This window comes from Eurosta solidaginis, chromosome 3 (assembly GCF_040869045.1).
Source record: "Eurosta solidaginis isolate ZX-2024a chromosome 3, ASM4086904v1, whole genome shotgun sequence".
Lineage (NCBI taxonomy): Eukaryota > Metazoa > Arthropoda > Insecta > Diptera > Tephritidae > Eurosta > Eurosta solidaginis.
In genome coordinates this window covers 58,231,154-58,369,178 of record NC_090321.1, presented here as the reverse complement: position 1 = coordinate 58,369,178, position 138,025 = coordinate 58,231,154, and the positions used below count along the sequence as shown (strand labels likewise).

Here is a 138,025-nt window from a genome sequence, read left to right as displayed (position 1 = left end):
ATTGCTTAGGTATGTGCACTATATATTTCATATCTTATACAGCCGATTATTTGGATATTACCAATGGGATAAGATTATTGTTCAGCCCCATTCATGAAAGGTGTGAAGTCTTCGGCACAGCCGAACACAGTCCTGTCCTTACTTGTTTTGTATTGCAGTATGTGTAACTCCTTGAAACTCTCATCTCTCGATTGTCTTCCTGAAACTGCTGTGGTGTGATTTTTCATTTTACTAAGCCGTTCAAGCAGTTGCGTTGCATACTTTTTGGCGCTTCATATTTTATTCCATAACTTTCGGTATTTTTTTCCGGTTAACACCCTTTTTTGCCCGTCCTCCTTATTTTTCTTTTTTATCTCTTTAAAAGCATTTATTTTTTTTGTATTTGCCTGCCAACTTGGCACTTAACACCGCTAATGATGCGATTTCCTGTGGGCCTGTCCTTCAATGTTTGGCTTTGTGCCTTTTTTGTGTGTGGTATCCTAAAGCGCGTATGCAAAAAAAAACTTTAAATCGTTGCATGTAATTTATTGTATTTAAGGGCATTTCAATGAGCAGTGTCTTGTGGAAAAATTAGATTTATTATACAATAGTATGGAAATTTGGTTTATGCTCATACGGCTGAAAATAGCGAAGAAACATACCACTGTACGCATAGAAACAAATTTTAATACACAAACAATAACAAACTCACAAATCAAAAACTTTTCGATAACAAATCGATATATTTTCGATAAATTTCTGATTACAAATCGATAACATTTCGATAAAAAATTATTAATTTCCTGATAACAATTTATTAACTTTTCGAGAAGTAATTGATACTTTTTCGATGGTAAATCGGTCACTTTACGATATATTTTCGAAAACTAGTCATTACCAAATCGACAGAGCCTTGATAAAAAATTGTTAATTTTTTGAGAATAAATCGATAATTTTTGATTTAATAATTCAAAGTTTTTTGATAATAAATCGATAACAAACCCATAACTCGTCTACAAGAAATATATAGCCCATTGACTGCTATTGTTATCGATAGTAAGTTTAAAGTACTTTAACAGTCGATAACAAATCGATAACTCAATAACTATGTATGCCCCTTCGATAACACCCCACCGATAGCTGGCCGATAAGAAATTTATAACGCACTCATATTCTGTTATTAACAAACTGATAACTTATCGATAACAAAGTTGCGGTTCCAGCTTCAGTTTAGACTTTTTTCTTTGTGCCATTTTCTCTGTGAGGTAAAGACCAATGGAATCAGTATGAGCTGGATGAGATACTGCACTATAGAAAGTGCATGTGACGGCATCACTTCACCCTGCGTAGCATACAAGATTGTCTTGGAAACTTGTCTTTTCAAAAGATATGAAGCATACGAACAAAGGACTGGGTCTTCTGGGTGAAAAGGAGAGAACGTTAATACCGATCTTAACGCTTATACAAGCATAATCGGCGAGTTCTTAGGAGTGGTTTATCGAGGCCATTCTTTTAGTTCGGTGGCTGGGGTTTATATACAAATGCGGAAGAATTTTATACTAAGTACGAACGTAGTCGACTAGTAGGTAGTTTGATGAGTTTTGCATCTCCTCAAGGTGATGGTGCATCATTGTCCATTTTGTGCCACAGTAAGTGAGCTCATAAGACCCATCCCAGCGTAGGAAGCGTAAGTTTTGTGACCAGCAATGGACAAGCAATACAACATCAAGAAACTAAAGAGGATACAACGGGCAGCATGCTCGGGACAAACAGGAGCTCTTAGGCCGAGTTTAATGGATGTGCTCAATGTTATCCTTAACCAGCTGCCATTGAACCTTCACATACACCTGACAGCCACTAGCTTAGCCATAAGACTTGGGAATCTAGAAACTGGAACGAAAAGCTGTATGATTACATCTTTATCGTTAGAATACTCACCAACGTGCATGCAACAATATATTACCTATCTTACATATTGAACTTTGATAAGAATTTCAAGGTAAGGTTTTCCTCAAGAACGGATTGGTCAGCCGACAAAGTTTACAAAGAGGGCGTAATCTCATTCTATGCTGATGGCTCCAAATGGCCTGCCAAAATGTTGGTGCGGGGATTTTTTCCGAACTGCTAGAAGTCGCAATATCCATCCGTCTTCTAAACACAGCTAGTATTTTTCAAGCACAGATTCTAGGTATATAGATGGCTTATGTTTTCCAGTTAGAGATACGAATAAGTGATGGTGAGACACGCATGTACTCAGAGAGTGAAGCAGCGCTCAAATCAGAGAAAGCTAGATTCACATACTCTAAGGCCATTGAAAACCGTAAGAAGGCGTTACACGAAACAGCAGACTTTGCTGCCATTGCGCTCAATTGGGTACTCGCTCACAGGTAAGCGAAAACCGCAATTCGCAATACTCTGCGGATACCTGCAAAATCTCCAAGCAAACATGGCTTGACTACAACAAGGGAAGGACAGAGTATGTGCTAAATATATATTAGAAAAGAGATATTCGTGATCACATCCACCATTACAGAACACTGGTCATTTAGAACATCACGGAGGGAATGGAAATCCACTTTAACGTTACGTACAAGAGCTGTGGTGTAGACCGTTGTAAGGAGACGGTCACCCATTTCCTCTGCTAAGCAGTGCTGCCCGACCGAGGGGCAATGTCCAAATGCTCCACAAAGGACATCAGGTGGCTTATTGATCTAACTAAATGGTTTGAGGTAACACACAGGGTACACTATACAATTGGTTCCTGGATAATGTACATCAAAATGGCGCCAGAACGCTACTTATGTCCTGTCTCGCTTCTGTGACCTATTCGATTTGGTGCAATTTTCGGTAAAGCCGACGATGGCAACTACTAACGTCAAACCGACCATTGGAAAAATAATGTGAATATATCTCCACTTCTGCCCTTTTTAAGCACCCATTATTGAGCGAAGCACAAAAATTAAAATCAACCTAAATCAAAATACATTAGCGTACACCAAATGTCATTAAACTACATTTTTAGCTACTTTTTTGTTCTACAGACTCACTGATCCAATAGCATTTCGTTCCACTTGTGATGCGCCGCACTACAAACCATCAACCTTTAGATCCGTCCGCAGCCTTGAGTGCATGCGCGTATTAACCCAAATTCTTTGCCGAAAAATTTTAAAATCAATTCTAACTCAATTCAACTGAATTCAATTCGTGCACTTTTTTGTTTAACATTGTAAATTTGTTGTTGCTGCATTACTTAGTTGCAAGCATTGACGCAATACATAGCGCAGTGTAGTAGTTGTTGTTGTTATTCTGTTGTTTACATTTCGATATGGAAGAGGAATTGTTTTGCACGCGATTTGTGGTCGCATAATCACCTGTCGTTGCGAATGCGATTTGTTGCATTTGTTGTTGTGCTGCGGTGAGAATTGTTGTTTTTTTTGGTGTTAGCAGTAGTGCTGATTCTAAAGCGTGTTACTTTGTTGTTGTCTGCTACTTTTGTTGTACTACTTGTCGTGGCGTGTTTGAAAATATCACCAGCAAGCAAACCAACAACAGCAACAATGAAAAGAATTTCAAGAGTGGTATAACCTGAACTAGTAGTACAACACAAATATTTAGCTATGTATCGGCACATCGGTTAAGAGAGCAATCAGTGACAGAACAATTGCAACTGCAAATGTAACTCTAGCTACAGCCATAACTATTGATCACAATAAAAAAGAGAAAGAAGAAGAAACGGAATGCGGAGGAAGAGCTATAACAGTCGCGCCATTACTTAAATGAACAAATCAGAAATAAATCGAATAACAGTAACAAACAAAACAAATTTTTAAAAAGTATAAAAAAATGCTATTGTAACCAAACTCTCAAACATTTATTTATACAACAAAGTATACATATTTTAAAATGTATATATGTATATATACATATATACAAAGCGATAAAATAAAAATATCCAAACAAGGGTGCCATCGTTTACAATACACCCAATTGTTGGTTTCAATAACTATAGATGCATGCTAACACCCTGCTTTTATAAATTGTGACATGAGAGCGGATCCTGTCGTGATTATGTGGACTGATATGTTATCGCAAACACATATCAGAAAATATTAAATAACTTGAAGTCACCCTAATGAAATGAAACTACTTGATACATGATACGGTCATATCATATGATGTAAACATTTTTTAACTGGTGTCCACACTTTACTATCAAATAATTTCCAAACAGTTGTGATATCATATCAGATAACGCTAGATCATATGATGTTATAATATCAATAAAATATTGCATAAGGCGATATAACATCAAAGTATATTTTATGAAGTATTGAATCAAATCATACGACATAAATTAAAACCATATAAAATCGAAACACATTTCAAAACATCATTTAGTGTCAGAATTCTTCAGCACGTCATGTCATAAGATTTCTTGTTTCGCATCATATGTATTGGTAATCACATACCAGCAAATATTATAAGTCGTATGATATAATATCATGTCTTATTATTATTGTGATATGCTATGAAGTCCGAATACTGAGCCGGACTATCTTATATGAGTTTAAACCAGATCAGATTGTGCACATTTAAAACATCACTTTGCATCAGTAAACGCTACAGCCTAACAAAATAGTATCAAAAAAAAAAATTAGTTGAAAGCACATTATTTAACAAGATCTCGTGTCACGTCTTATATCGTATAATATCGCTATAGATCATATCATATAAAGTGTAGTCGAATTTAATAAAGTCGTATTACTCAATACCAGATACGATTAGATCATGTGATATGTTCTCCAATATCATTACATAATTTGATTGCATCAGGTATCAAGTTAGTAGACTTTATTAAATGGTGGACATATATGATATCGTATCACATGATCTGTAATAAGACTACATTGGATGTGATTAAACATAAAAAAAAAATAGCGTAAGATCTTTTGGTCTCATATGATATATTATCTTATATCAAAGCCATATCATAAAACTTCCAATTATTTTTTGTGAAGTCTGAATATTGAATAATGATATAAAGTATATTAAGATGATATCGTTAAACGTTTAAGAAAATCACATTGTATCAGAATATGTCACATAATTAGGAAAAACATCACGTTACGTAGATTGAATCTCGTCACAAAACCATCTGGTACATTGCGGAAAACCAGGTTTTGAATATTGATTCACATGAAATGAATAAAAATCCGATCAGATGGTAACATGTTTTAGAAGATTACATAGCATGAGAATATATCACGTTGTAACATAATCGCAAAATAGCATATTATCATGTTATACAAAATTAGTCCGTAACACTAAATTTCGTTTCACGTTTTTTGGCATGGCATTGCTTTAGATCATATCATATAACGGGAAGTCACATTAAGTAAGCTCAAAGTACTAGATATCAGATTTTAAAGATCTATTTACGTATGAATATTTGAGATCACATTACATTACTTAGAACATTTCGCTTAATATGACATAACATCTCACATAAATATGAGATCAAATCACGTCACCAAATATTCAAGTACATTGCAGTAAATCAGGTTAACTGGATGCATATCATGAAAAAAAAACAGTTAAAAAAGTCATGGCATGACATGACATTTCAATTTAGTCAATGAAGTCAAAGTAAATGAAATTTTATTATCTGAAATCAGGTTCAAGATAATTGCGATATAATAGATTATCGAAAATGAATATGTCATCAGATTAAATCACATCAAGTATACTGCAGTAAATTAGGTTAAATGAAAGCATATCATAAACATGTAACGTAAAGTCGTTATTAACTGATATCAGAGAAGCATATGTCATATCATAATTTATAACCACATTACATTTGCTTCGCATTTTATATTGCCTTTATAATGACACATAAGAATACATGATATGATTTTAAGATTTACTGTCATCTGTGATATTTTAGCAGATAAACTAATGCCACATGTCATGATATCACCCGTATAGAATATAGTATTGAAATATATCATCATAGTAAAGCAAATGTTACTAACTGATATCAGAAAAGCATATAATATTATATCATATTTTATTACCACATTAAATTTGTTTTGCATTCTATTTTGGCTTCATAATGATATCATACGAATACATGGTATCATTTTAAGATTTACTATCATCTGTGATATCTTATCAGATACACTCATGTCATATGTTATTAAATAAACTAATGCCATAAGTCATGACGTCACGCGTATATAATATAGTATTGAAATATATCATCAGATAAAATCAGAGCACAAAACATCTGAGTACATGTTAAGAAGCCTGAATAGGATCACATGATATATGGTAATATCAATACATCACATGGCATGGATCAGTTGATTTTGATGTTGCATGAGAAGATGCTGTTATTTAGGCTCTGAATGTAAACGAGTACCGCATGTTGTTACAAAATATTAATTACTATCTTATGCCCGTGGGTTTTACCCTACGGTTCTATAAAATTATGCAGGCTACACGTATTTGGGCATGGGTGAAACATGATTTGGTAAGACTGACTTCTACTACAGCTAATAACTGTTGTTGTATGATAAATTCATATTTGTAACAGGATTTTCCACGCGTAGGTGAGGTTGAAAATTGGATTGCGGAAGCTCTGAAGCTATAAAGGCTTCTTATGTGCTTATCAATCCCTTGATTCCCAGCTAATGACCATCCTTGAGCTTCATTGATAGGGATAGGAAATTGGAGGCATTTAAAATTGACTGTGTTAATAGTGATAAGTTGTCTTGGTTCTTGTGAACTAACATCCCCATTTTAAGTTGCCTAAAATGCCCTTTCTCGAAGCCTTTTATAGAAATAGGAATTTTGCCATAATCAATTTCAAGAAGTAGTTTAGCAAAAGCTGCTGCTGAAGTGCTTCAGCCAAAAAGCGCTTTCATATTTCTAAAGAGAGTAAATTTAAGTAAGAGGAGGGTTCGATCTAAAACTTGCACTGTTTATGAGTCATGGTGCACTCATCCCACACACTCACTTTGGCCTGACCGTTTGCTTATGTTGCACATCGGTGTATCAGATGTTTGCAGACAGTGGTAATTTAAATGCGGCGTGAGCTGTACGTCCACCACACAAAGGGTATCTGCGGTACCTGAGGAAGCAACTGCCATTGTGATTTCTCATTTTGATCTTACATCAATTAATATCAAATTTAGCAGACTTATCTTGTTTGGTTGATTTTTCGACAGGGTGGATAAATGATGTATATTGGAACGATTTTCCGTCATCCCTTGTCAAATTTGGTTTTGAGACAAACCGGTTTCGGCGTTGTGCCATCATCAGTGTCGATTTTCGTTCTGATCTGTTGTCATTTGTCCTGTATTTATAGTTCGTAGGTATATGAGCAGGTATTGTCAAATTGATGCTTGTGTATATTTAGTTATGTGTATGTGCTGTGTGTTCGTTCAGAACCGAGGGTGGTTTACTAATCGATTTGTGTGGCTGACTGGGGTAGGTAGAAATCTGTGATTTTAGTCGTTTGACCTTCTTTGTCGGTTTTTTGTTTTGGTGTGTTAATTGTTTTGTGTTTATTTGTTGTTGTGCGTTTGTCTGTTGTACCTGTGTGATTAAGTTGTTTCCTGTAAACAAGTTTTTAAGGCTCGAATATTGTGTCAGAAATGGTGTTTATCTGTTCGTTTATTATTCTACCGTCGAATGTTTTCTGTTTGTAGATTTCCATGTTTTCGAGTACGTTGAGACGTCGGCCCTTTTCTTGTATGTGAAGAACCCTAACTGTTTTATTGATGTTTGCTGGGGAACATTCATTCTCGACCATGTGATTCGCGAAGTTAGACTCGGGTATAATGTTTGGATTCCGTATTTTTTTGTTGTAATCTCTAATATGTTCTCTGAACCTCGTTCTTATTTGCCGTCCTGTTTGTCCTATGTAACTATGCTGGCATCCGCAGGTAAGCTTGTATACGCAGTGGCTGCTAAACGGATCCTCTGAGTTAATGTTAGTTCTTAGTTTTCGCCCTAGATTGTTCGATGTTTTGAATGCTGTGTTAATGTTGTATTTTTTAAAGAAATTTGCCAATTTATATGTTGCTTTTCCAGTATATGTCATAGTCGTCCAGCTATTATTTTCTTTTTCATTATTTCTTTTGGTTCTCCATTTGTCCTTCTGAGCTTATCTACTAGTGCTTTTTTATATCCGTTGTTTGCAGCGATATTATATATGACCTCAAGTTCTCTCTTATATGCCTCTTGTGTAAGAGGTGTTCTTTCAAGTCTATGTACCAAGTGCCTTAATGTTGCATTTTTATGATGTTGAGGGTGATTTGAGGTATTGTGTATTATTGTGTCGGTGGCCGTTGACTTTCTATATATGTCATAGTTAAATCTTTTGGCTTCTTTATCAATATTTATCGTGAGGTCTAGATAGTTGATTCCTCCGTCTTTTTCGGTTTCCATTGTAAATTTTATATTGCCGTGCTGTTTGTTGAGGTACTCCAGTACGAGCTCTTCGTTATTAGTAGTTAAAACGCATATTATGTCATCCACGTATCTAGCATAAAATGACACGCCTAATTTGGACTTCAGCTCCTGTATGTACTTTTCTTCCAGATTTTGCATGAACACTTCCATAAGAATTGCTGATGTGGGGCTTCCCATTCCAAGACCGTTTGTTTGTCTATATATTTTATTGTTGAATTTAAAATAGTTTTGACGTAAAGTGGTTCTTAGCGTATTTGTGATTTGCACACTTTTTACTTTGTTTTTTGTGTTATGAACTATTGTTGAGCTAACTATGTCCAAAATTTAGCAGACATGTTTTTTCCGGTTCCTCCAGGTGCATCCAAAAATACCAACCCTAAAGATAACAAAGCCCAAAAGAATACTAAAGGAATAACAGCCAAACCCAGCTCTACAATCAAATTTTACGTGTTGGAATAACCTAGGTTTTTACGGCGACCAAAGTTTTAAAAAATTCCATTTATCTTTTTCTCAATTCTACATTTTACTGGATGTATTAGAACTTAACGTCATATAGCTCCTTACCAATATTCATTATCCTACCATTACTAAATCCAGAGATATGCAGATTATATATTCTATTTATATGGTGTTAGGAATTGACATCATATAACTCCTTGCTGTACATCAATGTTCAAGCAAGAAAACCTTCCGAGTTAGGCAGTACCAAAGATTCCTTTTGTATGGGAGGTGCCAAGCCCCTTTTATATATCGAACTTATTTTTAGCCTATGACCATCCTTGGAAGGTTTTTAGTGGGTGGTGCAAATTTGGCTGTGATCGGTCTATCCGTTTGGGATGCAAGCCGATCTATACCTGCATACATACATAATTTGAATCTCATATATATAGATAATTCACTGAGGGCTAACACAGCTGAGTAGGAGGGATTCAAGGGGTTGTGTAGCGCAATATATATATAGCTTCTCCAACCCAATTGTCAACCTCACCTTCGAGCGGCGAATCCCGTTTCACTAACAGACGAGGCTATGGCGACCCCAAGCTCCTCATGGAACTTGGGGGTGGGGAGGGAGGGATGGCCTGAAGGTTTAATGTGGCCATATAAATCGTTCCCGAGATGGTCGGGCCAGCACCTTAATGGTGCTGTGTTACCGGAGCGTATCGGATCTGTATCCGACAAAGGACCATCACATCGATAACACTCCCCAAAACCTTCGGGGAATAACTAATCGCTACAACAACAACAACAACAACAACAACAACAACAGCTGAGTATAAAAATTATAAAATTAAAATTTATACGAATTATACCGTGCTAAAAAGAATAATAACCAAACAACCGCGCCTACCAAATGAGTGAATTAAAAGGCAACATTGTAAACTAGCGGCTGCTTTATTATTTTATTTATAATAGAACTAGATGTATATATGTATATATACAAACATACATACCGCAGCGTGTCAACCATGGCGAAGTCTGCACCTCAACCCAACCATTGAAACAACAGCAATAATAAATCAACAGACTCCAATAAATATCGTATCTAGGCAGACTGTGTTTGTATCTACAAGTTTAACATTTTGATTCTGGGAAAACAGGTGCAGCATTCAGGTGCTTCGGTATGTATTTATTCTCCTTATGAATTCTGAGTGAATACGGAAGAAGTTCGGAAAGAGCAGTACGAGCTCCCTTACCCTATAAACATATATATGCATACTTGTATATGTATATACAAATATCAGACGCCAAAAGCCAGACACTAATTTGCATTTTTGGGTATCCACAAAATTTTTTGGCGAGTCACAATTGTAATTGCTCTTAAGCATGCTTGGATTGGTGATGTCGTAGCCAGTGTGGGGAGGACAGGAAGTGGAATGAAGAGCGCGCCGCTGAATTTGGTGAAACGAAATGTTTCTCATCTTTGATATGAATTTATGTAGACACTTGCAGTTTTGTGATAGTTCAATTATGACATTATCATTTTTGGTGGCGTATAATTTTGGCAAAAGATGTTTGAGCATCTAAATGTGTGTCTTGTTAGCAGCGATTGTGGAGCGGTAGGTAGCAAAAAAGTAGACGCTTTTAGTTTTTACTCAAAGAAGATATCAAGTCTGCTTAGTGGAGCCTAGAGGAGAAGACGCTTAGAAGTGAAAGTTTTCTATGAGCTTTTTGCTGAATTTTTCTACAAGCTGAAACCATCACATGACATCACATCACTGAGTATGAGATAGTATTCCAGTATAGCTACTGGAGTTACTGTCACACATTTTAGATTTAAGGGCGGTACATTTAAATTTCCATTTTTCCTTTTCACTAACGATGGTAAAGTTAAAGAATACGCAGATTGGTGTATGCTAACATCATATCTATATGAGATTATATCATATTAAATTAAATCACATCATATCGTATTGGTCACATTGAATCAAAATTAAAATCATGACTTATAAACTGATTTCAAACTGTATGATGTTACATACTTTAGACCTCGGAGGCGAAATGAAAAAATAAAATTAAGATCATATGATATGGTTTAGAAAAATTATAACTATAGCACGCCGATAAAAATCGATAACGTATCTATAAATTTTCGATAAATACTGTTGTTGTTATTGTTTTTGTAACAGTGATTCGCCCCATTCAATAGGTGCGCCTACTTACAAATTGGGGTGAACCAGAAAGAAAGGGGCGTTGGTGCCACATTGCAGCATTGATAAGTAATCGTACTTATTCTTTGGCACAACCTGAGCCGGCTCCTATAGGCATGTTTCGTGGACTCTCAAAAACTTGGTGCCCTCTTAGTAAGTGTTCGATTTGATAGCTGCTCTCGCAGCTTCATTCACTTATGTTGAGTAGCAAGCTTTTTGATTACCAATCTTTTCCTGCTACCCAGCGCAGTTTCTTTCCAGGCCTAAGATTGACTTTACCGAACCCATATATGATGATATTGGTGCGCAAATTGCTTTATCAGACAGCAGTTCGATTGCTATTGATACTCTTGTAACAGCTGAATTTCATAATGTATAAAGTGTTTTCCCACCTTTCGTTTTCAAGCACAAGTCTGGGACTGGGAACCTGAGGATGGCCTCTTAAGATATGCATTCGTCCTCCTTGAAGTACATTACAGGGGTCATGATGCAAGGTATTTCCGTATCTGATATTTGCAGCTTTCGCACCGTTGTGCTACCTTCGTACGCTTCTATACAACAAGCTTCGCCAGCTCGTTGAATCCCTATATGATTTTATGACAATTATTTTTTGCCTTATCAATTCTCCGAGGATGGTGTTCTGTATGTTTTGCAATTCTTCGGAAGATCAAACCCTTACTGAATAACAATTTTAGATTATGTTCACCAAAATCCCGCTCAGGCTGCTTCTCTGCTTTAGTTAGTTGTGTTATAGGAGTACCAGCATTAATCGTTCACCTCTCTTTGAGCTGGCCACTGAGGTCACTTATTTCCTTGTTCAAAAGCCGCTCGTACTCTACAGCTGATCCTGCTCGTCAGTTTGACTTAGTTGATAAGCTTTATTCGTAGTTATAACGAGTTTCCTTACAAGATCCGCTGCATTCAATGAAAACCGTAGCAACTAGAAAATTTGTAACTTCGTTACGTATGGTCGTTCTTGGGCTCATAAATAGCCCCAACACAAAGAGTGCTTTAATGTCTAGACCAACAATCTTGACCCTCATTAGGCTTCATATCAGATTGATATTTAATTGAATTACTTACTTCATTCAAGACGGATTAACCGATTCCAACCAAATTTTTAAACACTCAATGGAAATCGTCCAGGGATGGTCTTGGACTGAAAAATATGTCGATATATCAAAGGGAAGTGGCACCTATGGTAAAAATAGGATTTTTCGTACCACATAGTTATCTGAAAACTGGTGGAACTTGGAGTGATAGTGAGAGTCAGAGTATGAGTATGAGTGAAATTGGGAATATGGGTGTGATTCGATATTGATATGAGAGAAGGTAGGACGGATGAAGAATAAACGGGATTGGAAGGAAAAAGGAGGGAGGGAGAATGAGAGAGTATGGGAGATGGTGAATGATAATAAAAGGAAGACGTCAATTTGATTAAAATATGGAATCGTATTTTGTTATGGGCCAACATTTTGATTACCGAAGAGAGAATTAGGTCCCGAAAAACTAGTATTTGAGGTATAAGAAAAGAAGTGAGAACAAACCATGAGAGAGAGGAAAACGTAGAGTGAGGAAAGAAAGGAACTCGAATAAAATTGGGAGAAGAAAACCTGGTGAAAGAGAATGCTCGAAAGAAGAAATGAGAGGCAGCAAAGAGTGGGAGTTAGGAAGAGCAAGTTTTCTAAATTTCTTATACCTTTTACAAATTTAGGCCGATCTTCCCTTCCAATATGTGTCGTGCTTCTCTTTAGTTTTTCCTATAAATTGCCTGGTCGGAATCTTTATACATGTTTTATGCACACGGCATCTACAAGGCGAATTTTCACTGAGAAGCTTTGAAACCAGGATTTCCGACGGCCGCCGAAATTCCAGGAAGACAACACCCACCGGCTCTTATTTTTTTTATACTCAGCTGAGCAGAGCTCACAGAGTATATTAATTTTGTTCGCATAACGGTACTTCGTAACGGCATACACTAAATTCATTTAGCCATGTCCGTCCGTCCATCTGTCTGTAAATACGACAGCTTGAGTAAATTTTGAGGTAATTTAATGAAATTTGGTATGTAAGTTCCTGGGAACTCATCCCAGATCGCTATTTAAAATGAACGAAATCGGAATATAACCACGCCCACTTTTTCGATATCGAAAATTTCGAAAAACCGAAAAAGTTCGATAATTCATAACCAAAGACGGATAAAGCGATGAAACTTGGTAGACGCGTTGACCTTATGGCGCCGAAATACCATTAGAAAAATTTTGGACGATGGGAGTGGCACCGCCCACTTTTAAAAGAAGGTAATTTAAAAGTTTTGCAATCTGTTTTTTGTCAGTGATTAATCCGGAACGCTGCGGAAAATAGCGCCATTAAGTTACCAATGGGCACGATTTGATATGGGCATGATGAATCTTCAAGGTCTTTAAACCCCGTTCTTCCCTGAGGAGCTGTGGATCACCTGATCTTCTCCTGCTAAATTAACAGGTAGATGTAGTTGAAAATTTTGAGATGACAAAACAATAAATTGCGCTAGAAATCCCCTGATAAGGTTGCGTTACACATCTCCTTGAATCCCACATCCACTAGATTATCAGTTCTTATATAGAACGATATTTTGCAGGACCTTCGTCCTTTTTGCGATTTAGGACTTTTTGAAACAAAAATATTCGGACCAGATTATTAATTTTCTTAGTTTTTTCTTAGCTTAAATACTTGGACAAAAAGGTCTTTCCTAATGAAAATTATAAGAAAAATAATCAAAGCAACAAAAAAAAAAAAAAAAACAAAATAAAAAAATGCAGAGAATCCTCAATTCAACACTGAGCGCATGATATATAACAAGAATAAATGATGTTGAGCCTGGCAGGCGAGCAGACAGCGCCAGTAATTGGCTACAACAAGGATTTGCGTGAGACAGCAAACAAAATAAGGAATAAAGAGTGCATAGAAAGCGCTCAAGTGAAAGAAGAAAACAGGCAGAAAATGGACAGGAGTGTACACATCCACATATATGAAGCAACATTTCAGCATATACATACCTACATACATATATGTATTATCGGGCAATTTTAATATTTAAATAACAATATGTGCATGCATATGTGTGAGTACTGATCACAAGGATGTGTTCGGATGTGAATGCATATGTACGTGCGACAAAAGAGTCAAAATGAAGTGAGACAAGCAAAAGCTTGAATGGCTGGATAGAGAATGAAGTTAAATTGATTACAAAAGATATTTGTATGCAAATTAGACAGGCGCAGCAGCAGCGAATACAGGAAAACAAAGAAAAACTAAAAATAGTTAAATAAAAAAGTAGAAAAAGTAAATAAGAACAAGTAAAGGTGTCTAAGTTCGGGTGTAACCGAACATTTTATACTCAGCGTGAGCTTCAATTGTACATTTCATTTCAGATAAATTACTTTTCTACATAACACGTGGCACCGCCCGTTTAAAAAAATGTCTCCCCAGTTCCTCTTACAATAAAACTTGATATTTTTTGCTAAGTTATAGCTCATTATTCTAGTCTAAGACCCTTTTAAACTTTTTTTATATCTAAGTTGCCGTGGTCTTTAACCGATCTCGTCCATTTTTACTAGAAATATTTTCTGCTATAAGGAAAATATGTGGACACTATTTCATTACGATATGTTAATTTTTCTTCGAGTTATGGCTCCCGAAACATAGAAAACTGCTTAGTCATAAAAGGGGCGTTGACACGCCCATCTTTTAAAATTTGAAGTTTTTCCTATTTATTGTTATAAATCCACTTGGGAAATGAAATACCATTGATATAAAGCTCTTTTTTGCAAAGATATAGCTTATTTTATTCGTCCACGACCATTTTAAACATTTATTATATAAAAGTGGGCATGGTCCTTAACCGCTTTCGTTAATTTTTCTTCAAAGCATTCCTTATAGTAAAGGTAACCTCTCTGCCGAATTTTGTTACGATAGATTCACAAATTTTTGATTTATGATTAATAATATTTGTAAAATTGATTTTATCACAAGTGGGCGGTGCCACGCCCATTTTAAATTTTTTTTTCAAATTTTTACCAAAAGTCTCAATATCAGTCCACACTTCAAATTTCAACATTACACCGATTGCGAGCTTCAGGCGCCACAACAACACCAAAGGGCTGCGACTCGTGCATGTGGGAATAAATTCCAGTGAGCCTATCTTTGTTAATGCATCGCTGACCAAAAACAACTATGAGATCTTCAAGGCTGCGATCCATCTAAAGAAGAGGAAAAAGGTTTCATCGGTGTTCACAATGCGGGGTATGGTGCATATAAAGCGAAAAATCGGCGACCGACCCGAAGCAGTCCCCAGCCTGAATTTTCTCGAGAGTCTCGACCCGAAAAACAATACTTCCTTTCGTGAAGACGACACGCCGGTTGCGAACAACGCCCTGGAGGGCCACTATAGGCTTAACTAACAGCCCCCTGCTAATAAATATTTCTCTTTGCTCTCTTCTAATCTATTCCTTCTCTGTCATTTTCTCCACCTACAACATCACAAAATCATTAATTATGTTGTTAGCCAAATTCAGTGTAAATCATTCACTTAATTATTTGTATAATGTTGGTCTTCGATAATGAGTCCCCGAGTCCAAAGACTGTCTATCTACTTTGTTGCGCATAGTCAGCAAAAAAGCCAACGGGCTGAAAGTTATTCATATCAATGCGCAAAGCCTTTATAAAAAGCTTGACGAGTTGAGGTTTCTGTCAGAAGGCTCCGATATTGATGTCATATGTGTTTCAGAAACATGGTTTTCTCCGTTTCATAGAAATGATATGGTGAAGATAAATGGATACCAACTTTTCAGAATTGATAGAAGTGGTCATGGTGGTGGTGTTGCGATATATGTAAAAAGTAGTATGTCCTGTAAATTGTGTTGTTGTTCTAGTCCAGGTGATCCTGTGGAATATGTGTTTGTTCATATGTTTTCTGATAATAATAGTCGGCTTCTTATCGGCTGTGTATATAGACCGAATCGACTAGTAAATTTTTCCGCGTTTATTGAATTTCTTCAATCGTTACTATTAGACTATGACAATATTATCATCGCTGGAGATTTTAATAGTAACCTACTGGTGGATGTCACTTTAAAACAAAGCATGGAATCTCTGGGACTTTCACAAATACTAACTCTTCTCTATTAGATTTATTTTTTGTCAATGATCTTCATAAAATGATTCACTACACGAAACTATCCGCCTCCTGCTTCTCAAAACACGACCTGATATTCCTAAACTACAACTTCCAAACATCATGTAGGCCAAGTTCGTTCACGTATCGCGATTACAGAAGTATAGATTATTATTCTCTTGCTGAGTCCGTTGAGTCGGTTGAATGGAGCTTGATTCATACGTTAACATCGGTTGATCACCAGACAAAGTTTCTGCAGGATAATATAAACAAGTTATTCGATGATCACGTTCCACTAAAAATAAAAACACCTAAATTCAAGAATAGCCCTTGGTTCAATGCTACATTAAAACACCTTATCCACCTTCGTAACCAAGTCTACTCACGGTGGAAAAGGTACAAAACAGTCGAAGCGCATAGCTGCTTTAAAACAGCTCGGCTTACTGCAAACAAAGCCATAAGGTTGGCCAAGGCAAATTATTTTAAGTATAAGTTTAGTTCTGCTTTGAATACAAAAGAAAAGTGGAACAAAATCAAACAAATAGGAATTGGTAAGCCCAAAAGTGACCTGTCTCATCCCCTTGATGTCGACATCAACGAAATAAATAATACTTTTGTAAGACTACCAAACTCAGCCGACAATGTGTGTATTGATAACTACTCCGTGCGTGTTTTATAGTTGACACTAGCCCTTTCGAGTTTGTTTGTGTCGATAATTGTGATGTTGTCCAAGCCATACTTTCTGTGAAGTCTAACGCAATGGGGCTTGATGGTATATGTTCAAAGTTCTTAAAAGTCATTCTTCCCAAAATCCTTCCCCACATTACTTACTTGGTCAACTCAATTTTGACGACCGGTGTCTTCCCAATATACTGGAAAGCTGCAAAAGTTATTCCAATCCGTAAACAAAATAATGAGTATCGACCAATAGCCATACTCCCTTTCCTCTCTAAGGTCGATGAACGTATTCTACATGAGCTAATCGTATCATATGTACATGAATACAAGCTCCTGTCAGACAGTCAGTCCGGTTTCAGGTCAAAGCGGAGCTGTACAACGGCACTATTATCTGTGACAGAAGAAATTCGTGAGCGAGTGGATGAAAGTTACATTGCCTTCTTAACACTTCTTGACCACTCCAAAGCTTTCGATTCTGTAGACCACACTCTGCTCTGTAGGAAGCTGGAAAACCTATTTAACTTCTCTGGTCATGCAGTTGCCCTTATAAGATCATATCTTGGCGATAGGACTCAAGCAGTATGTATAGATGGTGAAAAGTCTGACTTCCTTCATGTCTTAAGAGGCATCCCTCAAGGCTCTATCCTGGGTCCTCTGTTATTTGTTCTGTACATCAATGACTTACCCGATGTCCTTAAGTATTGTAATGTTCATATCTACGCTGATGATGTGCAGTTGTTTACGTGTTGTCCTCGTGATCAAACTAGCTTGTGCATAAATAACTTAAACCACGATTAGAATCAAATATTTTCATGGGCTGCTATGAATGGCTTATGTATAAACCCGAATAAGTCAAAATGTATTGTTATTCATAGAAGGCCTTTTCCCACTAATGATTTAGAGAATGTAGTGTTCGACAATTCCGTTATAGAATACGTAGATACGGCGAAAAACTTAGGTGTAATTTTTAACAAAACATTGACATGGAAAGACCATATTTTTGAACGGTTGGGAAAGTGTATGGAATGCTGCGTACACTATGGTTAACACAGTATTTCACGTCTTGGCACCTAAGACTACTTCTGGCTAAAGCGTACTTAATACCTACGCTACTCCATGGTTGTGTGATTTACTCAAACTGTGATTATCTGTGCAAGAACAAACTAAATGTTGTTTACAACAACATTGCTAGATATGTTTATGGGTTGAAAAGATTTGACCACGTATCTCAACATGCTGAAAGGTTGCTAAACATTTCTTTCGAAAATCTTTTAAAAGTCAAAACACTCTCCTTCCTCCATAAATTGATACACACGAAGGAACCTGACTATCTATATCGTAAGCTTATTTTTCTGCAATCATCAAGATTGGTGCTTCTTCTTAAGCACATCAGATACCGCTCGCAAATCTCTGAGCGCCTATTCTTTGTTACTGCAATACGTCTTTGGAACTCGCTACCTACAAGTCTTCGACTCTTAAGTAATGCTCTGCACTTCAGAAAAGAGCTAACATCATTTTTTAACGACTCTTAAACTGGATCTCAAATTGTTGTTGTTAAAATGTTCATTTCTAAGTCCATTTCCTTCCTCTGTGTCTTCTTTCTTATCTGTTAAATACTATTCAATCTATAACCAGCCAAAGGTTATCATCACTACTGCTGTCTTTTAATATTTATTAACTACTTTTCTTTAGTTTTAAGATTTACATTTACATACATAAATATTTCACTATTGTCCGTTATATTTAATTTAATTTGATTAATCTAATTTATTATTATTATAAATGTTCAATTTTTATAGCTCATGCTATTCATGACTAGCACTGTTAAATAATTTGTCAAAATTGTTGTGCTAGGAACAAATTTTTAAATAAATACATGCATACATACCTATAATCAGGTTTTTTGTGTTTTCCAAAATGCTATATATATAAAAAGTGGGCGTGGTTATCATCCGATTTCGCTCGTTTTCAATACCAATCCATTATCTGGGCCCAGATAAGCTCGTGTACCAAATTTGGTGAAGATATCTCAAAATTTACTCAAGTTATCGTTTTAACGGACAGACGGACGGACTGACATGGCTCAATAAAAATTTTTTTCGATACTGATGATTTTGATATATGGAAGTCTATATCTATATCGATTCCTTTATACCTGTACAACCAACCATTATCCAATCAAAGTTAATATACTCTGTATGCAAAGCACGCTGAGTATAAAAATAAATAAGAAATTGTAGCAAATTGGGGTAGTATGAGCTTATGGCTCAAGAAAATGAATTGCGAGCAAGGTTGATGTATGTGAGTATGCATGTGACAGTGAGCGTGTTTGCCTTCACCCACATATGCAGAAATAGCCATTCAAGCAAGCGACAGCAACATTGTCGTTGCTGCTGCAACATTTTTCAATTTGTGTGTGTGTGTAAGTGCGTACTCATACCCAGCAAAAAATCACATAAGAGAATGTCAGCAACGAAGACAAAACTCCAAAACTAACCTCCCGACCACTCCAACCGTTATAAAATTTCCTTCCTTTGTTAGTTATTTCTATTATTATTTACACAGGCGCAAAGTCTGAAATAACGAAAATTTTTTGTTCCCTGCAAAAAATGCTATTCGACTAGGATGAATCTGGGATGAGTGGCAAAGGAGTAAGTGCCCAATGCCAGTTTTCATCTCTTTGTATGAGTTCAACTGTTCCCTTTTGTTTGAGCATGCCCTATGCAGAGACTAATTGTACCCATTTATACCCGAAAGGGATCGGTAGGACCAATCCCCTTTGTACCCATATGAGAAAGTATGAAGATTAGCCCTTTTTGGTGCAATAATAGGACTCATATAACGACCATTCGCATTTTTCATGGCAGTAACACAATCGAAGGGTTGGCCAAACCACCAAATCTATTTGATGTAAGTAATTTGCCTGCTTTTCAAAAAGCAATAAAAAGTATTCTCCGAAAACTTAACCCTAACTCCGGCGAAGTCGTTAAGTGCTAGTAATTTAGGTTCGGTATATGGCTCCGCATTTTTCTTAAATAATTCGATTCAATCATCTGTAATCTTTTTTATTTTACTCATTTCATTGCCGTTTTTTTTTTAATATTTCTTAAAATGGCCTACATAGATTTCAAACTGACTAATCCCAACTGTACCCGAAAGAGAATAAAGGAATCAATTATGCCCAAATGTAGACAAAAGAGATCAATCGGGAACTAATCTCTTTAGGGATTAAGCGCACTATTTTTGCAGGGTTGTTTACAGCACAGCACTGCCTAATCCGATCGTAGATCAGCCTTAGTAAACGACTATATACATCGTGAGCCTTATAATGATAATCTTCAGTTATTTCTTCTCAACTCTCGCTTGGAGACGAACCAGTTTCAGCTTTGTGCTACCTTCAGTCTAATTTTTCGGTCTGATTTATTTATTTCCATAGGTCTTACTCATTTCTGGATTATGCTCGGAATATTTTCATGGATATTACAGGATTATACCTGGACCATTTATGAATTGTTTCGGGATTCATCCAAACACTTTTTCAAGATTCCTTAGAACTATTTCGGGAACGTTTAGGGATTGTGTGCGGGATATTCCCGCAACTACTTCGAATCAGTTTCTTGGGTGCTTTTGGTATCATATCGTATTAATTTGAAGGCCATTTCGTGATCATTTCGGGTATAACTTCCAATAATTTCTGGACTATTCCGGACAGATCAGCGACTGTTTTCGAAGCTGTCAAAGTGTCGCTGACACGCAATAGTGTCAATGGAATTAACGTCTGTGACATAAATGCGCAACCCGAAAAAGAATTGATGTCAGAGTCATGTTGGAATAAACGCAATTTCCCCCAGCGGGTTTGGGGGTCAGAATATATCCGCGGTAGGTATGTCTGCCGTAAGACGCGACTAAAATACCATATTCAAGGGGTTGTGTAGCGCAACCCTTTCAGGTTGCCAGCGCAATATATAGCTTCTCCAAACCCAATTGTCAACCTCACCTATCCGTGGCGAATCCTGTTTCATTAACATCAGAGGCTCTGGCGACCCCGAACTCCTCATGGATCTAGGGGGTAGGAGGGCGGTATAACCAAGAAACCCGCATGTCGCCATGGTCGGGCTTGGTATCGGAACGTACCGAATCTGCATCCGGAAAAGGACTATCAACATCGATAACACTCCCCAAGGACATCGGGGAGTATCCTTATCGCTAAAACAATAACAACAATAAAAGCATTTGACATTAAGTCTCTTTGCAAATGCGAATTAATGTCAGAGATACTTTTGAACCACCCACCGAGCTTTGATAAATTTAATATTAATTTTCATTATTATTTTTCATTTCAATTAAGTCTTAATACTCCCAGCCCTTCTTTGCATGGAAATAGGTCGGAATCGTACTGCAGTCAATTGACATTAATTCCCTTTCGGGCTCCAAGTTAATCTTACTGACATTAACTCATTTTTCAAAAGAGAAATAACGCCAATTGACTTTAATTCCATTGACATTATTGCACCAAAGAATCATATCGAAGCCATTTCAGTATTGTTCTCAAAATAATTTCAGAAATGCTTTCGAGATATTGTATTTTGAGATTATTTTGGGACTATTTCAATACTATTACCGAAATATTTAGTGATCATTTCGTAAAAAGGTTTTCTCCTGCGGCGATTGAGTCCCACCACAAAAAAATTAAGTGAAGTTCTTGGTGGCTATAAGCTATATCTCACACAATCTTGTTAGCCGTTCTCAGCCGTTATACAGAAATGCAAACCTTTCAAGTTAAGAATATATGAATCGTTTTCTTGTTGGAACGATTTTCCGTCGTTCTCAGAACGAAACTCGACACTGATGATGGCGCAACGCCGAAACCGATTCGTGTTTAAACTTTACAAGGGATTTTGTCCAAACAATTTTGGAAAAGCAGGTAGTTTTTGGGATAGCTACAGGAGCATTCAGGGATCAATTTAGGGATCTCTCGGTATAATTTCGTGACTATCTCGGGGTAATTTCTGCGTTTTCTTTGTATTATTTTGGAACATTTCGTGGCTATTTCGGATCATTTCGAAACAATTTTGATTCGAAATATTCTCCTTATTGTTTTATGGATCACTTCGGAGCTATTTCTGAACTTGTTGTGGAGTACTTTCGGCTCTATTTAGGGATAATTTCATGATGATGAAAGCCTTGATGTTGCAACAATAACCCTAACAAAATATTTGAACCTTTGCTGATCGCAGCCACGTATGCAGGAGTGCCATTAAAAAGATCTGTTAGTAATGTTTGAAGTTGTCTGCAGTTTCATCTAATAAGGGTTGGTACTTCTGATCACTTTTGCTTAGTGATGACATCAAAGCATATTTATTGCCTTATGCTTATTTTCTATTAGGTCAAATTTGACTACAGGCTTAGTCATATCATGAAAATAGCTTGTAATACAACGTCAAATACGTTCGCCGTACGCTTACTACAATGGAAGGTGAGATAACCTCCCACGAGATTTTAGGCCGCGCTTCTCTTCCAATTTGCGTCCTGCCGCGCTTACTACAAAGCACAATTAAATTGACAAACAAGTGAAAACGACAGTTACATAACAAATTTAATATTTGAAAATTTCATTTTAACCTAATGAAAACCAACCATTAGAATGTTTTCCAGTTGCAAATTATCAAAATGCGTAGCACGCAAAATAAGAACTACGAAGCGAAAACACAACAGTGACTGCAACAAAGAAAGCGGAATAAGCACTAACTCTGCCGAAATATTTGGACCTCTAATGCATTACAGCTGTAAACTAAAAATAACACTTAAAGCGACCTTCTGTCAATCACTAGACTTGTTTTCCGTTATGTAAATGCGGGAATCGGTAGCCCAAGGAGGGGTGGTGATGAGGTGACCCTTGAGCGTACTTGACAAATTGGAAATATGGAAACAAATAATATTCAATAATATTATGAATAATATATGCAATTCCGGCACACCACTTTGTCGGCAGTAAATAAGTGCTGCACAACCACAAAAGCAATGTAAGCAGATGAGAAAACAAATAGCTACGCACACATGTAAACAGCAGTTAAGAGCGTAGACGACATTAAACACACAACTTCACAGTAACATTACTCACTTATGTGCATAGAATACAACAGCGAATATGAGATGCAGAGATTTGAGAGAAGTAAATAAGCAACAAATCGAGAAGGCTGTTTGCGAAAAGTCTATACCCTGGGAGAAATAGGCGACCCATTTAACTGAGAGTATACAAGAAGCACAGACTTGGAAAGCATTATTCAGTGTGATTTAAAAACATTGTAAGTAAGATTTGAGCTATATTTTTGACAGATCAGCGATTCGAACGATAACAAAAGGCACGGTAACACTCCCCAAGGTCTTCGGGAAGTGTCCTTATTGCTACAACAACAACATAACAGAAGGCAAAAATAATGAAGAACACTTAAGCTTCGCTACAACATAATTATAGTCCCTTCAAAAGTTTGCTTTGACTTTTTTTCTCTAAATTTTGATTTTTTTGATATCAAAGGCAACACGTTTTCGATTGATGTGACTTTGCTACGGAGCTGTCCAAACGAAATCGTTAATTTAAAAAAAAAAAAAAAAAAAAAAACTAAATGATAAATATTGTTAAATCGCTGCCGTGAATCGCACATGTTCCGAACAAGTTCCATTATAATTCTGTCCCCCTGATTGCTTTCAACATTGTGATGCCCTAAGAAATGACAATTGCCGCCCTCTACAAACTGTTCTTAATTGATTCAATCGTAGTTGGTTTTGACATAGTCGCAGCGTGGGATCACCTAATTTCAATATATATAGCTCAGACTTTAACGCTGATAGCAAAAGTCTGGCTAATAACTGACACGCTCTGCATTCGATTAGCACCTGTTCGGAGGAAGTCATTAAACCTGTGGTACGAAAATGTTACTTTGCGTGACTGTCTCTCATATTCGCTGCAGGGATGTTTCTGTTTTTCCTCTCCGGAGCAGTACTAGTTCCACTCTTTCTTTTTATGAACAAATTTCGGCTTTCTTCATTCAAATTTGATGTCAGACGTTTTCAGATGCTTTGGTTTGGCGGGAAACTTGTAAACTTATACTAAGTCTGACGAAATATTTGAAAGCTGAGAGTTTTTCCGGTTTTGTTTCGCAGAAACGAGCAACTTCTGCGGGAACGAGTTTGTTGATTCTTCGAAGTTTCGGATGGCTTATTAGGCTACTCTTATGAAAATGTTTGGGTACTGAAAAGATTTGAATGATGTCATATCCTTGATTCACCTAAAAAATGAAGTCTTCAAGTTGTTTCCTGGCCGACGTTTTCAACAAGCTTTGTTTTGTTTACCTTTTGGCTTTATGAGATAATGCAATACAATTTTTTGTTGGGTAATTGCATATCTAACGCTGTGCTCGCCCACCTCTCTTTCACTTTACTCCTTATGCGTAACTTCGTATGTGACGCGTGGGCGTATACGTGAAATTGATTTATGATAAGCGAAAGGATACTAAATGCTTTTTAGCATTCAATGAATGTTGACCTCACTCTACATTCCTTACCCCGTTTCACTATTTATGGTGCACCCGCTCTGCGCCAATTTTCAATTTATTTTATTTCAAGCGCATACAGATTGCTTTGCAACATTTTATTTTTCATTTTTTATTCAATCTTTGATTTTAATTTTAGTTATCCTGTAGCTCTCAAAGGAGTGTTATTTTCTTTATTTTTTTGTAATAATGGAAAAGTTTATTATGAAAGGAAAACTATCACTCACAGTGCGCAAGAAAGTTTTTGCTTTATGATTAATGATTCCAATTTTATGATTCTGATTAATTTCTGAAGTATCAAATGGTGGTGGAAGCGATGTTTTGCATTTGGTAAGTCTGACTTTATGAATCTTAGCTAAGAAAGCGTTTTGGAAAACTACTATCGATTCCTCTAATTTTCCGCAAATTGTTCTTTAAAAGTATTTACTCTTAGCAGGGAAAAGATGCAGAAATTTTATGATAAGATATGGTATAACAGTTTATATCAAATCATATAAATCAGATCATATGCCCAATATCACAAGCACGCACAAAAATCGTAGTACACATCACAATTCTAAGAAAGAAAAATGATGCAGGACAGTATTTAGGCAGATGCCAGCCAATTTTCGGGTATCCAGGATCTACCATACATCCGTACAGTTTCGAAGAAATTATATCACCTATTTATTAAAACCAATAGTATTAGATTGTATTAGCATATTTGAAGTCGCTTGCCATAACATGACACTAATTAATATCGCATGAAGATAAATCACTTAACAGTAGATCACATCACGCGCTGTGATATCATATCATAATGCATGCGGCACCTCACCCCCACAAGATCATAACACGCTGATCAGAATCTCATCCACTTCAACAGCTAATCGATAAGTATTTTTATATGCAGCAGGATTAGAAACGCGTTCTTTCCAACCACCCACTTAATTGAGTCCACGACTAGTCCTTTGGAAATGCCAATTTTCGTGCTGATAGAATTTCATCCACTTCAACAGCATAACTACTAGTACTATTATTATATTACGTCTAAGGTCTAAAAAAAAAAAATATAAAAAAACAATTAAGAAATAACAAAATAAATATAGACATAAAAAAGTTTTAAAGATTTATTGAATTTTAAATGTAATATTGCACTTTAAATGAGATTCATCTTAGCTTAAAAATAAGAAATAAATTTTCAAAAAATATTTTATACTAAAATAAATTTAATCATAATTATTGCACATTTTTTAAATCAGATTGAAAGCAGACCTCTCTACCGCATTAAAATTAAAGAAAAACTAAATATTTTTTTAAATAAATAATTTTGTAAATAAAATATTATTAACGGTAAGAAAATATTAGAAATATGTCACTATCAAGGTAAAATCTTAAAATTACATACATACAATATTAATGAATTTTATTTATATTTTTTTTCGGAAATAAAAAAGGCATTTTTATGTACTAATGCATTTAAAATTATAAAAATCTGAAAATATATAATTAATTAATTAGCTTTGCATTTGTATTTATATATCTCCATAAACACTTTTTCAACCATTTAGTTTAGAATAAAAAAATCTCTTCGATCTCTTCGATTGTAGACAAGTAATGTTTTTTTTTTACAAATTAGTGTAACATTGCTTTGTATTTGCTAAATTTTTTCCTTCTTTGAAATTTATTTACTCGAATGTGAATTTATCATCAATTTAACACAAAGAATTGGATTATTGCTGCTTTTGTAATTTTGTTGCTGGTAAAATTTGCTATTAATTCCTTTCGTAAATTGTCAACCTCATTTAACCTTCAATTGAATTTTATTTGTATTATTGCATTTTAATTGCATTTTCAGAATTAGGGTTTTGGTGTAATATGACACAGGCAAGAGTTGTGAAAATTCGTATAATTGATTTGTTAAACTTTTTGTTTGATGGAGTTTTTTTTGGTTATTTTTTCAACTTTTCGCCAAACAAAAAAAAGTAATAAATAACGACTGCTTGAAGCATTTATCTTTGAAAATAAATTTAGAAAATTTGTACTTAAATTAAAAACATACCATTTAAGAGATGTACCAAGATATAATAGAAGATTTGTGGAGGCTATGTGAAAACGTTAAAGACTGGTATAGTAAGTTCTGCAAATTTAAAACTCCCTACAATTTTTTAATAAGGACATAGTAAGCTTAAAGGTCTTAATTTTTGAATTAGCGTTTTGCAAAGTTTTTAAAAATATACAAGTTTCTGAAATCAAGCCTTTAACGACATCAAAAACTAATACGAATGAAGAGCTACGTAAAAAAATGTTGTACATTTGGACGAATAGTCCCAATGTTAGTATCAAAAAGTTAACAAAAATCACAGGATTTTTTTATGACACTGCCCTAAGAACGGTTTTGCACTTCAAAAAAGCTTAGCAAAGGACAAGCCAAGAAGTGGGCGCCCAAAAAGATCATCAAACGCACAGGTGGATAATAATATTGTAACGAATTTTGTGGAATTCCTGATTATTTTGCAGCTTCTGTTAAATTTCGAATCTCTGAGCTGTCGAAGTTCAGAAACTTAAATATTCATTATAACAAAGCGTTCCTTATTAAGACTACTTTGGGAGTAGTACTTCACAATTACAATCATCGCGAACTTCACTAAAGCGTATTAAAACCAAGCTGATCTATTATATCTCAGCTTGCGCTGCTTTTATACTCTCGGATACCTCATTAAACCATTTCTGCTAAGGTCTAGACTTTTCGTGAACAGCTGCTTATTTATGTCTCCTTTATCTATCTGATATTCATGTATCTCTTCTAGTTGTATGCGTGTGTATGGGTGAGTAACAACTTCTGCTCTTAGCTGCCGACATATATGTATGTAAAATATTCTCTTTGCTGTTAGCTGAGCGGTTTACATGTATGTGGAATAGCTGGCTTTGCTGTTTATATGTAAATATGTGTGGTTGCTTACTTGGCAGTTGTTGTGCGTTTATTTACTAGCAGCATAGTGATGTATAGAACTGCTAATATTCGCTACAATATTTTATCCCTTATCAGGGATCCATGTCAATTGCAAATGTTATCAAAATAGCCAAAACCACACTTATGCAAGTCACGCGAATCAAGTAGAGAAATGGTGTTTGCATTTCCCCTGCAAATAAGCTCTATGAAAAAAAATTGGCAAACAAATATTTTTATGTTATTATGGACGACAAAATCGACCTAAGAAAGTTGCCAGGTACACAGTTTTACTGCTCAGTCCAGAAAGAACATGATTTGAAAAAAAAAAACACCTAAATAGAAAAGTTTGACAGAAAGGTTATGATTTGGCAAGCATTTGTGAATGCGTGCATAAATTCACGCCGTTCTTTATGATGGAAACCACCGATGTAGGAATTTAAATAAAATAGTATTTCAAAAACGTCTTTTGCCAAAATGTCGTCTTGGCTCCAGCAGATTAAGCTCGTGTCACCTAAAACTTGAATCCACCCAACGTCCCTAAGTTGCAGCAAATTGAGCAATATTGTGCTCTGATGAAAGCCACACTTTCGAGAATACGGAAACCAACAAAAAACGGTCCTAATACCTTTTGTATTTCGAAATGCTGGACTCACATCTTAGGTCCTTTTAGCTAGAATACACCTAAAGATTTGACTTAAGTGATAAGAACCGACAGACAGCCACGCCCATTGTCGATAATGTGGTAGAAAAAAATGCAAACTACATATCCAGAAGCGGGATAAAGAATGCTTTTAAAAATGTGAAATATAGACCGCTATACTGAAGTACTTCGAAAGTGGTTCCGCTGTGGGCTAAGGTTGAAATAGGAAGTTTACGGACTCAGCAGAAACTTGCCGCCGTAGGCAATTCTATATCCAACGTGCATTTTTACACAAGGGTATTACTTTTATTGGATAACGGTGGTACGTAATTGCATAAAGAAGTCGAGATTGCTATAGACTTCCTTATATCAAAATTATCAGCGTCGCAGAATATTTTGATTGAGATAAGTCCATCCATCCGTCCGTTAACACGACAACTTGAGTAAAAATTGAGATGTCTTCCGAAATTCTGTATACTGGCGTATGTAAGCGCAGAATACAGCTGTATTTTAAATGGTCGAATAGCACGCCCACTTCTCCTGTATCGAAAGGTTTAAAAACTGTAAACAAATCGATAATGCATTAACAAATACCGATAAACTGATAAAAGTTTATATGTGGATTGATGTGCGTAGTACCGCCATAGAAGAAGAAAATTTAAAAGTTTTTCAAGCCGTAAATCAATAGCCGTTGAAGATGTCGTGTTGAAATTTGCCATAGAGTTGCCCTTGCCTTTATATATACGCTTTATGAAAATTCATAAAAATCAGTTGGCTACCGTGTCCACTTTGATAAAAAATTGAACTCGAAATTTCGAAAAATAATTCACTACCAAACCCGATTAAGTGATGAAGCTTGACATTTGGGTTGACTGTGTGACCAAAACTAGAAATTCGGTAAAATTTTCGAAGACGGGCGTGCCACCGCCTACATTTAGAACAAAAAAACTTGAGAGTTTTAATATGGCAACCAAAATCCGGTGCAGATATTTTATTGAAATTTGGCCTGGAGATTTCTCTTGCTATTGTTGTGAAAGCTCGCGCCAAATAAAACAATTTTAAATATAGAAAACTGTAAGTCAAAAGGCATGGAAGATATCATGTTGAAATTTGGCAAATTATTAATAGATCCTATACATTTTTTTAAACTAATTTGAAAAGGGGCTGCAGAAAGTCAATAAAAGATTGACGTTTGTCAGCTTAATTGCAAATTTGTGCGAAGATCAGTTCGTGTTAATTAAAAAATTGTCTGAGCATGTTTTATGGTCTCTTATTGGCAGCTCCTTTTTGTCAAGGAAACAGAATTTTGGCAGTCTTGAAGCTTATTCTATCGTGCTTCACTAATTCCCGAACACCAAACTGCGGCCGTTTATTTTAGAATGAGCTAGCAGATCGTTTTGTAGTTTGTCTGCACCATCTCTTTGTAATTATATAAGGCCTTTACAGAGCACATTATATAAGTACGAAATTTTATACAAAGCGATTTCAGTTATGGTACCGAGTATTGAAAGACATTACATAAACTACACACACATATGTATATAACTAAAAAGAATATGAGTTACAGAAACGAGAAATAGTCAACTAATCGGGAAGGCTGTTCATGAAAAATCTAAACCCTGGGAAAAAAATAATGAAAAACCAACTGAGTAGTATATAAGCAGCCCAATCTATGGACGACCAGTTTGATTTTATGACTTTGTAAGTGAAATACGCGTATAGTTTGAATTATGAAGTTTTACTACCACAGTAGTGCTGTAAATAAAGAGCGCTGTTGTATAAAGAATATTTGATTTGGTTTATTTATCAGTTTAGTGAATCACGAAAATCTAGACCCTGGGAGAAAAATAATGAAAAACTGAGTAGTATATAAGCAGTGCAATATAAGGTCGGTCAGTTTGCTGTTAGCACGTTGAAAGTGAAATACGCGTTTAGTTTGAATTATGAAGTTCTACCATAGTAGTGCTGTGGATAAAGAATATTTGAGTTTAGTGAATCAAACGATAACAGAAAGCAAATAATAATCGACAATACTACAAATTCGTAAGATTATTTACAAAATTTTTTTTTTGATTTTTATGCACAATTTATAAAATACAAAAACCATAAAATAGCGCAGAATAACATAAAACAAACTAAAAATTCCTATCGTACACGAGGAAAACTGAGGCTACAGCTATACGATCGACGTAATGAGTCGTATGTGGTTCTCCATTTAAAAAAATATGCTCGCGAGACAAAGACGTATGCTATCTGGCGTCCCTTTTTACGAATACGATGCAATGACGTGACGAATCGACTGCGGAGGCTCCTAGAGTATTTGCCCAACCACTGTCGAGGGGAAAACCATTTAAGAATTTTTTTTTGTAAATGCGAGCACCTACCTCCAGAACAAACGAATGAGAAAAAGTTTTGGAACATAACTTTAAAACTGATATAGTTATTGACAGAAATTTTAGAACTCCTGCATATTTCCAAATATATTTAACTCAGAAACTACACATAGTCTCGGAAAACTTCGACGCCATTAAATTAAGGAATTAAGTTGAATTAATAAATTTTTGAGCCATTATTCCACCAGCTAATGAAATTTGTATAATCAAACTAAAATTCTGCAAAATGAAAAAAATTGTTTTGTTCCAATGAACAATCGAATAGGTGACGCGTACAATGTTGTAAGCGCTACTTTCAGCACAACTTGACTCCTTTCTCTTTGCTCTCTTTTATCGCGCAGATATCAATTTTCCCAAAATCATACAAGGTTGTTCACGTCAACCTTTCAATTATGTGCTTCTAAAAATAAGACTAAATAATATTACCAATTTACTCGAAATTTATATGTTGTTGTCCTTCGTCAGCTGATTGCAGTGGTAAATTAATGCACGTATGAAAAAAAAAAATCAAACACAAATACAAAACATACAACACGTTCAAAATTGACGCAACGCACGACCAACAATCGCAATCGAATTGAGCCGTGAAAACCACGATGCCAATCAATGGATGTTGTGGTGTCGATTTTATGGCCGCTATGTTGTTGTATGTTATACGCCATTATTGTTGCGGTGATTGTTATTTGCATTGTTGTTGTCATTGCATACAACAACTGTTGTAGTTTTTTGTTTCGTTGTTGTTAGTTTAAAATATCAAATGATTCGATTTACATATAAAAGGGCTCTGCGTCTCTGCTGCCGTATATATCACCTCTTACCCCTTCTGTCGCAATACGCTTTGTCGTGTTTGGTTTCATTTGTGTATTGGTATTGGTTTAAATTGTTTGGTTAGTTATTGTTGTTGCTGTCATCCATACTCCTCACTTCTCACCTCACCACATCCTCATCCTCAATGCCCCGTCTCAAAGCTGACATCTGCATGAAATCCCGTATCATCTGCATGATAAATCACATTCTGTATACGTCCGTCCGGCAATAAAATATGATATTGACCGCGTGTCACACCATCCAAATCACGATTCTGTTTGTGGCCAAAATCATTGCCGGTATGAAAATCACGTATACGATAGCCGAATGCATATTTTGAGGCGTATTGCATCTGTAAATATATATGAAAATAAAAAAGAGAGAAAGAGAGAGAAAAAGTGAGCAAAAAGCTATACAATTTTGAAGAGATTGCACAAAATCAGTGCAACAAAATGTATGGAGAAATATACTAACGAATATATAAAAGTAAGTACTCATGTAAGCCCGAGTGTATAAAAAAATTCCGACTTACTAAATCCAGAAATACAAAATCCCGAAAGACATAGCCCTACGACAGAATCCTGGAAATTTATAATGGCGACATGATCAAATTCCTAGAATCCATAATCCGGACAGGTCCAATTTCCCACCACTCATAATCCCGACACCACCAAATCCCGACATAAAATTCCGACGACATGTAAATTGGACTAATGATGTAATAAAAAATAGATATCTTCTGTATTTTTTTATTTATACCTCTTGGATTGGGCAACCCCGGCTACTCAATCTACAATATTTCTGCGCAGAGCATCATTCTGCTGTGGTGTAATGTGTAATTACGAAGCTTGAGTAGATGTGTCTGGATTGTATGTTGTCGGGATTTGGAGTTGATGGGATTGCGCCTATTCGGGATATTATGTGGTCGGGATTTGGTTATGTCCGGATTGTGTCATATCGGGATTTCTGAAAATTGACGGGATTGTGTATTATCGGGATCCTGAAAGTCAGGATTTTAGTGTATCGGGATTTTATTATGTCCGGATTGTCGTGTCGGGATTTCTGAAAATTGTCGGGATTCGGAAAGTCAGGATTTTAGTGTATCGGGATTTGGTTATGTCCGGATTGTGTCATGTCGGGATTTCTGAAAATTGTCGGGATTATGTATTGTCGGGATTGTGAAAGTCCGGATTTTAGTTTATCGGGATTTTGTTATGTCCGGATTTTGTCATGTCGGGATTATGCATTGTCGGGATTCAGAGAGCCAGGATTATGAGGAGCACCCTTATGCCCATACCATTAAAATAATAAAAATGAATTTTTGTGAAAAAAAGACAAACAAATATTTATTTTTGTATGTGTGTGAGCGTAAAAGTCACTGGCCAATAAAAAATATTCAAAAATCTTGATGTGTTGTCAATAAAATTAAGTCGGTGTCTGGTTATGGATGATTATGCATGTATGCATGTACGTACATTAGGGTGGGTGAAGTTTTTTTGTGAAAAAGTCTATGAAATTTTATTGAACAGTGGGTCTATAGTTCTTGTTATTTAGGTAGCAGTGCTTCGCTCCATTCAATAGGTGCGATCACTCATTGTCATCAATATCCTCTAGTAAGAGTCCGAGGAAACTTACTGTTTCAACAGGGATAAGAGTGTTAGAGGCGTTGGTTCCACATTGCAATTGAAAAGAGGGCAGCTGTCATCTGCGGATACGTTACAAACAGGACATACATTGAGTATGTCGGGTTTGATTCCGGATAAGTAAGAGTTTAACCAATTACAGTATCAAAGTTAAAATTTCGAAGTTAAAGATTGAGTAATACGCGTCTTCCTGGGGAAGGTTGCTTTCCTCAACTCCGAGCGGGTATCCACCGGGAAATTGCGGGCATAGTTGCTCGACGATTTCTTTTTGGTGTTTCTTAGGGCATTTTAATGCTCCTTTTCTTTCATGCTCTTCTTAGGTGCCGGATTTCTTAATGATGCTTGATAATACCTCAAGTTCCTGGGAGGCGAACCCTCTTCAATCAGATGTTTGTTAGGATGCCCAGATCTCTGTGTATACAGCAGTAATGTTTGTTCAGCATTTCGTTTCTGCAAAACTTAAGATGGCACAACGCCAAAACCAATTTGTCTCTACAAACCAAATTTGACATGGGACGACGGGAAATTGTAACAATATACATCAATTATCGTCCCGGAAAATCCAAAAAAAAAAAAAAAATTTATGATATTAATATTAACGAAGCTCAAGGCAACCACAAGCGAGAATCGGCATTCCCATACCAACCTTGATCGTACCCCAGTTAAGCTCAGATTTTTAATAGGTGCTTGGTTATCGGAGTAAACATTGAATTCCCTAACCGTAGAAGCATTTGAAAATATCCTATTCACCCCATTCTTAATTGCAGCAACTTTCGTTTGGAGAACGCTGCAATAATCCTGCAAGAAAACCCACCTACAACAATCGCTTTCAACTAAGAGCTTCATTTCCACACTCCTCTCTCGAAAGTAAGATTATTCTGAAGCCTGCAAGGGGGACTATTCTCTGGGATGAAGCCAAGAATGGTAGGAATTCGAGAATACCCTGCGTGAGAAAGCCCATAGCCCCTGCAACGCAGACTGATCAGTGACCGTTTTGCAGCCACCTTACCGGAAATATACACCGGAATTTTGTTCAGCATGACATTCAATGCCAAAGTAGGCATTTTACTAAGAGTGCCGCTGATATCAACCACCGTTGCACATTGTACTGACACTAAAATTTTGTTAACACTTGCCGTGTTAAGTGCGTTCCACCAAACTACTACCTAATAGAGCAAGATCGTTTTGCCTACCATTTTACAAATCCAGTTTTCTATCTTTGACGAGAGGCCCAAACTCCTAAGGATGGCTCACCTGTGCTTCGGGGTTTTTGAGAAGAACTTCATCGGCTTCTGATCGGTAATAACCGATGCCGTCAAGTTATTGTTTTAATATCGCCTTATTTTCTATATCTAACTTTTGTTTTTTATCACCCAGATCGGTTTCTTATTGATTTCTTATCTGCTTGCTATCGATGAGTTTCAGATATGTCATCGATTTATATTTGTATGCATAGCAAACCGATGAGCCATCGATAATAAATCGCCAACGGACACAAAGGAAATTTCTAACATTCTGATAAGAATTATTCGATATAAAATCGATAAATATTTGTTAGCGAATCGCTCACTTTTCGAAAACTTTCTGATGACTTGCATTCAGACGTCGATAACAATTTGTAACACTTCTATAAAAAACCGGTAACTTTTTAAAAACATATCGATATACCAAGCTGATAACTTTTCGATAACATATCGAGGCCCAAGCTCCTAAGAATGGCTCACCTCTAACTTTGGGCTTTTTGAGAAGAACTTCGTCGGTTTCTGATCGGTAATAAACGATACCGTCAAGTTATTGTTTTAATATCGGCTTATTTTCTATATCGAACTTTTGTTTTTTTATCGCCCAGATAGGTTTCTTATTGATTTCTTATCTGCTTGCTATCGATGAGTTTCAGATGTGTCATCGATTAGTATTTGTATGTGTAGCAAACCGATGAGTCATCGATAATAAATCGTCAACGGACCCAAAGCAAATATCTAACATTCTGATAGGAATTATTCGATATAAAATCGATAACTATTTGTTAGCGAATCGCTCACTCTTCGAAAACTTTCTGATAACAAGTCTTTCAGACGTCGATAACAATTTGAAACACTTCTATAAAAAATCGGTAACTTTTTAACAACATGTCGATATTTTTTCGATGAATAATCGATGAGTTTTCGATACCAAGCTGATAACTTTTCTATAACATGTCGATGACTTTTTGATTACATTATAAATAATCTAGTTGTTAGAATATACTTTAAGTAACTATTGAATCATAGCTAACAATTTTTTATCTATCTTTGTTTTCAGGCAAGATCCATTATAATGAGGACCTTTTATAAAATGTTTCGTGGGTAATCAAATAATTTCAAAGAGTTGATTTTTCGCTTATATTCGGATTAGTTGATAAGTAATGCAATAAGCGCACATATAGAACTTGTAAAAACTTTCTGAGTCTTAACGTTGCAGTTGTCATAAGTGGAAGTGTCTTCCAAGGATTAGCTCTTTGGTGGATCGGGCGCTTCGGAATATTCATATCTAGGCATCTTATGTCGGATGTTTTATTGTTTACTAAGAGGTGAAAATTCGAAAAGGTCTAAGCTTGGTGGGGTAACCCTGCAAGAGAAAACTTCCATAACATATCGAGAAATCATTATAGACCAAAAGTCTGCATTCCAGAGCACAATTGTGCTCTCGGTACGTATGCGAACCATGTTATAGACAGAAAGTTTTTGTGGAAGCTTAACGTGGAGGAGTGTGCGAAGAAGGTCTCGACGCTACTTTATGCATGTAAAAGGATGCTGCAATGGTGATGGACATTCTCTCTCTTATTGGATATTTACAGCGTTTGCCAAACTATGAAGTCGTTGCTTGGTGGGAAGCTATATAATGAAAGAACCTACCTCGAAAAATACGAGGGGCTATGTATGCAGGCTATCAATGTTAAGCATTACAGTAGCCCTGAAAACAACCATCTGCACTGTAGTATAGTGTCATCAATTGCTGAACTTGTTAAGCTGCTCTTCGGAGGTGCTCTTGGAGGAACAATAGAGGTGGGTGGTTGGCGCAAGGGTGCCCAAATGGCAGATGATGCCATACACATGCACACCGATGGTTCCAAAGTAGTAGAAGAAGTATGGTCTACGGTACATTGTGTGGATCCAGAAATAAACAGATCCTACAAATTGCCGGATCACTGTGTTGTTGTTCAAGCGAAAGTAGTAGATGTAACAGAAGCGATAGAAACACTGGAAGAAAATAGCTTAAACTGCTGCCACGTAAACTTTTATATTGACAGATATGCGTCAACAGCGGTAATAATTTCACCTAGCACAACATCTAAAAGCAATCCCTGGAAAGAATCAAATTACGGAGGGGCAATCATCTAGATTAGGTCCTCGGGCATATGGGAAGAGATGGGAATGGAAAAGCAGATGAGCGAGCTAAAAAGGGCGCCTGTCACAAACTTGCTCCATAGACTTCCTAATTAGATAGGGCGAAATTAAGAAAATACGAGAATTGTACACGAACGACCTAGCGGGAACTAAGTGCGGGCTGCATAGTATTCCCTTCTGGCATCACATGCTTTTAAATAAGGTCTAGTTAGTTATAGCGGATGTAGGAAGTGCGAGGAGTAAATTAGCAAGCACGTTTTGTGCTCATGACTTGCGCTCGCCGGGGTAAAAGTCCAGCTATAAAGAGTGATACAGCTATCAGATCTAGAAGCATCCTGCGGCGTCCTACAAAGCTCCCAGTCTTTGATAAGAGAGCGGAGTTATTTTATAACATACATTCTGGTTTCTGATAGCGGTTTTTAGTTTAGTAGTTGAGCAAACTATTGGTTACACTATGGACTTATTCACTTTATGTGAGGTTGTCACGAATCAGCCATTTCAACCTAACCCTAATCTATCATTATTCTTGCTTGTATTAAGGTATGTCATATGTATTTCCCAACAGAGTGCCTTTAATAAAATTATCAACCTTTTGTGGAAAAACAACAACAAATGAAGTTACACCCACATCAGTCAATGCTGCTTTGCATCCATTCTTTATGTTTTCACCTCCTCTGATTCACTTAATTTTATTTTTACATCCACTGAGTTATTGCCTGACAAATAGGCATGGAAAGCTGAAAAAATTAGCAACAACACATATCATAGCAATTTCCAACACTCAGCTCTCCGAGAAGCAAACTATTGCTGTAATACAAGGTGATGCCACAACTTTGAAAGTTCTGTATTAAGCTTAGATTGAGGTTAGGTTGCGATGAACTAAGTGTGCTTTTTGAAATCAGATTAAACTTTTTGCGACACCTTTTATTGCGAAGGGGTGAGTGAACGAATAGTTACTATTGACAATTCTAGACTTTGTTATTCATTGGTATTTTGCGTTTTGGCAGCAAAGTACAAGTAGTTCATTACACTTGCGGGAATTGGGAAGTGGCCGTAAAAAAATGTTTTATCAAAAGAAGTTATTGTTGTTGATTAGCTTTGTAATCAATCATTGTTGTTATAAATGTTATTGTGGCGATTTTTCGTTTGTATTAGGAAAGTGTAGTTCTTACTGTAAAAGGATGTGTATCGAGTATTAGAAATATGAGTTTTACGATTATAAAAGCCTGCAGGAAGATAAGGTGAAAATTCAGTTTGGACAGAAGCAGTCCTATATGAACCCTTTCAAAGGTGTTTTGTGAATTGCGGCAATACAAAGCAGTGCGATTTATATTGATTGCCTTCTACACTGTAGTATTCGAGAGCTATATCTGCCTAGCCCCGTGGCCAACCAATAACAGTTAAGGATTCGAATATAAGCTCAATAGCAGTCCTACTAAGGAGGGGCAGCGAACTTCACATAGCCTTATGGGAAGGCAGTAGGCGTGCCTCAATATTATAAGCAATTCCAAATTTTTAAGCTTGAGAAAGATCCAAGTCTACCTTCTCAGCAACTGATCTTTAAAACGTTTGAATAGCCGACTTATTTGAATACCGAGTTACCATTGAATAATGTGGTATTACAACAATACTAGTACCTTAATGTGCTTGCAAAACCGAGGGGTATCTGTCTCGTTAGCGTTTTCGAGAATACAAAGCGAATAGCGCACTGTGGATAGGGAAACAAAGTTAGACTCACCGAGGTAACAGCCATATGAGACAAACTCGCTCAAAACTTTTCCTATAACTTTGCTTATCCGCATAAGGATCCTTCCCATGTGCTCATGTGCGAAATTTTCCAAAAACCGAGTAGAACAAGCGGAAGTCGATTAGGCGCTCTATCTGCCAATGCATAGGAATTTGAACGTCTATAGACTTCCTTTGTATAAACTTCCCTCGGTTAGTGGACCTTTACTTATAGAAGCCGAGCTTATCTGCGAACCATAAATTGAGCCTGTTTAAAGTAGTAAAGGTGGCCTCTCAAAATTTTATTGAAGAAAGAAAATTGATGAAACGAACTTATCGGAGTGTGATAAACGGCTATCGTTAAAATATGGAGGTTGAAGATATTGCCCATACATATGATGAAATAAATAAATAAATGTAAGGCGCGATAACCTCCGAAGAGATCTTAGGCCGAGCCTCTCTTCCAATTTGCGTCGTGCTCTTTTTAGTTTTCCCTTCAAATTGGCCGGACGGGACATACATGTTTTATGTTGTATTTTTTCCGAAAAGTTTTAAAAACCAATTAAAAAAAAAAAAGATCCCAAACGGTTAATTTTTGAAAAAGTTATAGCATTTTGAAAACAAAAACGGTGTTTTTTTTAAAAATTCATAACTTTTTTTGAGTTGGATGAAAAAATTTGAAAAAATTCTGAAAAACGTCTTTCGTAAGCTAGAAAAAGAAGAAAAACTTTCAGCCAATTCTAAAGGGGTCGGGTTCAAAATTGGTCGAAATGGGATGGAATACCCCATATGTATTATGTATATCTCTAGGACAGGTTGTCCCTGGAAGAGTGTCGGAGTGTACGGTGGTTTGAGTGCGCGGTTTGGCAGCAGGGCGATTACCGTCGCTGAGTTCAGCACATCTTGGAAAATGGCACCGTCCAAGGCAGGAACTACATTGAACATATGTCGCAAAGGTGCACAAGGCTGATAGGTAACATGGATTGTAGCTATAGGGGGCGTTCGTGTGAGCTGGAGACACCTTTTGGCACGAGCAGTAGCGGGTATTTGCTGTGGCTTGCAGAGTAGTGGTGCTCGAAGGTAGACTGTGCCAAAAAAGTTTTAAAGAAATTGCAGGTTCGACGAGTTTTGGAATCTAGCGCCAGAAGAAACCGCTTGATGCAACCGTCCTTTGCACGTGACACGCTGACATGAGTGGGACCGTACTGAATAAGGTCGTATCCGGCACACGCGGCAAAAATATTTCTCTAAGCCGGGGTAAGGTTCGACACACTCCTGCAACAAGAGAGTATGGAGGAGCCCCGCTGCAAGGATATGTTTCAAGGATGACAATTGAGGGACTCAACAACTTAAATGAGGTTAGACTTAAATGGCAGCACCTGGTCTGAAAAAATCCCATTCCGCTTCGCTCCGGTACCCAAAACTGGTTGCTATGGGAAGCGTTCAAGCTGTAAATGCTTGGAACATTTTCCTCATTGTTAGTGTTTCGTTTCGAAAACGTCCGATATTTCATCAGTCACGCGCCTTCCTTTCTTGGTATATGTATGTACATTCGGTAATGCATTTGTTAACTTCACACATTTCTCACCTTTGTTGCTTACGTCAATTATAATCACCGCGTCCAACTGTCTTAGCTCAACTGATTGAATAGTTGAAATTGATATCTTTTAGCACGTTTGCTATTTGCATAGTAAATTGTTTGCAATGCATTCTTCAACTTTGCTACATTGTTACTATTGCATGTTACACAAATACATACACACACACTTTTCACCTGGTGGTGTTAGCCATAACTATTGATATCGTTAACACTTTTGGCTTCATGCATCTGCCTTTGCCATTGTCATTTCCGTTTCCTTTTCAATTTCTTGCTGACATCGATTTTGTTGCTAGGAGAGCTCGCGCGCGCATTTATAACGAACTTTACAACAACACCGGTGGCAAAAGTGTGGGCGAACAGCAAAGGATAACTCCGCCGCACTTTTTTTATTTAATCGAATTTGAGAGCTGTGCGCTCTGCTTGAAAGCCATAATGGTTACTTGGTTCGTTGAACAATTTTTTGTATGTGCCTGTGTTTCCTTTTTTCTTGATGTGATATCTCTATGCATATTTACATACTTTTTTTCAGGTTTATGGTTTGCTTTGAGATTTTGCTGGTATTCTTTTTATACCCAGCTGTACTTGTACACAGAGTATTATAACTTTGATTGGATAACGGTTGGTTGTACAGGTATAAAGGAATCGAGATAGTTATAGACTTCCATATATCAAAATCGAAAAAATGTTTGTTTAAGCCATGTCCGTCCATCCGTCTGACTGTCTGTCCATCCGTTAACACGATAACAGGAACAAATATTGAGATATCTTAACCAAATTCGATACACGCGGTTATCTGGACCACTCAAAATAAATTGGTACTGAAAATGAACGAAATCTGACGATAACCACGCCCACTTTTCCGATATCAAAAATTTAGAAAAATGGAAAAAATAAGATAATTAAAAAACGAATACCGCTAAGCTAACGAAATTTGGTAGGTGGATTGGCTTTATGACGCACAACATAAATTTCTAAAAATTTTGGAATATGGGCGTGGCGCTACCCATATTTAGAAGAAGAAAATTTGGAAGTATAACAAGCCGTTAATGATATTACATTGGAATTTGGCAGAGATACTATCCATGCTAAAGTATATAGACTGAGTGAAGACAATCAAAATCGGCTAAAGACCACGCCCACTTTTCCTTAAGATCTAACCTTAACAAAGTTTGCAATAACAATGGTATTTAACTACATTTGACCGATATTCTACCTCAGTAGTGGTATGGTTGTACTAACAACAAAACTGAAACAAATTTTGAAAATGGGCGTGACCCGCACCTTTTTTTGTTACTCTTTCCAAAATACACTCAATGCCATAAGAAACAAATAAAGGTAAGGCGCGATAACCTCCAAAGAGATTTAAGGCCGAGCTTCTCTTCAACTTTGCATCGTGCTCCTTTTTAATTTTTCATAGAAATTGGTGGGACGGCACATACTATTTTATGCCGACTCCGGGCGGAATCTGCAAGGCAGATGAGTTTTCACTTAGAGCTTTTCATGGCAGAAATACAATCGGAGTGCTTGCCAAACACTGCCGAGGGGCGATCCCGCTTAGACAAATTTTCTTCTAATTGAAAAACTTGTTTGTAAAATTTTGATGTTGCTTTGCCCTGGGCGTGAACCCAGGATCTTCTGTGTGGTAGGCGGAGCACGCTGCCATCACACCACGGCGGCCGCTAAAGTCAAACAAAAATCTTCCTATCCGAACGAAATTTGGCAATGACATTTACTTATAGCTACAACTATTAAACTGCATTTTTACACACGCAAGTTCATTAATAGTAGCTTCTGTATCCTTTTTCGCTTTTTTAAACGAAATTGAGTTCAGAATAGAACCATATTTGGTATGCTGCCTTATATATCACTATTGACCACAACAAACAACAGAGTTTCAAGTGCACAGCTGGGTATTTCATGTTCGGCTTCACGCGAACTTGTTGTAGAAGTTCGACCAATCATAAATTGTCATCAATGTCCTCTAACGGGAGTCCAAAGAAGCTTGATGTTTCAACAGGGGTGGACCATAATAAGAGGGGTGTTAGAGGCGTTGGTTCCACAATACAGTTAAAGAGATGTTTGGAGTCATGTGGGGACACATTGCCAGCACGACATATGGTTTTTATGTCGGGGTTGATTTTGGATAGTTAAGAGGGTAACCTGTTACAGTACCCAGATCGAAGTTGAGCTAGAGTGACGAGCATTGCCCTAGGGAGAGTGCGTTCCTCCTCTGCTAGATTTGGGTATTGTTCTATAAGGACAGGATTCACCGGGCAATTCCCGGCATTGAAGTCCGACGCCTCTTTATGGATTTCACTGAGGACCTGCTTGTGCTTTTTAGCTTCATACGGCTGTGTTCTAAGGTGCCGTATCACCTCATAATTCTTACGGAGATGACTCCTTAAGCCCCTGGGCGGTGTAGGTTCATCAACCAGATGTCTGTTGGGATGCCCAGGTTTCCAGGCATTCAACAGTGTTTGCGTCACCCGAACTTAGACTTTCTTACTTGTTTTCATTCATTTGTTTGTAGGTGTATGTGGTATAGTACGAGTATTTTGCTTGTGCTGCAAAATATCAAAAGACGCAGTGAAACTAAATTTATATTTTTTAGTTGTAGGATTTTTTTAGTTCTCGTTTTTTTTCTTTTTCATACACTTCGCCTTCCATATGCAGCGTTGCTCATTCGCAGTTGTCCTGTCACAGCTTTGCTGATTTGCTGATAAAGTGTGAAACGTTTTTCAATATCGAACGTGATGTGATTTATTTTCGTTGTCGTTCTGGTAAATAGCTTTTCATAAGCTAGACGACCATCACTATCACGCTTCGCATTTCCCTAGCCATCGATTACTATACGTATCTTGGTGTATGTATGCATACAGTGCGAGCCTCTTCCTTGTGCTACTCAAAATCCCATCAAGTTAAGACAGTTTTTTTGCTCATATTCTTCTTTCTTTCATTTGGCCTGCCTGTCACTGTTACCAATTTTATTCTCAAACAACTGTGTCTTACTATTTACATTTGAATCAACGCGATTTCAATACAGGGTGGTGTTATCCCATGAGCTGATTGCTTCTTCTTGATAATTTCCAAGCAACGCTCCGGTACAGAAAGATATCAGTTAATGGAAGTCAATGATAATTTTCTTTTAATTTAACACTTTGCTGTATGGCGAATGAAGTTGAGTTCGCTTTGCTATCACCTTGTATAGACTCCCCTTGATTTGAATCTTTCCGACAATATTTTGTATTCTTCTTTTAATTTCATTCTTTGGCTTCAGTTTGTATATACAGGTTTCACTATGATCACAGAATCAGCGAGGTTGAGGATCTATAGTCCAGAAGCTAACAAAAAAAAAGGAACGGGGATTGGTCACGTAGTAGTGAAAAGTCCCTTGAAACGCTATTCGACACATACTTCCAATCGGGAGATGATGTAGAGAGCCAGAAGACAACATTACAAAGCGGGTAGCGCCAAGCTTGGCGACTAATAAGAAGGTCAAATGAAGATATTCTCTTATTTTGTCTCGTCCAAATGAAATACTCCATGCCATGCTAAAAATCTTGATGGTGGAATGGCTTAAAGCAATATGCGACGGGTACACAAGCCTGAATCATATCCAACTTTTGGAGAATTGCTCCTGTCGTTTTTCTATTAAACTCAGGAAGGACAAGTCATATGTATCCCAGAAATTACAGGCCCATTAGCTTAATTGCTCAAAACCATTGAGAGGCTGATATATGTGGTATGCTAAGAGGTGTAACCCTGCACGAGAAAACTTGTACCAAATATCCAGAAATCTTTCTAGATATTAAGTTGTCGTGAAACCTCTATGTGAAGGAGAGAGTGGAGACGGGACTTTATGCATGTAAAAGAATGCTGGGGTGAACGTGGGGTCTTTCGCCCTCTCTCTCTCTCATTAGATATTTATAGCGATGGTAAAGCCTACTACGGTGGAAAAAAAAAATTTAAGGCGGTATGTGGGACGTCAATGTCAAGTTTAACCGGAGCCCTGAAAACAACCCCAACGGTTGCGCACTACGCCTGTAGCCCAGGTTGAAAATATCATACTGTTAACAACTACAACGGGGCTGAGCGCCTCGGGCACCTTGAGCACAGACCATACTTCCATAGTAGTATAATGTTATCAGTTACAGGACGAACAAACTACATTATTCCATATATGCGCTTCGTTGTTGGGTGGTTGGCGCATGGATGCCCAAATGGCAGATTGAGCGATTAAGATGTATATCGATGGTTCCAAAGTAATGGAAGGTATAGGGTTTGTGGTGTGCTGCGCAGCTCCGGAAATAAATAAATTCAACAAACTGCTAAATCGCTGTAGCGTTTTTCAGGTGGAAGTAGGGGCCGTGAGTAAATCAGTAGAAACACTTAAGGAAAATTGCTTAAAATACAGCAACGTCAATATACATATAAATTACAATTACCGCTATTATAGCCCAACATCTAAGAGCGTGTTAGAGTGTAAGAATCGTGATAGGGAGAAATATACATCTATATTGGGTCCCTAGGCATATGGGGATAAATGGAAATGATAAACCAGATGAGCTATCTGAAGAGGGCATATCGATCGAAGCTTGTCCAGTAGACATTCCAATCAGATTGGGCGATATTAAAAGAAGCCGAGATTAAAAGGCGACACCTGCACATGGCGGCCACCGTGGTGTGATACTAGCGTGCTCCGCCTACTACGCCGTATGCCCTGGGTTCGCACCCCGGTCAAAGTAATATCAAAATATTAGAAATAAGGGTTTTCAATTAGAAGAAACTTCTTCTAAGCGGTGTCGCCCCTCGGTAGTGTTTGGCAAGCGCTCCAAGTGTATTTCTGCCATGAAAAGTTCTCAGTGAAAACTCATCTGCCTTGCAGATGCCGTTCGGAGTCGGCATAAAACATGTAGGTCCCGTCCGGCCAATTTGTAGGGAAAATCAAGAGGAGCACGACGCAAATTGGAAGAGAAGCTCGGCCTAAAATCTCTTCGGAGGTTATCGCGCCTTACATTTATTTTATTTTTTAGTTGCACATGATTGACAAAGCAGGAAAGTCGTCGAACCAAGGGCGAGGCTGCAAATTTGCGAAGATCGAGTGCAGGTATTACAACGTTAGAGTAACAAAGTTATTCCTATCATTGAAAATACTGTAGTTTCGTGACGGGTATTCTGACCGGACACCGCCTTTTTGGCGTCACATGCCTTTAAATTAGGCCTTGTGATTAATAGCGGATGGAAGAAGTGCGGGATGGGGGAGGAAACGAGCAGGTTTTGTGCTTGTGCTTTGAGCTTGCAAGGTTAAGATTCCAGCTATAAGGAATGATACATCTATCAGGTCCAGCTGCAAGTGGCGTACGTCCTAGGAAGCTTCTAGTATTTGCCAAAAAGACGGAGTTATTTGATAACATAGGTCCTGGTTTCTGGGATAGGGGTTTTCAGTTTGGTCATTGAAAATACTTCTAGCATCACGGTGTAATCATGCAGTCTATGTGAGGTCCCAACGGACTAGTCAGTTCAACCTAGCCTGGTCTAAGTTTTTCAAAGTGGGCGGTCTGTAACAGGCTATCGGTTTACTTTGCCTCTACATGTTTGCAAATCTACTGAGGAAGATGGCCAGTAGACTAGCAAGACCAAGTTTTCTAGTTGCTAAAAAGAGGCGAAACACTTAACTAAACTTTTCGCGTTGTCCCAAAAAGGATGCAAATTACTTTTCTTATCGCAACGGGTAGTTTAGCACTTCTTCCCTGTCAACTTGCTAGTATACAAAAAAAGAATGCCCAGTACATTGTGCTTAACGATATTGCAAATTTTACCGAAATCGACAAATTGTTTCCCAAATCTATCACTTTTTATTGCCAAATCCACCAAAAACTTGAGTCTCAAGTCGGGACACCGACTTATATTAGTGCAGCATACCATTGCATACTTTCAGGCTGTCTTGAACAAAGTTTAGAGCTCTTGCTTGGCATACACACGTACACTGTAAAAATTTAAAACTAGTTTGCACCAAAATATTTAAGAACAAAAACCAAAATTGTAGGATATCGATTGAAGTAAGACAAATGTTAACAACCAAATTTCAAGGTATGTCTAAAGGGTCTCAAGTGGTTTAGCCTCAGAAAACTATGAATTCATTCACATTTTCTTGCTGAGTGTGACACTCTGTTACTTTTTCCACAACAATGCAACTGCATGATTGTTGTAAGAGCTTTTCAAAAGCTGCATATTACTACAGCCAAAAATTACGTAGTCTTTGTATGTATGAAAAGAAGACAACGAAGCTTAACAAGTTTTGTGCCACCACAAAAGCCAAAAGCAAGCAGGTAAACGATAAAAAAAATTTATTTGTTGCATAACTGGTTTGGCAGTGAAGTTGTTACAATAGTAACAACAATAATGCTTCTGGTATGCAGCAAATGCTTGTAATTCATACATGTTAAAAATATATAACAGGGCCATTCCATTCCTAATTGCACAGTATAAAGCTATGGTTGGTTGAATGGATGGTTGGTTGCTGTGCCGCCCAGATACACAAAACCCGAGCGCAAGTATGGCCCGGGGTGCCATTTCGATCCCCATTCCTTGAAAACAATTGCTGCCGTTTTAGTAATTCTAGTCGGAGTTTGGTGCACACCAAATACCTCCTGATATCTTTTACAGAGCATTTAGCTTCTTCCGGCAGTATAAAACTTCCCATAGTTATAAAGCGCCACCGTGGTGTGATGGTAGCGTGCTCCGCCTATCACACCGTATGCCCTGGGTTCAACTCCCGGGCAAAGCAACATCAAAATTTTAGAAATAAAATTTTTCAATTAGAAGAAATTTTTCTAAGCGGGGTCGCCCCTCGGCAGTGTCTGGCAAGCGCTCCGATTGTATATCTGCCATGAAAAGCTCTCAGTGAAAACTCATCTGCCTTGCAGATGCCGTTCGGAGTCGGCATAAAACATGTAGGTCCCGTCCGGCCAATTTGTAGGGAAAAATCAAGAGGAGCACGACGCAAATTGGAAGAGAAGCTCGGCCTTAGATCTCTTCGAAGGTTATCGCGCCTTACATTTATTTTTTTATTTTTAGTTATAAAGCTATTGTGAGCTAAGTTGTTTTAGTTGCTGCTCACCTTGCAGCTCTTGAAAATGCTGTTAAAAGGAATCCTCATCCTCTCAGCATGCAGACCAAGTGGCCAGTGTCCGTGACTGCCACTAACATGGGACATTGGCTGCTACGACCCCCAGCGGGTTAGGGGTTAGAATATACCCGCAGTAGGTATGCCTGTCGTAAGAGGCGACTAAAATTCCAAAGAGTTTCAAGGGGTTGTGTAGCGCAACTCTTTCAGGTTGCCAGCGCAATACATAGCTTCTCCAAATCCAATTGTCAACCTCACCTATCCGTGGGGAATCCTGTTTCATTAACAGCCGAAGCTCTGGCGACCCTGAACTCCTCATGGATGTAGGGAATGGGAGGGCGGGATGGCCTAGAAGGTCCTATGTTATCGTTCCCGAGATTTTTGGGCTTGGTATCGGAACGTACCGGATCTGCATCCGGCAAAGGACTATCAACATCGATAACACTCCCAAAGGCTTTCAGGAAGTGTCCTTATCGCTACAACAACAACATTGGCTGCTTCGATGATATGCTGAGAGAATTTTGATTTCACTCAACAGCATATAAAGTAGCTGAGGCGAGAGAGGCGGCAAAAATATAAAAACGCACTCTCTGTGCGAATGCCCAGCTCTAGCACACATCAAGTTTCACACTTTGTGTAGCAGTATACTGTCGGAAATTAAGCAAATTGCAAAAAAGAGTCCCAAAAGGATATATACAGGTACATCGACAGCAGCAAAAAGTTCGATCTCATATTGACTAATCTAACAGTTGGCAGGAATAATAGTTCCAGGAGAAAGTTCTTTTAAAATGGTGCCCTGTGCCGAACTGCCTTCAGAACTTAAAAGGCAACTAAGCGATGCCAGGAAAACTTCTGGTACATATATGCCAAGGGGACGCAGTTATTTTATGATATAGTTCCTGGTGCTCGTTCATATTTTTCTGTTCGTCCCTCAAACAAATTCTGGTATCATTAGGAATTAATTCAATCGAAGTGAGACCTATTTTAACAGCAAGTTAAGACAAAACAGGTAGAATAAGGTACGGAATCCTAGACATTTGGGCCTCACACAATTTAAGATAGCCCTTTTAGTTAGATGCATATTGTAGGAAGCTGAAGGCATGTCAAAACATCGCGCTCAGTGATGTCTCCATATTTCGCCAGAACCTCATCGATACAGTAGGTAGGGATACCCTCCAACTTCGCTCTGAATACTCCAACAGGTTAAACTCTTACTAATCCAGAATCAACTCCGACGTACGTAATGTATGTCCTGCATGCGATGTGTCCCCACATGTCACCAACCATCTTTTCAATTGTAATGTGGAACCTACGCATAGAACACCTAACGCCCCTGAGGAAAATCCTTGGGCTCCTGTTAGAGGACTTCGATGACAATTTGTGAGTGGTCGTGCCCATTGAATGGTGCGAAGCACAACAACAGGGATTCTCCTCATAAAGGAGAGAAACGAAATGCTGAACAAACAGTTTCTGTTAAATTCACAGGTTCCTCGGCATCTGATTAAAGAGGAGGAGGATAAAAAGTCATATCGGCAAACACCATTCTTCATGGTGGCACGCAAGAAGTCAGCCGTTTTAACCAGATGAGCATAACCAAGTCCTCAGTCTCACTCATAACGAGTCAGCAAATTCTTATGCCGATAAATGTCCGGCCAACACAGTGCTCAGAACATAATACCCGAAACTCGAAGTCGAGGAAAGCAGTATTTCCCCTTCGGTCTAGATACTAAGACCCTTACTTATCCAGAATCTACCCCGACATGCGAAATATATGTAGTGCATGTAATGTGTCTCCGCATGGCACCAACCACCTTTTCAACTGCAGTGTAGAACCTACGGCTCTAACATCCAGATCACATTAGTCAAACCCTATTGAAGCTGCAAGTCCAAGGAAAACTTCTATAAGACGATATCGATGACAGTTTGTGTGTGAAAGCATCTATTGGATGCGGTAAACTATGGCTACAAGAAAAAAGAAAATATGATAGACTGTTTCAACTGACCAAGTATTGTCGTTGAGTCGAAATTGTTAGATATGTTATCTCAATGTATATATAAATTTCGGGTCACGTTGCTTTTCCGCGATGGACTCCTAAACTATTTGACCGATTTTAATCAAATTTGCACACCGTGTGCAGTTTAATCCAACTTAAAATGTAGGAAAGCGTTCCTTTAAAGTTTCTTTCCAGAAGTGGACCACTGTCCGATATATTTGAATAAATTCTATTGACGACACTTTTTGCGGGAAATGGGGCAGGGACCGACTGTGATTGGGATGGAGACTAGTACTGGGACTGGGACTGCGAACAAGGGATGTAGAAGGGTAGAAGAACTATAGAGAAAAGAAAAGAGGAAAGGAGAAAGAGATAGAGAGAGATAGACGAAGATAGTAAGATAGGTATAGGTGGAGCGGAAAAGAAGTGAGGGAAAAGACGGGGAGGGAGAAAGAGACGCAGAAAAAGATAAAGGCAGAGAAAAGAGTGAATAAAAATATAAGGAAAAGGGGGAGAGATGCAAAGGGAGAGTAAGACATAAAAACTGCTTAAGAGTTATGCAGATAAACCAAAGTTAGAGGAAAACAACGTCTGCCGGGTCTGCTAAATAAATTTTTAAATATTAAGCCGATTTCCGAATTTGTTCGATTTTAGACGGAACGAACCATACACGCACTATATGGTTGCCTTTGTGTGTGGCTTGCGACACGTGGCGCTTAAATTCTATTTTACAGTATTGTTGTTGTATTTTTTTAAGTTGTTGACTTGCAATTATTTTCTCTGTTAGTCTAATATTTTTCACCTGAACAATAAAGGTTACTGGCTTATGTTTTTGTTGTTGTTATTCAATATAACAACTGTTATTTATATTTACTGTTGTTACAGCAACACTACTCAGACGCACTCAAACAGACAAGTTAAGGGCACTCAAACGAATCAAACGAAGTTTTTCAACTACACAAATAGGCAAGTGGAGCTGAGTGAAGTTATGTGTTTGATGGGTCGGACGGGGGGTGAGCGATGCGGGGAAGAGTGCTAACAAGATTGATGTAGAAGGGTTACTCAAACAGACAGATAGCAGATAGTTGGTTCGTTATGTTAGTTGAATGTTGATTGAACAGTTAGACAAATTGTTGCACTTGCTTTGTGTTGCTGGGTGATAAAATGATGCCCAACCACATACACTTTTTTACTACACTTTAGAATTTTTTGTTTTTTTTTTGCTCTTTCTTTTGTTGTTGTACTCTTTATGTTGCAACAAGCTTGCATTATCACTACTTTGTAACGGTAAATAACAAAGCTTCAAAACATACAATTTTCCGCACTTCAACAAGATTATTTAAATAGAATAAAGGGTAAATGCAAAATGTAACAACTTGAGAGTGTTTTAACAAAAAGGCATAACCTTACTTTGGAAAAAAAATGTTTAAGGTACAACAAAGTAAACAGACACAACATAACTTAGAAATTTACTTCGCCACTTAAAAAAAAAAAGCACTTGCGTCATTTTCGAAAAATGCACTTCAAAAGAAAAAAAAAATACTTTTGAACTTTTGAAAAATGTGGGGAATAATCATGAGAGAGAAAAGTGATTAAAATAAATGAAATAAGTGTATGGCTTGTGAAGTTGGTAAATGGTTGGTATAGCAAAGGCTTTGCAAATTAATAAAAAATAAATACAACAAAAAAAAATTTTATTTTTCTAAAGCATTTAATCAATGTAGAAAATTGAAAAAACACAAAGGCAGAAAATGTTGGCGCAAATGTAATAGCGATAATTAAAAAATATTTCAAATTAATTAAGAAATCATCTAAGCGTTAAAGGGAATACAAATTTGCGTTTCAAACGAACAAACGAACAAACGTAGAAAATTATGAATTTAAAAAAAAAAAAAAAAACAAAAAAAAAAATGTATATAAAAAATAAAAACTGCAAGACACACTGATCGCTATTTAAAATAACTTGATTACATTTATACTAACGAGGGTCGTTTAGAACTGGATAATACAGCAGAGTACCGATTAAGAGTAATCCCTCTTGAAGTACGATGGAGGAAATCGCAATAGAACCTAAACTGAAAGGTCAAAATAGGACCAATTTTTTCAAACTATGGTCATATTGTGTCAAGCTTTTATTTCTTTGGAGGCGTCTACTTACCAACACACTTAGCTGTTTCCAGATCAAAGAACACAAAACCACAACTAAAATCAGAGTGTCCTGAGTGTGGATCCGCTTTATTCCCGCCAAGACACGCACACGCCTCTGTGCAGCCAAGAAAGTATACACATTCACTCAACGAGAGATTGCGCCCGTAAAGCTACTTACGCTACAGGCAGCTGATGGTTACTCTTCTCGCCTCTCAACCTTCACACTGAGAGCAATCTTCCATCTCGTGATGTAGCCGAGTATTGAGAGAACAATTCTCACTTAACATAGCCGCTGCGGACAGCTAGGTTTCCAGAGAGCATAGAAAAAGCAACTGGTACGATGAGAAATTGATTTACGACGAACTTTTAATTCTGGCTCATACGAGTAAAAATCATACCAAAAAATCTTGATTTTTGCAGCAATACTGGAAAACGGGGCAGATTATTTCAGTAATGATAATAGCGGCATAGCAACTGACATACCGTGCGTATCTAACAGTACTCATCATTGATATATAGCGTGGGAGACGACGAATCTGATACCACAATCCCTGATGGCAGAGTATGCGTTCCATCATATGATTGTGTCAAAGTGAGAATGGCAATATTCCAAATAAAAATAACATAACGCCGAGAAGTGACGGACCACCCATGTGGATAGTGCAATAGATAAAAGCCAAATGGCTTCGATTTCTAGGTCTTGTTATGCAAAACGATGAATTTCTAACCACACAAGTATTTGGGATGAGAGGAAGTCCAAGATCTCCACTGAGTAAAGACAGTCAGGTGGAGGAAGACTTGATTTCCGTTGATGCCAGCAGTTGATGCCGATGATGTCCACAATACTGAGCCGAATCGCATTTATTCACATCGGTCAGTGAACTGTCAGCAGGCAATCACCATTTTGATATGGGCTTAAGTGAACCTTGATAGTTCCGCTGAGAGCTTGGCAGGAGGAAGACCTCTTGGCGAAGTTGCACAAGGCCAGAGTTGGAGTTGGGCCCAAACTATACTAATCCGGAGCATTCGTTGTACCGTTTCCAGAGTTTTTACATAAGCAGCAATGTCTAGTACGTTCCATCATCCCACTGAAAAGGATCAGTTTGACCACATATCACACAGCCATAGAACCACCCCTGAAGAGAGCTGAATATCTGCCAATGTCACCAAAAAAGTGGCACAATGCTATTGAGGTTTTTTTAACTCTGTCCTTTGTACTATTTACCAGCCATCCACTGCCAATGGAGCTTAGTCGGCTAATTAAACGACATAGCCACCGTACCTAGATATTCTTGCAAAAGGAAGCCCCGCAGTGTTCCCAACAATTTCGCCCTGGCAGGGATTTCTAGGTGTTCAACATATGCCACCACACGAAAGATCTTAGAGTATTTCGTTTACGACCAAGACCCAAAGGAAGGAGAAATAACAAAACCCTACCCCAACAGACAGTACTGCATCACATCAAAAATAGAAGCAAGTTGACTCTCAATGATGTAAACATTTTCTCGATAAATTCCCGTTAGGCATTGTTAAAAGCCACTACGAGGTCGAAAAAGTAACCAGCATGAACTAATTACGTTAGAGTAGTGGGATGTTTAAGTGAAATTGCCTTTACAGTAGGTGTGTTGCGTTACCGATAGCTACCCCATGGAATTCTACTCCATTTTTGTGGATAGATTATGTGCTTCCACGTTGCTTATTATAACGAGAACAGACATATCGAATTTTGTTCTTGGGGGAAGCGTGATAGCTTTTACCTGACCACAAAAGAAAGCTGAATTTGCGCATATTCTACTTAAAACATGGTAAAATTGCTCTAAGTAATCACCAGAGATTTCTATATATTCATCCGAATTATGCCATCAGGCTCGGGATATCACCACACCATTTGCTTGGATCAATAAATCTCCAGAGATATCTACTACTCCATTGGAATTATGCCATCAGTCCACGAATACTTGTAGAGCTTGGGAAAGTTAATAGCTAATGTAAGCTCGCTTGCTCCCAGGGAGACGGCTGCCAATCCTCTCTTGTCAGTAATCGCTGGTGGTTAGGAACGAATTTTTCGTGCAACAGGAACATCATCTGCAGTAGAAGTAACTATTGGATACCACACCAGGCTTCGGAAATCTCGACTTCAAGCCGTAGCAGAACTAAACTGTATGGGAAAAAACGGTTTTAGTACCGAAGTCGCAGCTCATCCATTTTTATTTGTCATTCAATAACTTTGATATTCTACAACACATCTTCTTGCTTTTTATTTCCATATGTAGGTATTAGTTTTTCTTCTTAATAAATATCATTTCCACCTTTAATAAACTCACTAACCGAAAGAGATAATCACTTGTAAAATTTGCTAATTAAATTTATAAGCTGCAGATGTAATAAGAAAATCTTTCAAAATTTCTCTCACAATCGACCACAAATTCCCAATTGTAATGCCATGAAATTGTGGCCACAAATGAAGGGAGAAATAATTCAGTTAATCCACAAAAAAACAAATAACAACTACCTACTCAGATAGGAATGTGGTTAGAGTAGAGATTAGTTAATTAATGCTGAAGTATGGACATTTATAAACTTAATCACAAAATATTTCCAAAAACATAAAACAATTGAGAAAAAATTATAGATGAAGTGGTGGTGAAAAGGTAATTAGAAAGATATTGACATAATGGTAAGGCTATATATGCTATGGATAGAAACGCCTAGGTTCAACACCAACTGGGAAATAGGTAATAACATTCGCATCGTAGTACCAGGGAAGTTGGCTGGTGAATCAGTTATTCAGACAGAAGAAGAAAAACCATCAGGCTCTGTAGTTTTGTAATATCTTGAGGTTGAGTGGTTGATGAGGTCTTCCGGGGTATCAATATTAGTTTTTGTTTATATATTCATATTCATATTTATATTCATATTGATATTGATATTGATATTGATATTGATATTGATATTGATATTCATATTCATATTCATATCCATATTCATATTCATATACATTTTCATATTCATATTCATATTCGTATTCGAATTCATATTCATATTAATATTTATATTCATATTCATATTCGTATTCGTATTCATATTCATTCTTAATTTCATATTCATATTCATTGATATTCATATTCATATTCACATTCATATTTATATTCACATTCATATTCATATTCATATTCACATTCATATTCATATTCATGTTCATATTCAAATTCATATTTATATTCATATTCATATTCATATTCATATTCATATTCATATTCATATTCACATTCATATTCATATTCATATTCATATTCATATTTATATTCATATTCATATTCGTATTCGTATTCATATTCATTCTTAATTTCATATTCATATTCATTGATATTCATATTCATATTCGTATTCATATTCATATTCATATTCATATTTATATTCATATTCATATTCGTATTCGTATTCATATTCATTCTTAATTTCATATTCATATTCATTGATATTCATATTCATATTCATAGTCATATTCATATTCATATTCATATTCATATTCATATTCATATTCACATTCATATTCATATTCACATTCATATTCATATTCATATTCATATTCATATTCATATTCATATTCATATTTATATTCCTATACATAGTCATATTCATATTCATATTCATATTCATATTCGTATTCATATTTATATTTATATTCCTATATATATTCATATTCATATTCAGATTCATATTCATATTCATATTCATACTCATATTCATATTCATGTTCTTATTCATATTCATATTCATATTCATATTTATATTCATATTCATATTCATATTCATATTCATATTCGTATTCATATTCATTCTTAATTTTATATTCATATTCATTGACATTCATATTCATATTCACATTCATATTTATATTCATATTCATATTCATATTCACATTCATATTCATATTCATATTCATATTCATATTCATATTCAAATTCATATTTATATTCATATTCATATTCATATTCATATTCATATTCACATTCATATTCATATTCATATTCATATTCATATTTATATTCATATTCATATTCGTATTCGTATTCATATTCATTCTTAATTTCATATTCATATTCACTGATATTCATATTCATATTCGTATTCATATTCATATTCATATTCATATTTATATTCATATTCACATTCATATTCATATTCATATTCACATTCATATTCATATTCATATTCATATTCATATTCATATTCATATTCATATTTATATTCCTATACATAGTCATATTCATATTCATATTCGTATTCTTATTCATATTCATTCTTAATTTCATATTCATATTCATTGATATTCATATTCATATTCATAGTCATATTCATATTCATATTCATATTCATATTCATATTCATATTCACATTCATATTCATATTCACATTCATATTCATATTCATATTCATATTCATATTCATATTTATATTCCTATACATAGTCATATTCATATTCATATTCATATTCGTATTCATATTTATATTTATATTCCTATATATATTCATATTCATATTCAGATTCATATTCATATTCATATTCATACACATATTCATATTCATGTTCTTATTCATATTCATATTCATATTCATGTTATATTCATACTCATATTCATATTCATATTCATATTCATATTCATATTCATATTTATAATCATATACATAGTCTTACATTAGGTTGAACTGGCCTGTCAATAAAGACGCCACATAGACTAAATGTGTCCATTGTGTAACATAATTTCTTTGGCAATCAAAGAAATCCCCAATTAGGTACCAGGACTTAAGTTATGGAACAGCTCCGTCCTCTTTTGCAAATACTAAACGTTTTCTGGAACCTTGTTTAATTGTTGCATCGAGATATGGCAACTCTGCCACCCCTAGTAGCTGAAGCCTTGAACTCGCGAGCTTTGGACACGAACAGAGAACGTGCCATAGAGTTTATTCCTGCAGCTTCCAGAAACTTGAAAAATATAATTTTCGATGAAAAGTTTAAAATTAAAACCAAAAAGTTTTACCCGTACCACGTTTTTAAACTTATTTGCGCCATATTATAAACTATGAGAGTATAACCCCAACTTTTAATATACTCGTATTTGGGTTTAAATTTTAGTCCAGAAGTTTGAAAAATCGAAATTTTTTGGACCAAAATTTAAACTAAAATGTTTCAACACAAAACCAGCCATACCAGCTCGTTTCGTTTTAAACTTTGCAAGGTTTGCATTTAAAACCAAAAAAAAGTTTCGTCATATATGTAAACCAAAAGCCGCTGCCTCCAGAACCAAGCTGATTTCGGCCGCAGCAACGCGCGATAAAAAATCTCCTAGTTAGGAGAAAGACATTTGAGACCACAGAAAAAAGCGTTAATGCCAGAACCTTCTCACTCTGGCTGATAGGAATACTTTCCGAAAAATCTGGCGTATAGCTTAAAGACCGGCGCAGAAATATTTCTATGGGAATCTAAATTTTGCAGCAGAGGCGCGCATAGATCTGAGCTGAAACCTTGATAACATATGGAAGAAGACTTGGAAGAAGACTTAATCGCCTTCGATTCTTCGAAGGCCTCAAGGCATTACTCTCGTAACTTGTACGAGAAGCCTAAAATAACCTGGGCGGATAAGCGTCAAGTAGTGATGATAATGTTTTGAGGATTTGCATTTTCGTCCATCATTTCGATTTCCTCAATTTCGACTTCCCCATGTCTCTTATATAACACATTACCTACATAAAATCAATTCTATGAGACCGCAAACTAGTTACTTACATGAGTTACTCCATACAAGCTTCTGAATAAAATAGCTAAGCAAGTAGAATTTATGTATATAGGGACGATTTATGGTCAAGCCGAAAAAAGAAAAACCCGCAATTACTCGTCTTCTACAACAAAGCTTTTTATTTGCTGCAATTTTTTATTTTTTTTTTATTTGTTTGCACTTATTCTTCTTTCTATACTTTTGAAGTCGCTCGTTACTATGTTGCATACTGCCTTTGTGGTATTTTGATTAGATGCAAATTAATAGGTAAATAAAAATTACAAACAAACATTCGCATATCCCTGTAAAAAATGCTATTAGTCTAGGACGAATCCAGAACCGTTCCCTTCTGTTTGAGCATGTCCTATGCAGATACTAATTGTACCTATTTATGCCCGAAAAGGATCTATAGAACCAGTCCCTCTTGTACCCGTATGGGAACATACGAAGATTGGTCTATTTTCGTTTCAATAAGGACTCAAATAGGGACCAGTCGCATGTTTAACCCCAATGGTAGTAGAATTATACTCATCGATGTAATTCATTTTAAAATAAAACAATAATTCAAATTGTTTTAGTTTCATCTCCTGTTTATATACAAATAAGCAGTTGCTAAGGCAAATCCACTTTCTTGCTGAGAAACTTGCATGGCAGTAACACAATCGAAGGGTTTGCCAAGCCACCAAATCTATTTGATGTAAGCTGTTCACCCGCTTTTCAAAAAGTTATAAAAAATAGTCGTTAAGTCCTAGTAATTTAGGTTCGGTATAGGGCTCTGTAATTTTCTTAAGTATTTCGATTCAATCACCTGTAATCTTTTTTATTTCACTAATTTTGCTGCGGATTTTTTTTCATATTGTTACAAATTTTAGGGATTTCCTGGTAATTAAGCACCTTCTACTAACGTTCGAATCGCTAAACCGTTGAATAAATAACTCCAATATTCAGTATTTCAAAATGGTCTTTATTTAGACCAATTTGTGAGTATTACAATTATAACTCACAACTTAATTACTCGCGTGCTTCACTAAAAGCGTGTTGAAATCAAACTGATTACTGATTCCTCAGCTTGCGCTGCTTTTATACTATCGCTTTTCTCGTTCGCCAATTTCTCCTAAAGTCAAGTAATTTCGCGAACAGTTGTATCTCATGCTTTGTTATCAGCTATATATATGTATATTTGTAGGTTATGGTTTCCTTATAGCCATATGCGTGTGTATGTGTGAGCAAATACTTCGGCTGATGACTACATGTGTGTGTGTGAGATATCTCTTCGTTGCCTTGTGCATAAGTGTTGCCGCTTGCTGTGTTTTGTTGTTGCGATTATTTACTAACAGCATAGTGATCCTAATATTCGCCATAATATTTCTTAAAATGAGCTGCATAGATTACAAACTGATTAATCCCAACTGTACCCGAAAGGGACTAATAGGGATCAATTATGCCCAGATATAGACAAAAGAGATCAATCGGAGACCAATCTCTTTAGGGATTAATCGCACGATTCTTTGCAGGCATAGTCATATGCCATTGATGGGCAAACTAATGCAATAACAAAACAAAACTAAGCAAACTGCAACGACTAGTTTGTAATGCCTTCACGGGTGCGGTGAAAACGTCCCCTGCTGCCATAGTAGGGATACTTACCATTCTTATTCTAATAGAGAAAATTTTTCTAAGCGGGGTCGCCTCTCGGAATTGTTTGGCAAGCACTCCGAGTGTATTTCTGCCATGAAAAGCTCTCAGTGAAAACTCGTCTGCTTTGCAAATGCCGTTCGGGGTCGGCATAAAACAAGTAGGTCCCGTCCGGCATTTTTTGTAGGAAAAGTTAAAAAGAAGCACGACGCAAATTGGAAGAGAAGCTCGGCCTAAAATCTCTCCGGAGGTTATCGCGCCTTACATTTTTGTTTTTTATTCTAATAGAGAAACTCTTGCTGCACTAAGTTTTGAAATATATCTGAGCTAAAGAACGGTAACACTACATTGCAACCATGTCAGGTGTCCATTGTGGACAGAACTCATTGGGAAACAGGAAATCCATATACTGATCCGTTCTCAGAGGTCTGGTATACGGCTGGATAAAAATTTGGAGATGGAAAAACGGTAGCTGGTATCCATGGGTCGAACTTCAAGAAATCGAGCCAAAAGAGATGCTACTCCACTAATTTTCATACAGAATACCAAGAAATCAAAGTTTGAGTTAGATACTGTTTACGAAGAAGCTTATCTTCGAAAAATATCCTCATTATGTCCGGCAGACAGGGAGCCTTACGTGCCTTACAAACTAACATAATTACTTCTCAGCTGGTGGATGAACCCCTGCAGTAAAAAGCCAAAGTAGTCAGCAAACATTCTAGTTCAGTGACTTAAATTTTGTGGGGTTATTCATATTAGTTAGATTTGGAATCGTTCATTGACAAGAATTTTGTCTGACGGACCCTATGAAATGCTTCAATACTTCAATTAACAAGGATAGACATCGTACAAATCAACGGGCGCACAAACACGGTCAGAGAATACTTCTCCATTACTTCTGCAGATAAATGAGGCCAAACTTTCTAAATGAATAGGTCCAGCCGGAATAGCTATGCCGATTCTAGAACACCTTGAGCAAAAAAACATCAGCTAATCGACGCGTGTTTTTTGCTGTTTATCGTTTTTGCTTTTTCAATGAGTATAATGAACAATAGAACGGATAATCCCTCTACCAAAGCCTAAAACCCAGCTAACTTTGGCGAGTTCTTCCATTAGTCAGCAACGAAGACGTTGGAAACCGTTCTGCTACCTACAATTTAAACGCATCAGCCTGGATTCCGTAAAAAATGCTGCTTAACCCCATTAACACCCTGATAAATTACGGACCACTCAAAACTCCATCAGGACGGTACACAGTAATTTCAGTGTAATACCACCGAACGCTATTACTTCTTCCTTCTTTTTTGATTCTCCCTTCGTAATTCCTATTGCGCTTATTTCTGCCCTACACTCAGTGCCTAGAGCGTCGCTTATTTTTAATCTCCATATGTAATCAGCTTTTACTTTTTTAGTTCTTTATATAAAGCATCAGCTAATATTTATTTTGATGAATGCGTAAATTCTTTTATCGTTTCTAGTACTTGTTAGCGGTAATTATTTCTCATTACTTTTGACTTTGAATAATCTATGCAAATGGTATTTACTTTAGTTTAGGAAATGGCAAACAAAGACTGTGAAATAGTGTTTAGAAATCTTTTTTACTTACTTAATTGGCGCTTCACCATTTAAACGTTGTTGGGTTAACTGACGCCAATTGGTCACACCAAGGGAATTTAAATCGTTTTCCACCTGGTCCTTCCAGCGGAGTGGGGACCACGCTCTTCCTCTGTTTCCATAGGAGGGCCCCGATAAAACTACTTTCTGGACTATGGTGATGTCCGTGGAAGCTGCATGAGCTCACCATAAAATATTCTTTGGCACTCGCCATCGCCAAGGCATAGAAGTGCCTAAATCTGGAAAAACGTTTCACTCGAACACTCCCACAGACGCTTCATCTTATGTTGTCATGGTCCATGCTTCTGCACCATATAGCAGGACGGGTATGATAAGTAACTTGTAGAGCATGATTTTCGTTTGCCGAGAGAGCGCTTTACTTTTCAGTTGACTTCTTAGTTCAAAGCAGCATTTGTAGGTAATAGTGATTCTTCGCTGGATTTCAGATCTGATGATGTTGTTTGTGGTTATGCTGATTCCCAAATAAACGAAGTCTCTTACTATTTCGAAATTATGGCTGCCAACAGTGGCGTGGTTGCCAAGGCCCAAATGCGCTAACTGTTTCCTCGATTACAGCAGGTACTTCGGTTTGTCCTCTTTCATCATCAAACCCAACTTATCCGCTTCTTTTTCCAGTTTGGAGTAAGCAGAACTTAGAGCGCGGGTGCTTAATTCGATGACATCAATGTCATCAGCATCAGCGGCAAAGTAAATGGGGTCATCCTGTCTGAAAACTCGTATAGTTTCAAAAGGCGCGGAGAGGTCCTTCCCAAATCTGACTGAGCTGATGGTGTTGCTCCAAACCATATTCATACATATCAACATATAGGCAGCTCCTTTTCGTGCTGTCAATGGCGGCTTTAAAATCGACGAAGAGGTGATGTGTGTCAATTCTTTTTTCGCGTGTTTTTTCTTAGATATGGCGTATTGTGAAAATCTAGTTGATGATCGATTTACCAGGTCTGAAGCCCACTGCAAAGTTCCAATCAGCAAATTTACGTTTGGCTTCAATCTTTCGCACAATACACTTAACAGGACTTTATATGCGGTATTAAGAATGCCGATTCCACGATAGTTGGCGCAATTTGCAGGGTGCACTTTCTTGGGGCCAGCACTCATCATACCATGTTTTGCAAAGAAGCTGATGTATGCGCCTTATCAACTACTCGCCGCCGTATTTGAATAGCTTCGCAGGCATTCCATCAGCGCCCGCGGCCTTATTGTTTTTCAATCTGGTCATTGCTTTTCTGACTTCGTCATAATCGTGTGGGGGGGACATTAAATACATCATCGTCGATTGTGGGATCGGGTTCATCATCCCTGTGCGGTACACCGCTGTCTCCATTTGGAGAGCAGAGAGGTGTTCCCTCCATAATCTAAGTTCATAATTTAGCTCAAAGTTCTTTGTAGGAAGTTTGTATATACACACCACATTCATACTCGCCTGTGCAATGGACTTTCATCAACACACTCTTAAAAATGAGGTCAATGATATTTTAGAGTTCATAGTTAGTTTGAATCTTATGTTCCCATATACAGGTCTTACAGTTATCATAAATATTTCTTAGCTTGCCCTACAAAGTAGAATGCACCCCCAGTTTTTTGCACAACTCTTGAAAAAACCTTTACGTGATCCCTGTATTTGAAATTTTCCCTCGAATTCTAATATTTTGTTTTAGCTATAATACTAATAAGTATGTGGTACGCACTAGTATTTGCACATTTTAAATGCTTGGAACCCCTACAACATGTGAATCGGATATTTGTGGCGGTCGAAAATTTGAGCTCACTTTGAATGCAATAACCCGAGCGGATACGGGTAGTACGTGGCATTAGAATTGTGATTTTTTGCAATTGTTGGTATTGTTGGTAATAGTTTGACAAGTAATGGTGGTGTACAACGGTATGTTGGCAATGTCAGTGAGGACTTTTGCGGTTACAACACATGTACATATGTATATGTGTACTACTACAAATGCAAGTAATGTCAAAAGTTGGCGCATCACGTTTGAAATGACATTTGGCAACGGCTATCACAAGTTAAAGTAGATCTTAAGTACATATGATTCCAAATGCTGCGATGGAGGTGAGGAGCGAAGAGTACGCATTGCACTCAGTTTTAAAACAAGAGCACGAGGGATCATGTGTGTGTGTGTGTGTGTCTAGGTGCATTGGTATGTAGCGCAAAGTCAAAGAACGTTTTATTTTTGATAATTCAATCATCATTCAAATAGCGACAAACTGTGTCGCATATATATCGAAGGAAAGGGTGTTCCTTTCAGAGATTTGATATGCAAGAACTTAATTAGAGGAGTTTGTTTATCGTTATTAATGAACAAGTAAGGAAGGCTAAGTTCGGGTGTAACCGAACATTACATACTCAGTTGAGAGCTATGGAGACAAAATAAGGAAAATCACCATGTAGGAAAATGAACCTAGGGTAACCTTGGAATGTGGTTGTATGACATGTGTATCAAATGGAAGGTATTAAAGAGTATTTTAAGAGAGAGTAGGCCATAGTTCTATGGATGGACGCCATTTAGGAATATCGCCATAAAGGTGGACCAGGGCTGACTCTAGAATTTGTTTGTACGATATGGGTATCGAATGAAAGGTGTTACTGAGCTTTTTAAGAGGGAGTGGGCCTTAGGTCTATCGGTGGACGCCCTTTCGAGATATCGCCATTAAGGTGGACCAGGGGTGACTCTAGAATGTGTTTGTACGATATGGGTATCAAATGAAAGGTGGTAATGAGTATTTTAAAAGGGAATGGGCTTTAGTTCTATAGGTGAACGCCTTTTCGAGAAATCGCCATAAAGGTGGACCAGGGGTGACTCTAGAATATGTTTGTACGATATGGGTATCAAAGGAAAGCTGTTAATGAGTATTTTGAAAAGGAGTGATCCTTAGTCCATAGGTGGCCGCCGTTTCGAGATATTGCCATTAGGGTGGGCCAGGGGTGACTCTAGAATGTTTGTACGATATGGGTATAAAACGAAAAGTGTTACTGAGCATTTTAAGAGGGAGTGGGCAATAGGTCTATAGGTGGACGCCTTTTCGAAATGTCGCCATTAGGGTGGGCCAGGGGTGACTCTAGAATGTGTTTGTATGATATGGGTATCAAATGAAAGATGGTAATGGGTATATTAAAAGGGAGTAATCCTTAGTTCTATAGGTGGACGCCTTTTCGATATATCGCCATAAAGGTGGACCAAGGGTGACTCTAGAATGTTTGTACGATATGGGTATCAAACGAAAGGTGTTACTGAGCATTTTAAGAGGGAGTGGGCATTAGGTCTATAAGTGGACGCCTTTTCGAGATATCGCCATTAGGGTGGGCCAGGGGTGACTCTAGAATGTGTTTGTACGATATGGGTATCAAATGAAAGGTGGTAATGAGTATTTTAAAAGGGAGTAATCCTTAGTTCTATATGTGGACGCCTTTTCGAGATATCGCCATAAAGGTGGACCAAGGGTGACTCTAGAATGTTTGTACGATATGGGTATCAAACGAAAGGTGTTACTGAGCATTTTAAGAGGGAGTGGGCATTAGGTCTATAGGTGGACGCCTTTTCGAGATATCGCCATAAAGGTGGACCAAGGGTGACTCTAGAATGTTTGTACGATATGGGTATCAAACGAAAGGTATGACTGAGCATTTTAAGAGGGAGTGGGCATTAGGTCTATAGGTGGACGCCTTTTCGAGATATCGCCATTAGGGTGGGCCAGGGGGACTCTAGAATGTTTGTACGATATGGGTGTCAAACGAAATGTGTTACTGAGCATTTTAAGAGGGAGTGGGCATTAGGTCTATAGGTGGCCTTTTCGAGACATCGCCAATAGGGTGGGCCAGGGGTGACTCTAGAATGTTTGTACGATATGGGTATCAAACGAAAGGTGTTACTGAGCATTTTAAGAGGGAGTGGACATTAGGTCTATAGGTGGACGCCTTTTCGAGATATCGCCATTAGGGTGGGCCAGAGGTGACTCTAGAATGTTTGTACGATATGGGTATCAAACGAAAGGTGTTACTGAGCATTTTAAGAGGGAGTGGGCATTAGGTCTATAGGTGGACGCCTTTTCGAGATATCGCCATTAGGGTGGGCCAGGGGTGACTCTAGAATGTGTTTGTACGATATGGATATCAAATTAAAGGTATTAATGAGGGTTTTAAAAGCGAGTGGCCCTTAGATGTATATGTGAAGGTGTTCTCGCGATATCGACCAAAATGTGGACCAGGTGATCCAGAAAATCATCTGTCGGGTACTGCTAATTTATTTATATATGCAATACCACTAACAGTATTCCTGCCAAGATTCCAAGGGCTGTTGATTTTGCCTTGTAGAACTTTTTCATTTTCTTCTACTTAATATGGTAGGTGTCACACCCATTTTACAAAATTTTTTCCAAAGTTATATTTTGCGTCAATAAACCAATCCAGTTACCATGTTTCATCCCTTTTTTCGTATTTGGTATAGAATTATGGCATTTTTTTCATTTTTCGTAATTTTCGATATCGATAAAGTGGGCGTGGTTATGGTCGGATTTCGGCTCTTTTTTATACCGAGATAAAGTGAGTTCAGATAAGTAGGTGGGCTAAGTTTAGTAAAGATATATCGGTTTTTGCTCAAGTTATTGTGTTAACAGCCGAGCGGAAGGACAGACGGTGGACTGTGTATAAAAACTGGGCGTGGCTTCCACCGATTTCGGCCATTTTCACAGAGAACAGTTACCGTCATAGAATCTATGTACCTACCAAATTTGAGAAGGATTGGTAAATTTTTGTTCGACTTATGGCATTAAAAGTATTCTAGACAAACTAAATGAAAATGGGCGGAGCCACGCCCATTTTGAAATTTTCTTTTATTTTTGTATTTTGTTGCATCATATCAGGAGTTGAATTTTGACTTAATTTACTTATATACAGTAAAGATATTAAATTTTTTGTTAAAATTTGAATTAAAAAATTTTTTTTTTTAAAAAGTGGGCGTGTTCTTCATCCAATTTTGCTAATTTTTATTTAGCACATATATAGTAATAGTAGCAGCGTTCCTGCCAAATTTCATCATGATATCTTCAACGACTGCCAAATTACAGCTTGCAAAACTTTTAAATTACCTTCTTGTAAAAGTGGGAGGTGCCACGCCCGTTGTCCAAAATCTTACTAATTTTCTATTCTGCGTCATAACGTCAACCCATCTGCCAAGTTTCATCGCTTTAAATGCCTTTGGCAATGAATTATCGCATTTTTTCGGTTTTTCGAAATTTTCGATATCGAAAAAGTGGGCGTGGTTATAGTCCGATATCGTTCATTTTAAATAGCGATCTGAGATGAGTGCCCAGGAATCTACATACCAAATTTCATCAAGATAGCTCAAAATTTACTCAAGTTATCGTGTTAACGGACGGACGGACGGACGGACGGACGGACATGGCTCAATCAAATTTTTTTTCGATCCTGATTATTTTGATATATGGAAGTCTATATCTATCTCGATTCCTTTATATATGTACAACCAACCGTTATCCAATCAAACTTAATATACTCTGTGAGCTCTGCTCAACTGAGTATAAAAAGTTAGAGAGCTCTACTGATAGTTCCGTGCATGAAGAGAAAACTTTTTTGAAGAACTTACTGTGATTTTGACTTTTTTAATTCTTAGTTGGATACGTGGACGACATTGCTGCAGTAATTACAGCCCGGAAATAGACAGAATAATCGGGTAATGATAAACACAAATGAAAGGCTAGGCTAACGCAAACTCCAGCTGACAGCGTGACTACCCAGTACCCGTAAAGTTTGGGCTGTAAACATACCGACAACATGCCAGTAACTCGGCGATAACAAATCACTAACACTTCGTTAAGTAATAGATTTTACTTTAATAACAACCCGATAATATTTCGATAACAAATCGATAACTTTTCGATAACAAGTAGATTTTTTACATAACGCACCTAGAAAAAATCGATACAAAATCTACCATCCCTTAATAAAACCGATGAAAATTTATAACGCCTCGATAAAAATTCGACAACTTGTCTTTAACCCAAAGATAACATGGCGATAACAAACCGATAACTCCTCAAAAAACATGCTTACCGCTCGTTAACGCAAACACTTCCGCTAAAACCCGTAAACTCCGCGTAAAACCCTATAACTCCTCGACAGACCGTCAAAAGTAATTCGATAACAAATTATGGTTATTATCGATAACAAATCGTTAACACTTCGATAATAAATCGATGATACGCGGTCGCATTTCGGTTTTGGTTTCTCATATTTTCTTTTCCCTCCTCTCTTTTTATTTTAATGTTATTTTGAGAAATACTGCTTTGTGGCGTCCACGAAATGCTTGTTCAAAGATGTGAGTGACAGTAATAGACGACGGAACCCTTTGCCACCGCAAGTAGCTGATCATCATCATTCATTAAATGAACCTCCTAAGCGATATTGGTCGTTTCGTCACAAGTCACTCCAGCTGTCCCTGTTTTAGGATAACTGATGCCAATTGGTAGCACCAAGGGAAGTCAAGTCTTCCTCCACCTGCCTGTTCTAACTCAGTGGAGGTCTCCCCCTTAGTCTGCTTCCAAACTGCAGTGTCGACTGAAACACTTTTTTTGGTCGAAGGGTCTTTGTCCATTCGCATAATACGACCTAGCCATCGAAGCCTTTGGGTTTTTATTCGTAAGTAATAGATATGGATGTGGGTATGTATTGCAGGCGTCAAACGTTCTCAAAAGACCTTGAAGAAGTGTTCACAGTAGGTGGAGGTATTGTGCATATTAGTATGAGTTGGAGAGGAATTGAGAAAGGGGGTGAGAGTGGGAGTAGGAGTGAGAGTGGGCGTTTGAGTGGGACTGGAAATATGAGTGGGAGAGGGAGTGGTATTGGCAGTGTGAGCGGGGGTGGGGGTGGAAATGTGAGTGGGATTAGACGTGCAAGTTGGAGAGTGAGGGCGCAACCCATTAGAATTGGAGACCCTTTGAATAACACCCTATGTTAGACAAACCTCGCACTAATACACTTGCATATACCAAACCAGCGATTATGCACAGACACACACAAACGAAGAGTTTAAGTTTTCACAATCATTCACATTCCAACTCATCTCATATGGGTTGCTTGCTGCCTTCTACGAGCTTGAACCTAAATATTTACTATGTAGGTAAGTATGTGTCCTGTATATGATTTTTGCTACCACAAATGTGAACATACTTCATGGCGTTCATGTACGTGTCGAGATTTACAAAAAAATTCATAGAAAAATCTCAAACAAATACGCGCCAATGTTGCATGTGGCAAGGCAGCAGCTATGACAGCGTCGAGGACAATTCAGCTTATGCGCATCTTAATGCTGTTGTTGTTCTTCTAAAGTTGTTGTTGTTTTTTTTGTTTCTTTCATTATACTTGTTACTTTGGTTATTCTTGGCTGCTACTTATTTTGTATTTTACTTTGGATTGTAGTTTTAGTTATGTCAGCTCTACAAAGATAGCGTTTGTGTGGCAAGTTTCGTGAAATGCATTTCAAAATGTGTGGCACAACAACAACAACATGCATTTGTTGTTAGTACGCTTTTATTTTCTTACATAAGTAACTGCCCTTCGTATGCACGTGCTCGAATGCTTTGCAAGTTTCATACAAATTATGTAACAGCAATTTTCACGTTGTGGTGTTGGTGCTGGTGCTGTTTTTGGAGCGTGTGGTGTTTGTTAGTGGTGGTGTTAAGTTGGCGTTTACCACAAAATTACAATTTGAAAATGTTAAAGTATTATTACGGCATTATTATAGTTGTTGATGCAATTGTACTGCATAAACATTGTGCTTTTCTAAAGGTTGTTGCTTTTGCACTCAAAATTGAGCACCAAAGTCAAGTCAAGTCAGCGGTCACGTTAAGGTTAATCTAAAGCATTTCATACCAAATTGATATTATTATCTGTGAAAGGAACGACTTGTGACCGGGGGGTGTGATAGTAGCGTTCTTGCCTACCGTCGTTGGCTTAAAATTAAGATGCACCATCCCCTTGGTGGGGTCGGAGCTCTATCTAACACCTCTTCAAATCTATGGGTCAAGCCAATGCAATTCCACATTCTAGCTAACCAACCCTTACCGCATTCGGATATCAACCACAGTCACCACGATGCTTCCGAAGGGCCTTTGGCAAATGAGCAGAAACGGAGCAAGCTACACTTGCTCTCTGCTTGCCGCTGCATCATCTTTAGAGTCTTGGGTGGATTTTCGTAGACGAAGCTACAATCGGTGGAGTATCCACTTCCTCTGGACCAGTGACCTAGAGTAGAGGTGAGATGTTGGCGGATCAAATATCGGACATAGCGCTCTGCACAATAAACCAGGACGCCCCCACAAGAATGATAGGAAATTGTCATAGCTCACCACACACCACCTACCCATACTCCTCTCTCTTGAGAGGTCAGCCGAATTCATCACATCCGAGAAACGCACTTTCATCAACTTTTAAAATGGAGAGTGGAAAGTATTTAAAGCATGCACAGATAATTCTTTCGCCGCCCTCCCAATCCCGATTCATGTCCATTAAGAGCAGCCGCAAGGTTATTTAATACTTATCAGCTTGTTTCATTACCGCTGAAAGAATTACGGAAATCCGCCCAAAACTTTCCAATGGTGGCCGAAATTTACGAGGGAGCGCGAACTTGTAAGACAGCAGGAGTCTGGCGACCCTCAAATTAGCTACATAAACCTGCGCATCAGATAGCTTGTAGACAAACCCAATCGGGAGAAATGATGCGAGGAACATCTTAATAACTATAACCTCTCTACCGGTGTAGGTAAACTTTGGATCATTCTCGAACCAGGCTAAGAACAGTGAAAAAGTATCCATTGACTTCGGCGATAAAGTCGTCTCGGATGCGAAGAGATGCGCAAGCGGTTTCTGCTGCAAGTGTGGAATATATTCTTCGGTCGACAAATCCAGATGGCTGGTCGTCAGGCGCGCACATAAGCATAAAAACAGCGCTTCTCCTATTACCATCACCGCCAAAGAGTTTGAGGAAACCATTAAACTTGCTAAACCGTCTAAAGTAGTAGGACCGGATTGCCATACTGATGCTTAAACACTTTGGGATTGAAGAATTAAAATATCTGGCGCTCGTCTTCAATCTATCACTGCTAAATAGAAAATGGCGAAAACTTGGGGCGAGCCTGGAAAACCCGAGACTCATATCGTCCGATATCTTTCATTTTGCCAGAAGTTAAGACACGATGCCGTCCCGCTCCCTCAATTCAACACAAACCTGGGACTTGCCAATCATCAGCAGGGCTTCCGAAAATTACATAGCAACCCTACTGCATTAAAGGCCATCAACACACAAATAAACTGCGAACGATATCAAGAAATCTACCAAAGAACAGTACTCGTAGCGCTAGACGTATCGAAGGGCTCATCCTTCCTCCCTGTTCTAAAAACGTGGGGTATGCAAATTATCTGTGTGGTTGGCAGGCTTCGGTGAAATTCAGGAACGTGACATCTAAACATAGCAGATATAAACAAGAGGAGCCACAGGTGCTATTTCCGTTTTAGTTTAACTTCTATATATCGAAGCTCCCTTTCCCAACAGAAGGAGATACCATTGCTATAAAAGCAACCACTGTTTCCCTAGCTTTACCAGTTCTTTCACCTCGTGAAGTTTTGCATTGTCACCGGGCTAACCCTGGTCGACCTTATTTACAATGTGGCCAAGCATATCGACCATATTGATGGCGTTACGCTACCGACTGTGCTACACACAAAAATACTGGGTATGATGCTCGGTCATGGCCTACATTTTGGTAAGCATGCAACCGTAGTAAAGCCTAAAGTCCAGAGCCGTGATAAGATCTTCATGTCTTCTGCCGGCAGCAATTGAGGCAAATACAAAGAAACGGCCATAACCACTTATAAAGTGATTGCCCAGTCACTTGTATGCTACGCGTCTCCAATATAGTCACCGAGCCTAAAAGAAACACACTGTATGCAGCTGAAGTCCTATCAAAATACCGCGCTAACAACTGTCAGGGGGTGTCTTCTTATGTCTCCCAAACATCATCTACATTGTAAGGCGAGAGCACTCTCCATAAATAGAGAATTGAAATAGTGAACAAACAGTTTCTGGGCATCCCATCGTCTCCCCATTTCCGTAAAAACTTTCAAAAAGCGCGAAAAGACCCTCAAAGACATACTGAAAAAGTTGTCGAATTACTATGCCAAAAATTTCTCGGCGAACCTCCTCAAAGACAAATACCCTGAATTCGCAGTTGGGGAAAACATCAACTTCGTTCCGAATACTGTAATAGGTAAAACTCTTACCTATCCAGAATCAGCTCCGATATACCCAATGTATTGTAACGTTTCCCCACATAACACCATCCATCTTTTCAACTGCAATGCGGAGCCAACCCGTTTAACTTCCTTATTCCTATGGTCCAACCCTATATAAACAGGAATTTTCGACGGACTACCGTTAGAGGATATTGAAGATAATTTGTGAGTGCTAAGGTTAGGGGTGTAAGACACTATTAGCGCATAGGGATCTATCCTTTCAGAATGAAGTCAAAACTAACGAGTAGACCGATTAGATTACTGCCCAGCCAGGAATTTTTGAAAGCTTACTCGGCATAGAACATGCGAAAAACAAATGCAGATATTCCCACGGAATCGTCTAATTCCATCCCGGCGGCACATTCCATCCTCAAAGTCTTTTATTATGATTTACCTCACAATATGCTTTCACAAATTAAAAAGTCTCTACCCACAAGGGTAAACCGATGATGTGAGTGTACTAAAGGATTGAAAAACAAAAACCGATCTTTTGAGAAAGGGGGAGCCAAATGGAGTAGAAAACAGAAGTTCGTGCAATATAAATTATGCCACAACAGGGCTTAACAAATGTTTATAACCGATTTCATGTAATTTTTGTTGTTGCTGTAGTTGTTTTTGTTTGTGATGCTTGTACTATTACATAAAGATTATTGTTGTTGGTTTTGTGTATTTCATGGTCAATGCAAAATGCTTTTCAAATTCTAGACAGAACTCAACTGAAATGAACAACAATTAAGTATGAGTAAATGGGCTTGACAACAATTAAAACAACAACAACAATAACAGGAACAATAAAAACTTAAACAATTGTAATAAAAAGGTGCAATACTCGTATTTCGTAGGAAGGTTGTATTTAAGTTAGTGTGAAAAATGTCATCCTCACAGGCATACAAAAATTTGTAGATAAGTACATGTGGATGAGTCAAATGAAATGCTTTCAACATGTCAGAACGACTAACTAGACGACGGAATAACTACACACAGACATTGCTGGGTATGCATGTAACTGATTGTAAAAGAAAGCCAGTCTCTGTCGTATCATACTGTGGGAGAGAAGGAATGAGTATCTGACAAATACTTGAAGGTTTTAACGAAAGGTCTATGGTATTGAAGATTTACACAAGACACAGTGTTCTATATTCTTTTCTTCCTAAAACTTAGGAAACAGTTTTGAAAGATTTAACAAGAGATCGCCCTTTTTGCATCCTCAATACATATAAAGTAAAAGCTGATGTACCGAAATTGCTTTTTGCCCCTTGGTATCAATAAGTGATAGATCCCTTGACTTCAAGGAATACACTCTGCTAGCATTATTGGATATAGCAGCAGCCTTGAACAATGTTCTTCCAGATGCAATAACGTGGGCATTTTTTTGTTGTTTTTTTTTTGCGGGAGGGCTCAAAAATGCCTAATGCACCATAATTGCTGCCGTCGGAGCAACCGTGTTTCCGTAGACTAAAAAACAGCCACCGTTTTGGAACCGTCGCCCACCCCGGTACCACTTTCGCATTACTTTAAGGAGGCGTACCATATTTCTAATTTTTTTAAGAGCCTACCGTTGTCCCTGCGTCGAGGTTCCCGTTATTTGCGCTGAGTGTCGATTTAGGCGCCACTGCTCCGCCTGCGCATTTCTCTGCGCATTTCTCTGCGCTCCCTCTCAGCATCCATCAGGCGTGTCATGACTATAAATGCCATTTTGCTCACTGCAGTCCAGCATTCCTTTCTGTTGCACTTTTGGAATACTAGATTTCTCGTGGTAGGGTTCTCCCCAAAAACTCTTTGCAAGGTGAGTCTTTCCTCGTGAAAACAGGGGCAGTGGAACATGACGTGTTCTACGTTTTCTAACTCCGTGGTACGCAATGGGAAAAGAGGATCTTCCTCTATCCTACGCGTCCATACATACTTTTTGAAACCGCCATGTCCACTCAGTATCTGCGTGACTTGGTAGTTTAGTTCGCCGTGCATCCACGAAGCACCACGCAATGTTGGTTGGGGAGTGTTAACCAACTACTACGACTCATGGAAGTGGAAGACCCTGATGTGATTGCGTGAATTGACGATATTTGTGTTTTAATGCAGGGGAAATTCCCGCAAACTCAGCTATCTAATAGAGGCGGCATTATCAACAAGCAGTAAATGGGTAAAGACTTTGTGACTCGGTGTCAACCTGGAAAAAAACGGAACTGATCGTCTTCACAAGAAGGTACGAAGCGCTGACTTTTATATCAATCAAGGTTTGTGGCGAAATCTTGGCCTTCAACGATAAAATAAGGTATCTGGGAAGCATTGTGTATAGGAAACTGCTCTGGAGTGATACAGGTCAAGTAATCAAGCAACAACTGCCATCCCCCCTGTAAAAATTGGTGTCGCATTGGGTTTTTTCCTAAAGTAGTACGTTGGATCTTTAACCAATTCTACTGTATCGTGTTCTAGTTTGGTGGACGGAATTTACGAAAGCCAAGAGCCGCAAACGCTTACAAAAAGACCAGAGGAGCTTCGAGCTGATCAACAGCGGCTTTCTTCTTATGACGGAAACACACAACACTATCCGGTAGCTACCACCACTGTATTTGGTAGCAAAAGGAGTAGTCGTTACCGCAAAGCGAGCAAAGGATCACGCTACGGTTTTGAGCACCAATGCTTCAATTTCAGAATAGGTACTTAGTTATTACTGCAACCAACAACATACTGCTCATAGTGCAATCTACCGATGGCTTTAAGTTCGACAGGAAGGGGGGTAGTGGTTCTGGAGATAGGAGAAGTGTGGTAGTAGCCCGCAATAAAGTCACGCCGCTAGAATGGGTATCGAATCTAACGACTACTGCCGCAGATAAAGATGCACTGAGGAGAAGGAAAGCGTGCAGCATCTTCTGCGCAACTTTTCGGCAATAAAAAGAAGAAGGTTGGCTGCTCTGGTTCAACCTTTTTCAATGATCTTGCGGAGTACCTAATCTAGAAATAACGGTTATATTTATTGACTCCACGAAGTGGTTCGATCGGCGGTAAGTGGCACAGTAAACCGGGCTTTAGTTTCGGGCAGTTAACCTTGGTTAGGTTGTCTTGGTCGCTTGGGGTGCAGCACTAGACTTTTCTGCAATGGTCAAGACAATGGAAGCCTTGCAACGATTATTATTGTATGGAATAAGCGGAACGCTTCATACAATACCAATTTGGTTGACATCGTAGCCCCAGTCTTGGCGGAAACATAACTTTGATACGCAGGATGTAAGCTTATGAATTTTGGACACTCAAGCACTATGACCAGCTTGGACTTCATTACTGGCAGGGCAGACAACTATGCTGCTGACTCCGTTGCCTGATTTACCGCTCATACTTTTGAAGGAAAGGATATGATAAGGGAATTGCAAATGTTGTCGCTGAACTAGATTGGAGTTGGAAGGAGGGTTCTGCCAAGAGCTCGATATTAAAGATGTGGTGAGTATGATGCTGTTCGCCGCTCGAACTGTCGGGGAATTTTATATTTGCTTATATGCGCTGCTACCACGAAGTAGAGGGCTGTCAGGTATTACTGGACCTCATTTGAGGTGGTACGGAACTACTTTTCATTAAAAATTGTTGCGATATTCCAAGGTATAAAGATATGTTGTCGTTGTAGTAATAATGACACTCCCCGAAAGTTTTGGGGAGTGTTATTGATGTTGACAGTCCTTTGTCGGATATAGATTTGGTACGCTCCGGTTACAAGCCTCATTAAGCTGCAAGCCCGACCATCTCGGGAACGATTAATATAACCACATTGAACTTTTAGGCCATCCCGCCTCCACCTCCTAGTTCCATGAGGAATTTGAAGTCGCCAGAGCGTCGGCAGCTAAAGAAAATGATGCGCCATGGATAGGTAGGGTTGACAATTGGGTTAGAGAAGCTCTAAATTGCGCTGGCAGCCCCTTGATTATTTTAGTCGGCATTTGAGACAAGCATACCTGCCGCGGGTATATTCTTAGCCCACTAACCCGCTGGGGCTAAGATATCTCCAGCAATTTTCACACGGATCTCTTAGTTAAAAGAAATATATGAGGACTGACGGTGGGTGAAGGTTTAGACTTTTGAAAATTTTCGGCCTATTCCATCGCTCATCAGGTGCAAAGATCTTTTTGGATGGTTGTTTATGTCAAACGTTACCACTAGGGTTTACTAAGGTCCCCCTGTGTTCATTGAATAGAGGATAATGACGCAGACTTATGCCGAATGCATGGAATAAATTTCGAAGACCGCTGCCTTCCTTTTCTCGACGTTAGTTAATAAGCCATCACAGTCAGCCATAAAAATGTTCAAGTGACCTGTTTCATTACATTAAACTATAAAAATCGAATTTTGGGCACTAGCTCGAGCAAATCGATCACTGTGCGGCAGAAGTTTTTGTTACCAAAAGCATGTCGACCGATTGCATTGAAGGCATTTACATAATCACATGCTATGAATGTGATCTCATAAAATTGTGTATGATTTGTACTTATAGAAGCTTTTAATAATGTTTCATGAAGCCCATTAGAATTTTCAGTGAGACAATGACTGGACTGTGGAAACATCTCTGCACTGCAATCAATGTAAAAAGTACACGTGTACTTAGTCTGCTGTTTGTGTCTTGAATAGGGATGTTACGAATGTTGAGTTTTGGACATAGCCGATGCCAATACGTGTATGGATTTTTGAATGTCAACAGACGAGGAATAATTAATTCGTAGAACCATGATATTTATAGTATTTTGCTTCGAAATTTTATATCAAACTTTAGTTATAGACATGAAACATAGTTCACAATCCGACAGCTTTTTCTCCGGAGGGGGCACTCAATCCAGAAAACCGAGACAGCCTGACCGATAGTCGGTGTAACAGATGTAAAAATCCGTTTTAACTCATCCAGGTGGGACAACATGCTTAACACATTAGAAAGCACTTTCAAGATACCGCAATATTTGCTAGAAATCTTAAGAGACTACCTGAGAGACAAGTACCCAATGTATGAAGCCACTCATTGTCAAATAATGGTTAAAATAACAGGAGGAGCGGCGCAGAATTCGGTAACAGGTCGCGATCTCTGGAATATTACTTACGATAGCGTTTGTTGATTTTCCGACAAGGTGGTAAATGGTGTACATTGGAATGATTTTCCGTCATCCCTTGTCAAACTTGATTAAATTTTCTACACTGATGACGGCACAATCCCGAAAGCGGTTTTCCTCGACAAGGGATGACGGAAAATCGTCCGAATATACATCACTTACGATAATCATCTTGAATTGGGCATGCCAGAAAGCACCTTCATCGTCGCTTTGTCTTGCTAGCAATAAGGTGCGCGCTAAAACTTAACCATGCGCAGAGTAAATAAGTACGTGGATGGCTGATTAAGGTCTTCAGCTAGCAACAGCAAAAACGAAAGTCGCCAACCTCGCAAAGAGGCGGTTCCCAACTATCAAAAATTTGACGATTGGGGACAATCAAATAGAAACACGGACATCAACAGTAATCTCACATTTTTGGAGCACAACGAGGAGCCTCCGAAAGGGTTGCATACACAATAGCGAACCTAAGTGGATTAATGACAATTATGGCATCAGCCTCGGACTCAAGACTCTTACACGATGCAGAAAACTGACGCAATAAAATACCGGAAGAACTGAGCTGCCCTCACCTCGATCCAACGCAGTGAGACACGGTGAATAGCTTCGGCTTACGATACGGTTTAGACTGAGGCTATACTGGTCATTGCGGGAACCATACCGATAAATATTATCGATGGGGAAAAAAGCAATATACGGCAGCGAATCGGAAGCAAGTTAGGCAGATGTTGTCATACTAGCGCGTAAAGAATTGGTTAGCCACAGGCAATAACAATGGGGCTACAGCACCGTCGGAAGGTGCACCAGTGAACTAATTTGTAAGCTGAACCTATGATTGATGCGACCATGCGGAGAGGTTGACTTTTACCTGACGGAATTTCTTACCGGACACGTTTACTTCCATAATTATCACCACAGAATGGGCGAGGTTGGAAGCCTGAACTGCACCGGTGGAAAATAAGACGATATTACATGCCACACCTTCTTCGAATTCTAGCACTTTGCCGAACAGCAAAGAAAGGTAGAAGAGTACTTGGCGACTTATCCCCTGACAGTGTCATCAATAACATGACCTGCGGAAGCGACAGGTTGGATAATGTCAACACATGTGTCAGGCATGTATTTATTTTGCGTAAATTCCGGGTTTCCGAATGCGAATACGAATATTCGTAACAGCCTTAGCTTAAATATGAAAGTGTTATGAAACTTTAATTTACATCAGACTTGTTAAAATTACAACACTGGTTTTGAGGGAGAAACGCATATGAAGCTCTACGTATTGGCAACTGCGTGCGTAGAAATCAAGACACTGCATCAAACTAAAACCTAGCTCCGCTAATTTGACTGAGGACGATATATGAACCTATATAAAAGCCCTGTTCCAAAAAACTTTCTGGCTTGGACCTAGGGGGTTTAGTATGTAGACAAGAGTCAATTTGCTAGGCGCGGCGGTATGGTACGAAGTTAATGGAAAATATGTTCAGTCTGTTTCTTTCTCTTGTAGCAGTGCTTTGCCACATCAAATAGGTACGATCACTCACAAATTGCCATCGATATCCTCTAACGGATTTGCAAGGAAATTTACTGTTCCGACCCCAAAGAGATAAGGGCGTTAGAGGCGTGGGTTCCACATTGCAATTGATAGGATAATTGGTGTCATTTGGAGGACACATACTTCGGTATGTCGGGGTTGATTCTAGATGAGGAAAAGCTGATTATATTACAGTATCGAGATCAAAGGTATGCCAAAGTGACTTGTGCCTTCCTGGGGAAATTGCCTTCCTTTTCTCTGTCATTGTTGCCATTGGGAGGCGTAAGCGGCCAATTTAACTTAACCCAACCTATGTAAAAATTTACCGAAAGTTGGACTAGAACACCACCCTGCGACAATCTTTGTTTAATTCTTCTTGTCTTTGATGTTACGTTATTGAACTAGACTCGTGCATGCCATCTACCCAAATAATTTGTGGTCACCTTTTGAGGCTAGGTGGAAGGGCAGACCCTACCAAGCTTAGCAGCACGGGGTACATGTGAGGTTTGCAAACCAATTTGACTTATCGCCAGCAAGAGCCAAACCAAGTTCCTAAGTGATCTAAGTCGACAATTTTGTCTTCCTGTAGCGAAGGTAAGACTCCCTGAACGTTTTGGTGAGTTTCAGCGATGTCGCTGGTCCTTTGCCGGATAGTGATAGGGTACGCTCCGGAAATTAGTTGCAATAAGGTAGTACCCCGACTATCTCGGGAACCATTTTGAGTCACTATGTTGAACTTTCTAGGTCATCTAACACCCTTTTTTGGTGATGAGCTTGGAGACGCTAGGGCTTACCGTCGGCAATATGATGTTAGGAATTGCGCTGGTAGCCTCTTGCAAGGGTTGTGCTGCCCATCGCCGTCTTTATCGTCCATGTTGTTGTAGCAAAGAACAAATTCAATGGGGTTACACTGAGATGACAGCCCTTGGTTCGGAAAAATCTTGAGTCGCTACGGTACATAGAACCGGCTGAATTGGGAAGCGCCATAATTAGGTTTACTGGTCGGTCAGAATATGAAAGCACTATTTAGGGTAACTAGAATAAGGTAGGTACTGTCCACTCAATTTGATAATGCCCTGCTAAGATATGCATGGAACTGTGAAGCAGGTATAGGTTCTGGTATAAATAGATGTTTCCATTGCAACAGACTATGCGGTAAATGAGTCTAGGGTCATGTGCGCTGCTTATTGTCTGAGAAATTTAATAATTTGCGCGCTCTCACCGGTTCCTTCGAAGAGAGGCTACAGGCCCTCTTTATATGCAGTACTTCAGAAAGCAATACCTCAGGCTGGTCAAAGAATACATCACCTTCAACGCCACATCCCATATTGGACCCGTCAAGGTCGCATCCTTCCTGTTCACCTCGTTTCCCCTTGCAGTCTTGTCTTGAAGGAAAACTTACCTAACAACTATATTTCCAATTCGGTGAGGGCGTGTGATAATCGGATGTCGGATTCACATTGTGAAGCCCGCTAACCATGTTGTCTCGAATCCCAACGGTCAGAGTCACGAAGTCCTACTATTGAATTAGTCACGTATGTAAAAATCCGGAGATAACTGCTTAAGTACATGTTTAGTACGTCAGTTGGACATGTTCTTAGTGATGCTCCTGTTACTCCTCCGAAGGTCCTGCTGGTTTTTCGCTATTCAGGTGTTTGATATAGTAGTTTTCGTCCAAGGCTGGTGACCATACCATTAACCTATGGATCTAATGACGTCCGTAAGAAGCTACATAACCCCAGTTTCGGTCTATAGTTTTTTTACACGTTTCGTGCATAGCATAGGGCTTTGCCACCTTACGCTGGATGTTAATCTTCCAGCTAAGCTTACTGTGTATCTCTATGGCCAGTTAGATAACTCGCATGAAATGGCCCTGGGCGTTTCCTTTCCATGTTGTTTCCGAACCTTTCTTGCAGCAGTGATGACGTCCATTTGCAGCCACGGCAGTTTATGCTAGGCCAGTCGAGGATTTTGCTAATCGCGCTGATTTCTATAATGCCATCGGGCTAATACAAAGAAGAGCTTTAGCTCATTTCAGTGGTATTACAATGGTATAACCAGCCTAAGCCCCTATGCTATCCAAAGAGGGAGACACTAAAGCCAAAGCTATCATATCAATATATTGAAACGGTTTTCAGTTGTTTCTTGTCACTGCCATCATCAGTATAATTTTTTATTCCATTGACTACATGAAGTTTAGAGTTCACCTGCGGTTAGCATGCCAGTCTGGTTGCAGAATTTCATGAAAACTACTCAACTCTTCACGTTTTTCCACTACCTCAAATTAAATATCTGAATTGCATAAGACCACAGAAAAATAATCTCAATCGTCTCCGCCTAATCTCCTTTGAATTTCTACACTTTAGGTAAGCTCTTATCTGGCCTCAAAAAAAGCTTACATATGCTCATAGATAACCATTGAGCCGTTCACAATAGTCAACATATTGCATAACACATCAAATAGCTGACAGCAAGAAATAACTACCTTCTGCTGCATACTTACAGGCGCTAACCTATGCATAAACATTCTTACGATAGTTGGTTCTGCGAAAGAAGTATGAAAGCAGAAAATTCAGTTTCAAAAATAGAAAATAACGATTTGTGCATATGAAAAAGTAAAAATAGCATGTTTTTCAATTTAATGCGCAATAAGCTGCCAACCACATTGCCAGGTGAGTAAAATAAAAAAATACTTTTAAGCCGCAAAGTATGCAATGTAGTGAACATAAGTTGTGGTATTTGAAGAGAATGAAGAGAATCAAATAAATATTTATAAAAGGTTTGTCTTAATTTGTTTGTATTTGTATAGAAAGCGATTCGTGTAGAAGCAGAAGTCCAAAGTTGATGACAGAAAATGAGCTTTTTGGGGGAAAAAATGTATGGCAGCTATGTTAAAGCTACTACTTACGGTGACTTCGATATAAAAGTATACAATTGATTTCGATACGCAAAAAAACGTGGCCAGGAAGTAATAGATTCTTAAGAAACGAAGAAAGTTGCAGAGCTGAAAGCAGCAGCTGTTCCAGGTAAAAACTCAGTGTTTGTGTTGCCTACTTTGAGGCTGATTTGTTTTACTTGGAAATCAATTTTCGTTACAATTGTTTGTCTATCAGTAGGTATTACAATTTGTCAACCGCAATGGAGTGGAAGAAAGTCGAAGTAGTAACATGGAATCATGGAAAAGAAGATTTCTTAACAAATTTTCCAATAAATAAAATGAAATCAGCTTAAATGCGAGTCGATGCCCAAACGAAGTGAAGCGTTGCATCTTAAGGGTCAAACGGCAGCTCAAGTCAATTCAATGACAGTGGAATGTGGACTTGTGGTCAATAGCAGCAAGGAGTGCAGTCAGCATGAATTACAGCAAAGTAAACATTCAGAAGAACGTCAGCTGCTTAGCTTTATAATGTGGGTGGACAAAAATCTAAAAAAAAAAAAAAAAATTGTAAAGAAATTGCATGGCATGCAAGTGAACTGTCGGCAAAAAGTGGCTTCATTTCAGAACAATTTTAAGTAGATTTACGAAAGTGATGAAATTATTGTTTATAGAGAGGAGTTCGTATTAACATAACAAAACTTTTACGTAGAACAAAAGTTTACATTGCCTCTCAAAGCAAAGACTGGCTATTTTAAGTTTTGAGGCGCAAATATTTTCAATACATTTTTCTATGATTTATTTTTATCTTTTGTGAACATTTGGAATTTTCTTTTGGTATGAAAAATAAAAAAGTTATCATAAATAAACTACATAATATTACTTTTTTGGATGTTTTTTTTTTTTTTTTGATTTCGTCGGATTTCAATATTTTCTTCGTTTATTTTTCTTCTTGTTTTCTATTTTTTTTTATGTTCCTTTTTCTTTTACTTGTATTTTTTTTATATTCTCTTCCCATTTTCTTTGTTACTTTGTGCTTTCTTTTTCTTCTTCGCTTTTTGTTTTTCTTTTTATTTTATTTAAATTTTTTTTTTGTTTTTCTTTTACTTAAATTTTTATGTTCATTTTTTTTTCTCTTCTTTTTCTTTTATCTCCTTTTCTTTTTTGTTTATTTTTTAATTTCAGAATTTTTGAATTTAAACTTTTTATTTTTCTATATATTTTTCTTTGACTTTTAGTTTTTCATTTTCTTTTTCTTTTTGTGTTTATGCTCCTTTTTTTATTTTTCTTTTAATTTATTTCTAAATTTTTATCTTTTTGGATATTTCCTTGACCTTTTCTTTTATTCTTTTTTCTCATTCTAGTTTAATTTTGTTTCCATTCTCTTTTTGTTTTTTTTTTTTTTAATTTTTTCTCTCTTTAGATTTTTCTTTTATTTTCCTTCTAATTTTTTCCACTCTGCATTTTCTTTTAACTGATTTAATTTTTTTCCATTCTCTTTTTTTCTTCTTTACCTTTTTTGGATTTTCCATTATTTTTTTCTTTGCTTTTTGTGTTTATCTTCCTGTTTATATTTTTCTGTTTAATAAGTTTTTTATGTTTTTTCCTGTTTCTCTTTTTAGGTTTTTCCTTTAACTTTTTTTTTCGTTTTCTTTCTTTTTTCATTTTAAATTCTTCCCGTCTTTATATTTTTCTTTTTTTCTTTCAATTTTATTTTTTTTCAAAAAAAAAAAAAAAAAAAAAAAAAAAAAAAAAAATAGAGCCGTATTGAAAATGGGCGGAATTGAACGTAGCCTCGCCCACTTTTTCCATATCGAAAATTTCCAAAAAAGAAAAAAAATGCCATAATAGTGTTATCGAGTGGTCCTTCGCCGGATGCATAGCCGGTACGTTCCTTGGTACCGGAACCGACCATCTCGGTGAAAAGGTTGCGCTACACAACCCCTTGAATCTGGTATTTTAGTCGCCTCTTACGACAGGCATACCTACCGCGGGCATATTCTAATCCCCTAACAAGCTGAGGGTAACAGCTTCTGCTCTTAGCTGATGATAACGTAATGTGTGATTGTTTCTCATTCTTCTTCGCTCTTCTCTTCGCTTCAAGATGCAGGTTATGTATGTGCAGTAGTCTTCATTGCCTTCATGAATGTGCGTAAATGGCTTACTGTCGTTGTGTTTATTTACTACATAGCAGCATAATGATGTTAGAAATTCTAATCATTGCCCCATTATTATACATTCTCTTTACGAAAATTACCAAAATCGGTTAGCAACCACTCCCACTTAAAAGAGATGGATAAGGTGCTAGAACTTGATAGGTTCGTTGACTGTTGTCCGGTTTCAGCCAATTTACTTGCTTCGCCATTCATATAAGATATAGCGAGAAGGGAAATACTAGAGTTCTTCAAGGAATTCGGTTTAAATGAGCTGCCGTGAAGGAGTTGGGGGCACAATAGACCAATGGTCGCAATCCTCTACAACTAACCATCTATTTTATGAAAAACGTGTTCAATCCCATGGCTTAACGACCTAGCCGCAAAACTGCTTCCTAATAACTACTTGGGTTACAGATATTCTATTTACCTTCCTAAGTGTAAGGAAATTACATAACAGACTATTTTTTTGGAACTCGTTTACAAAAGATCACATCTGTTAGCAAAAACAACAAACTATGTATATATGTAGGTACGTAAGCACGTCAGTAGAAAACAACCGAACTTATCAGCTGGTCAATGGATATTTTATTTGGCAAGTTTTCAACGGCTTGTTGATGCATTTTTTGTTGCATACTTTTAGGGTGTTTGTACTTGTTATATTTTATATCCTCTATTGTTGTTGTTGCTGCTTAAAGAAGTCTTGTCAATTGCTTTTTTTCGCACTTTCCACAAACTATGCGCAATCACTTTTGAGGGTATCGCTTCCAATTTCCGCTTAAGCTTCAAACATTGAATGGTAGCATTTGAGAAGTAGCGAGAAAAGAATTTGTCAACTTAAGAACAAATTTTTATTTTCTGATAGAGATGAAAGGTGCTTAATGAAAAACTAGTAGAGTTTGTAAAAGTGCGCTGGCATTACATCTATGTCTGAGTGAATACCCCAAGTTCATTTTATTTTATACTCTATTTCTCTATTTTGTTTATTTCATTTTCTTGTGTTGAACTTTGCAAAAAAGAAAAAAGTGGAAAAAACTGCATCAGCCATTCAAAACGAAAAGTTCATCAAACTACTTGACTTGGTGATATCAATGGCTGCTGCCGTGCTTACTATCGTCTTGTTGCACACTTTCAGGCGCACCTGCATATATACAAAAGGTGCTTAAAGGATTACAAGTCCCTTTTCATTTATTTCTTCAACGACTTTTCAATACGTTTTACACGCTTGCACTTAGCTGATTATTCTCGCGCATTTTGTTTGCTTGACAAAATTTTATATGCCATCTACTTGTACACATATTTTCGTTATTTATTTTAAGCTATAGCTTCAGGGTAATTGCTTTTGGGAGTTGGGTGCCCTTTAAACTCAGCTGGAAGTACATTAGACATAAATTTGTGTGCTGGAGCTATAAACATGAACATATCCGCAAAAACGACTAGCCCTTAATGACAATACGCGCTCCTTTGGCAATAGCGCGCGAGAGCTGTACTGCATACTTTAAGGCGTGGTTAGATACTTTATACGGTGGTTAGGTTAGGCTGAACCGGCCGGTCCACGAGAATTTCTCATAGCAATTAGAGATTGAGATTGAGAAACCAGAATATTTTACCAAAACTGAAACCTTAACAGGAATCGGAACCCGAAACGAACCCGATGGCAACAAAAAAAAAAAAAAAAAAAAAAACAAAATCTTAATAGGGTTCTAAACCACTGAAATCCTGAACTTTAAACAAAACCGAAACCTTAACAGGAATCCAAACCGATGGGAGTCCGGAACTTTAATCAAAACCGAAACCTTGATAGGCACCGAAATGGGGAAACGTAACCGATGGGATTTCTGAACTTTAAGCAAAACCAAAACATCAACAGGAATCGAAACTGGATATCGAGAATTTTACGCAAACCCGAAACCCTAACTGGAACCGAAGCGGGGAACCGGAATCTATGGGAACTTTAACAGGGACCGAAACCAATAGACATACCCGGGATCGAAAGCGATAGGAGCTGAAACATCAAACAATCGCAAATAATTAACAAAAACCGAAACCGGTAGTCCAGACCTTTAATCAAAACCGAAACCTTAACAGGAAGCGAAACCGATTTGAATCAAAAGCTTTAATTAACCAAGACCTTTACAGGAACCGAAACGTGGAACCGAAATCGTTGGTAACCCTCAACTTTAACCAAAATCGAAACCTTTACAGGAAGCGAAACCGCCGGTATTTTGGACCTTTAATCAAAAACAAAAAAACCTTAGCAGGAACCGAAACGGGAAAGCGGAACTGATGCGAGTCTGGATTTTTACGCCAATCCTTCACATGAACCAAACCGTTGGGAGTTCTTGTTTTAAACTAAAACGGAAACCTTAACAGGAACAAAGGCCGATGGGTATCCAGAATTTTAACATGAACCGAACAGGGAAAAGAAAGCGATTGGAGCAGGGACATCCCTATTAATTAATACAAACCCACAACTATGGGAATCAACAACTTTTTAACCAAAACCGAAACCTTAACAGGAACTGAAACCAATAGGAATCAAACAGTTTTATCAAACCATCACAGGAACCTAAACGGGAACCCAAAGCCGACTGTAACCCGGAACAAAACTGAAACCTTAACAGAAACCAAGTTCGATTAGACTGAGGAACTTTAATGAAAAACAAAACTTTTGCAGGAACCGAAACGTGTAACCAGAACCGATGGGAGCTCGGAATTTTAAGCCAAACCTTAAGAGGAACTAAACCGTTGAGAGTCCTGAGCTTAAACTAAAACCGAAAGTGATGTTTATCCGAAACTTTAACATGAACCGAAACAAGGAACCGAAACTTATGTGAACCTCAAACCTAAACCATAACCGAAATCTTAACATGAACTGAAAGTGATGGGAGTCCGGAATTTTAACTAGAAATAAAACCTCTACAGGAACCTAAACCGATAGGAGTCTGAAAACAAATCCAGGAAGCGAAACTAAAACCCTAAACCTTCACAGGTATCGAAACGGGGAACCAAAACCGATGGGAATGCGGCACTTTAATCATAGCCGAAACCTTCACACGAGCCGTGCACGAACTGAAATCAAAACCAAAAGTGGTTTCTATGTCCTCTTTTTAAATTCAGTATCTCAGTTTTGACTCCTGAAGATTAAGCTCCCAATTAGAAATTGTCAGCAGTATCCCTCTTATCTGCTCCCAAGTTTGTATTTGCTTTCGTTTCATTGTAGCTAATATTTGTTTGAATTTTCACTAGCATATCTGTAGATTTCTGATATTCCATGTTCACAAGTTGACGCTATGCCTTTTGTATGCACAAAATTTGAGCTTTAGTATTTAGATCTACCGCCAGGTTGGCCATCAACACTCACTTCAAAAAATATGCAAACACATGTTTTGAGTAAATTCATGTAAGCAACATACAAAGTGAACACAAATGCATTTTACAACAAACAAATATACAAACATACATGCAAACATTACGATATCCTTATTATATAAACTAAACTAAAAAAAATTTTGTACTTAAACAACAAAACATGCCACTAACAGCCACAAAACAACAACAGAAACGTCTAATACGAATGCATGAATGTAAATGTGTTAGAATTGTATGTTTGTATGTGTAATCAGTGGTAAACTGGTATTATGTGTTAAGTAAGTGGAAAGACGTACAAAAGTGGGAGAGGGGGTTTGTTGTATATTGAAGAGGTAAGCTGGAAAGCATTGCATAACTTTAGGGATTACAAGCAACTCAAACTGTTTGATAATGTGTAGTAGAATTCAAACACACACACACATACACAACAAATAATAACAAAAACATATACACAGAACAACAACAACAAGGCAAGAAAACAAACATTATGCATTGTGTAGCCAAAACACGCTCACTACCAGCTTAAGTTGACAGACTCATTCAGTTTACCTTAAAGGTGGTCATGGTACGAGTGCATTGCATACACTTAGGCGTATAAGCGAACGATATCATACTTATTACATATTGTGCATATTCAAATACATACATACTTGCATAAAAGAAAGTGAAGTGAATGTGGCGCGCTATAGTTTGCGCAACGATTTGCAAATTACAATAACAACAACTGGTAGTAAGTACCTAAGGCAGCAAACTGGAGGGAAATGAGCGAAAGGGAGTAAGGGAGTGAGTAGTAAGCAACTTTCACATTAAAAAAGGAGTACGTTTACCAAGGATTGGGTTGTGTTATATGATGTGATGTACAGTGGACACAGTTGAAGAGCTTGCAGACAAAAATTATGACATCTTAATGAGAGTTACCTATGGGATAGCTTCAACTTCAACCTTTAAAGATTTGTACATCTAATGTTAGCTCCTATTGAAGGCCTTAAAATTTTCCAATTGGTATGACACGAGATTTGGGTACACATTAATTTTGGAAAATGTGAGATTACCTTGTGTAAGATGAGTAATTGCGCTCCAAGTAGGTGGCGTGAAAAATACTTTTCCAATCGAATGTACAGCGCGAATGAATTGGAGAACGTAAATGGGATGACATTGGCCGCCACACAATTCCTATTAAACAAACACCTGGGCTTCTTTTCAGAAATCTGATTGGATTTTCTTTCTACCAGTCGGTTGTTGTTGTAGCGATAAGGATGCTCCCCGAAAGGTTTGGGTAGTGTTAGCGATGTTGATGGTCCTATGTCGGATATAGAACAGGTACGTTGCGGTAACAAGGAACATGAAGGTACTAGCCCGACGGTAACAATTTAATATAAACATACTGAACTCATTACAAGCGGATTAGGGGGCTTAGAATATACCCACAAACAGATTAGGCTGTCGTAAGAGGCGACTAAAATTCCCAAATGATTCAAGGGGTTTGAAGGAGTTGCCGGCGCAATTTGTAGCTTCTCCAACTCAATTGCCAACCTCACCTACCCGTGGTGAGTTTAGTTTCATTAGCAGCCGAGGCTCTGGTGAACCCAAGTTCCATGTAACTAGAGGGTGGACGAAGGCATGACCAAGAGGGGTTCAATGTGGTCATATTAAATCGTTCCCGAGATGATCGGGCTTGTACTTTAATGGTGCTTGTTACCGAAACGTACCGGATCTATATCCGGCAATCGCTAACACTCTTCAAAACCTTCGGGAACTCTTTTTTTAGCTAGAACAATAACAAAAACCACATTGCACCTTCTCGCCCATATCGTTGGAGTGCTAGATCTGTGAATGCATGGCTCGATCATTTCCTCTTCCAACCTGCACTTCCTACATCTGCTATCACTGACACAGCCTAACATAAAATCATGTGACGCCAGAAGGCAGTGTCCATTCAGAGTACCCGCCATGAGCATACTGGCCCCTCTTTTCAATGATAAGAATAACTTTTTGAGTCTAAGGTTGTAAGACCTACGCATGATCTTCGACACTTTGCGGCCACGCAACGGAGTTATTTTATAACATAGGTCCTGGTTTTTGATAGGGGTTTTAAGTTTGGTCGTTGAAACAAACTTCTGGTAATACTACGGACTCATTCAGTATATGTGAGGTCCTCATGGACCGGCCAACTCAACCTAAACTAAACTTGCGGATCCGCATCTTATTCCACGCCTTTCCTGCTTGATCGATAACTTGCAGCTCTCGCCTTTTTTAAATCTCGCCCAATCAGGTTGGATCTTCTACGGTACAAGTTTCGAACGATGCGCACTGTTTAGCTAAATCATCGTCTTTTTCATTTCCATCTATTCCAATATGCCCAGAGATCCAATATCGATGTAAATATCTACCTATTCCGACTATTTCCAGGGATTGCTTACACTCTAGTTTGTTCAGGTACTTAATTTTTTGGGTGGACGTCCACGAAACAAGTATAGTATAGGATAAGCTTACAAATCTCTGTAAATATTCGCAGAAAGAGAGAGAGGGGGGTTATAGACCCCAAATACACGCAAGCATTGTTTTATTTGCACATACTGCCGCCTTTTTGACTCTCCGCCACGTTGAGCTTCCACGACAATTTACTGTCTGGAATCATTCCTAGATATTTGGTACAAGGTTTCTGCTATAGCCTCACACCTCCTATCTTATGCCTTGACCAATTAGGAACCTTTTACCTACTAGCAAACAAGACAATATCCTTCTTCTTCGCATTGGCGATGAACCAAAAAACTCAACGGGTATGTATATCCCGAAGCGCCGGATTAAACAGCACTTTCCATTTATGACAACGGCAACGTTATTTACGTACCCCGTAAGTTTGATGGGTCCCACATCGAACCTCCCGCGGAGTTAGTTGATGAGCAGCCTCCATTGTGTTTTACGATGTGCGCACACAATTTCTCAACGTTTTCGATTCGTTTGAACGCAAAGCCGAACACTGTGTTCAGCGCGATTTGTGGTCTGAATCTTGGCTATACTACGAAGGTATTTTGTGTTGGTATGCGTAACGAATTACTGTTAGCCTTAGTTGGCTTACCTAACGTTTTGATTACTTTAGTTTTGGGTATGAGTGTGGTTAGATAGAAGAAGTATGACTCAACTCCATCGTAAGCTTGTACACGCAGGTACAAGTGTAGTTTGCGTTCAATGTGCTTCGATTTATGTAAGCGACTGCACTTGTGGCTGAATGGGAAAAACGTCCTTTGCACGAAGTGTGTAAGGATGCATTTATATTTGTCTAGGCGCATATACATATGTATGTTTGTTGTAATATTAGTTGTGTTTATCGAAGTACTTAAATTTTGTATATATAATGAATGCTTTAGTCATGATTGCAGATCCATGTCTCGCCGGTAATGCACTTAATCGAATAATTTTCAAGTTCGACAAACATTTTCAATGTCGATTGTGTGTATTCATTATACGCCTGAAAAACTTTTCCGCCAAAGCGAATTTGAGCGACAAACGCACTGAAATGACTAGCAAAGACTAAGTTACTCTAGAGGATGAGGTAAAGCGCATAACGAGAAAACTGTGAACTAAAAGCGTACTCAAGAAGAGCAAGTAATGGATTAAACAAATCTAGAGGGAATGCGATTAAGAGTATACGACAAAACCAGGTGCTAGGCAACATGAGGAGTTTGAAGGAGTAGAAAGAAGTTTGAATACACGATGTTTAGTTAACAAAGGAATAAGAGTGTGTGACTTCGCTAATGTCGTCACATATTGACGACGAATAGTTTAAATAAAAAACGACACAGCAGCTGCATAAACAGCAGATGAGCGCAAAGGTAAGAGCAAAGAACTTTTTTGGATTAAGTATAAATGAAAATATGTTAAAAAGTTCCTTCGTTTGACTTTTAAGACATGCTGTGATAGACTAAAAACAGGTTGGTTTGTGTTTTTATACCCAGTTGTGATATAATGGTAATGGACGCCCTAGTGTGGAGAGAATGTGCTCGTCTATTACACCGAAAGTGTTTGGTTCTATCATACACGTATTTAGCAGGCCAGGCTCTGTCGACCCCAAGGTCCTCACGGAACTAGGGAGAGGAGGGGGAGGGGCAGTATGGCCTAGAAAATTTAACAATCGTTCCCGAGATGGTGGTAACTTAATGGTGCTTGTTACCGCAACGTACAGGATCTATATCCGGCAAAGGACAATTAACATCTATAACACTCTCTAAAACCTTTGGGGAGTGTTTTTATCGTTAATACAACAACAATAACAACAACAACAACAGATTCTATTGGCGGAGTATGAAAAAAAGACGTGAAAGCTAATGTTTTCTAAATTAACTAGAAATCGCAGGGATGTAACTCAACCAGAAACAAACAATTTCGTGCTTCATCGGCTACTTACTTATCGGATTCAACCGATAACAACTAGTTATTGTTTTGTCTTCGGCTTAACGAAAGCGAATAATTTTCGTCGAGTTTTCGGTTTCTTAACAATTTTTTATCCCCCATTCACAGGCTTCTTATTGGTTTCTTAGCGGCTTGATAATGACTGTTTACGAATTTGTCATTGATTTTATTTTGAAGTTTTTTTTGGTATCGGAAACAAATTGGTAACACCATGATAAGAAATCGATAATTTTCGATACTGAATCGATACATTGTTGATAAAACAACAGGGAACCAGTTTATAACAAATTGGCAACACTCTGATTACAAATCGATAAATTTGCGATAACAAATATACTTTTTTTATAACAATACGATAACGAATCGATAACTTCTTGTAATATCCCATTAAGAAATTGAAAACTTTGCGATATCAAATCAATGCTTTTCTGATAACTAATCGATAACCTTGTCAAACCGAGAAAAAATCGACAACTTTTCGATAACAAATCATTAAGTTTGGATAACAAAATGATAGCACGCCGATAACGAAAACTCCTTTCCTTTCAATAACTTTCCTTTCATTTCTTTCTTTTCCTTTCCTTTCCTTTCCTTTCCTTTCCTTTCCTGTCCTTTCCTTTCCTTTCCTTTCTTTTTATTATTTTCTTTTCATTTCCCGCTCTATTCTCTATTACTTTTCCTTTCCCTTCCTTTCTTTTCCTTTCCTTCCTTTCTTTTCCTTTCCTTTCCTTTCCTTTCCTTTCCTTTCCTTTCCTTTCCTTTCCTTTTCTTTTCCTTCTTTTCCTTTCCCTTCCTTTCTTGTCCTTTCTGCAATTAAGTACAGTGCCAGTATTGGCCTCGTGGAGGGAGAGAAACCACTTCGCCAAGTGCTGTCGTTGAGGCATGTAGAGGAGCATCTCGCTCCTATTCGCCATGAAAGTTAAACTCTTTAACATCTCTTTCTTGTGCCCTTTAATCGGAGGAAGATCATGATGATGTGGTGAAAGATGCACGCTATGAGGTCCTTAGAACTCATATAAAGTTGCCGCCCCTCTCATGATATGAAGTTTGTACTTGGCGACTTTAACGGCATGGTAATTAAAGAAGGTATTTTGGCCCCATAGTTGGGAAGCTCAGCCCGCTTGACTTAATATATTAAATTGAGGCTGATCTCGTTTTTCTTCTAATAGTGATAAAACCACTATCCGGAAGTTTTAGGTAGTATTATCGATAATGATGAATCTTTGCCGGAGATTGATACGTTTCGTTCTGGAAATTAGAACCAAGACCTGAAAATCTGGGGAATGTTTTGATATAACGAAGTTGAAGTTTCCTAGATTGTGGATTTCAGGGGCCTCTTACGACTCGCGGGCATACTGCAAGAATATTCCAAGCCACGTTAGCATTAAGGCTGATAGAGTTCGCCAACGCCCTAAGTATATATATATAAACATAAAGTCATACATCAAGCTACATGACTGTACCACGATCGAAGCACACGATTCGTGATCCCAACAGCTACGTGGACTACTACCTTTACACGACAGCCTTTAAAGTTGCATCTCCTAAATGTGGGCGGTGCCACCCCCATTTTCTCCAGGATCACAAAACTTGTACCTTTCGTCATAAAATCAATTCATTACCCAAACTTTTCCACTTTATCGTAATTACTTTATGTTTTATCTAATTTTTACATAATTCGAAATTTGCGATATCGAAAAAGTGATTTCGGCCATTTTCAAAACAAATCCATTCTGGGTCGGATTATCCCTTATGCCATAAATGGTTAAGATATATATCTATTTTTGCTCAAGTTATCGATAAAATAGACTAACGAACATGACTCCATAAGCGATTTTTTCGCCAAGTAGAAGTTGTTTATAAACTCTAGAATTCTAACTCAACTTAAATCTCTTGCCCTATTTCTGCTAACTCAGTTCTTTAAATATTTTCTCCCACCATTTTCCACATACTTTTAGCAATTTTTCGTGCTCATCATCATCATCGTCACCCTTAATGTGTTTAACTTTAATTCTGCACTAATTCCCTTTCTCACATCATCTTCAGGCATTCATATTGCTACTAACGGTTTCCCTTCCAGCCACATCTTCATTCTCTCATTACCTCGCATTCCTTCTTAAATCGAATGTCTATACTTTTGATTCACTTTTCGTAAAGTTTGGCTCAAATCCCAACGTCTTTTCATTTTGCGGCAGTTTAATGCCATGTCCTTTTGCCACCTCATCGCATCGTATGGTTCATTGCCGGTACGTTCTGAGCTTATGTACGCTTTTTAGCTTAAAAGGATTAAAGATTCGCTAGATCATACTGAAAATGGAAAATGAATACGAAGTTTTGTGTGGTGGAGTGTGTGGATGTGGCTAAAGTATCACAGGAATTTTAATGTTATTAAGGATTTTAGTTTAAAGTGAATGAAGTTCTTTACCTTGGGAAGAAGAGATGTGTGTATGTGTTTTTTATGTGGGTGTGTGTGTGTTGTGGTTTACAGTAGGAGGTTGATAAGTTTGATATTAGCGGTATTTCGATATGAAGTATGTAAATTTTAGATTATTCCAACAACAGAAAAACGCCGAAGAAGATTATCTTCCTCCGTAGGGACTTGAAAAGGAGTATGGAGTTCCCCTTCCGGCCTCATCTACTTCTACTTGTCTTTTTTATTTTCTTCCTTTCTTTTCTTCTCACTTCCTTTCATACTAGATTTCTCCTCTGAGTTTATATGGTTGTTGGGGTTGTTTTTACGTTAAAAAAACACTGCAGAATTTTCGGAAGTGCTGAAGATGCGGTTCTTCTGCACTCGCCTGTCCTGCTAAAACAGATCTCCCACTTCTAAGGCGCTTGACTAAAGTTCGCGAGACTTAACTTTCGTTTGAAGTCTGCTCAAGTTTGTTTCCTACTCAATCCTCATTCTATAGTCTCTATTAGGTTTATTACGCACAGTTTTCTCTAACAAACAGAAGAGGAGCTGAACTCTTTGCTTTATATTTCCGAGTGTTTAAGCATGTTCATCCACTCTATCCGATATTGATTTTGCTCATCCGGTCGTCTGCTATTTCTTGACGTATGTCATCAACCGTATACCGGCGGTTGTTGACTTCTAGGTGCAGAATATAAGATATCCTTCAAAAGAGGAATGGAAAGAAGGCCTGGACAGTATTAGCGGCATTGCAATGTACACAGACGGTTGACTAATTGAAAAGAGAACTGGGGCTAGACTATTTTCAAAGCAGCTGCAGGTAAGTCAACCATATCGATTTCCCGGATCATGCAGAGTCTTCTAGGCGAAAGTCTATGGCAAAGAGAGAGCAGCCACACTGCTTCAGGACAGTACGCTCTCAGATACCAACGTAACGATCTTTGTCGTAAGACAGAGTGCCTTATATGGACAAGAGTCCAACGTGAAAAATTCAGATATCGTGCGGATATAAGGAATATAAGATTAGGGCAACGGACTTGCTGTGGACCGTCCGGGAAGACTGCGTGGTATCACGGTTCTTATGGTCATACTTTTATAGGAAAGAAGGAAGCTAGTCTTCTCAATCCTAACAAATCTGCAATGAAAATAGTTACAGGTTTCATGACGGGAGCGCACATCAACAAGCTCCCTCTCCACAAGCTGTCAGGATGAGGAGGAAGAGAAATTGATTCATTAGCTTCTCTACCGATGTCCGGGACTGCAAACAAAATGTATCAGATTTCTGGGTGCACTCTTTTCCGATAGTCTGGCAAAGGTTGTGAAGGTGGATCTTTTGATTCTACTTAAGTTCATAGAAAAATGCATGTATAATCTGGTTAAACGAATGCGATACCACCTGGCACTCGCCAAGGGCTTTTAGTGAAGGTATGGGAAGCTCCCATGCAGGCCTTCTTGACCTAACCGAATCTCATGTACCAATATCTTCACTATTGTATTCAACTTTTCGATAGAGAGAGGCTAATCGGGTTAGAAGCCTACATCTACGCCGTTCCCCCCTACAGAAGACCTGCGGTCACCCGTTGAGGAACAAGTTCTGACCCCGCTAACCCAGGGTTCCATAGGGACCGTGCCATTTGAATTATTTGCTGCCAAGTGTTTTTCGGCAGGTGAACTTTGTGCACTTATATGAACTGCTGCTGGGCGGACGGTCTTTCCTTACCATATATAATACTAGATCACTAAATCTGCTTTGGAAGGGGGAGATGAAGAAACATAGGTTGTCGGAATGCAGTAGAGAGCCAAATTCCACGATCTAACCACCCTTCCTCCCCCAATTTATCCCAAGTATAATCAATCCACTTGCGATTATCTTGCCCAGGATGAACTTCTTCCAACTTAAACCCATTTTTGCATCAATATCGAGATAAAATAAACACAACCCAAACAATCAAATTTTCGTTCCTGAGAATTCTATTCAGATTCGCAAAAGAATACCTCGTTCTTTGAATCCAACACATAGTAAGATACATTGTAAGTCCCTCTAAAAGCAACTTAAATCAAGAAAGGGTTTTTGTACTCACCTCATCACCAAAGCTCAAACTCTGCTCACTTGATGCACCCACTGGCTGTTTTTCTGCTTTGACTGACATAGATTTTGCATATTCACCTCTACCACCTCCGCCATAAGCCTTGTATTTAGGCGCCGGATGGTGCATAATTTGTTCCACCAAAAATTTAGTCATACCACCACCTTCACCACCCTTCATGATCTCATAATTCGGTGAAAGTCCATACGACATAAATGAGTTCGGTAATGGTGATTTTGGTTCAGCTTTCATGGCTTTGTTTTCTTTAGCGCCGCTCATTGCCTCACTACCACCGCCACCGCCACCACCACCACCACCTCCAGACGCCTTTTGTTCGGCCGCAGTTGGTTGTTCTACAATTGGTATATACTCTTTAGCTTTTGCCATGCCAATAAGGCGTCCTTGCATACCCGCCGCTTGTTGCTGTTGTTCTTGTTTCTTTTCGTCACCAGCTTCCTTTTCTTCGACCGGAAAGAGTATCGGTGAAGTTTTCGTTTGATCACCTTGCCCCTCACCAACTTGCAACTTATGACGTTGCAGTTTCAACTTATTTTGCATTTCTTTGGCCAACAAATAGGTGAGACCGTGTATTTGATCTTCGGTGGATTTGCCGACTAGCGTAGAAAGTTGCTTGAATTCAGGTAATTCTTTGAAATTTTGTTTTAGAGAATCGGCGGGGCCATGATATTCGATTTTGATTAAAGGCGCTTCAGCTTCTTTTTCCGGTTCCGCGTCATTCTCTACTTCATATCTGTATTTCGCCTCTTCAAATTCGGCTTGTTTTTCGTACTCTGCTGCTGATTTTTGACCATCACCACCAAACGCTTTGTATCCATAGGTTCCACTATATCCACCTTGAACTTGCTTTGCACTAGCTTCTGAGAACTTATTCTCATCGAGTATTGGATCTGGTTTGGATGGTCGAAAATTCCTTCCGGTAATTGCAATTTCCATAGGAGCGGTCCCTTCGAGCGCATACGAAAGATCAGCGGCGTATTTGTGATATACAGGTGCTGCTTGACCACTAGCCTCCTGTACAATAATGGGTTGCGACATGGCGCCTCCTGCTTGGCCACCACCTTCAGCACCGCTCTCCAGTTTATCACCGTGGTCGCCGCCACCATAAGCGTGCGCTGCTTGTCCCTCAGCAACAGCATTCACATTATGATCAGAATACGCGGCTTGTATGGCATGATCTACGGCAGCTTGTACTGGAGATTTCTCTTCCGAATATCCGACTGCTACTGGTGCATAAACGTAACGTACCTTCTCTACTACAGGCACAGGATGAATCTGAACTTGCTCGGCTTTCTGATAAGGAGGTATGTATTTTACATACGAAGCAGGCGAAAATTTTTCTGCACCACCATTACTATAAGTGGAGGTTAGTGCGACCTTCCCACCGTATAAAGACTTCAACTGACTGTAGTCGACTTTTTGTGCTGGTATGTATTTAAGATAGGCCTTAGCGCCACCATTGGCAGCTCCTTTAGCCACACCACCAGCGCCATGATCCTTCAACATATGCTCTATAATCTTCTGTACTTCAGCAGGTAGTGAACCTATAGATTTCTTAGTTTTCGTAACGGGTGCTTTATTATAAACAAACATGCGTTTGCTCTCACCATTGCTAAGATCACTGTCGCCTTCCTCGTCAACTTCCTCACGCATAGGCTGCACATTCTGCTTGTCAGCGGACCGCGTTTCTGTTGAGTCTATACGCGCTTCACGTTTATTAATCGCTCCCGTTTTATCATCTGCATTGCTTCCCTGTTTGTTCGCTTGCTTGTGATTCTCTCTAGCCAAGCGTAGATGCTCCATTGTTGCTGCATCTGGTTGACGTGCGTCCTCATGTCCGAAGCGTATCATTTGTGGCTCTGAGCGCTTTACGCGCTTACCTTTGCGTTTCATAAATAATTTGCCGGTTTTCGGTCGATAATATTTAGCTGGATTGATGGTTGGTATGGCTACGGTTAATGGTTGCAACGCTGTGGGTGCGGGCGCATTGCGATTTACGCGTATTTTTGTTGGCCCTGCGGTACTGGTAGCCGGTGCACCTTTGCGATACTGCTCGAGCTCCAAATTACGCATACGTCTTATAAGTGCTTTAGTCTCTTCGTCGGGTTCGCGTGCTTCGGAAGTATCGAATGGTATTAGCTTTACTTGAAAATTGAATTGCTGCTTGTTTGGTGTAACATTGGCGTAGGCGGCACGCTTCGGACGCTTACTGCGCGCCACTCGCGTTCGTGTAGCGCGTGTAGTACGCTTTTGCGCTGTTGTTTTGGGTTTGTGTTTCTCAGCCAACTGGTGCATTGTAGCTTTCATCTCCATCTTATCAGCTGGCACTCCACTTTGCAGTTCTTCTTCACGACTACGATGATGCCGTATGAGCTCCTTGATTTCAGCGCTCGGTTCAACAGCGTCTTCAATTCCGAATTTCAACATCTTCGGCTCGTTCGGCAGCTTTCGCATTTGTTGCTCTTTTGTGGCACGCCGTTGGCGCTCGAGTGTGGCTGACTCATGATGATCGTTGTAGGCGTTTATATAAGAGTCATATGTGGGATTTTCAATGAAGCGCATAGAACGTTGACTACGTGCGTTTATGTAACGTTGCATGTCCTATGATAAAGTGGAAAAGAGAGAAAAAGAGAAATAAATATTTATAGCCTGAGGCTAACTGAACTTAAAATATATATTTACCTCATAGTTTGCGAAAACTTCCAAATCGGGCGTTTTAAGGCCATGTGCTCTGGAGGAGAATAGCTAAAAGAGAGAAAAAGAAAGGTTAAGAAGTAATACAATAGGGTCAATAATTTCTTTTACTACAGCTTGCTCTATTTTTGTAAGCAGCGAATTTTTCTATTTTTTGTCTCTTTTATATTTGTTATTCAGCAAGCTTTTTACCTTTGACTTCATGTTTGAGTGCTTTAAGCTTTTCAGTTTTTTATTTGCAAGCTTTCTCTCTTTGAAATTTGCATGTATGCATTTGTCATTTTATTTATAGCTTTGTTTAACCGTGTGATTCCTGGTTTGAATCTCGGTAAAAACTTTGATAACATTACGAAATTATCTGATGATGATTACGTGGCAGTTTTCGAAATGGTACACTGAAAGAAATGGTGCTAGTAAAATCAACAAATCGGTTCTGTTGTTCTTGACTTAACGGAGATTCGGTGAAATTGACCGAATTATTGTTAATTCGACCGAGTTCTTTGTCAAGCGAACAAATAAGTTTAGTGATTTCAACAGAAGAGAAATTGTCGCTCTTAAGTTAACAAAATTCTGTAAAATTTACAGATTCCTAATCAATCTAACTGATTTTCGTGTTAACACAACCGATCTCAGTGGTCATTTCAACAGCGATCAACAGTCAATACATGAGCAAATTTCAAAGAGACTTTTACGCTCACTACGCTCTCTACTTTGTATTTGTGTATGCTATGTACTATATGTATGCACATATTTACGTATGTGTATGGCGGCCGCCGTGGTGTGAGGGTAGCGTGCTCCGCCTACCACACCAAAGACCCTGGATTCACGCCCCGGGAAAAGCAACATAAAAGTTTTAGAAATAAGGTTTTTCAATTAAAAGAAAATTTTCCTAAGCGGGGTCGCCCCTCGGCACTGTTCGGCACGCACTCCGAGTGTATTTCTGCCATGAAAAGATCTCAGTGAAAACCCATCTGCCTTTCAAATGCCGCAACATAGGTACTTTCGTACAAAGCTGTCGAGACAACTTTTTTTGTTCATTTGACTACTAAAACGGTTAATTACGAATCAAAGATTTCTGCGCAGTTGATTCAACATCTTGTTGCAATATGCCAGTAAATCTTTCTCTCTTTCTTTTCAGTTTATTTTAGAAAAACATAATAATTTAATATTCAATTATTATAATTGAATATTCAATTATTATAAAGCCGGTGTTAAGCTCATGAATTCTTAAAATAATAAGTATTTATAGCTTTATGTAATTTAGTTAGCTATGTTTTGTAAGCACCATATTTTTATAAATTCAGCCACCTTTTTCTATGATCTTACTTCAACATTCACCGAATTCAGCGGTTTTTTACTGTTAAGCGTTCTCTCTTTAAAATTAAAACAACATTTGTCATTTTTTATGTTATGTAATTCAGGTGATGCCTACATTTTTATGAACTCAACAACTTTTTTTAATCGTACTTCACCTAATTCAACTCTTTGAAGTTCAAGACAAAATCTCCCTTTGTAATTTTTAATTCATGTAATTCAGATAGCTATGTTTTGTGGGCATCAAATGTTTATGAATTCAGCAACCATTTTCTTTAGTCGTATTTCTGTATTCCCTTATTCAGCTATTTTAAAAATACTAGAGTCTTCTCTTTGAAACTAAAGACAACAATTGTTGTTTTTTTTTTAATTTATGTAATTGAGCTAGCTATAGTCGTTTTTATGTCTTTATGTTTTTTTAGTCTTACTTCAAAATTCACCCAATTCAGCTAATATTTTTTTGCAAGCTCCCACTCTTTGATAATTTAAACGCGAGTTTTGTGAGACAGTTTTTGCAAATTAGCTATATATTAAATGCTTTCAAAAGACCGCGATCGTTCGTCGATATAGAAAAGCATGTATTCACCAGAAGTTATGGTCATGCGAATTAAAACTCAGAGCTGTTTGGGCACCACTCTACTAAGTTCAATAGAAAATAATATTATTCAGCTCACGTAAACGCTATTCAGCACGACTTTTGTATCTTAAAGTCAGAGTTTTCAGTGAAATAATAACAAATTTTTCGTACAAGATATAACAGCTTAACTCAGCTGTACTTGTCCCCTTCTAACTATATTTGAAATATGATTTTGAACACTAAAAACAAAATGTGAAAAAATACAATTCAGCCAACGAAAAATACTATTCAGCATTATTTTGCAGTATTTAAGTTATTATATAACTAATTCATAATTAAATAAATAAAGACTATTAAAATTTTTTACGCCCCTTTCCAAAATGTGTTTATGCTTTATGTAATTTGATAAGTACATCTCATGAATTTTTTTATATTTAAGATTTCGAACCGAAAAAACTCATCTTTAGCTTAGTTTGTTCCAATTTAACACAAAATATTAACACCTGACTGAAATGCTTATCCCAAGATCGATATCTCAGTCTCACTATTTTTTCTGCTCAACCTACCTGCTCTTAATTCAGCTCACTTTTCTTAACTGATGATGTTTAGATTGTATTTTATAAAATGTTAAATAATTGAGATTTTAAGACATGAAATAGATATGATGGTCACACGGTAGCAATGCACCTCGTTTTCTTCTTTATTCAGCTTGATTTTTTCCCTATTCAGCGCACTCTTTGTTAATACAGAAAAAGTTATTTTAAAAAAGGTGGTTATTTTACACACTGTGATATCAAACTCATTTTAATTAGGAATGGTTCAATTAAAACTAAACCTCATTTTTTTTGTATTCAGCTAAGTTTTTTATTTATAATTCAGCATATTTTTCTCTACAAGACTTGCCGCATAGCTTTTCTTTTCGAACAACTTTTGATTTTCTGTACAATTAAGTTTGCTTAAATGCCGCTCCGCACACGTAAGCCAACTAAACTTGAGCTGAATTGAAAACAAATAAGCTAAGAAGGAGAAAGTGGCTGAATTTGCAAAACAAACATAGGGATGAATAGATCGTAAGCAAGCTAGCTGAATATCGGGTATTTGATTATAACCAGTAAATATTTTAAAATTGTTGCAACTAATCATAAATCACAAACATCAAAATAAACATTAAGCACTAATACGCGATTCAGCACGTTTTTTTCTTTATTCAGCTAAATTTCAATTCAATTCAAAATAGAGGATCTTTACCTTCTGTTTTCTGTTTTCTTTACAATTCACCACATTTTATTTTTGATAAGCTAGGTTTCACTTGCTGTATAGCTCTTCTTTTAAAACCACTTTTAATTTTTAGGCAAATTCAGCTCTCTTTAATGACAGTCAGCACACGTAGTCAAAGTTAATATAAGCTGAGCTGATAATAACTCAGCTGCAAAGCATAGCATGGCTGAAATTGCAAAACAAACTTGGGAATGAGTCGTAAGCAATACTGAAGGTAGAGTATTTTACAACAGTCTATAAACATTTCAAATTTTTGCAACTAATGGAACTGAATAATCGTTGAAAAAGATGCTACACACTTCTTGTAATTTAGAAAGTATTTCATTAAATGTTGAGTAATTAAGATTTCCGCACAAAAAAGAGATATTGAGCTCACTTAGATGTAATTCAGCGCGCTTTCTTTATCATTCAGCTCACTTTTCATCAATTCAGCCCACTTTTTGCTAATACAGGATTAAATATAACGTAACACACGTTATTTTTGCAAAGCTGAGATTTGCAACCATTTTCAACTGAATTCATAACGGAAGATTTAGAACTCAGCTTACTTTTTCTGCATTCTGCTAAATTTTTCCTCTTCAAATCAGTACATTTTTCTAGATATCGCAGGCGTCACATGCCGAATAGGACTTGCTTTGGAAATATTCCTGATTTTTAGTGCAATTCAGCTTGCCTAAAAGCAATTTAGCACATGTTTTTAGTGCTGGCAATGAATATTCTTATAAAAAAGGCGATCTGCAGTTCAAAGCAATAATGCAAAACATGCTCTTAAAAGCAAAAACAAAACTCGATAAAAAGCGCAGTCCAATCAAGCTACTTTAAGCGCCATCGCAGCAATTGAGTTGTATTCAGCACTTTTTCGGCACCAAAATGCACACTTTCACTTTTATCGTGAGTTCAAATAGGTTGGCATCAACAAATGAATGAACAAATTACTTTTTCAGATGCATTAATCAACTGCAGACATTAAAAAGAATTGGATAACCACTGTGCACATAGGAGATTTAGATGAAATTGTGAAGATGGTGTGAGATAAGGGGATAAAGATGAGGTAGCCTAGTTAGTAGCGCTGAAGATAATGCAACAACTTCATCATGAGGCAAGAGCGTTGTAGAACGTGATTGAGCAAAAGTGTGATTTAGACAACATTCGAAGGCTTTGTTGAAGCTCAAACGGGCTATGCGCGCGTTGTAGCCAAAGGCGCTGTCCAGCTTGAAGATCAAACCAGTAAAAGCAGCAGCAAAATATAATTCAAGCTGCATGTGGCATGTGGCATATGCAAGTATGTTTGTATATATATTGTTTATAGTTTTACATAATTTTGTTTTTTATTTGCTTGACCGTACCCACTTGAGGCCAAATCGGGTTTAACCAGTTTTAATGTCATTAACTCTGTAAAGTTTTATGGTCAACGTAATTTGTTGTGTTGCCCCATTATGTAGCTGTGGAAATGCGGCACATCACATGCCACATTTGTTGCACGAGTGAGTGTGAGCTATGTAAGCTATGCTTTTTTTGTTTATTGGTGTTGTATTGGTATTCAAAAATGCCGGAATTTTATAAACTGTTTGCGAATTATTTGCAATTTTAATGTTATGGTGAATTTGATAAGTCGAAAAGATTAAGGCCAAGCTTCTCTTTCAATTAGAGGTTTTGTACTTTTTGAGTTTTAATACGAACGGCATCTGCAAAGTGTCGACGATCATGTGCAGGTATTACAAGCTTAGACTAATAGAGTTACTCTTATCATTTAAAATAGGTACAGTAGGCTCAGAACGGATATTCTGACTGAGCACTCTCTTCTGGCTCCGCAGCAATTTCAAAATCAGTCTATGTACATTTAAAAAAATCCCCTTTCTCGATTCTCGGAACTATTTTTATGAGAAGAAGGGTAAACAAAATTGGTCATCATTTTCAGGTAAAACTGTTGACCAGAGATGCACAACGCTAGAGAGCTTCAAACACAAGCGCAACACATTTTGTAGTAGTATATGTGTAGATGAAGAATAGCGAAAAAAGTTTCAGCATAGAATTCGCCCATTCACGGATTCACTGCTTGCTTTGTTGAATCTCAATCGATGCGCTCACACGAGATGTAGGTGAATGCCGAATAGTTTTTCTTTGCTCTACGCTGCTCTCAAGGGCACCTCTGCTGTTGATGTGAAAAATGGAGCACAAAATAATCTGAATGGTCAGAAGAAGCACATTTTGGTGTGTGACGATTTTTTAATACAAATTTGAAATTTGAATAAATAAATTAATGCACACGGTTGCCATACCATGTTTTCATTTGGGACCAAAATAAATAAAAAAAAAAAAGAAAAATGACCAAATCTCAAAAAAAGGACACAATTTCTGTCTTATCTTACTGGTATACAAATAATTCGACAATTCACAAAAGTGTTGTAATCGTTGTAAAATGCAAAATTTTAGGAAGTTTTAATGGTTTTCTATATAAAATGTATGCAATGAGACAAATACAAGCAGGATAGCCTAGTAGTTAAGGCAACTGCAGTTTCACCGTGTGATTCGCGGTTCGAATCTCGGTGAAAGCTTTGAAAAATTGTTAAACTTTGCTTCAATTCAAGCTGAACAAACGAAAATAAAGTGTACTTCATGGTATTATATTTTCATTTCTATGTCCTTAACCAACCAAACCTTGAGCACTTTGTTTTGCTGGCAAAGCTCTTAGTTCCAACATTTTATAATTGATTGCAATGAAATAAAATGGATAGCGTAGTTAGGTTTGGTTAAAGAACGGTACAAAATTTGGGTTCTGGTGTTGCCAAACTATGCTGAAAACTCAGTAAATCATAAATGAGACTATGCAATTTTGTTAGTGCTATTTTTATAGATGTTTACTTTTTCCCTCATATCAGAGTCTTGATTCAGTAAGTGGGAGTTTTGATCCCAGGCCTCAGGGATTAATGGAGTTCTGTTAGCATTAGCAAATTTTAAAGAAAGAGAGAATTTTGGGAAATTGCTCTTAATTATATAGCAAACGTTCGAATCGCTGAACTGTCGAATAAATAGCTCCAATATTCAGCATTGAAAAATGGTCTTTGTTTAGACTACTTTGGGAGTAGTACTTCACAATCACAATTATACTTCACTTATAGCGTCTTTAAATCAAACTGATTCCTGATTCCTCAACTTGCGCTACTTTTATACTATCGGTTACTTCATTCGCCCATATCCCTTAATTTCTAGACGTTACACGAACATGACTTCTAGAATAATTGTATCTCATGCTTCCTTAATTAGCTATATACATGTATCTCTGTATTTTATGATTTATTGCTAACTATGTGGGTGCAATATTCCCTTCGCTTCAAGCTGCTGGTTAGGTGTGTGAAATATTCTTCGTTGTCTTCTATATATGTCTGTGGCTTTTTTTTGCTATGATGCGTTCATGTTCATAAGTGTGACTGCTTGCTTTAATGTGTACATGTATATAAGTGTGGCTGCTTGTTTTATTGTTTTTGTGCATTTATTTAGTAGCAGCATAGTGATGTATAGAACTGCCAATATTGGCCGCAATATATTTTACAAACTTGAAACGTTTCTGGCACTGTTACAACTTTTACAATTTTCCATAAGAAAACAACGCTTATCGCTTCCACAGAGGTTAGATGACACTGTTTTGGTACATTCTATTAACTGAGCAATTTTTTGTGGTGAGAGTTCCCTTGAAGTAAATTCAAACTTATATGTCGGTTAATGAATGTGTGACGGATTTTTTGGGCAATATTGTGAAGCTTTACCTGTGTGAAAAAGAAAGAAAAGTACCAAAATCCTGGCTACTGCCTAAAAAGGACCAAAACTGAAGAAAAGGGACCAGTGGACCAAATGGGGTTGGAAACGACCATTTTTGGTCCAAAACGGACCAAAGTGGCAACCGTGCTCATGAATTGTTTTAACAGTCTGCGCTCAGTTCTCAAATAGAGTGTCCGTCCGGCAATTTCGGTTAATACTTCATAACTAATAGGCTTTTGTGTGCGAATAACGTGCAGATTATTCGAGTAGCTAAACGAAAAATAAAAACAAATTAAGACAAATACATAATTTGTAAAGCACTCTTTGCGATTTATAGAAGCTTGACAAATTTATCGTGCTTGCAAAATTGTATTTATGATTTTTTGTGTGTGTTGGCAATCTAAGCTATCGGCCTGTATGAATGCTATTAGCAATGATTTATGACGGCCATTGCAAGTGGCAAACGCTGACGGCAAATGCTGTTGCTAATGGACAATTATATGCAATGCAACATTAATTTTAGACATAACATATTTTTTGGAAGCAATATTAAGTAGAGAGAGTAACGAAAATGAAAAATAGGAGATAAAATGATAAATAAAATTATGATAATACCGTTGGTAGTGTGATAAGAGAAGTGCAGGAAAAAACCAAAATCTCATTACAAGCAAAAAATAAATTATCGAAGTCAAGCAGCCTCAGTCCCTTAGGAGAGGTTTCATTGTGGTGGCAGAGTTTTCCGACCGTGGGACCAAAAACACTTTCACCCTGGCGTAAAATTCGCCAAGCACGACTTTATATCATGGCGATTGCACCGTTCGTATATGCGTTCTAGGAGTGCATAAAATAAGTTGTTGTTGTTGTGTTAACAGTGCTTCGTCCCATTCAATGGGCACGATCGCTCACAAATTGTCAGCAAAGTCCTCTAACAGGAGTGCAACACGGGGACGAACCATAGGGAGATTAGCGTTAGAGCGGAGGTTCCACAATACAGTTGAAGAGATGGTTGATGTCATGTGGGGACACATCGCATGCAGGATATACATTACGTATGTTGGGGTTGATTCAGGGAAAGTAAGAGTTTAACCTGTTACAATGTCCAGAACGAAGTTGAGCCAAAGTGACTCGTATTTCCCTTGGTAGTTTGCTTTCTTCTTCTGCAAGAGTGGGATATTGTATATTGATAACAGGGTTCACCAGGCGCGTTCTGGCAAAGGCGTTTACCGATTGTGTGTGGATTTTGCGTAGGGCCCCTTATGTTTGTTTGGATCAAACAGTTGCGTTGGCAGGGGTCGTATCTCATAATATTGTTTATGGAGATATCCTTTTAAGCCCCGTGTATGCGGGGCTAGATAAGCAGTTTTTTGCTAGATGAGTCCTGATTTGTGAGAGTATACCAAAAACTGCCTTTTAAGAATTTCTTTGTGTTCTTTAACCTTGAACTCTTTGGTCACACTATGTAGGTGGTGTTCATAGGTCATAAGAAGACATGTCTGGCAGTTCTGATTGTAAAATTCTGACAGGCTTGCGGCCTTTTCCAGTAGGTGTTTTTGAGATCAGATGACCAAACTGGCGGCGCGTATCATATTCGCGTGCGGCCAACTGCTTTGTACTTGGTAAGCAATGTTGCTTTATCTTTTCCACAGGTGCTGCCGGCAAGCGGCTTGAGGATTTTGTTGCGGCTTTGTACTTAAAATCTAATTTTGGTGGCATACATCATGAAGGTGAGGGTTTTATCTTTGGGTGACTGACAGTCAGTAGCGTAACACCTTTGACGTGAACGTCCAATATTTGCGTCATCTGTTACTTCCACGTCGTAAACAGACTGACCGTGGATTTTCGCGGAAGGGACGCAAAAAATTAAATGGCGTCACCCTTGGTCGGTAAAAAAAAGTCCCGAGTCGCTCCGCTACATAAAACCGGCTGCCGTGAGAAGCGCATTCTAGGCGCCTTTCGCCTAGGCGTATTTCTCGTTCGTCGGGCATGGACACAGATAAATGATACATTAAACAATTTCGTTTTTATTCAGAGTATGGCAGACGTTCGTTCGCGGGCGTTAACGTCAGTTCTTTGTGGCAAAATATCTCTCCCACTACGGATGGGACACCAAAACTGCGCTTATTTTCATGTCCACTCCAACAAATATCACATTCCTTGGTGCTTTTCTTGCCATACTATGTCCTTCGCATTTTCTGGATGGCACGGACATTCCAGGTGCATGCACTCAAATCATAGTCCTCGAAAAGTTTGCATTGGCCGTCATCAATAAAGGGTTGTATATTTATTATTGGTGTTTTCTTGGTTTTCATTGGAGCGTGGTTTTACCTGACGGGCTCGAAACCCAGCGCATAACGCGCTTAGCGGTGATGGGAGATTACTTGCAAGTTTACGTAGCGATCCGATTAATTCAAGACAGATACCTGCTTGCGGCCTCACCTTATGGTGGTCGGACGCTGCCGATGAAATTTTCCAGTGGCAGTGGCGACCCACCCCCTTTTCTTTTGAACAATTAGAAAAGAAATAACTTTAGTGGGATATTTTCAGGCATGCCATCATCACATTAATTGAGACTTAATCGCCTACCAGACTTTGGCCGTGGTGCAAGGCCGTCACGTACACATATACTAAGACTACCAAGCAGTGCCCATGGCCATCAAAAACTCTGCATCGTTAGACATCACTGAGATAGTCACGGTGCACCGTCCTCTCACGTCAATAAAAAAAGACATACTTACTAACCACAGGAAAACCGTAACTGATAATTAGTGTCCTACCCATACCTGTAAAATCAACAAATAAATCAGGCCCAACAGTAAATTTACTGGATAGGTCTAATAAATAAATACCTATGATCGCAGTCACAATTATAGAATGTTTGGCTAAGACGCTGGAAGAAAAGTAATCCTCTTCAAAAAAATTAATAACAGCTGTAGCCAAGAGGGTTGTTTGGGTAATCGTCGACCATTAGGTGCTGAACCTTGAAGCCATATTTATATCATAAAGAACATCAGCAAGTAATTGACTTAACCAAATGGTTTGGGTAAACCTACGTTCAGAAGAAGGCAGTCTAATGAATAATTGGTGCACGTATATCAAAATGGCGCACAGAGCACTACTTGGGTGCTGTCTCTATGGTTGGGCAGCATAGCAACCAATAAACCGACCCTATGTCGCGTTAGCCGACACCAATTAGGAGCGCCACCGAAGATCAAATCTTTTCCGCCTATCTTTCCAAGCTCATGGGAGGTCCCTACCTTTCTCTGTCTCCAAATACGGGTTTCGGTAGGTAAACTTTCCGGCCCGGAGTGTCTTTGTCCTTCCGTATCACATGACCTAACAAGAGAAACATTTATGCTTTCGTTCTTTAAACTATGTTCATAGCTGCTTAAATATAAATCAGCTCTCAATCATATCTCCGTATTTTGGGTACGAGTTTCTCAAGGAACTGGTAGTTGTCGGAATCGGTACCTTGCGAATCGATGGATTGTTGCATACCCATGAATCTACGTTGACGAATCGGTGGATCGACTGCCAAGCAACGGGTAGTTTGTGGAACCGATACCTGGAGAATTGCAGATGAGGGATTATTGGATTGGTGGGTGGCGGTGGATGGGATTGATGAAACGGCAATGTGGAGATGACGAATCGGTTGTTCGATTTTAAAGCAATCTGTGCTTACTGAAATCGATATCCGGCGAGTCGCTGTTGACGAATCTGTGGATGTCGGTGGATAGAATTCGCCGGTTTCCAAGCAACCCGGGTTTGTTGAAATCGATACCCGGCGAGTCGCAGCTGTCGTATCTGTGGATTGGTGGAAATATATCGAGGTAATTAATATGGTGGCCTGGCCTCTAGGTATGGTGGCGATGGACGCACCTGTGTCTGGAAGAAGAAGGAGGTAAGAACTAGGTTCCTTCACAACCAATCTCTGATCACACCAAAAGCAGTGGGGGACAGAGGTCGCCCAAATATCGAAAGTGGCGACTTTGCAAGATAAGAGATAAACATTTATTCGGGCAAAGTGCTTGCGGTATAGTTTTTACTTATTGTAGGTCACGCCTTCGATGATCTATGAAACACAAACTGTTTCTTCTTAAGCTTTAGTCGTTATAAACACTTTGAGAAATTTGCGACTTTCGCGCGAGTGAAATACATGTAAGTGATTACTTGCATTCCCATTCGTTTGCTGATCGCTCTAAGGTGGCGCTTGCCGATCGCTGTAAGAGTGGGGACATATGAAGTGGTAACTATGTGAATGTGAGGTGGTGATGCTACTAAATATTTGTGTTTCTACTGAAGGCGGCATTACAGTATATTGACGCTGCTTTTCCCGAGCTTTGAATTCAAGACCTTCGGTGCGATAGGCGGGCATGCCACCTCCACTCCGCAACGGCCAATTAATCATTAAAATATGCAAAATATTTGATTATAAAGGAAAATGCCACTTCCTCAAAGTAGTAAATAAAACCAAACAACAAAAAATGTGCAGGAAACCGGCAAACAAATTTATATTGCAACAAAACTGTTGATGTGAGAAAATGTGTACGTGCATATGTACTATTAAATTCGCCAAATAAATATGAATAAAAAAATTCATAAATGAGTTTCAATGCATAGAGAAGATGCAATGGAATGACGAAAAGCGAGGAAATTCAAGTCGAAGTCAAGTAAGTGAATTCAAATGGCAAGAAACGTTAATAAGGCGTTGAATGATAAAAATCTATTTATTTACATATTTACTTAAAGTTGGAGTCTTTCCCTCATTCAAGAGTTGTAACAGGAAAAAATGTGGCAAATGTGTGTGAAAATGTAACAATAATAAAAACAACTAGGTAGGTGCATGAAGCTAGCAGTGTCACTTGCAAATTAGCTGCGCCATTTGCCAAGCCACACTTTGCAATAAAATTTGTAGGTGGTAAGATTGTTCATTGTCATTATCGTTTCCACAATATGGGGAAGAGAGTTGTCTCATTTAATGTTAATTACGAATACTATAAAAATAAAATGAAATATTTTTATTTTACATCATTATCAACTTAGTTTATGTTTCTTGGTGCTAATTTATTATATTGTAACGAACTTTTGGAAGTGCCTGATAATTATGAACCTTCTGCTAACGTTCGAATATTCAGTGTTGCAAAATGGTGTTTATTTAGACTACTTTGGGAGTAGTACAATTATACTTTACTATCACGTACTTCACAAAAGCGTGTTTAAACCAAACTGATTAGTTATTCCTCAGCTTGCGCCGCTTTTATGCTCTCTCTTGCGTCGTTCGCAAATTTCTCCCAAGGTCTAGACTTTTCACGAATATGAAACAGTTGTATCGAATACTTCGTTATTTAGCTATATGCGTGTGTATGTATGAGTAACAATTTCTCCTCATAGCTGATGACTACATATGTGTATGTGAGACAAAATTTTTGCTCTAAGCTGCTGGTTATGTGTGTGGAATATTCTTCGTCGCCTTCGATATATGTAAGTGTGGCTGCTTGCTTTAATGTGTACATGTACATATTTGTGGCTGCTTGCAGTTTTTGTGGTTTTGATTATTTACTAACTGCATAGTGATGCTAATATTCGCCACAATTAAAAAAAAAAAAACTAGAAAATGAAAACAAGCGAATATTCCCTATAGCTATTTAATCCGAGGCATCAATGGTATTACTTGTTGTTGGCAATCTTCCTTATCTACCGAAAAACTCTTTGGATCGCTAAGTGCTCAGTGGTTCGGTCCTTGGTCAGGCTTCGTGATATGGGCTATGGGCTTTCTGACTTCGGACACTCTAGCCTTCTTACCAGGTTCGACTTTATCCCGGACAGGACGAACTATTGTACAACGATAACTGCTCCCTATACCAAATTCACCCCAGTCATTGCCCCGAGAGAGGAGTGGGGAAGAGGAATCATCTGGGGCATGGGATCGGTTAACTTGTTCACAGATGGGTCGAAGTTGGACGGAAAGGTTAGTGGTGAGGGGGCTAAAGAGAGCTAAATGTAAGCCGAAAGTTTAAGTCGGCTGATCATTGCAGTGTATTCCAAGCGGAAGTTGCTGCGATTATGGATGCGGTGGATGAAATGCCATCCAGTGCTACTACAATTAGGGAATGTAACATTTACTCTGATAGTCAAGCGGCTACCAAAGCCCTGAGTTCAACTACAGTGCAATCGAGGGTGGTCTAAGGGTGCCTGACCTCGCTTGCGGTTGCATAGAACTATTTTATAATTAATATTATCTGATGAAGATGGCTGTAGACTCTAGGGATTTCGGAATTTCCGCCGGCCACCTGTGATTTGCTCCTCCATAGCTGGGCCGCGAGTCAGCTCAGAAAAAGTTGGGCGGACACCACCTCTTGTAGGGTAGAAAGATCTTTCTAGCTGGAAGTGGATGGCAGGAGGTCTGCCGAAATAATTGGGTTCACTAAGTCTCACCTATCAATGGTCATTGTGGTTTTGACAGGGCCCCATGGGTATCTATTGCGGTGCGTCCCAGTATACTGGAAACCCTCTCCTGATGTAGCTGTATGGAGAATGATTAGGTAGAATCATCAAATCACTTTATGCTTGATTGCCCAGTTTTTGCCAGAACTAGGCGAAAGTACTTCGCTCGTGACTCCCTTGGACCTCCCGAGGATTTATCCAAGGTTGAGATCGCTATCATTCGAGACTTTATCGTTGCTACCCAATGATTCTCTAAGTAGCTATATCTACGTCGCCGTTATTTTATTGTATGTGGTATCACAACGGAAATTCATGGTGTCCAAGTGAGCTTCCGCTATTAGGGCATCTACCACCTAACTTAACCTAACCTAACCTAAGTGCCCTTTCTCCGAAAAAGTCATCATCATTAATTATCGCTTAACCAACCAAGCGATTTTTGGCGCTTCGTAACAGGTCGCACCAGCTTTTACTGTTTTACGAAAATCGATGCCAAATGAGAGCACCATGTGAGGTTAAGTCTTACTTCATCTGCCTCTCCCAAATCAGTGGAGGTATCTTCCTTCCAATTCCTCTTTCCGTTTCGTTCCTTTCCTTGCCTTTTCTTTCCTTTCCTTTCGCTTCCTTTTTTTCTTTTCCTTTCCTTTCTTTTCATTTCATTTTTTTCTTTTCCTTTCCTTTCCTTTCTTTTCCTTCTTTCCTTTCCTTTCCTTTTCTTTTCTTTTCTTTTCTTTTCTTTCCATTCCTTTCCTTTCCTTTTCTTTCCTTTCCTTTCGTTTCCTTTTTTTCTTTTCCTTTCCTTTCCTTTCCTATTTTTCTTTTCCTTTCCTTTCCTTTCTTTTCCTTTCCATTCCTTTCCTTTTTTTCTTTTCTTTTCTTTTATTTTCTTTTCTTTTCTTTTATTTTCTTTTCTTTCCATTCCTTTCCTTTCCTTTCCTTTGCTTTCTTTTCCTTTCCTTTCCTTTCCTTTCCTTTCCTTTCCTTTCCTTTCCTTTCCCTTCCTTTCATTTCATTTAGTTTCGTTTCCTTTCCTTATATTTCCTTTTCTTTTCTTTTCTTTTCTTTTCTTTTCTTTTCTTTTCTTTAATTTTCTTTTTTTTCTTTTCCCTTCATTTCATTTCGTTTAATTTCTATTCCTCTCTTTTCTTTTCTTTTCTTTTCCTTCCCTTTCCTTTCCTTTCCTTCCCTTTCCATTCCTTTCCGTTCCTTTCCTTCTTTTTTCTTTCCTTTCCTTTTCTTTCCTTTCGCTCATATCAACTTTATCACGTAACATTGTTTCCATATTACGCTACGGTGTAGTGACTACATTAACGCTTACATTCGTGGTACGCCATACAGTAGAGATATACGCCACCGCCGTCGGCGGCGTTCGGCGCCTTGCTATATTTTCTACTCTTTTGAGACTGTCTAGGCCATTTATTGTTCGTCTCGAAAATTAGTCCGACATGGTCGGAAGGGGTATCAAGGAATGCGCATTACTGCCAGTTATAAAAATGCTATTGCGAAATTTAATAATTTCTAACCGTTCAACAGTTGTTTGAGAAAATAGGCGCTTACAATGCCGGATTTCGGATTACCGAATTCACCAAGTTATTAAAACAAATCACTCAAAGAAAAGTTATACATATAATAAATTTAAATGCTCACTTCGCATAATTTTTTCAATAAATTAATAAAGAACAATGAATTTAAATAAAATGCCCCAAAATGTAGAACACATTTTCAAAATGTTCTCAAGTTGTTAAAAAAGCAAGTTATCCGAAAAAGATGCCGAATTGTATATCCCGAGTGGCTTAAAGAATAAGGGGGAAATCAGTGATGCAAAATCCTTTGGTATGCTCCAGTGGTTTAAATTCTCCTTTGAAATGATTTTCAGCTCATACTTAAGTTGCATGTACATATCTTCAACATGTACGAGAAGGGTTGGAAAACTCAATTTATTTGCTTAACTATAAAATAGCGTCTGAAATCCTAATTTTCAGTTTCACACTTCATCATTCGACACCCAAGTCTCCCGGTTTGACATTTCGCAAAGTTGGTGGCCTTTTCCCCAACTAGTACCTTGGAGTGAATCACATTGGATATAGCCCATCAACGGTATTTAAATGCCACATACACGTTACGGCTCCTGTTACAAATGAGAATACGTAAGCACATATATTTACCAGGTGAGGCTTTGTCCTTCGCAAGAACACTCAAAGCGGTGAAGCAAAAGCTTTCTCAAACTTGCTCAAGACAGTCGAACAGATGACCGGGTGTTCCCCCAGCGGGTTAGGGGGTCAGAATATACCCGCGGTATGTATGCCTGTCATAAGAGGCGACTAAAATATCAGATTCAAGGGGCTGTGTAGCGCAACCCTTCAGGTTGCCAGCGCAATATACAGCATCTCCAAACCAAATTGTCAACCTCACCTCTCCGCGGCGAATCCTGTTTCACTAACAGACGAGGCTCTGGCGACCTCAAGCTCCTCATGGAATTTGGGGGTGGGGAGGAATGGATGGCCTGAAGGTTTATTGTGGCCATACAAATCGTTCCCGAGATAGCCGGGCTAGCACCTTAATGGTGTTGTGTTACCGGAGCGTACCGGATCTGTATCTGACAAAGGACCGTAACATCAATAACACTCCCCAAAGCCTTCGGTAAGCAACCTTATCACTACAACAACAACAACATTACCGGGTGTTCTGCTACCATAGTATAGGGGATAGTCGAGCTAGTCTGAAAACTGAAGGCGGTCATCCATAATGAGATCTTATATCATAAGGCCGGAAATGAAGACTATTGAAGTAAATTTATCGAACACAAACGTATGCAAATTTTGGTCTGCATTTTAAACATTTACATTTTATCCACTGTCCTTGTAAGTTTATATTATGTAGATGCGCCAAGGATTATACGATCTTCACCCATGAGTTACGCAATGATATCCACTTAGACTGCTTATGATGTCGAGGGCGGCATCCTTGGTAGAATAGTTTCTTCCTAATTTTTCAAGGTGTTTTTTTGTTGTAGCTCGGAAGCATAGCGCGACAAAAACATCCGTCAGAAAATCTTCGGAGCTATACCTAGGGCTTCTAGGAAAGTGACGTCGACGAAGGTATGAGTTCGAAGTCGCAGTCCTATAGCTTCTGTGCTGGCATATTGTATAAGGGCCAAGATGCGTGGTAGCGGCTGGTGGTCGGGATTGCTACTGTTCGCACGTCGGGAATTGTAGCCCTTAGAAACAGACGAAAAGGTGAAGGCGCCCTTTGGTGCGATCAACAATAAGCCAGCATTGATGGTAATCGTTAAATTTGTGCCACGAGGGTCATGACTTTAGATAGATAGAACATCAATAGCAACCGTCAGTCGCCTTTGTGCAAGTTAAGGTATGATACCACCACCTACATAACAAAGGCATTTCCTTGCATATAACCTGCTGCAGAAATAGGCAATACCAGGGTAACAGAAAACTAAAGCGTCAATAGTCAGTTGATGCAGCTTACCAACAATCCAACTACATTAGAAACATAACTTGCCTAAATGCCTGACATCACAGCATAGCAACAACAATTGCACGAGTTGGGTACGCAGCCCAACAGCAACCCACAACCCGCTACCTGCCTTTGCCTAACAAACCAGATATGATATTATAATCAGCATAGCAACATCATATGCGTGAACTCGTTTATTATCACAACAAAGGGTGATCGCCGCTTGCACTTATCTTAGCAACAGCAGGCTGGGCATGCAGCACATAAGCATTGCCTGCTTTACCACCCACTGCATAGCAAGCAAAGCTTGGTTGACAAGCTTGTCAGGTAGGCCAGCAGCCTACGCCGCGATATGAAGTAATGTGCGTCTGATCAGCACAACTCTGTTGCTAGGTCACTAGCAATAACATCAAAGCGACCTATTCTGCTCGCTTTACCACCCACTGCATAGCAAGCAACGTTTGGTTGACGAGCTTGGTAGGTAGGCCAGCGGTACAACAGATTATGCCTTGATATGACTGATGCACGTCCGAAGCAATACAATTCTGTTGCTAGGTTGCTAGCAATAGCATCATAGCGACCTTTTTCTGCACAACAACATCAACAGGTGAATATCGCTGATCACAAGGGTATTTAAGGCGGTATCATCGCCCTTCAAAGGCAGTTCTTCTTTGGAAGTAAAGTAAGGTCGCAAAGCAACCAATTTTATTTATTAAATAAAAGTGATTAACTAATATAAAATAAAGTTTGTGTTTTATTTGGAATAAGCAATATGACTTGCTTAACTTGCATAACCAACAAGGAGCCATAAATGATTTAAAGAAGTCTTGCCGACGACGGATATTATAGTTAGCCCACAACATCTCCTTCAGTGAAACTACGCTACAAAAGTGTTACCATTTTAAGTATTTCTCCCTCTCTCTGCACGAAAATTTTCTTAACGATCCGCGAGAGGCAAAAACCGCAGATCTTTCCGAAATGGCCGAAATGTCGATTACCTTAAATATATATAATAAAACCTTTCCAAATATATATTTTTTTTTTAAATTTACGCTTTACAAGCCTCCCAGGTACTCATCCGCAAGTTAGTGAGGTTGTTCCAGATCGTCAAACATACCATTGACGTCAGCAGTATGTTTCCATATTCATTAGTTGAGGACAATATGATGCTCTGAAGTCCAGCCATTAAATTCAGAGGTTTACGCCGATCACTTTGTCGGCGCACCGGACACGCCGCCGCCGCCGATTAAGTGACCGGCGTAAACCTCTACCATACAGTATACCAATACCCCACACTACGACTGCATATACCCATATAGCATACCATTTACAAAGACTATGCTTTCGCTTACACTTTATATCTCACGCTTACATACAGGATTTAAAACTTCTGTTTACTTCCAGTGTAAAATGCATTGAAACCTTGTTTAGAATTTAACACTAACGCATGTACAAGTGGGTATATATACGTATATATATATGTATTTACTTACCACTGCCAAGGTGATGGTAGCGCCAACAAATGCCACCAGCTTTCGATACGCCAACATTTTGTTTACGTTTTGTCGCAAAATTTGGCTGCGACAGGTTTTGGTGCTGCGCTCAAACTGTGTTGGTGTACAGGTAATACCGTTACAAACGAAGAAGTTGAAAGCGAAACCGATGAGGAAGGCGACGATTGTACTCAAGTTAAAGTGGTTATTACAAAGGCGTTGAGTTATTTTGATTTTATTGTAATAACTGTTTCTTCATTTATTTAATGTTTTTTGTTTTGTTTTTGATTTCTAAATAATTACACGCTGAGATTATTATATTTGTTATTTTTGTTTTATTTGTCACAATATTTTTTACTCACGATTTATACACAATTTTTGCATTACATGAGTGTTGTTCGAAAAGACTTCATAAAGGCAACATGCAAAAAAATTCCACAATGAATATTTTGAAATGGAATGAGTACAAATGTGTGGTAAATATTATTAAACGGGTCTTGTGTTCTGTTCATAAATGATTTTAAAATAAGCTTCAAAAGTCATTATATTAAAAGAAGTTTTACAAGCTACTCCCTATTCTCGCGGGTGCAAGCTAAATGGTAGATTTGGTGGTAGAGTCTATTGGGACCTATACCTCCAACTCTCCTTAAGACTAACCGATCACTGCAGTTTCTTCCAGGCAGAAGTATCAGCCGCAGTGAAGTGAAAGCCGCAGTTAGGATAGGGCACACAATAACAGCAACGAAATCTTTATTTTCAGCGTCAAACAGGCTGCTATCCCTTGGCCCCAACTCATTTCAATTCTAGACTAACTGTAAGCTGTCAACGATCTCTTAACGAGATGGCCCAACAACTGTGTACGCCTCACATAGGTCCCGCGGCATAGGGAAATCGAGGGAAACTGCATTAAAGACCAACTCGCCAGGCAGGGTACGATCAGGCAGATTCTTCCTGACCAAGAACGCTAAGGCATGCACCTTACCACATGCAAGCTAATGCTAAGAGAGGACATCCACCGTCAACCTAACGAAAGATAACTACAATAAGCGGAATCGAAGGAAACTTGAACAAACTGGGATCCTAAAAGATCCCGTCGTGTTTAAACACTAAGTAGGGCTAAAACTTTCCTTGGAAAAAATGGAATCCTAAAAGATCCCGTCGTGTTTAAACACTAAGTAGGGCTAAAACTTCCCCCTTGTAGAAATACTAACTGGGAACTTTCTTATTGGTAGGCATGTGGAGAGTTAAGGAGCGCCTTGTCGTCGTTACTGCAGAAATTGTGAAGAGCACAAAGAGGAGGGAACGGTGGTACACCTTACCTGTCCCAGCTGTAAACACAATTTGTTCGCAATTCAGTGTTCAATTCTTTCCCCGGATTGTCGGACCAGTAGCTGACTGTTGGTGGTTTCCGGAACATAGTAGTTCACTATCAGGCAAAGTACTATCAATATTGATAATACTGTCTTGAACCTCCGGGGAGTATCTCAACTATAAGTGACTAGGAGTGCGACTTTCATTCCAAGAGAAATTTCCTGTCAAAACATCGGTTGTTAGCTTCTTTGAGGCTAACGTTGTTGGTACTGATTATATGCTAGTCTTTCACTAAAACCGCTTAGGATTTTGGCCAATGCTAGCTATCACTCATTCGTGAAACCCGTGCTAATTGGCAGCACGAAGAAAGATCTAGTTTTCGTCTATCTGCCTACCATAAGTCAGAGAGGGTCTCCTCTCTCCACTGCTTCCATTTGCGGGTGTCGGTAGGAATTCTTTATTTGTCTTAACATCCCCACCTACTCGCATAAAAATACCTAGCCACAGTAGCTTTTGGTCTTTTATTCGAAAGACTATGCGTAAATCTCTGTTAAGCTAACCAATCGATCTAAATCGTTGGCAGCACCAACAGGATCATAGGGGGTCAGAATATTGCCGCGGTAGGTATACCTGTCGTAAGAGGCGACTAAAATACCACATTCAAGGGGCTGTTTAGCGCAACCCTACAGGTTGCCAGCGCAATATATAGCTTCTCCAAACCCAATCGTCAACCTCACCTATCCGCGGCGAATCCTGTTTGTCTAACAGACGAGGCTCTGACGACTACATGCTCCTCATGGAACTTGGGGGTGGGGAGGGAGGGATGGCCGGAAGGTTTAATGTGGCCATATAAATCGTTCCCGAGATGGTCGGGCTAGCACCTCAATGGTGCTGTGTTACCGGAACGTACCGGATCTGTATCCGGCAAAGGACCATCACATCGATAACACTCCCGAAAACCTTCGGGAAGCAACCTTATCGCTACAACAACAACAACAACCAGGTGCTTCAAAGCGGGATATATGAAATTCGTATATCCTTTAAACGTAGTTTGCCGAGATTGGGGACTCGGCGCTATGTAATGCGATTGCGGTAAGGGAACTCAATATTCACTCAAATAGCGTAGTTACTGAGGATAACAAGTGAATTTCCCACCACCTCGGTGAAGTTTCGATGAATATAAAATCCAGCTGGGTACCGGGCATATTGATATCCGGACTCACTGCCAAGTGAACCACGAGGTCCCAAAGGTTATTAATGAGCCGATCGTGAAAGGAAGTAGTACTTCAGACCTCCGCTAATTTCTTCCCGTGTACTCTTTGCCATTTAAGCATCGGACTCCTAAGAAAATACTGTTGTGCTAAGGCAATCCGGAAGTAGCTCCGTCTTGGTTTCTTAGCCGGCACGGGAAATTTCAATAAGGTGCAGAACAAGTATGTAGCAAGTATATGAATTTGTTTCACTAAAAACTTAATCGTAGTATTTGGAGTTGGCGTCATTATTATAAGTTGGCGCTTAACCGCGTAAGCAATTTTGGGTTTTTTTGGTGCAAGTCATGCCAAATATTTCTGTTTCACGGAAATTGGGAAAATTGGGATCACCCAGGAAGTTAAGGTCTTCCTCCACCAGCCTCTTTCAACTCAGTGGTGGTCTCCCGCATCTTCTGCTTTTAAATGGTGGTTTCTTTTGAACCACTTACTTGGCTGGAGTTGGTCTCATCCTTACGCTGTGATTGAGCTCAAAAATTTTTCTGATGTTGGACGAACTTTTGTGGAAAATAATTACAAAACAATGCAAAGATCCAAAACTTTTACTTGAAACAATTTTCTGTCTGTAATAAAAAAATGTTTTTTATTTTTGTTTAGTTTTTTCCTTTCTTAACTTGGGATAAGAAATTTAATAAACAAAATAATAATAAAAAAGGTTTCAGAAAATAATCTAGTTTCGTTCTTTATATAAAAAAAATTATTTCAGAATTTTTAATGAAATTATAATAATTATTTAAATAATAATTTTAAAAATAAAAATGAGCAATATACATGAATCAAAATTAAAATGAAGTTCAAATATAAAATTAAATTAATTTAAATAAATACAATAAAAAGTAAAAAAAACAACTAAATAGAAAAAAAGCAATGAAAAATTAAAAAATTATGGAAAAATAAACTTATAATAATTTTAAACTAAATAATAGAAAAAAAGAAATGATAATAATTTCAAAAAAAAAAAAAAAAAAAACATTAAAAAAAGCTAAATTAAAATTAAAAGTAAAAAGATTAAAAAAATATAAAAAATAAATATAAATAAACTTTAAATAAAAAACCACAAAAAAATAATAAAAGAAATAAAAAAATTAAAGATTAAATTTTAAGTAAGAAAAAAGTATTTACATAAATGAAAATTAAAAAAAAAAAAAATTTAGATGAGAAAAAATTTTTAATTCAAAAAATTTTATGAAAAAAATTTTAAAAATTGAGTAAGATAGAAAAGATCCAGTGGGGCTAGAATTGGTGTTCAAATTCAGATTCAGAATTCACTTTGTTTTTTTTTTTCCTTATATTAGCAACTTTTGTAAACAAAAAACTTAATATTTGATGAATGAATATATCTTGATAATATTTTTTTTTATAATAAAAGGACGAAAAAAACAAAACAAAATAATTTAAAGGTTAAAGTGGCGTTTAGGTTGCTGGGACTGCTATCAAATAAGACTGAGAGCATCAATCCTTGTGATTAATTTTGTATTTTAGTAAATATTTTTTTTTGCTATCAAATACACTTTACACACTTTCAACATCAGTTCTGACTAGTAGCGGTTTTTTGTGTTTTAACTTTTTCGTTATTTTTAAATATGTAACTTAATTTAAAAAAATTTAATTTTAAACTTTTGCACTTTTTGTGTTGTTTTGTCAACAAAAATCGATCTGCACGCTTGCGCACAACTAATTCAACTGTGCAACAAAATTTCGCGTCACTTGTGTTTTGTTGCATGCAATGCAGCGTAAATGTAAACATTTTCATAGTAATTTTCCTCGTGAATTCAACAATTGCAGAGCAAGTTAAAAAGTAGTAGCAACAACAAAAAACATCAACAAGTGCTCTGACATAAAGCTTTAGCCAATTGTATACATAATCTGGTCGTCGATAAGTTGGATCACAAGCGATAACGACAGTGGGAAGTTGGTGATAAAATAGTTTAGCTAGTGGAAAATTTTGCTGAAACAGTGAATAGAGCTTAAATTTTGAAAATTTAATTTTTTCTAGCGATTAGTTTCGGTTCAAAATCATCCTCATCTGAAAGGTTTTGTCAGATTTACGATCGATTATCGCATCATTACTATTCTTTTTTCAAATCATCATCCTCTCCCTTGCCTACACCGTCACCCTTCCTTCCTCCCTCCTAGCTAGCAAGTATATAAAAAAAGTGAAGGTTAGAGAACAAAATTGTCGTTGTATATCGGAACGATTTTCCTTCATCCCTTATCCCCCAGGAAAGCGATCGAGGAACAACTCATACTCGACCAAGGAGAACAACGTAGTCAAACCCACTACTACACCAAAAGACGTCAGGGCACGTGGGTAGTCACAAACGACGGCAAGAAACACAAGAGAAGATGGAGCGAAAAGAGGACACTGCTAACAGGTAGTTAGCTAAAAAGACGAGCAAGAAAAAAAAAACGCTTAAGGCTAGGCCGGACGCAATCATCATTTCAAAGGCGGGAGATGCAACGTACGCTGACATGTTGCGTAAAGTCATAAGTTGCAACGAATATAAATCCCTGGGTGGTGACGTCAAAACGATTAGAAGAACGGCGAAAGAAGTGCTGTCGCAAGAATGGGAAACAAGCACCTACCAGCCATAGTAGTATAAATCATATAATACCTGGACAAAACAGACTACCTAGTTCCCTACCTGCGCTTCGATGGGGGAGTGCCACAAAATCCCCGAAAAAAAAATCCCCAAACACAAAATCCCCAAGGGAAAAAAAATTTCCAAATAAGTAATCCCCAAAATCAAAATCCCCAAAATAAAAATCCCCAAAATCAAAATCCCCAAACACAAAGTCCCAGTGCTATGATAAACATCATGACCGTGTAAAAATTAGCATATCTCTTTTCTCTTTCATTCATATTTATGTATGTATAACTATATATTCACGTTTTGGCAATACATATTTTTACTTATCCATATACAGGTCTGCTAGTCGCTCTAATTCGAACAAGCTAACAGAAGCGTGTACTACGCAGAAGGACATCACCGTGGCGGTAGCCACTGTTATACCACACACCCAGACTTTGCATGGCGTAGCCCAGGGTTATTTTTTATAAGCGCGGCCGAAGGCCGCCTATGCAGAAAGTTGGTATGGATTATTAGCCTTTTTTGGTCGCGGCGATATTAAACCTAATTTTAATTTATTTCACACATAAAATGGGGATTTTGTGTTGGGGATTATGAGTTTGGGGATTTTGATTTTGGGGATTTTGATTTTGGGGGTTTTGATTGGGGGATTTTGTTTTGGGGATTTTAATTTTGGGGATAACGTGGTAGACCCCTTCGATGGATGTAAAAGGTTGGCACAAGGGCGAGCCAAATGACACAAGGAGATATGTCTTTATACCGATGGTCAATGTACTAGAAGGAACAGGGTTTGCGGTATACTGCGCATATACAGAAATAAACAAATCGCGCAAACTGCAGATCACTGTACTGTTTTGCGGGCAGAAGTTGTAGCCGTGACTCACGGAGTATAAAAAATGGGGGAAAATAGCTTAGGCTGCAGCCGCGTTAATTCTTATATTGACAGCCCAGCTGCAATTAAGGCTATAATCTCACATAACACAGGATCTTAAAGTGTGTTGGAGTGTAAGCTATCCCTGGAAAGCATCGGGATAGAGAGAATTATACATTTATATTGGGTTCTCGGGTATATGGAAATAGATTGGAATAAAAAAGCGTATGAGCTCTTAGATTGGGCGAGATTACACTGAAAGAAATGGTGCTAGTAAAATCAACAAATCGGTTCTGTTGTTCTTAACTTAATGGAGATTCGGTGAAATTGATCGAATTATGGTTAATTCGACCAAGTTCTTTGTCAAGCGAACAAATTAGTTTAGTCATTTCAACAGAAGAGAAATTGTCGCTCTTAAGTTAACAAAATTCTGTAAAATTGACAGATTCCTAATCAATCTAACTGATTTTTTTGTTAACACAACTGATCTCACTGGTCATTTCAACAGCGATGAACCAGAGAATTTAAACACAATGAGAAGGCGTTTTTTTGGCATCCACTGCTTACGATCCATTTGCATGTGCACGTCTTGCACTTCACCACTATTCCCCAAATTCATGTTAACTTAACAGGGTGCAACACGTAACAGAAAATTCTGTTAACGATTTTCTCTGTTCGTCTGTTACCAAAAAATTCTCTGATCAGAGCAAGTATATTGCAAATTTAATTCTCTGATTTTTTGTAAATAAATTATGATGGTTGGAAGGTTGAAGTCTTCGGCATAGCCGAAGACAGTCCTGTCCTTACTTGTTTTTTTTTATATTCAAAGTGTGAATTTGAATCTGTGCCTATGATTCAGGGCAAAACAAAAACAAAAGTGCTAAAAGTGTATAGGGGTTGAGCAGCTCCGATGTAAAGAAATATTTTGACAAGTATAAAATACATTATTCAGTCAACAAATATAGTCAAAAAAAATTCAGAAAACTGAATTTAAAATTATTATAAATTTTTGATCTCCTACAGTAAACACATTTGATTCAAATATGATTCCAAAATGTGGTTGAAAAAATATATTCAGTGTTTGATCATCTAAAGTATTTATATTTGATTATTTCTTTTGTTCAATTGTATGGTAACTCATTATTTTGTCAGAAAGAGTAATCAAATTATATTGATATGTAGGGAAATTGAAAATTTAATCACCTAAATTGTGAGTGGGTATAAACAAACCTAGATTGGTATATATGTATGTACACACATATATTCCTAAACTAAAGATCAGCCTACACCCCCATTTCCCACCCACTTCATTGATACCAATATATCCATGCATAAGCTAACAAATGTTTGTACATTCACATGTTCAAATAAAAGACAAACTGTTTCAATCAACCACTTCCTACAAAAACTATTCTTACGCACAAGCATATGTACAAATCTACATATGTTCATATGTAAGCTAAGAAATATTTTCATATTCGCATGTTGACAAACAAAACAAAATTCACTTCAACCATCCAACCATACGCACAAGCACACATACATATTTACATATGTATGCTCATGTTTTGTATGTAAATCACAAAATCCTGAAAACTAGCTTCCTCTTGATTTTTCATTCATAAATTCTTCTTAAGTTGTCCAAATTGATGATAGAATTTTGCAATTCGGCAACATGGCATTTGATAAAATCGTCAAAAGACAAATTTTTGCGTTTTTATAAATTCCAACTTCGATGCATATTGTGGGTATTCATTACGACGACCATAACTACTTTCATAACCCCGCACTTTTTCTTTGAAATAATACCAAACTATTTATAAGCCTGTATGAAAGTACTAATATGGTAGTAAAAAATGCAAATAAACATGCACAGATATTGCCTACTAAATGTCCACTAACATATTAGCAATATAATCTAAAAATTTCCATCCATTGTTCATATAAATTATTGCAAATAATTTTCTCATATCCTGAATTGCCGAGTTGTCACAGCTTATGGACATTTTTATTTGCTATTTGAAACCCCCTATCATATTCTGCCGAAAAATTGTTCGCGCAGTCACGCAGCCAAATTTGGAGCAACTGTGTTGCAGTTGCTACATAAGAGTGGTGTTTTACCCGTTTCTGGCCCGAATTCGCACTGTGACGTCATACTGTATATGCTGACTTGTTTATCACATGTCAGTACAAAGTAAGAATTTTACATTATTTTCATAGATAAAAATTAATATATGGGAGCGGCGAAATAAATTAAAGTAATTTTGCGAAGAAATATAACATTATTTCGCAAAAGAGCAATAAATTCGTTTATTTTAATTTTATAATAAATTCCCCTTTTAGCTGTGAGTTATTAAAGGTATAAACGGCAACACTTTTAACCACCGACGACACATAATTTGGCTCGTGCCTATTGTATTTCGTCGGCTAATTGCTACGAGCATTGATATTTACATATCCATGGCCGTATACGCGGATTGCCATAATTGATTTGGTCGCTTCATAACGCGGAAAGCGACAAGTCGTTTTATTAATAACTTAAGACACTGCCACAGCATCAAAGCGACCAAGCTTTTTATACATGTCTGCCTTTAATTGGAGTATTATTGAATATGTATATGTGTATGTACATTTGTACTTTTTTGCTTTGGTTTGTATTTTCATACATATATATTCAATGATACAATCCTCAACATCTGATCAACAGGCACATGTCTTTTGTGTATTGTTGGTCTTATTTACATATTTAAGGGTTGATTTGAGGCAGGTCAAATGTATTTAAGTTTGACTTGGCTTATCAAACCTGCCTTTGAAAATATTCAAGTACATAGGTACTTACATCATTGTACTGAATAACACATATAAAATGCTTTAGGAAATTTCTTTATAGGTACCTCCCCTCCCACCCATAGTCCAAATAATAACTAAATATTTTTTTATTAATTCAATTGTTATCAAATATTTTATTTATTTTAATTTTTCAATTTATTAATAATTCATACTTCATGGTTAATATGCATACATTTTAAGCAAATTAACGTTTTATAAATATGCAATGGATTTCGTGTGCACAGAAATTCCAAGTGTGCAAATGCCGTCGGCAAAACACTATTTGCATGCATATTTCAATTTGCATAAATTTTCCTAACATTTTAATTTATTAACAAAAAGGGATGGGATAATTCATAAATGTATGATTAATTTACAAACATTTCATGAAAGGGCATATTTTGGGTATATGAATAGGTTTTTGTTTGTAAAGAAATAAGCAAAACTTCTGCAATTTGCATCAACATAAAACAAGCAAATACATATATTGCTACAAGTAATAAAATTTAAATTTAATTAATCCTACTAAATACCTATATTCCCACAAAGAAATCATATTAAGAGAAAATCTAGAGAATTTATACAGCATCTGAAACTGTTGACAGAGAATTTTCTGCTGTTAACTGGTTAACATTGAAATTGGATTGTGTGTGGTGAAGTGTAAGACGTGTTCACATGCAAAAAAGTTGGAATCTAGCAAAAACGCCTTCTCATTGTGTTTAAATTCTCTGGATGAACAGTCAATACATGAGCAAATTTCAAAGAGAATTTTACGCTCACTGCGCTCTCTGCTTAGTACTTATGTATGCTGTGTACTATATGTATGCATGTATTTACATATGTATATGGCGGCCACCGTGGTGTGATTGTAGCGTGCTCCGCCTACCACACCGAAGACCCTGGGTTCCCACCCGGGCAAAGCAACATAAAAATTTTAGAAATAAGGTTTTTCAATTAGAAGAAAATTTCTCTAAGCGGGGTCGCCCCTCGGCATTGTTCGGCAAACACTAAGAGTGTAATTCTGCCATGAAAAGATCTCAGTGAAAACTCATCTGCCTTGCAAATGCCGCAACATAGGTACTTTCGTACAAAGCTGTCGCAACAACTTTTTTTGTTCATTTGACTACTGAAACCGTCAACTAAGAATCAACGATTTGTGCGCAGTTGATTCAACATCTTCTTGCGATGGATACAAATTGACAGAAATTTCGGTTGAATTGACCCGTATTGCGTTTGGTTTTACTAGTATTTTTCTTTCAGTGTAAGAGAAGGCGTGAGTTGCACATGGTTGACCATCTGAGAAAGGCATGGACCCAATTGTGGGATTGCAAACTGTTGAAAATCATGTGCTCGTCTTACAACCCTAGAATAACAAAGGTACTCTTACAATTGAAAAAAGGGAACTGTAGACTCATGATGGGTATTCTGAGTGGATATTAAATTCTGCTGCAACATGATTTTAAATTTGATTTAATCAGAGATAGCATATCGAGCACATTTTGAGCTCGTGCCCTGTGCCAGCCAGGCGAAGCCTCCAGCTATAAGGAGTAATACTGTTGTCAGATATAGAAGCAGCAAGTGGCATAGGTCCAAGGAAGCATCTAGTATTTGCCAAGAGAACAGTGTTATATTATTACATACAGTACAGTCGGAAAGTATTAGAACAAGATGAAAAGAGTTGTTTTTGTCAGTTTATCGTATCATTTATTAAAACATTATTCACATATTCGTATTCAACTTAGTTCTATGATCCGAAGACATTTTTAATAAATTTTACTGAAAGTTCCATCAAAATTTATAAGAAAACAGTGAGTATATTACTCTAAGCGCTTTTCTTGGCCACCTTCTGCTTTGGTGACTGCGGCGCACAATTTCAGCATTCTTTCGATGAGTTTTTGAAGTGTTTAATGTGGAATATTATTCCACGCTTCGTTCAAACATTCGCAGAGGTCAGGAAGGCTTGTTGGTTTTAGATCTCTCATACGTCTATCCAATTCTTCCCACAATAGCTCGATGGAATTTAAATCGGGGGTAAATTGTTTTGGTGAATGTTTCGGATCGTTATCTTGTTCGTAAATGAATCCACGACCAATCAAATAAATGCCAGATGGTATTGCATGGCGTTGGAGTATACTGTGACACTGCTCTTTTATCATAATTCCTTAATTTTTTTAGTTGGTCAACGCCAGCGTAGCTGAAACAGCCCAAAATATCACTGAGCCACCACCACGTTTCATAGTTGGCACAATACAATCTATTTCGAATCTTTTATTGACGTTTCAGCGAACATATTGACGCCTCCGGCTACCGTAGAGTAGTTCGTCTGACCATAAAACAGATTTCCACTGATCAATCGTCCAGTCAATATGTTCTTGAGCGAACTTCAGTCTTTTCTGTTTATTTACTGGACGTAGAAGTGGCTTTCGGGCAGCAATGCGTCCAATCATACCTTTTCCTTTAAGCCGGCCTTTGATTATCGTGAGCGATATTGGTGAATCCAAGTCTTCATTGATTTCAGCACGAATTTATAATGAAGATTTTCGTCGATTGGCTTTATTTATTGCATATATTTTGTTATCGATTCTTTGATTTGTCTTTCTTGCTCGGCCAGATCGTTTTCTGTTAGTATTTTGTCCAGTTTCCCGATATCTTCTAATGGCCGTATGAACTGAACACAGAGATATTATCAAAAGTCTAGCTATTTATCGATATTTTTTCCCTGTTTTTTTTACAAAATAATGATTTTGGCTCGTATTTCGACGGATATTTGCTTTCGCTTGACCATTTTTAATCAGGAAAATTACAATTCTGAAGCTATTTCAACATCAACATCTTTTTTTGTCGTGTTCTAATATTTTCCGACTGTACTGTACATAGGTCTTGAATTCTGATAGAGTTTTTCAGTTTGGTCGTTGAGCAATTTTTTGCTAACGCTATGCACTCATTCAGTCTTTGTGAGGTCCTCACGGACTAGCCAGTTCGATCTAACTCAACCTATGCTTTTTAATGAACAATTTATACCTTCTACTCTGTTTTTGTCCTCTCTTCACTGGTACATTTTTTACAAAAAGTATCCTTACACATGTCCCACTGTGCGACACGATCTTTTCAAGTTTGTTTATTTAGCTTTTTTATTTGCTTTGACCATAAAAATTTGACTATATTTTCATTTGACGCCTCACCTGTGCTTTATACGCCCACTGCTAACAGATTTGTAGTATACATGCATACACCTAACCTCCCATTCGTGGCTCATTCATGGCGTTAGTTCACGATTTGGTTGGCGGCTGTGCGCGATTACTCTCACTTTCATAGCAGCGGAACTTGTCATGGAGAAAGGATTGTGTTTGTTGTGCTCAGCATCTCATTTTGGCCACAAGTCTAACTGGATACATATGGATGTAGCTGAGCTCTCCCAAAATGCAGATTTATGTACCTCATCTTCGACTCGTAACAAGATTACGTTTTTACAGCAGCTTATGATCATGGCCAAAAATGTTTTGGTTTTTTACCTAATAAACTGATTTTTGTTTTTTTATTTGTTATTCATTTAAATTTTTGGTCTGAAAGCTGCTTAGTTTGTCACTTCCAAAGCTAAATTTGATTTAAATACTCTATTAAATTATTTAATTTTAATTATGATAATAGCTTATATTTTTTTATCTTTTGGATTTCCTGTTGCTCTGAGCTCTTTAAAGCTACTTGTTTAGGTCGTTATGACAAGTTTTGGTGCTACTTAGCTGGATTTACTCTTAATTGCCGTTGAGTCAATTAATTCCATCCGTTACGCCAACTAAGGTCATTAGTAATACTCCAAGGGTGTGGTTATAAAGGTGAGTAAACACTTTCATTTCTGGATGCCTATTTTGAAAGAGAAAGGATTAGGAAGTGTATTTTAAAACTAGGTTAGTTAATCGAACCACATCAAAAGAAAAACGTTTTGTACTAAAAGAAGTAAAACGCAAAATAAACGTTGAGAAGGAGCAGCTCGGATTGCATGGAAAGCTTGACGGGATAAAGAAGGTATCAAATCTGGGGCCCGGTTAGGTTAGGCTATTTTAAACTGGCTGGTCCGTTAGGAACTCACTTATATTGAATGAGTCCATACTGGTACCAGAAGTTTACTCAATGAACAAACTAAAACGCCCTATCACAAACCAGGACCTATGTAATAAAATAACTGCTTCGTCTTGTTAAATACTAAAGCTTTCTAGGACCTACGTCACTTGCTGCTTCTAGATCTGATAATTGTGTCAATCTCAATAGCTCGAGTCTTGCCTTTTAATGCGCAGTGCACGTTCACAAAATGTGCTCGGTCAATTTCTCCTCCAACCCGCACTTCCTACATCTGATATCACTTAAAAGGCTTAATTTAAAAGTTTGTCCTCCAAGGAGGCACTGTGAAAAAAGTTACTGATTGAGTTTTACTAACTAACGAACAAATACAACTGTTCCTTGAACTCATTGTCAATTAGTTTTAAGTTAATTTATAATAATGCTGTAAATCTAGTCGGTAAGGTATTGCCATTGACTTAATAAAGATATGAATATGAATACGAATATGAATACGAATATCTATCCAGAGCCTACAGTCTCTCCTTTTCAATGATAAGAGACATAAATCTAAGCTTGTAAGACTAGCATATGATCTTCGACACTTTACATCCCCGCGCTTGAACTCACGCCTTTGCCGCTTGGTTGATGATGTACACATCTAGCCTTCTATTAATCTCAGCCAATCTAATTAGGACGTCTACAGAGCAAGCTTCAAGGAATGCGCCTTTTTTCATTTCCATCTGTTCCCATATGGCCAGGGACCCAATACATATGAATATTTCTCCTTTTCCCGATTATGTCAAGGGATTGCTTACATTCTGACACGCTCTTAGATACTTTGTTATGGGAGATCATTGCCTAAATTACTTCTTGGATGTCAATGTAAAAATTGACGCGGCTTTTTTAAGCTATTTTCCTCCAGTGTTTGTGTAATTGATGATGTTATACTTCTATGGCTGTATGGCCTTCGCTGAAGTTGTCACGAGGAACTGAGGTTCATTGCAGTAGGTAACGCTTTGTTCTTCGCCAATAGGTCTACAGTTTGAATGTGCAGAATTTCAACAATAGCAGCCGTCGGGGTTGTATAGAAGGCTCCCGTTATGCTAAGAATTGATTGCATATAGGGGATTTTATAATTTTTTGAGGTACGTACATGTTTGAGTGACCTTCCACCAGGAGAGCTACTTCTCCCAACTCAGTGGCGGCATCTCCTTGCCTATGATAGAAAAACATTCTTGGACGAAGAGTCTTGGCATTGTGTCACCATCAGTGTAAGCGCATTTTTTTAGCAACCACGCCACTGTGATTTTTCCTCGGCTCCTCCGATGGAGACAGAGACTAACTCTACCGATCCGTTGGGTCGCCGGCTACTCCTTAGTTTTTGGAAATTTTATTTCTGCATGTTATTGTGAGAGCGCTTCTTTACTCTCTCGGCTTCCACTCTACTTCTTAGTTCAGATCCACCTGCTGTTTTATCACATAACTCGTTGGCTCTCCGCTAATTTGTAGTGATTTTGTCATCCTTTACTTGTGACTCCATTCTCTATCTCTCCACCTCCTTACCTACATTAAATGCTTTGAAATGTATTTTGGCTTATATCAAATATGGGGAAGAAACCCATTAGCCATAGCATCGCGCCTGACTATCGTAAGGCCACCGTTACTTCCGGTAGCTGTCCGGTGTCGGAAAGGCGGTTAGGAAGGTTGAAGGTTACCCTTGCTAGACCATATTATGTGAACAGGAAAGATGCTGAAGCACAGAAGGTATTCTTATTGAAACTCGCTAATGGAAGCAAGGAAAGGGGGTTGGTTTCCAATCGACGTCAGTTTGCTAAGCGAAAAAACCGCTGGCGCGATTTGTTGGGCATCCAAAATTGTTCAAACCGCATGCAATATAATAAGTTGTTAATAAACCTCGTGTAGCCATTAATGGAGGTCAAAGTAAATATAAGCTCTGTGCACTGATTAATTTGGTTATAAGAAATACTTTTAACACTGCAAACTCGAATCAGATATAAAATTTCGGCACACCTTCTTACCTGCGCAGAATAATTAGAAGCTGTTTTAAAGACAGAGTAATCGTGTTTGAGGCGGCCGCCGTAATGTTATGTAGCGTGCTCCGGCATCCACACCCAGATTCTAGAAACAAGTTCTTTCAATTAGAAGAATAATTTTTCTAAGTGGGGTCGCCCCCAGTGTTTGGCAAGTACCCCGAGTATATTTCTGCCATGAGCAGCTCTCAGTCAAAATTCATCTGCGGGGGAAGTGAGTAACAATTAATAATAGTTTTTCGCTAGAGTTTGAGATGACAATTTCCCTGCTGTCAAAGTTGTCAACTCACGTTAATATAACGAAAGGTGTTGACAAAGGGTGAGCAGAAAGTTTGTTGGCTAGTATGGTATGAAAGTACATACCTACATACGTACTAGAGCGGGTCAAATTGTAAGGATGAATTTGTTTCCATCAGGAGTATAGCAAAAACGTAATCTAAAGATGATTCTAAGAAAAATAACTGAAGACACCATAGCTCTAAGTCCGATTTCGAGTCCCCCACATTTGCTAAGTATATATTTTGTCATATGAATGTAGGGCTTGGCCAAAAAATCTTCATAGCTTCTGATAGAATTATAGGAAAAATATCATATTGGGCTTACTTTAAAGGTATTTTACGTACATTTCAGAATTTGTCGTGAAAAGCAACCACGAATGGGGAGCAAAAAAGATTTTAAAAAATAATAACATACCATTACTTTTATTTTGAAAAATACGATAAAATGGTCAATTCTACTTAAGTAAAAAAATAATTTTTAAATCAATTACGTTAAAATTATAAAAATTGTGTTTTTTTTGCTTATTACTTGAAAATATAGGCTTTTTTTGTAAATTTTTTTCTACTAAAACGAATTCGAAAAAAGAAAAACTGTCTAAATGATAGTTGTTGGAAATGTTCTGAACTTATTTTAGCTATAAAGAAAAAAAATTGTTCCATAAGAAATTTGTTAAAAATGACAATGAATTAATTAAAAGTTAATTTTAGGCTAATTTCTCATAACTTAAGTCTGATATCTCTACTAAAAATCAAAACACTATAGACATTAATACAGATTCTGAAATGTACGTAAAATACCTTTAAGGAAGCCTAATATGATATTTTTCCTATAACTCTATCAGAAGCTGTGACGATTTTTTGGCCAAGCCCTACATTCATATGACAAAATATCTACTTAGCAAAAGTGGGGGACTCGAAATCGGACTTAGAGCTATAGTGTCTTGAGTAATTTTCTTAGAAACATCTGTAGATTAAGTTTTTGCTATACTCCTGATGGAAAAAAAAGTTGACCCGCTCTAATACATACATACTTATTATCTTTTAGGAACCTCGAACATAAATATACATACATACATTTGGCCTCTTCCAACATGTACCACCAAAGGGACGATATCGAATGTTGGTCACAAATGATGCTCTATGTCACAGGCAATTAGAACTTTTCTACAAAATAGACCAGAGAATGTAACGAAGCGTATCGATGCGAAATGTCAAATTGACAGCAATTACACAATTTCAATTGTTCATGTGTTAACAACAAAAACAACCAAGACAAAAGCCAAGGAAAGAATTAAGGAAATGCAAGTTAGAGGAGAGCGCACTTCTTATAACCTACTGAAAATTTAAAAAGCTGTATGTATTATTGTAGATAGGGAAGGACTGCAGAGATACTATGTATTGGTGTCTTCACTGACGGCTGTAATTTTGCTTGTATGCCAATAGGCCGAGGTTTTGTCATCTCTATCGATGTCTCAGATCGCAAAGGAACGACGCTGATGTGTAGGATCCCTAAATTTAGCGGCTTACACAACAAACGCATCAAAACTAATTTTTGAATTTTTTTATCAAAAAGTTTTTAAAAACTTGGTTAGGTTAGATTGCGGGGCAGCTAGTCAAAGTACTTAATTTGCAGAAGCTTCGCTTTAATTATCTAAGTAATCCGTCTCTGTATTGATTAGGTTCCATGTAAGACTGTCCTTAACCTTAAGTAAACCCCAGGAGAATCAATAAGCCTAAGTAAGATATGAACAGAGAACTTACCTAACCGTTTCGCCCTCCAGCCCATACTTCTTAAATCTCCTATGACTAATGAGGCCATGTAAGCCTAGAACAAAGTGCTAACGGCTAGTTCTGCTGAAAGTTGGCCAGTTAAACGCGAAGGGACTGAATGATTCTACCTAGCCAACCTGAATATAGTTGCCATCGGAACGGCTTTATGGTATATTAAGAACCATGGCATGGGCCCCAATCAAACATTGCTCCCTCGTAACTCCAAACTAGTGGACCCAAAGAGTTCGTAGGAGAGTTTTCCAACAACTCACAGTCATAAGAATTTTCTTACTTTTTGGGAGATAAAGTCCACAATATTGTAACGAATTTAGGGAAATTCCGCTTATTTGCAACTTTCTGCTTACGATCGTATCGCTAAACTGTTGAATAAAACACTCCAATATTCTGTATTACAAAATGGTCTACTTTGAAAGTACTTCGCAATTAAACTTCACTTCGCAACTGATAGCATGTTTAAATCAAACTGTTTACTAACTACTCAGCTTTCGCTGCTTTTGTAGTCTGGCCCAAATGTCTAAGCGTTTCTTCTGCTAGAATTTTCTACTTGGTTATAGCCTCTCGCATAGCCATATGCACGTGTACATATATGTGAGTAATACTTCAACTGATGACTGTGTGTGATCTCTGTGTGAGTTATCTTTTCGTTGCGTTGTATGTATGTGGGTAAATGATGATTAATGTGTTTATGTAGCTGCTTTAATGTTTTTGCTGTTGTGCATCTATTTAGTACCAGCTTAGAGACGGTAATATTCGTCACACTGCCCACCACCTTAGTCTGATCGTCCCGAACAGACAAATCTCCCGATCTAACCGCTGCGAGCCTCTCCAAATGAAGTACCATTCTATTTTTTGGTTTCTCAATGGTTTGTATGCGGCAGATGACATCACTGATCCTCTTCACAACTCTGTATGGGCCTTCCCAACTGCATCAAAGTTTGGATGGAACACCTTTTCGCTGGTGAGGGTTGTATAGCAGTACCAAATCTCCCTCCAGGAAACCTTCCGAATTATTGTTGTTGTCGTACCTGTGTTTCATCCTACTTCTCATTATCCTGGACCGTTCCCTCACAATCTGTTGTTTGGTTAATGAATTACTTCGTGGAGCTTGCGCTTGACGGATTGGCTTCGCATAATCAGTATCTTTCCGAGGGTTCTCAAGAGTAGTGCGCTCTGGCTTGAAACCACCCTTGCATTCCTTCTAAGAAATTATTTCGTTCGTTTTAGTGCGTCCATTAGGGTTTTGTCAATACCAGTGTTTTTTCTCGCGGGTACCTTGGGTTTTGATTTGTTTGGCCCACTCATTCCATCAACTTTTGCCCGATTTACTTTCTTTGACTTTTGATGTCTTTGTTGAATCTCATCCACCAGCACTCGCTTACTGCTGAACCCTTTCTCCAAACTGAAGTTAAGTGGTATATCCTGGTTCTTATAGCGCATATTCCGTCTTTGCATGTCGATCCTGATGTCATGGTCAACTAAGAAGTCCACCCCCAATATGACTTCATCAACGCCACAACGAATTTGTTTAGAATCGTGACCTTTCCATTATAAGACTTCACATACCACTTCTCCTTGGACTTGGTTCACTCACCAGTGACCGTACGCAACCTTGCTCTAGGTAATGACTTTACTCTCCTGTTGACCAAATCAGATCGGATTAAGGAATGAGATGCGCCCGTATCTACAGTCAGTACACGCTCCTTGCCATTCACATTCCCTATGACGGTAAGGCTTCTCGATTTTCTTCCAATTTTCGAGATAGATATCACAGGACATTCAAAAGCTGGGACAAGTTTTCGATCTTTACATCTGACTCGCTCTTGCTTATCTCCTCCAGCTTTGCGTTTACGACCAGCCAAGTTGGACCTACCAGGACCGGTGCTGCAATGACGTGCAATGTGACCTGGGTTACCGTACTTGAAACACTTCATAACTCCGGCATTTTTCCTTTGGGTTTGCGTATGTGGCTCGCTTCGTTTCTACGTCCCGTATGCAATTTGTAAAACTCTGAATTTTTCGGTATATCCCACGGGTGCGCCGGAATTTGCTAGATGGGCCAGCCTTTCGACATCCGATGCGAACTCCTGCAAAGTCTCATTAGCTTGTTGGTAGCGGTTTTTGAATTCTATTTGGTATATCTGTTTCCTGTGTTCGCTTCCGTATCGCCTCTCTAGAGCGCTCATTAATGTTTCATAGTTGTTCCGTTCGTACTCTAGAATTGTCTGCAAGATTTCAGCTTCAGGCCCTTTCAATGCCACGATCAGTGCATCAACTTTATCTTCAACATTGTTCACTGCTGCGGTCTTCTCGAACTGTAGCTGAAAGACCTGGAAAGGAACAAAAACGTCGAAAAGTGGAGTTTTTGCCTTCGTATTACTCGCTGAAGCATCCGGCCGATTAAGTTGCAATTCCTGTTTACGACCTCTCAAAACATCCACCTCTGCCTCGATTTTTTCTTCCAACTGCATTATTTTTTCGTCCATGCGCGCTTCGAATTTTGAAGATATACGCACCTCTTGTGCTTCTAGTTGTACTGTTATGCGTGCTTCTTGTTCTTTCAGTTGAGTTGCCATATATGTCTTTTGTTCTTCCAGCTGTGATGAAATTTGTGTTTGCTGTACTTCAATCTTGGCTGTTATACTGTTCTCCTGCGATTCCAGTTGGGATGCTATACTTGTCTTCTAGTTTTCCAGTTGTGATGACATTTGCTTCAACACTGCTAGTATCGCGTTAGTGTCAACACTTGCCAATGGATTCGGAGTCTCTATCTTCTTCTCCATTTTAGTCGCTGACTATTCCACATCAGTTTTAAAGACATACTAGTCCACATTAATTCCTTCCAACTCCATTAGCTCTCTTATCCGTGTTTGAACTTCGATCTTATTGCCGTTTGTATTCAATCCACGGATCTCCAACTCCTTTTTCAGTGGATCTTTAATTCACTTAACTTTGCCATGTCCGAGTTGTATTCGAAATCTTCCGAATTTATTCAACAATTCCTCTACTAACACCAATTGTAACGAATTTAAGAAAATTCCGCTTATTTGCAACCTTCTGCTTACGTTCGTACCGCTAAACTGTTGAATAAAACACTCCAATATTCTGTATTACAAAATGGTCTTTATTAGACTACTTTGAAAGTACTTCGCAATTAAACTTCACTTCGCAACTGATAGCGTGCTTAAATCAAACTGAATACTCACTACTCAGCTTTCGCTGCTTTTATAGTCTGTGCCCAAATGTCTAGACGTTTCTTCTGCTAGAATTTTCTACTTGGTTATAGCCTCTCGCATAGCCATATGCACGTGTACATGTATGTGAGTAATACTTCAACTGATGAGTGTGTATGATCTGTGTGGGAGTTATCTCTTCGTTGCCTTGTATGTATGTTGGTAAATGATGATTAATGTGTTTATGTAGCTTGCTTTAATGCTTTTGTTGTTGTGCATGTACTTAGTACCAGCATAGAGATGGTAATATTCGTCACAATATATTTACTTAGCTGACTCGACATCTATATGGTCAAAAACAGACCTCAGGTGAACAGAGAAAGTCCGAATTCCCTATAATCCACTACACTTGGTCCAAGAGTACTCATTCGTGCCAAAAGATCTGCTTAAAAAGTCATAACACGTGATGTCTACTTGATATAATCCCAGTAGTCCCAAGCTTAACGTTAATTTTTCTTATCGTTGTAATACTGGGAGGCATCCCATCAACTAGATACAACATGATTTTGGGCTCGGAGTGCATCGAACGCCGAACAGAAAACCTGCGATTTTCGGTCTATCGGTGAGGCAGTTCGCCACTCCACTGCCCAAATATTTCCGCCTCTTGATTTTCCCCAATTTGAACTGGGAACTCCGTATACATTTTTTACAATTTTATTAGGAATTTATTTTTCAATTAGGTAAAATTCGAGAATATCCTCTTTTATTTTTACATTCCCATTAAAACCAAGAGATGCATTTGGTATGTCATAACAGCTAATCAATCGAAAGCAGGGCCAGACATTCCAACAGCTAATATTAGGGCGAATGTCAAATTCCCCAAACGCAAAAACACTGCGAGGTATCCAAGCTTTTAGATGTAACCACAATTGAGCTCCGCTAACATCGAACATCGTACGGAAAACCCCTTCCAAACTATATTTCCTACTTCGATTCATCGATTAAGCAGTTCATCACTCCACTGCCCCAAATCATTCTGCCTGTTAATTCTCCCCTAGTAGTTCTTAGAAGTCCTTATTGGTTTCTACATCCAAACGAATACACTTAGACTCAGAGATCCACTAAAGATGTCATGTCAGATGATAATCTCAGAGCAATGTCAAGTTTGTCAACAGCTATAGCAACGGACGTTATCCAATCTTCTAAATGCAACCATAATGGGGCTTTGCTTACATCGAGCTCGCACCGAAAATAAAACCACTTCCATCTTCGATACATCGGTGATGCAGTTCACTACTCCACTGCCCCAAATAATTTCGCCACCTTATTCTTCCTTGAAGGAATGAAGCACTCCTGGGAAGAATGCTGTATGTTCAAAGTCCAATACTACGTAGTTTGATTAAGCCGTTAAGTGTTTAGGTGGTTGTAATTCCAAGTATACCGCTGATACGCATTAGCACTGTACGTTGTACAAAAATGAGTCATTGGGCTTTGCTAGTCGTATCCAGTGCTTTCCACTAGATAGGAACCTCCTAGAAGAGTATCCATTTGACTACCCCTCAAAAAGTCAGTTTATTGACCTTGGTGAGGGAATTTCGGATTCGAGGGATTGATAAGCGTATCACAAAGCTTAATAGCTTTACAGCGTCTACAGCCTAATGATCAACGCCATCTTCCCAGGGGAATCCTGTTTCGCCTTGGTGGTCCTTAATTTCTCATGGAACTATGTATGTATGTTCAATAGGGTCATATTAAATCATTCGAGAGATAGTCGTAGTAGTACTCTAAGGGTGCCTGTCACCGTTAGAGGACCATCAACATTAATAACACACCCCAAAACTTCAGTGAGAGTGATGTATATTGGGAGAGTCTTTATCGCTGCAATAACGAATTAAACATGGACTATAGCTCTTGTAGATGGCATCTCTGTGGCAGTTATATATGCGTTGAGGCTTCCGCACTAGGTTTCCAAAATAACTCGCGCAATATGATAGCTCTAGGCTTCAGAAATTGTGACTATCTCCGGAGTGGTGCTAATCGTACACACAACGACGCAGATGGCAGACAAATTTGACCATGTCAGAACATCCGTGGAGTGAGAGAGTTCGGAAGCCATTGCGATACTCTGCCGATTCGTAGGACATCACTGCCTGCCGTGAGAATAGTTCTGCCTCTTTATGTGATAGCTCTGCTTAAGTTTCCAGCTTGTGAGGATTTTGTTTTTCAGTCAGAAGTAGTCTGAAAGCAGGGGTCCATAGTCTTCTATAACTCCAAAAGAGAAGCTTCGAAGCTATTGAACATTTTGTATACCGGCAAGCTAATGTTCACAGCTAGAGCTTCCTCCTTTCATCCCCTTCTTTTCTGGCATATTTTTTTTCCTCCATTGTTTTAATTTCCCTTTTACCACGCCCACGACGATTCCATCCCATCTCTTCTCAGTGCCAAATTAGAATTCTGTATACTTCTGCAGCTGGGTATAAAATAAAAAATCAGTGAAAATCATTTAGCGTAGGAAGTGTAATAAATAAAATGTAGAAAGGAAAAGTGAATAAGAGAGGAGAGAAGTAGTAACAGCTAAATTTGACTCGACCAAGCTGGACT

At 38.1% G+C, this 138,025-nt stretch overlaps 1 protein-coding gene across 1 annotated transcript; it reads right to left on the bottom strand.

Moving 5' to 3' along the window:
* Positions 1–31,402: 31,402 nt before the first annotated feature.
* On the bottom strand, positions 31,403–115,265 carry Cpr50Ca (Cuticular protein 50Ca). Its single transcript, XM_067777087.1, has 4 exons — positions 115,209–115,265; positions 96,867–96,929; positions 94,161–96,785; positions 31,403–31,612 (listed from the first exon to the last, which is right to left on the bottom strand). Exons 1-4 carry the CDS (start codon positions 115,263–115,265, stop codon positions 31,403–31,405), a joined length of 2,955 nt encoding a protein of 984 aa, XP_067633188.1.
* Between the last annotated feature and the right edge of the window lie 22,760 nt (positions 115,266–138,025).

Excerpts from the sequence above, each read along its gene's own strand:
- Cpr50Ca (XM_067777087.1), bottom strand. The coding sequence starts at position 115,265 with ATGTTGGCGTATCGAAAGCTGGTGGCATTTGTTGGCGCTACCATCACC. Across the intron at positions 96,786-96,866 it reads AAGTTTTCGCAAACTATGAG|GACATGCAACGTTACATAAA; the intron begins GTAAATATATAT and ends ACTTTATCATAG. Across the intron at positions 31,613-94,160 it reads GTTTGAGCTTTGGTGATGAG|ATGCAATACGCCTCAAAATA; the intron begins GTGAGTACAAAA and ends ATATATTTACAG.